General features: G+C 36.8%; 1 protein-coding gene and 1 long non-coding RNA gene across 4 annotated transcripts in view; one reads left to right on the forward strand and one right to left on the reverse strand.

Moving 5' to 3' along the window:
- Positions 1-265, reverse strand: part of LOC127016275 (uncharacterized) — a 13,966-nt gene extending 13,701 nt beyond the window's left edge. The window contains exon 1 of the long non-coding RNA XR_007766465.1: positions 216-265. This is a non-coding gene — a long non-coding RNA (uncharacterized LOC127016275). The remainder of the gene's footprint in view (positions 1-215) is intronic.
- A 12,806-nt stretch (positions 266-13,071) lies between these two features.
- GLRA3 (glycine receptor alpha 3) lies at positions 13,072-106,875 on the forward strand. Of its 3 annotated transcripts, XM_050896116.1 has the most exons (10): positions 13,072-13,190; positions 34,177-34,304; positions 40,836-40,903; positions 62,730-62,953; positions 65,888-65,970; positions 82,128-82,265; positions 94,950-95,164; positions 96,769-96,915; positions 102,624-102,743; positions 106,606-106,875. In XM_050896116.1, the coding sequence occupies exons 1-10, from the start codon at positions 13,072-13,074 to the stop codon at positions 106,873-106,875; spliced, it is 1,512 nt and encodes a 503-aa protein (XP_050752073.1). The 3 variants fall into 3 exon arrangements, with proteins under 3 accessions (XP_050752073.1, XP_050752074.1, XP_050752075.1); XM_050896117.1 differs by lacking the exon at positions 13,072-13,190 and having other exon boundaries at positions 34,220-34,304; positions 96,769-96,921; positions 102,633-102,743; XM_050896118.1 differs by lacking the exons at positions 13,072-13,190; positions 102,624-102,743 and having other exon boundaries at positions 34,220-34,304; positions 96,769-96,921.
- Positions 106,876-144,179: the final 37,304 nt, after the last annotated feature.

Below are 144,179 nucleotides of genomic sequence, written 5' to 3' on the forward strand. Positions count from 1 at the left end.
CCTTAAAAATGATTACTACATGTAGTGGGTCCCTGTACTCAAAAAATGTTCATAGGACAGAACCAAAACATACAGAGAAAGATACCTCATCCTAAGACAACTGCAAAGAACCATATTCCCAAGGAAAAAATAACAGCCCAGCAACAGGAAACATTTAATAAAAAAAACATGAAAAAAAAATCTTAAAAAAAACCATAAAACCACCTGTTAATTACCTTTCTAGGTAGCTGTACCGCTTCAGCAGGTTAGGGTATCAGAAGAGCGTATTTGATCTGTTCTTCCTAATGTAAAGAAAGAAGCAGTAGCTGGGTCCAGGTTTTTTAGTTACCTTGTTAAAAGCTTAATTTAATTTACCTGCTGAATGTCTGATTCTGCCTGTAGTTGCACTAGCCTCCGTCTGGAGTGTGAATTAGAGTAGAGTCATGGGGGCTGTGGTTGGGAAGAAATAATCTGGAGACACTTTCCCCCCCACTAGAAGTGGGGGTTTTTGCAATATTTTATTATTAGAAGTTTTTCTCAAAACTCTTCTTTTATAGGAGACAAGTAAGTTTTTGCATTAGGATGTTTATGAATTTTAAACATGTTTTGTATAAACATCTTAAATTTTGTTTACATGATGTTTATTAAAGTTTAAAAAAAGTAGTATCCATCATCAATAGATTGTGGTTGTGTATGGTGCCTGTATGAACAGCATATCAGCATTCAAATCAGAAGAATAACATGCACAAACTCACACATTTTTGTACTATACATTTCTGCATTAATAAATATGTATTAGTACTGAAAAAAAGAATTAAAATCAGTCAGGCGTGTCAAGTTGTTTAATACTTCTAGTTTGAAAACTAGACACGAATCTGTACCATTGAAGCTGACATGAGAGCAATAAGCCAATGGAGAATATATTCTCTGAGAGTTGCCATCACTACCTGTGTTGGGTTTGTGTGGCAGGGTTTTGGAGGGGCCACAGGGGTGGCTCCTGTGAGAAGCTGCTAGAAGCTTCCCTGGCTCCAAGTCAGACCCGCTGCTGGCCAAGGCTGAGCCCATCAGCAGCAGTGGTAGCACCTCTGGGATAGCATATTTAAGAAGGGGAAAGACTGCTTAGAAAAAAGAAAAAGCTACAGCGAAGAGAGGAGTGGGAAGTGAGAGAAACAGCCATGCAGACACCAAGGTCAGTGAAGAAGGAGAGGGAGGAGGTGCACCGGAGCAGAGATTCCCCTGCAGCCCATGGTGAGATGGCAGGCTGTCCCCCTGCAGCCCATGGAGGTTAATGGTGGAGCAGAGATTCCCCTGCAGCCCATGGAGGACCCCACGCCAGAGCAGGTGGCTGGGCCTGGAGAAGGCCATGACTCTGTGGGGAAGCCCGTGCTGGAGCAGTTTGTGGAGGACTGCAGCACGTGGAAAAGACTCCCGTTGGAGAAGCTAATGGAGGGCTGACCCCCATGAGAGGGACCCCACACTGGAGCAGGGGAAGAGTGTGAGGAGTCCTCCTCCTCAGGAGGAAGGAGCGGCAGGAACAGCATATGACGTGTGACAAACTGACCGCAACCCCCATTCCTATCCCCCTGTGCCACTGATGGGGGCGGGGGGTAGAGGAATCAGGAGCAAAGCTGAGCCTGGGAAGAAAGGAGGGGTGAGGGGCAGGTGTGGTTATTTATGGTCCTATTTCTCATTATCCTACTTTGATTTGATTGGTAACAAATTAAATTGATTGCTTTTTCCCCAAGTCAAGTCTGTTTTGCCTGTGACCATAATTGGTGAGTGATCCCTCCTTGTCTCAACTCACAAGCCTTTTGTTGTATTTTCTCCTCCCCATCCCGCCGAGGGGAGAGGAATGAGCGAGTAGCTGCATGGTGCTTTGTTGCTGACTGGGCCTAAACCACGACACTAGCATATTTTTTTAAATCATCAAAGCATGGATATGGGTACAATGAGCTGTGTACAGTGCTGCTGAGTCTTCACAGCCTGGCCTTTTGTAGGATCAAAGTAGGTGTAAAGCACTACCACGTGAGAACAGAAGTTTTTCATACCCACTTTTCAATGCACTTTCACAGAGACTTCATTTTCCTAGAAGCTTACAGGTTTCCAGCAACAAGTACAGCAAGGCATCAGGGAGCTGTGAGGACTGGCTGACCCTGGAGGGAAGACGAGCCAGGGGCCAAAAGCATACCCAGTGCAAGCCATGTCCTCTCTGATGGGGTGCAGTCCCACCGCACCTAAGCAGGGTGGGCACAGTCACAGGCTACTAACAGGGTCCATCGACAGCACCAGACACGGCAAGAGGTGAACCAGGTCCAGTGGGGAGATCCATCAAGGGGCAGCAGGAGATGGGCCAAAGAGGGGACTGAAGGAAAGGCTACAACACAGGTCCAGCCTGGAGCAGCAAGAGACAGGACTGGAGACTGGCACACCTACAATATAGCTCAGACTGGGACTGAAGGCTCAGTCTTGAGCTTAAATGGAGCTCCTGGGCCCACGTGCAGGCTTGTTCCGCATCGAGGATGTGCTGGTTCTTTTGGGATCTCAGTAAGAAAGGCACTGATACTTAAAGCTGGTTAATGAGTTTATTAAGTAAAAGGTGGAAATAACAGAAAAAGTAATAGCAATCTTATGTCCCTCCTGATGCCAAGTGTGGCTGGAGGCCCCAGATGAGGCTGTGTCAGGGTCATTAATGCCCACTAGTGCACTTAGGACCCTGACATGAGTGTACAGGATCACACCATTCAGGGCACTCGTTGGGAGGCCTGAAATTTTACTCCTTGCCTACTCAGAATTCCCAATCATTTGAAATACATCAAATAAATTAAGGTCAGTTAATGAATCTTGAAGTAACAGGAACACTAAGGGTTGAAGGCTGTTACACAGCTGAACTGCCCTTGCTGCAATTTTGAATATGCACTGAAAAAAACACTCCATCTTTTTTGCAGGCTGACCCCCTTTTCACTTTGCTGTCAACCTTATCAAACTGTAGCAGCATCTGTGTATCTACTCATGCTTGGGCTAATGTTTTCAGTAGACCAGAACAGCAACTATTGGCTAAAGCAATGAAAGAGTGTGTCTCCCGGTTCTGCACATTAGGCATGTTTGTCCTGACGTGACTGCAGGGAGAGCAGGGACAGACAAGAGAGCCTTGGCTGCTTTGCTTTACCACTTGGCAACTCAACAGAGGACTTATGTGGACACTGAAAATGGCATCAAACTGAATAGACTAGCTACACCGCACCAAGAAATCTAGCCCTAGATTTTTATACGTAGACTTAAGTCATGATCATTTACTGATCACTACAGTACATTTCAGAATGTAAAGAAATTATTGATAAATTGTTTTAACTTAAAAGCCATTGAATCCAGTAGATTTCATGAGCTCTGAAGAACATAAATGAAGGACCAAGATAAGCAAGACACCTAAAATAAAATCTAACAAGATAGTCCCAAACGTATGAACAGGGATATTTTTGTTTATTTTCTTTGATTTGGTTCCAAATGAATACTGTATATGTCTGGAATATTCTCTTGGTATTTCCCCATATATTGGAAAAGTTATTTTTTTAAGGAAGTACTAGTGCCATTCTATAAACTCCTGAACTGACCTTACGCAGAATATTGCATTTTATTCTCATCACTTAGTTTTGAGAAAGAGAAATTCAAAGTGGCAAAAAAGGTGAGAAAAGCTACTCAGGAGACTGAAAGAGCTTGGTTCATTTGGTAAATGCATTTCCTGAGGTAAAACGAAGGAAAAGAATAATATTGTTGAAAAAACCCACAACACAAAACCCAACCAAACAGAAAACTGTATGTGAATTCAAACTTGCCAGGGTTTGAAATCAGAAAAAAAATTCTAATCATCAAAGCAGTGAGATACTATTCCTCTAGGAGCAGCAGCAGAAAAAGGGTTAGATATTTTTACAATGTGACTTACATTTGTCGAACTGTGGATGACTTTTCATCGTGCGATTACCCAAAATAGCTGTGGACTGAACGTAATGACTCAGAAGTCAACTTCCAGACCTATGTTCAGCTTCACAGTACACACAGAAATACCACTGCGCTGAAGAAACAAAGGATCTCATTAAGTAGAGGAATTAGTGTTATGCAAGCAGGTGTATATCCTGTTCCCTTCCCACCACCTTCCCAGCGTGACTAATTAGGCCAAGGCAGAGCACCACCATAGCACGGTTATTGACGTTGCCAAATTGTTTCAAGCTGGCTCGAGTATCTTTGTAGATTACGACACTGAATCAGGTAGAATCATAAGTAGTATCAAACACTTCTTTCAGTATGTTGCTGCTCGGACCATTTTGACAGCAGACTTCACAGAGCAGTCCTCCTCTCTGTCCCAGACAGTGGTTTCCCGTTCATAGTCAAGCCTACTGAAAGCACTCTGTGTGAAAATAGTTAAGTGGAAGCTAGGATAAACACAAAGTAAGCGAAAATAAGATAGAATAACCATAACCATGACTAATCGTTGACATGTGTTAGTCTTCCAGTTTTTAATGCATTGGTCACATTTAGCAATTAATATTAAAATTAATATTTATTATCACTATATAATTATAGTGATGTTAATATATAGTGATAATAAATTCCACCAGTAAACTATGCCACTATAAGACAATACTAAATCACTGCTAAAAGGAAAGTTACTAACTGTAGAACATTTGCTTTGTAATGGAAAATTTTCAATCTTTTGCTAATACTGTTGCAATCCTTTATCTTCAAGACCTGGTGCCAATAATGAAAATGATTTATGTGAAGTTGCTTGCTATTACAAATGTAATTTTGAAATATCATGCACAATTGACTTTGATGCTTTAAATCTTTCTACCTGACAACCATGAATTCAGATCAAGAACAACTGTTGCCTTTTTATAGAAACTAAAATTTTAAAGTGCGGTTGACTTCAACAAAAAGAAAAGGAAGACATTAACAAGGATCAGTAAACTGAAAGTACTTGTCTCTAACTTAGAACATGAACATATTCAAAATCTTGTGAGCTATGAGGTATTTTATGGTTTATCAGGATCTAATGAATTATGAGATTAAGGGCTGGGCTTACAAGGGTTGAGGAACAACATTCAAGCTGAAACTGGGTCTTAGGCCCGAGTTTGACTTGTTATTCTTTCAGGCTCTTTTCTCTAAACTTATTCTGCAGCAAGTCTGAGGGAGGTGCATTCACCTTCCCTTGAGGAAGTTCTCACTGGTACTCCAAAGCTCCTTTGTGAAAACATATCAGCGCTTTTAATGAAGATGTAGTTCACAATGTACCTCAGCAGGATGAGGTACACATGAACACAGTTTCCAAAATCCTAAGGTATTAAGTCACTTACCTTAAGGTGTGTTATACCAGTACATTCTGCTCATAAATTACCACTTTACATACTATGTCCATTTTTCCAAATTATTATAACTCATATTCTGCCCAAATGGAAATGTCTAATAGGTCAGTTGCTGTACAGAACAATAAGGGGTGGTTTCATTTTGTTCTGTTTAGTTTCAGGGATAATGTTCATTTGCTGTATTTCTTGAAAGAGCTTCCAAGTGCAGGATTCTCAAGCAGGCTGCTGAAGAGGGAAGGTCAGAGAGGTGGACAATTACACCTCAATGCAAATGATCCAGTCATCCAAGCCCTTATAAACAAGTCAAAATATACTGTCAAGCACTCATTCCATATAAAAAGTAATATGTATAAAAACAATTTTATGTAATTAATTATCACCAAAATAATACATTTTCCAGCAAATTAATTAGCTGAAATAGGTCAATAGTTGTCAAAATGTGTTTAAGAAGAGCTACTGAGGAAAAAGCGGACAAAAATGGTTTGGTTTTCAGTCACAACTCTGAAAACCAGTTTCGAGTAGCAGTGTTTATAAGTAAAGCCAGCTACCAAACTAAGCTACCCCAGGTCTTACATTTTGGAATCACTTCCCAGATTGTTATAAAGGATCTCCTGCAAGTTATTTAAGTCATACAGGAATTCAAAGAGTTATTGACAGTTTATATAGCTCATAATCTTCTTAATAGATTTATGTCCTTTCTCTGTCCTTATGCTAGATGTAGCGTGTACAGTCAGTACAAACATTGGAGCTGAGCACAGATCATAGCGAGAGAGAGAGTGGGACATTTTCCACTTTAGTCTACGTCTTTAGTATTCACTCTCTCCCTAAATTCATACTTGTGTTTGTTAGCTTCCAGAACATGCTGCAAAATCTGTATACTCTCCAACACGAATGAGAAAACCTTTGTAAAGTATGGCAGGATGAGAAAATCTGGGCTCCCAGGTTTGATTCCTTCCATTTCACATACACCTGCTGTCACTATGACTTTGCTTCATCCGTTCGTGGGCACTGAGAAGTGCTTATTTGAAAGGTTGTTTTGGGTTTTTTTATTTTAAGGTAAAATACTCCAATAGAAACAAAGGCAGTCCAACACCAGCAGATTTCGAAAATGTCATATGTAAACCCCTGCCTCTAAGCACAAACATCAATACAGCCTAAATTATAAAACACTGAGGTGCCCTCGTAATAATTCCATTCATTACAAGACCCACACATTTTCAGCTGTATCATTAAAATGGTCTCAACCCATACTATGTTTTACATATGCAAGCAATTGTATTTCTAGCATCAAAATCCATGGGAGTTAATTTATACAGGTACAATTTGCTTCTCAAAGTTAATTTTTTGTATGCAAAACTATCCCATGGGCAAAGAAAAAAAAATAACTCTCAAAAAAATGGAAGAAACTTAAAGTTTCACACTGGGAAAATGGCAGGCTACTCTGGATATTTAAGCATTGTTCTGCTATGATTACAAGGAGTAATTAAATAAAAAAAGAGGAGCGCTCACTAACTAGCAGGAACTGTCTCCCTTGAGGCTTGAGCCAGCAAAACATTCACGGGGCTGCTGACTCCAGCAGAACAGCTCACTTGCTTTGAGCTAAACAGTGTTTAATGGATTGAAGCCTTGATTAATAAATGGAGCTAATAACAAAGTATGAAATTAGTTTGCAAATCTTTCCGCTTTTGATTGGACTCTGTGCACAACGGTTCACAGGCATTTCTGCCCCTTTTTTAGACCACTGTTTGTTCTGTTCTTTTTTGTAAAACATAAAGAAAATACTAACTTCCCATTGACTCTCATTATCTAACAGAAATTCTGTTTATAAACGCATAAAGAAAAGACCAGATTTTGCTCCAAGGCAGTCAAGACACTGTAGTGAATATAAATGTATATCAGCTACACCTCAGCACTTCTTTTCAGTGAGGAGTACTTATGGAGTACAAATTTACACTGTATTTATATCCTTGCTTAGTTGTCTTCGTATAAAGTGAATACATATACACACATTTTGTAAACAGAATGGTTAATATTTAATAATAATGTTATATTTAGATATTAGAGAATTTCAGGGTGATATTTTTATGTATATATCTGTTATTTACAAGACTGTGGGGTTTTTCATTGAAGTTTCGAATCTGTTCTCCCTGTGTTAATATATTTTCCAAATTCTGCTGTATATACACTTGATATGTACATGTGATATGTTATTACTCTGAAATATGGCACTCATAAACATTGGATGAGCTCTAGCAATGAGAGTAAAATATAGACCATCTATCTGCATTTTAATTTCTGCTACTACTATAACCCACCTTCCCAGAGATTAGCTTCTCATATAGTTTAGCACAGATCTAAAGAACACGATGGACAGAAGAACATCAGTTGCTACTGGAACTAAGGAACTCTATCTGAATTAAAAGAATTAAGGCTTAAATTAGAAGGTGCTTGAGAAGAAAAATTATCTGAAGAAAAAAACATGCAATCTGTTGGTCATATCTCAGTTTGTTAAAAGACCGATAATTTAATTAACCATTAATTAGAAACAATTTCTTTGTATGCACCCAGAAATTAAATGCAACAGCCAACAGTTAAGCAAACCAGACCAAAAAGTCTATTTATTTTAGTTACCCCAAGACTTGCTTTTGAGGTAATACATTTTGAAGAATGTTATGTTACAGCCTTGTCGTGAGCACCTGTATTTCTTACAGAGAAAACTGGCAAATGTTATTATACAGACTCCCCACTTTATTTTCAGAGACTGAAATACATTGCTAAGCCTTTTGTTGCTTATTGAGGTATACTGAACAACTACATTTTTCTTTTTAGTGACTTTACTCCCATATTTTAAAGTTGGCCTTTCTATTTTAGGATTGCGTTTATTGAAAAACATCTATTCTATTTGTAGTTTTGTGTTTAGTAATAGGTCAAAGCCTCTGGGGTTTCACACTTGAATGAATTACATCCTAGGGAATCCTGCGTACTGAGAAAGCCAGATTAATTAACATAATCAAACATGTCTCAGTAAAACCAGGATCTAAAACTACAGTGATGTCATATCCCATCACGACACCCTCTTAAAATGCTGGAATATTCAAACTGGCAATACAAGTGTGGTAAAGACTACATACATGAGATCTTTATTCGTTACCATCATGATACATGTGATTTTCAACTCTGTCAACTTGGAAGCCAATCTAATGTTTGTAAGGTCAGTTTATTACTTTTCTAAGAAAGTAAATAACTTTAACTTTGTAGCTGAATTTATCATGACAAAGCATTGTGGGTTTATAGATTCACATGTTTTAACACTGGAGCCATCGTTGATTTGAACTTCTGAATCTCAAGGTTCATCACATTTTACCCAGCGGCTTCTGGATCCAACCCAGAACATGCAGCTGACCTAGATTTAAAGACTTTAAATGGTTATCAGTTCTGTTCCCTCCTTAGTTGTTTCAATCTTTTAATTGCTTCAAAGTAGGATTTTTTTTTTCTATTCTGAATTCATCTTTTATGAGGTTCCAGTCTTGCTAATTTACTACCTCTACTTATTTAAAAAATTACCTTCATTCACAATCTTTTTTTGATCATGAAGGTCTCTAAAGATACCTCTAAACCTTTCTGGTTTTAGAAGCTAAACTGCTTTAATCTTATGTTAGAAAAATATTCCAAACTGTAATGTTCTTGTAGCTCTTTTCAGAAACCTTTCAAATTTGTCAGCAGCCTTCTTACAGAATGATTATTTAAACTTATTGAACCATAACATGTTCCAGGATTGGGCACACTAACATGGTAATAACAACTTCTCATGACTACCGCTATGATTAGTTTGTCTTAATGTTCCACAAGGACTCTGTCACACCAAAAACTACATTCAGTAATCCTTCAATCCATATCCGAACATTGGCTTCTCTGTATGAATACTGTTGAGTAGCTGCATGATCTTGCATTCAGTTGCATGAATTGTGTATTGCAGTGAGCTACTCTATAAAATTGACCTATGCTTATCTCTTGCTGAATGCAAATACACAAAGTTTTTCAAGTATCCCCATTTTTCAGACAGAAAAAAAAGTAATCTACTGTTATGATCCACATTAGGATCATCTTCTTCCAGTAACCTTAAAGCGTTTTTGACTCACAGGCTACTCCTGGTGAACATCTCTCAAGCTCATAAGTACAAGTGGTTTACTTTCAAATATACCTAAATACTGGTTGGACCAGAGAAACAGTAGCTATACAGCCTGCTGGTTATGAGGAGAATTAGAGATTGACATTAACACATTTTGGTGAAAACTTTTCATTTCAACATACTAGTGTTTTGCATTTGTAAAGAATATGCTTCAATTAACCTCCAATACTACTGAAAGTAAATTATACAGCTCAGCTTTTTATGCATATGGTGTACACATAGCAGCTATCACGTTTTGAATGATGAACAGTATTTTATGATGTTGTTATCCAGGTATATGAGGCGTATATAAATGAACAACATTCATATTTGAGACAGAATCATACCACAGTGACACTCTATGGATTTCATTTTTAAAATGGATATTCAAACAAGTCTCACCTTTCAATTTACTGTATCTACCAGACGTATCAAGAGATACCATAAAGATCTTCTGAAGATTGGACATAGGCATGTGTTCAGCTTTGTATAATAGCAGGTAATTCTACCAGTAGTGATATGGAAAGAATAAAGAGATGGTAAGTAAAACAATAGTGAAATAAAACACTTAAAACAATTAAGGAATATTTTATCAAAGTTTGTAATTAAAAACTAAGTACGCTTCTATGCTGCTAATCTCATTGAAGTCAACAGTATGTGCTTGAGCGCTTTGTTGAACTGGAACTTTTCATAAATCAAGGCGAGTTGTTTGAATCCACAGAGAAGAGAGTATTTTAATATTCAACACTGCCCATACGAAAATTTTCAAAAGCTTGAAAACAACATTGGTATTTAGCAGAACAAAATGATGCAACGGCAAAGTTGCTGCTTAAAGCACAAGCAAGTGTATGTTTTTCCCACAGGGATTTTGAGAAGTTTGAACTCTGCATATCTAAAGTATAGCCTCTATTTATAATTAATAGAACTGTTCCTATTGGAGAACTGGAGAGTTCGTGCTGGTAGTTTTAACTAATAGCATCATAAGAAAAATGCAGTTGCCTCAGTGCAAACAAATGAAATGTTAGACCAATTCACTGTTGAAGTACGTAAGGCACAGAGATAAACAGCACCTGCAGAAGCAGCCTCACTACATACTTATTTTAAGGGGAAAGATAAGAATCAACTGTTCTAAATATACAAAGGAAGTGCTCTACACTGATTCTGTAGAGCACCTGCATTGACAGACTGTCCTTGAGCAAATAGAGGGATTCTTTAGTTTGTTTGCTGTTAGGTTTTCAGTTAAGGGTTTAAACAGGTTCTTTTCATGATCATTGTTGCCACCTAGGTCTATGGGGAGAACAAGAACAAAAGGGTAAGCTTGTTGCAAAGTGGACCTAGAAATTTGGAGTACTGAATACAAAGAGTCCCTGAATTTATGTAACCACTACTCATAAAAAAAAGTTCAGGTAACAGAGGAAGTAAGTTAGTGATATTCTAGCACATTCTTCAGCCATACACTTGATAGGTATCAACAAAGAAATCCAAACTGGATCTAAAATGTGTGGTAGGTGTTATTATTTAGTGATACCTGCCAGAACAACCTTGAAGAAGAGCTAAAAAAAGAATAAGTATATGGCGAAAACAAAGAACGTAGAGTTAAGAACTAAGTGAAAGCTGCCTGTGGGATATTTTTGAAACAAAAAAGACAATATACCTGGAGGTGGAACATACAATTGCTCTAAAGATGTCTAATGAAATACCCTATTTCTAGCACACACCCCATTCTTGGATATAAGGAATGCATAAAACCCCTGTTTCCTATTTCTTTCCTGTATCTCCTCCACTCAATGACTTTTTAATCCCTCTTTTTCTATTCTGTGTAAAAAATTGTTCTATGTTTCACTCTCTGTCTTTCCATCTTCCTTTTTCTGTAATGAGTTTATTATACTTCCCTCAAATTTCCAGTTTCTTTTACTCTGCTTCATGTGCCTAATCTTGCTGAACCTTTGTCTTTTTCCACATCTGCTTCCTTCTTCAGCACTTGAGCTTTCTATAGCTTTTTAGCAGTTTAAATAAGACTCTGGCCTGAGATAATCATGTGGGCTGTGCAACTAGCGGAGCTGCACACGTAGTGGGGCTGCTGTCTAACACAAATTAGTGGCTATAGGAAAAAGCAAGCCAGCAGATTTTACCAAGGCGAACACTGAGAGGGGGATATGCCCAGCCAGATACATTTCGCATATGCAGAGATCTGTCCCTGAACTGCTCCCAGGTTTCTGCCTCCATTGGCTCTCCCAGACACGATGTAGGTGTTCAAAGGCCATTGCCTTTTAGGCTCACAGAGAGTATCCCTACTCTGCAATCTCAGCCATATTTTCCTCTTCTGTCCCTCTCCGGGTATAGCCCTTCCTCACATATCTTTCATTTTACTTCAAGCACAAACCATACAGATTCCCACAAGAATTTCTCAAACAATATTTCTCAATATCAACTCATAAATCCTTACCCTTTTCTAATGCAAGCAGCTCCTGGCTTGCATGAAATGTTGTTTGGTTTCTGTAACAATAACAGTAATCATCTCACTTTCCTACTGTCACCTGTACTTGTAAACTCATTCTCTGTTCCTCCCTCTTCTCATGAATAACTTTCCTATTTCCCTCTTACAATGTTCTTTCCCTTGTTCCTGTCCATAATCCCTTCCACTCTCCTCCCCAGCCAAACATTCAAACTCTTTGGATTTCCCTGTTAGTCCGCCTTATGGCACTAGATCATCTCTCCTTTCTAAAAAGTGGAATGGTACAGGATATACTTTTCCTGCATCCATCAGCACTGTACTTTCAAAGAAGAAGAGACTGAAACACAGAGGTGGGTTTTTTCCCCCCATTTCCTAAGAAAAAGCACACCACCAGCCCTACAGGCAAAGCAGAATAACTCCCACCGCTCTTTCCCCAGTCCTTTCCGAGACCCCAGGTTCGGTGAATTCGCCCCAGCTCTTGAACGAGAGCTGCCCTGAGCAGGCATCACCCCCACCACCCCTCTCCCCGCAGCAGGGAAGGCACTCAGGCAGGGGCTCTTCTGAGCACAAGCATCAACCGCGAGCCCCAGCTAAGCGCTCCCCCGCGCCCCCGGCCGGGACATCTCCCCTTCCAGGGGCAGCCGCTCCAGGGCGCCCCCTCGCCGCCGCCGTCCCCGCTCCCGCCCCGCCGCGATCCGGGGAGGGGAGGGGGGGGTGTGGGGGCGGCCGGGGCCGGCCCCCACGCCCTGCCTCCCCGCCCGCCCCGCCGCCGCCGCCGCCGCCGCCGGGGCCGCGGCGCCCCCCGCACCGGGGATGCGGCGGGCGGCGGGCTGCCGGCTGCTGGCAGGACCCGGGGGCAGGCGGGCGGGGAGGTGGGCTCCCGCCGCCGCCGCGGCTGGGCGCCGACCGCCGCGGCTGGGATTAGGCTCCCGCCCGGCTGCGATGCGGAGCGGCGGGGCCGGCGCGGCGGGGCCCAGCGGGAGGGCGCGGGGCGCCGCCGGGCACTAGGCGGGCGGCGGGCGCGGAGCCGCCGGAGCTCTCCAGGGTGCTGGGGCGCCGCCGCCCTCGCCCGCGCCGCGCCGCGCCGCGCCGCGCCGCGCCGCCGAGCCCCGCCGATGCCTCCGACGCGACCGCTCCAGGGCTCCGCGGCGCCTCCGAGCAGCATGGCCCGGATTAGGTACCTCCGCGCGGCTGTCTCGGGATTTTATCTGTGGGAAGCCGCGGTACTGCTCAGGTGAGTTGTTTTCTTGGGGGAAGCAAAGGTCCCGCCGCCGGTTGTCTCGGGCGGCTGAGATGCCTGGGACTCGCGCAGAGAGTGGCCGCCGTCACTGCCTTTCCTCGCCGCTAGCGCCCGGCTACCTTCGGCAGCCAGGCTCTGGGCACGGAAACTAAATGCGTGGGGTCCACGCTGCGCGGGTGACTTTGTAACATTGCATTGCCTCGAATTTGGTTTCGCATTTTGCAAGCTGGAGGCTGTGCGTTTCCTTCACCTGTTCACAGTTAGGGTTTCCCTGTTTGATCTGTGAATTTTGTCACTGTTTTTAGCAGGAAATGTAACAATAATGATCTTGAAAATTCTTCAGGTGCAAAGTGTCTATGTGTAAAAGTTACAGAAGATAATCTGAGTTGGGAATATATGGACCTATTTATTACTATCAGTTCTTTCCAGTAAAAGGAAAATCAGGGATTGCGTTAGGTCGGAGAAGTCTTATACAGAAACAGAAAAAATGATAGCTGAGTGAACACAGGATATGGTCTACAGAATTTCCCTCAAGAGGGAAAGCGTTTGCTGTACCACTGGCAGTCTAGGATTTGTATTACGAAAGGTAGCAACATATCCATAAATTATGACCTGAGTAGAAGACTGAGGTTCATACGGCTCTTTCTACTTTCTGTCCAGCACACTTTTTCTAGCTTAAGTAATGTTGTGGTATCAATGCAAGCGTTTTTTTAATACATAGCTCTGGCAGTGTGGTGATAGCAGGCTAAAATAAACTTGAGTCCTCTGTTGAAAGGTGAGGGAAAACTTAAAAAGAAAAATCAGACATGTAAAGAACCAAACTTCAATGTCATCATGTATTCACTGCTGGTGCAAAGTTAGCCATGCTTGTTATCAAGAAACATTCTAGCTCTGTATCACAATAAACAGACTATGGCATGTAACATGACAATGCCAGACTATGTTAAGAATCACATTGTTACTTGACAAAGATAAAAAAGGAAACTTAAATTTGAAAAGTGGTTCTCCAGAGACAGTTTGGGGATTATACATGTAAGGGATTTATAACCACAAAGTTAAAACAGTAGCATGTAGTGCCCCACAATGATGGCACACTTCACAGGTGCTCATAGGTTCATAGCAAATCTTCCCTTTTTGAAGTTAGTTTAATGACCTGTTTTGTATCAACTTATGTAATGTAAATAGTTTATAATGGGATTTTATTGTAATTGTGCCAAAAGAAAGAGATTTTAAGAAACTAGGTCACATGGTATGGGATTAATTGACACTGGGAGGAAAGAGTAAATGCACTTATATCACAGTTTAAATTTTCCAGTTGCATTGAGTATTTAATGTTCAGAGTAGACGAACAAACACCTGTGTAGTGTAGCCAAAACAAGCAGTACTGTGCTATTATTATTCTATTTCAGTGTACTTATAGAACTTATTTTTCCTCTGCATATTATTTAAATGCCATCCTACTGTTGAATGATTCATCCTTTATTTTAATGATATAAAAGCACATATTATATTCCAAGGGGAAAAAAAGGTGAAAAAGTCAGTTTTGGAAAGCAGACATGTATTTTGCATGACATAATTCTGGACTAACATTTAATTGTTTCAAAATGTATATGGGCATCTTATTTTGCATAAATTTAAATCATTCTGTTCAATGTCCAAATAACTGTTATATTGCAATAGTCTTCTGCTCTTAAATTGTCATTTTATCACAATGAACATGGTTACTATGCACAAGGACTATATAGTCTGAGAAAGACTTCAGAAAGCTGCTCAGAATCTATGTATATCTTTGATACATATCTCAACATAGAGACTGGTAACTGGTGGTGACTTTAGGTCTAGCAATAATACCTGAGAAACCTGAGTCAGTTCGAGACACGCAGGAGTCTTCTCTATGCTTTAAAATGGAAAAAGTGTAAAAAAAAAAAAAAGGTTAAAATATTAAAACCTGTAAAATTCCCAAGCTTCCTGGAGCCATTAATTCTAGTTCTTTTCCAAGTTAAGCCTTGTGAAATGATTTCCGTTAGAGCAAAGGGAACAGGGAATAGTAGGGTGCTGCTTCCACTCTCCGTAAGACACACAGACTCCAGCCTTAGCACCTATATAACTCCCTCAGTGAGAACATGGATGTGCTATGAATTTCTAGGAACAACCAAACCTTAAGTGTTTTACTTGCTCAGACATTAGGGGAAAAAAAATGTATCTCCCCTTACATCGTGAAACATTAAAACTTTTCTGCCTTTCATTAACAAGCAGTCAAGGCTGTGTGAGAAGACTGAATGAACCTAACAGGAAAAACTTTCAATTCTTGTCCAACAGCCCTGAGGCTGTTTAAAGTGATTGTTTAAATGATACGCCTGTGAAGATAGATGTTTAGTTTTATTTTCAGTACAGGTCAAATGAAAACAAAAAGGATTTTTTTCAGTATAAAGTTACAGGCTTGCTACTTTAATGAGCAAAGTCTCAGGACTGGCATGCTTCACAAGAGGCAACTGCACCTGATTTTTTTTTTTTTAAATAATTAATTTGTCATCCCACAGCTAAAGGCTCTTCAAATTGAAATGACTGAAGCAAGATGTATATTGGTCATTGTAGGATCTAATTATTAATTTGATTTCTGAAAGACATTGTAGAGAGAATAAAATATTGTTAATAGTCTTTCATAATATTGTGCATGTTTGTACTACTATGGCTTAGATGAGTAACATACTTATTGATAATATATTAATAGATTTTAGACATGAAAAACAAGGGTTTAAGCACGTAGCCCTCTATTATGTTTTCAGTGATGTATGTGAGGACTGGGAGAAAAGCTATAATCAGACCCAAAATAAAAAAATTATTATTTATTAATGACTGCCAGGCCAAGCCCCAGTGTGATATTAAGAAGAGGGTAGAGATGTAAAAATGAGGGTAAAAGCTAGGGAAAATAATTTAATGGAGCCCCAAAATAACTGTAATTCACTACCGAAGAAGGAAAATAAACACTTCTGTGATACGATTTAAAGTTATAATAATCTCTCAGACTGAGTATTCCTCTGAGTTTTCATTAAAGTAGTAGTGTTAACAAAAATTGCTCTGGATTTGCCTGGATTCCAAGAGGTCATGCTGAAAGCAAGATTATGTTTATAGAGTCAACATGAAGATCATATTTGTGAGTCAAACGGTTTTATGACAGCTCTCAAACTTGCATGGGCATCAGCACAGGTCTATTAGAACTACACTGTCAGGGACTTGCCAGGGACTCTGCTTTCTCCTTAAAGAGTATAGTATAGGTATTTTATATGTAGACCTGTGTATGGGGAAAGCACAGGATGAAAAGGTAGGTGGCACTGTGGAAATGCAAAATAGATTCTCCCTATATGATATTTCTTTAGTTATCCATAATAGCATAGACCAAGAATCATGCTACGATTAGGTTATTGCCTCTTTTCTTCTTCTATTCACCGCCCCATTGGCCTTATATTGAAGGAAACAGTATCACAGAGACAGCTAATGGCACTTAGAGACCAGATTCTTGTGGAAAAAACCTCCATGCAACCTAACTCTGGGGCATGTCTGAGCTCACAGTTAACTGATTTTGAAATTATTCCTGCATTGCATTGCAAATTGATTTCAGATGAATAGCTTTAAGAAGCAGAAGTCAATATCCTTTAAGCCAGCATTAGTTCCTCCAAATAATGAAAGAGAAAGAAACAACAGCTAAAAAATTTTAAATCTGACATATCATCACAAACATCTTTGAAAATAAAGACGTTCTAATGAGACTTCAGTAGCTTATTAATATGTTAAGAATTATACCTACAAAACTATTCAAGAAATAAAAGTGTCTGTTAAAATCAGGGTGTGAATAAAATAGTGTGTGAAAGAAAATGTAGTAATTCAAGATGAGAGAACTGAGGCACAGCACCTTTCCTCGGCAGCCCAGACTCAATTTGTAAAGATAGTTTCTGTGGGAGAAATCTGGTGACAGACTCCAGGTCCTAATGAAAAAGATTTGATATGTCTCAGGGAGCAGCAAGGGGAGGGAAGGTGAGCTGGGAGTTCAGACTCACAGCAAGGCAGGCAGGAGCAGGATCCTACCAACAAAGTCTGCAGTCCCACAGCACCTGTGCAAGAGCAGAAAGATCGAGTCCAAACAACAGTTCAGATTGACGGGCAAAGTTGGTAGTGATGAGGCAAGGTCCAAGGTCAAGCCAAAAAGTCAGGTCAGCAGATCAGGCGCAGGGTCAGAAACAGGAAGGTAGAAGGCTGGGTGAAGGTATACTTGCACAGTAGCTCACGCAGAGACCAAGAGCATCTCCCCAGTACTCCAGGGCTGGGGGGGAAGGGAAAAAAAAAAGAAACAAACAAAGAAAAAAGAAAAAAACAGCTCCTGAGAGAAGAGGGGTGAACCTCTGCTGAGGTTTCTACAGCTTTTTATCAAATAGCTGTGCTTCAAAGCTGGGCTGCTGCATTATCAGAGCTGGCACTGAGCCCAGGTAGCCAAACTCCTGGGATGAAGGAATTGTGCTCAGGGTCCTTATAAAATGTTAGGAGGAGAACATCGGGGTTCCCTTGCAGGATGTACCCATGGGCAAGCATTGTACTTTCCAAAACTCAGACAAAAAGGAAGTGGGTTTTTTTGTGACCAAGAATATGTAATTCAAATTCTCTTGTATTTCAGCTATACCAGTGAAAACACTGAAATCCCTTTGAACAAAATAGTTTTGTCACTAGTATGAATTTGTTCAGAACTTTTACTATCCACTTTTTATTTCTATAAAAAAAAATTATTTTTGTAAGTGACTACCATGTTAATAATTTTGAGAATGATGTGTAGATTTTTGAATTTATAATGTTATAAACTGTAAGAAAATTAAAGAACAAAGAAATTTCAATTAAAACCATGAATCTTTCAACTCTTACTGTGCTAGTGACATTTTCTTTCTTTTCAACCTCTCCTAATTCATTCCTAGCCAATTGATGCTAACAACTGAAAGCAAGTAATATTGTGAGATAAGTGCTGTGCTTCTGTATGATGAAAAATGTAATAGCTCTTCTATCAGATTAGTCTTGTTCAGATATCCTAGGAATCATGGCAATTAGAGAAAATGAAAATTTTTATAAGATTAGAGCTTCTTATTTTAACAGATTTAGAATACAAGCTTCAAATGACCTTACTGAGTATTATGTAATAATACCTATAGGGAATTATTCCTGTAAATCAGCTTTTCTCAAATAATGAACAATGAAAAGTCCTTCTGTGTGGTGTTGCGTCTTCTCCTTTTTAGTGCTTTTCCTACTGATCTTCATGATATTTATTGGAAGAATCAGTAATAGGAGATAGGAACTAAAAAGGAGTAGCTTTACTTTCACTGATGTGTAAGCATTGTGAACAGATCGAGTAAAAGGCACCTTTTTGAGGATATCAACTACTAGCAGAAAGGGAACATCTCAGAGAGCAGGAAAAGACACAGCTAGAAACTATGTGTAACAAGAATGCAGGACCAAACCAGAAGAATGAGAAGAGCATCAGGAAGCAGAACAGTCTGCACAGTAAAGTCAAGAGAAAAGAAGGCGAGAATCTTTGAGACTACTTTTTTCTAGCACAGACTATAATCCATTATTTTTTATGGCTTCTAAATCAATATGATCCTTCCTGACTGATGTCTTTAGATGCTGTGTCAATACAAATGCTAAGTAATGAGAGTAAAAAGAAAGAATGAAGGAAAAAAGTACAAAAATAGACAGCATGTAGTTATAAAAGTATAAAAGAATGCATTTTATTATTACTCTTCCAGTCAGCTAATTAGTTGCTCCAACATTATTCAACAGCAAACAGGGTAATAATACTTGGTCTACATTGCAGTGGACTTTCTACATAATGAACACTTCCTATATAATTTTCCTATACTACATACCACCCTGTTATTCCTCTGGACCTACCACAGATGTACAAAATGAGCAGGAAGAGCAGGGAGAGTCAGGACTATTTCCAGGTAGGAACTTCCCTAAGGAAGATCAGTCCTCTTCAATATTGTTATTACCGAAGTTTCCATTTGGTGACACGAAACGTTAGCAAAATGCACTTTCCAAGAGAAACAGTTTGAGACCACAGAAAATGTAGAAAAGTTCAAGAAGACTCTGGCGTGAGATAGTCATGTGGTCACTGATGGGGCTGTTGAAATAGCGGAGCTGCACAAGTAGCGGGGCTACTAATACAAATCAATGGTTTTGGAAAAAGCAAGCCAGCAGATTATCCTGAGACTGTTTCAGTGAAACAATAAAGTGAGTAGAAAGCAAACACAGGAGTACTAAATTACCTCAGACTGTGAGGCTGAGTTAATAGCTATTAACCTGTATGTGATTCTTACAGCTAAAACTAATTTAGGAAGGTTATCATAAGCAAAATCAGTCCAGCTATGACATTTAAAAAAGCAAACTCATTTTTCTCCTGTTCCTGATTAAAATTCAAGCTGCAATTACAACTACATACCCTACTTTCTTAATGTTTTGTCCTTTGTTGCATTCCATCTTTGATATAAAATATATATAAAAATACCTTTGATATAAAAAAAATAATATTGGAATATGCTACCTATCTCACCACTGCCCAAGGCTTCACATACTATGTACAGTTTGCATAAGACTCCACTATGTCTAGAATTTATCTCCAGTTTCTTATAAAATACATTTTTCTCTCTTTCAGAATTTTGAAAGGTAAAACATGAGCCTAATGTAATCCTAAATAGCATCTCTGAGGTTCTGCAAGTACCAGAATATATCATTTCCAAGATGACTTTCTATGAAATTGGCTGTTTATAAATTTGTATATTTTTTACCAACAATTAACTTTAATTAACTTTAATTTCACAACGGACCACTCAGCAGAAATGCCTAGTAAATACAATTATACCAGCATGGTTCTTCAGAAGGTTAGGTTTTTTTTAAATTATTATTACTTTACATCGTAGTGGGTGACTGCAGACCTTAGGGACTTTTTTGTGAAAAGTTGGCTTATAATGTTCTGGGATACAGTGGGACACAATTATTAAAAAGATCCTGAGTTTTTGTCCTGCTAAGACTTTTAGTTTCATAAAGTTTTCAAAACTGCACTGTCATCTGTTAGATTCAGTAAAGCACAGGAGTGTCCATGCTCCGGGCGTATGTAGGCTAAGACATATTCATCTGCAGGGACCAACTAAACTTCTAGTTTTGAGAGCAACGTATCTGCTGGCTAAGAGTGCCCTACTAGATAAATAGAATAAATGTCACAAAGTGGTAACTGGCTGGCAAAAGTAGGGTAAAACTTTTCATTTTTTGAAGGGAAAAATAAACATTTTGAAATCAGTCATGACTAAAGCACTGACTTCACACAGCTAAATTATGACTGACTACAGTATTCTAAGGTAAATGTTAATTCTGTGCCTAAGCATTTATATAATGCCTCCATGAAGGGATGCACATCTGAGCGGTGTTTTCCCTGATGCTCTCAGGTCAGATCCATTACCTCTGACTCAGCAGTATTAGAACTAAAATCAAAGTGGGCAGATTTCAGCATCATGTCTGGACTACATGCCATAAAAGACTTTTTTTGAAATCCATAGTGGTTTTTTTTGTTGCTTTATTCTATCAGAAAGAATGCTTTATGCAAAAATTTTTTTTTTCTTCAAAAAAAAGGAAGCGGATTTATCAGACTTTGCAAGATTTATCAGAGTTTGCTTTAACTTTTAATTTGCAAGAGTTAAAGTAAAATAAACCATCTTCTGTTTTTCTTTAGTTCTTGCGCACTAAAGATTGGATACTCAATTGTTTTGAACATATTGCAATTTTTTACTACACAAAGTGAATATGAAATGCACCCACTTGAGACAGTAATCCATGATTACAAGAAGTGCAATACTGTAGAGAACTGGAATTAAAAATGCTATTTGCAAGCAGTTTCTCCATATATGCATTCAAATTTTGCCTCCAAAACTTATCCCAGAATTCTAACACTGTGCAAATGAACTCTAAGAATGTATCTATCTCCTTACCTATTTTTGTTGTTCCTGTACACAGATCTTTGGATGTAAGAGTACTCAAATTTTCATCTGTAATCAAAATGTGAGCACAAATGCACTTCTTCAGATTCCCAAAGTGATGGTTAACAGAATGCCCTTTCTCATCCTTTTTAACAGTGATGACTCCTTCAGGAGATGAAGTGTCTTGCACATAATAAAGGCTGGAACAGTGTTTGGGGGGTGTCCTCAATGCCTTCACAATCGCCCAGGGAAGGGGAAGGGGTGCTCTACCTTGTGAAGCCCCCCGCCCGGCCCTCATAGGATGTGCGGGGGGCAGTGGGGGATCGGCACAGGTCATGATCTTTCCTTCACCCAGCATATTTCCACTTGTTTATACAAAGCTTGGAAGACTCAGATGATAATTAAGGGGGTGCTGGACACATGGCATAAGCACCACTAGTATAGCAAAGACAAAATATGTATCTGAGGGGAAGCTTAAACACCACTTTCTGTGTGTGAAAGAGAATGTATATAGTGGACCAAGATAATTTTTGTGGAAACATGAAAAGCTAGCAGCACTGTTTTTTAACCTTCACATTATTTTCTCTGACTTACTCAGTAAGGAATATGCTTCAGTGCATGCATTAGGAATACTGGGTTCTGTCATTATGTGGCATGAATCCTGCCACTCTCATCATCACCCTGAAGCTCAACCCTGATGTTCCTTAAAGAAAGTCTTATACTGAATTATTATAGTGTTGATTCTGGATAGAATTAATAAAAAAAAGAAAAAATTACTTAATCCATGTATCTCATGTAAATTAACACAGCTGGTTGAACATCACAATTCCTGTCTCATAGAAAATTCCAAAGCTCTGAAAAGATTTTATTGCTTTTTCAATGCATAGAAGGAAGTTTAAGTTGCAGAAAGCAGGAAAAAACCTCTGTCGTTTCTGTGGGGGAGATGTTCAGAGAAGGTTTTGAAAATTAGAACCCGAGACCCCACCTTCAGTTCCCATCAACATTAGAAAACTGATCGTGGCTGACAGAATAGAAAGGACACTGGACAATAGTCCACCCAAGCCTACCAGCATTTCATTAAAACAACACTGAAACAGATATGTTTCTGTAAAACTCTATTTCAAGAAATCAGTATTTTTCCAACTAGAAATATTTTGTCTTAATTGAAAATTCTTAATCAATAGTAACAACACAGTATCTACACTATAATTAGCTGACTAATCAAAATAAACAATTTCATGAGAAGTGTTTTGGGAAAGAACTTTATATAGCACTGAGTTATATTTACTGGTAAGTTTTGACTTGTCTGGGCTGTAGTCCTGCTTGTTGAAATACTTTATTTTAAGGTGAGTAACTCTTCAGGCTATATTCAGCTTTTCTCTATCTGAACTTATATCTTATCAAACCTATTTTGGAGAAAAAGTCTCACCTTCTGAACAGCCATCTGACATGCTCACTGAAGATACAGGACAACACTGTTGTACCGATACAAGCAGAACTTCCCTAAGGCAAATGGAATAGTGTTTAATTGAACTGTGCTCCGGTCTTCACAAACTCTGGGTTTTTAATTCAAAATAAAATTTTTATCTAGTTTTGATAAACCTCAACCATCTCATTCTATTATAAGATTCTCTGTGAAGATTTTTATGAATAGTAAAAGAATTGTTTGAGAAGAAACATATCAAAGAACCCCACTTTTCAGTTTCAGTTATGGTTTTCAACTCATGAAAGTGGATTTTTAAAGCAAAACAAGGCAAAGGAGGAACAGAAGACTTATGACATTCTAAATGGTCATTAATTATGATTATGATAAATACTTTTTTTCTACAGATGCACACTTCGGTGGACACTGTTCCTGTTTATATTGAGTGAGAGTACAGCAACCTAGTGGATGTAAAGTAAGCTGATGGGGCAATGCCACAACAATAGTAAAAAATCTAGGCGGTGAATTAGAACTAGAAAACACAGTAATATGCAGCCCTACAATTTAAAGGACATTTTGGGATGCATTCAAAATACAGGATCAACCAAGGAGCTATAATCTGTAGAATTCTGTTTTCGGTATTCAGAGGTTGCTCCTAGATTTGGGAAGAGTTTGCATTGGAAAACAATAGTTTGCCGTTTTAGCCAGGCAAAAGTCTCATTTTAATTAATTCTCCTTTCAATCTAGTGTTGCCTCATTGACATCAGTTGAATTACTATTCATCATGGTGGTGAAAGACACTGGTCAGTTCCTGCTCAAGTTCAATTGGTTAGAGGAATCATTCATTAATCACAAAAATAAATGTAATTGTTCAGCTATGACATGCTTTTATAGAAGGACATCTGGTGTTACAAAAGATAATATTCTGAAATTATTTTACTTGGTCATTTTGCAATCTATCCATTACTCCAATAACTCTTCTCCATTATTCATTTAATACACAGATTAGTCTTTATAGTGAGATAGTAATGCAAGTTCAGACTACTATAAATTAGTGATTTACAGTTTCTATTTTCAAAGATATTCTGTTCATTTTAGCCAAGTATTATCTCTCTAAAAAAAACCTCAAAACAGTTAGTTGAATTTTGGGAAGATCTGACTATCTTTAATTCAAAGTTAAAGTTGTCAAAAACTTAACCCATGCAGTAGGTCTTTGGAAAAGTGAGAGATTTGTCAGAATTTGAATATTTGAAACATCCTCTTCTCCTTGTATAGCTGTCTGAGTCAGTTTTTTCCCCAAAAATATAGGTTGAGTAAATTAAGAAACAGCAAGAAACTAAGACCTGAGTTTAGAACATTTATAAAAATAAGGTATACAATAGGTACAAAAGACTACTAGGGAAGTAGGTGCTTCTGGGAAAACAATGAACAAATACTCGGATTAGAGTCATAATTCATAAAACATCTTAAGAAAATTCACATGCTGCATGGCTGAAATTGGCAACAATAAACTTGTCTTAAACAAGAAAGCAATATTAGAGGGACAACCTGTAGTTTATTGAATCCATATCTTAAGCTAGAAAGCCATGCTCATAGGATTATGAAGAATGCTGACAAATTAGTTTTCTTCCATTACCCTACGAGATAATTTTTTTTTTTTTTTTCCAAAGAGGGGTAGTAAAGCATTGTGGTTATATATATGTACCAAGTCACAAACAAAAACAAGTATATACAAATTTAGCCTCATCTAGAATGTAAAGCCCTCTGACCTGTAGAATGGTGATCAGGTCAGAGTGACTTCATCAGAAGACTTAAAACCCCATTATTCTCTATTTTTTCTCTCTGTTAAGAAAAGCTGAAACACTCCACAGCAATCCAAGGCTTTTTTAAACTGTAGTACATAAAGTAAACAAGCTATAAACATTATACCATTTTACTTCCATGACAAACAGGACTGGAGGAAAACTGTAGGGCTGGAGGAATTCTCAACTGTATTAATAAAAAGGAAAAAAATATGACACCATAAAGGTATCAGGAACATCATAACAATGTGCTTGTAACCATTGCCTAACCTACAAAAAGCATTAAAATGCAATGTTATTTCAGTCACTGAAACAGAAAAACAAAATTTTTCCAAATCTGAAAGAAAAGACATTTTTAATAGTTGCATTGAAATGCAATCCTGTATATTTTTCACATAGTTTTCATTTCTAACCACTAAAATAATAAAGAATGGATAATTAGTGGTCTTAAAGTGGAAATGTGTTGTTTGTTGCACATAAAAATTGTTACTTTGGCTAAAAATGTGTCCTGATGGAACTCTACTTACCTCTGCAGCATTATATCGAAAAATTAATCTGACCATTTGAACTTATTCAAAATAAGAGGATAAAAGAGCAACTAGAAAAATCTAAAACTGTGAAAAATCAGTAGAAAATTTAATCTGTCACAGAAAATATTTAAAATTCTCCTGAGGATTTTTCATAGAAAATACCTCTTTAAAATCTTGGTCATACAATGCTTCTGCTCTTGTTAGTTGAAGTGACAGTCTTTGGCAAACGTGAGTTAAGAGTTCTGTGCTTCTCTCTGATCTGATAAAATTATAATTATCTAAAACATTGCAGGATATGAAAATCTGAATTTTCATTGCATTAGGAACTGACAAGTTCATGACCTACAACAAATAAAAGAAATTTCATCTTTAATTAGCAAGCAACACATTATTGTCGGTTTTAACAGAAATAATAGGAAAATCATCTGGAATCTCAGTCTTTTTTGAGACATTGCAAACTTCTTTCTCCTTCATTTACCATCTTTGGGTTTAGTACATGTCACACTCTTCCACTACTCTTTCACCATTGGAAACTCATTTTTCTTTTTTTGTTTTTTTTGGTCCTTCAGAATGAAATTATTTTATTTGCCAATAAAGCTCAAGTAGAATTATTTTCGTGCTGGAATAGAAAGGAGTTGGAAGGAAATTATCTCCTTGCATTAACCTTGAACTGTAGAAGAAGGTAATGTTACCTAATTCAGGCATCTAAACTAGGAGTTCAGTTACCCTGGGTTCACAATGTAGATAATGTAAAGAGATTGAGTCTTCCAAAAGATAATTCAGAGAAGGAGCTGAATTTTGAGTCTTGTTTTGCTCCTCAGAAGAAACTCTTTCTGTGTGAGCTAGAATGGGACAGCAGTGACAGCTGATTCTGTATGGCACTTTCAGGACTGAATCCATCCAGCTGTGATCCCCTGACACAGCTCCTGGCTTTCCAGAATGGCCCTGGCTTTTCATGAATCAATATTGCTGATGAACGGCCTCCAATAAGAGAAGTCTATTTATCTTCTGATTTCTGTGAAAGATTTTAATTTTCAGTAGAGTGAAGAGATTGTCTTAAAATTTTAAAATATATTTGCTTTAAATATATTTGTCCCCCCTTCTGAGGTCCCAGTCCACAATATTTGCCTCATCTGCAAGGCTTTCAAAAGTTAAAATTGTTTATTGAAATAAAAAACAGTGAATTGCATTTCTTTTCTGACACAGCTATCTCAGGTAGACAGTTTAAACACATCACACCTCAGAAGACATCTGTGTCATGCTACTTGACTGAACAAACGCATTTTAATGACAAACTGTGCAAAGATTTGGAAAAACTTTAGGAAACAGCTTTATCCACAAAAATCAAACTAATTAGTATCATTTATCCTTTACATTGACTTTTTTTTTTTCTAAAATTGAAAGCAGTTTTTATGTTTCTGAAAGAGCAGGATTTATTATTTTTGTTCAAACATGGAAAACACTTTCATTTGAATGGGTTTGAGGCCTTCAGTGGTCATTCTTGTTAACATTTGTTGGTTTTTATTTTAAGCTGTCACATTCTGGAACATTCTTCTGTCAATAAGGTATTTTTGTCAGATTTATGTTCACTCTTGGAATAACGTGTGCAAATTCTACATACTATAAACTCTGATGTTTTTAGTTCTTTTCCTACTTTAATTAATAGATCAGATAATTAGAGACACTCCCTTTACAAAAAAAAAATCCTCTGCTTCTGACCTCTTCAAACATAATCATTTTTCCCATTAATCATACCAAATACATTTTATTAAGAGATCTATATTACACAGAACAGGGTTTAAATACTGTCTTCATACCACAAAATCTTATTGCCACAATTTTCAAAATGAAATTATCAGATACCACCTATTTGAGGATCATTTCATTTTAGCAGACCTTTTTAATCACATGGTTATACTGAATAAGTTTTGTTTTAAAATTGATGAATTCTGTCACCATTACTTACTGTTACAGAGTCAAGAGAAGTAGTCATGAGATTAATTCACCTAACCATTATTGGTGAACCAGTGAATAAGTACCAATTCAGATTAATTTACTGAGATGCTTTTGTGTATTGATGTTTGTGAGAGGCAACTGAATGCATATTGGCTGGCTGCAGTTTCAGCTTTCCTTATGAGTGTGTAATTAATTTCCTTGAGCTTCTCTGCAAAGCTTTTTAATGTAAAGTGCATTAAAAACATTCAAACATCAGCTGGAGAGAATGGACTACAAACACAAGATCCAATTGCTCCAGGGGTTTGGCCACACTTGCTGTCTTAGAGAACAAGCTAAGTAATGAAATGAAAGAGCTATTGGACCATCACAGTGCACGCAAAGCATCATATAACAGCTCTGTAGTATGCATTGTAAGATGAAATACAAAACTGTTGCCTCTCTGAATGGCTAAGATGGATTGTGTTTGAGAAGAAAGAAATAATTTATGATCAGATGAGAAAAATCAGCAAGCCAAATATGACAGTAACTTGGTGTTAATATAAGATTTTCAAGATAAAATACATAGGTAGTTTAACTATGGAAGGAAGAAAATGAGCATACCATCTACTTCAAAGATAATTTTTATCAATTGTATTCAAAAGTAAGTTAGTGAGACTCCGGAGACTCTCAGAATGTACTCTGAGAATAACTTGGATAAATTAGGGGACTGCTCTAACTTGGACTTGGAAACTTCTCTCTGGGAAGTTTCCAGTGGAAGCTATCATTACAGCACACCATACTCTTTCTTTATCTCTGTCATCCACCTGTATCAGCAACAAACTGGGAAGAGTCAGCAAATGGTGTAAGATGTAATTTCTTCCTTCACCTTTTGTCTATACTATTCCTATTAAGCTCTTCTGGAGTGCTACAACCTTGCTTATACAAATGTTGACAGTAGCCCATTACTTCTTTTCTTCAATATTTTCAAATAAATAGGTATTCTTTTAAGGCTGAGACAACACACTGAAGCAATTTTTAAGAACGCACCTTAAAGATGAAAAGTTTAAGAGAGAGAGGAGAAATCAGTGAAAAAAAAAGCTTTCTATAGCACACAAATGATGCAAAAGTCTCAAAGGCAGTATGATTGAAATTACTTTAGAAAATATACCTTTTAAAATAAAGCATATATAAAGCACTTTCATTTGTAATGTTCCTTTCCTCTGTGCTTTGGTAAAAATGTGCAGAAGTTTGGGGCAGATAACAAAGAGATAGCTTATGAGTAGGAATACAATGATTCTTCAAAAAACAATGGGAAAGCTTTAGCTTTGTAGCTTTAAATGTTTTAGAGAAGGAAACATTTGTGGAGATTGTGAAATTCCCTTTGAAGATTTTTCTCAATCATTTTCTTTTGGAGGAGGTGAAAAGAGTGAGGTTTTCTCTCACAAACATGCCTACTTTAAGTAGACATTTCAGGAGCACAGATTCATGACCCGTTTTCTCTTGCTATCTAAATTGCCAGCCCTAGATGAGATCTCCCATTTAAATTCTGTAGATGTTGGTGCTCTGGCTGCATAGCTGTGTTAACTATATATTTTTTCAAAGTTCTGTAATAGTAATTATTTTAAATGCACAGAAGAATCAATAATAATGTAAACATATCCTCAGCAGGGGGGACTCAGAAAAGAACTGAGTCTCATCACCTGCAATCAGTCATACATGTCACAGCATCTTAATAACCTTATCTAACTCCATCTTGAAACACACAGGGCTTTTCTATCTCTACTCAAAGTGCTAAACTATTCCTGAACGGAAGTGTTTCAGTGGTTGAAAGCCTTTTAATTTATGATCTAAATTTATCCCTGGCCTCTTCATATCTATTTGCTTTCATGACAATGTTATCATTTAGCTTAAAATCCTTTCCTCTTTGCAGGTGCATGTCATAGATAGAACATTAGCTCGTTTTTTCCTAGTAGCGGTCAATCTCTGATTCTTTTAAGCTGCCTGTAGTTTATGGGCAGCTCAAGTGCATTTTCCATTCTGGAGCTTAATTTCATACTGTGCAAGGAGCTGATGCTCATACAATTGCTGGGTAAGTCAAACACCCAGCTGTGAGAGGAATTGAGCAAAATGGGCCAACATTACCACATGTAACCTGCAACCCAGATTACAGGTTACAGTACAGGCAACTGCAAGCCTGCAACCCGGCCCCAGCATAGAAGGACCCTGAGAAGACACAATTTTCCATTTTGAACTATGCCCGTTGCTTCCCTTCCTTAAGCTCTTCAAGTCCATAAAGTGTCTTTTGGCAATCTGAAGATTTCTGAATGAGATTTGTAATGTCTACTCTGAATTTGACTGCTTCTATATATCATAGGTCATTCTTTTTCACCAAGCCAGCCATCTATGAAACACAACACCTTATATTTTGCTAAATTGTTTCTTCCAGAAAGCTGTACTGTCTTGGCTGGTACAGTTTGATCTTCTGTTAAGTTACCTTTATTATTAAACTGTGTGCCTAAATTCCCATTTGAATTTGTCTTTCTCTCATTGATTTTTCTTCTGCCTTTGTTCTTTAGATGAATGTCCAGCATTTTGTGCCCCTTTGAGGTATTTATGCACTTCAATCTTGTTATTTTTCAATCTTCTTTTTGATAAACTAAGCAGATTGAGCTCTTAAAGTCTCTTACTTTAAGAAAATCTCCTTAACTCTCAGATCATGGTTTAGTGGCTTTGTTCAGTACCTTTCCTAATGCTTTAATGTCCTTTTAAAACTTGGACATGGAATTTGATGCAATGTCCCAGAACTGGTCTCATTAATATCATATAAAATAATAAGTGACCTTCATGCTTCCACTCACTCTTTCAATCTTTCCACACCACTGGATAACACAGTAGTGCAGTAAGAATTTTACCACAATAGTGCTGAGTTGTTCAACAAGAATTCTGAATCCTTCAGACTCACTGCTTTCTCCAACTCTGCCCACATTCCCAATTCATATATCTTTTAATATCCTTCCTCTGTCTGTTTTAAACTGTTCTACTTAAATGGACTGAACTTAAGAAATGGGTTATTATCTTGCCCTCATCAATATTTATACTTCTGTCAATTTTTTTTGCAATTCTTAGTTTTAAACCATCAATGATTTTGTATTTTCTTTCCAGATCATAGATGGCAGTGCTGAACACCATTCTTACTACAACTCCCTACAGCAGCTTTTTGTCTAGAATTTAGGATGTGGCTGGTGATCTAGAGAAGCTGCATCTTGGCTGTGCCGGGCTGCTTCTTACTCTCTAACATTTATATCCCACTGTAAATGGCCTCAGCTTGACCTAACAGTTTCTGACTCAAATACGACTCTTGGTAGGTCATGCACTGTCACAGACCTGTGATTCAGGGCGTTTCCCTATCTCAGTCCATGAAATTCCAACTTGACAGCCTTCAAGGCATGATGCAAAGTTCATCTCTCCTCAGATTTTAGGTGAACACTGATTTGACAGACAGAATAGACAGGAAAAATTATAGTCCTGGTGATTCTAATTTTCTGATAATGCCTGGTTTTGTATAACAGCTTGTTTGGAACAATAATTCTTACCCTAACTTTTGATGGTATAAATTCAGCGGGTCAGAAATGATTTTTTGAATACATCATTTGACAACATTTTCCATTTTTTTCTTTATTTTTGTGCACTACTTTAGTTAACAATCTTCTTTTTAATTGTTTGGCAAGGCTTAATTTACGTTGTAAAGATGTTCAGGACACATTCAGGAAAGTGAAATAAAGTACTGCTTTAAGTCTGAAATTGGAAAATGGTTTCAATCCTTCTAGCTGTTAGTAATATTTACCAATAGCCCACAGGAACAACACAGAATCACTACCAGGGCTAGCATTCTTGTTGGTCACTTTTCCTGGTAAAATATGAAAAGACCAGAAGACTGGGAGGTTATAACCTCTCTCCAATAAAAGACTTCAGCAATGGGAAGCCTTTGTTGCCTCTGCCTGTGAACAAAAATGTACAGCTTTCCTTCTTGGTAATTTAAAGTTGCATGATGACTTTATGCTAATCACAAGTCTATTGTAGCTTACTTCTGAATGCACCACAGGATAAAAGTTTTGCTGATATTAAATTCTTATAATTCTGCCTGTTAGAAAATGCATGCACAAATTCTTTAAAAAAATGTGACAGGTCAGAGTAAATTCCCTCTAGAGGTGTGCAAAGCCATTCCTGGACTTATGTAATAGTTGTGTGTCGAGGAGGAAGCTCTGTGCATTAATACTAAAAGGAGCTAAATTCATTCTTCATGAAAGGAGTGTAACTTTCTCTAATCACTTAGCCAGAGGCTTATTTTTCAGAGGCAATGTACAATAAAAATGAAGAATCCTTACCATACAGAATTAATTTTTATGTTAATTTGTAAACAGCAAACCCATACTTTGCCAGGTAGGCCTTCCTAAAATCCACTGCCTTACTCAGGTTTTACTCTATTACCGAGTCTTGCTCCTTTTTAACTAGAAGAGTGTTCCACAAGTCAGCTCAGGTAGATGAATATTATTTGTCCAACAGTATTCTTGAAATACATGGTTTTGATTAAAGGTAATTTGAAAGGGCAGAATTCTGCAGTGCTCAACCAGCTTTTACTCAGTAACACACTAAGCTGAGAAAAAGGGAAAACATTCCTTGAAGAAATATTTAGTTACAAATTACAGCTGATTTCTAAAATAAAACTTGCTTATACAAAATGTATTAATTATGCTGAATATCTTGTTTTCAGAAGCAGGCAATAAAATTATTCAAGATATTCTGAGACTTTTAACTGACTAATGAAAGCAAATATTAATGATGCTATCATACAAAAGGTAAATGCCACTTTGAGAAAATCCATAGTCACAGCAATTACTATTTTCCCTATTCAGCATTAGTTACCTTAATTTCAAAGTACTCTATTCCATAGCAGCCTTTAAAAGCAACAACTACAAGTACAACAAAGAAAGATTTAGAAAAAGTTCAGAGAAGTGAAAAAAGGACAAACAAACGAATTCTCCATTCAGAGAAAGTGATCAATATTGAAGCTAACAATGGACCTCTATATTTGTGTTCTGGAGAATTTATTTATATCCAGAATAAAAATACACGGTAGATATATATATGCTGTAGTGTAGGAATTCTATATACCCTATAGAATAGAAATATAACTTTCTTACACAAGAGTATAAGAAAGAAATCTAAGTGTTATATGTATATATGTAGATACACAGTAACTTGATTCTCCTGCCTTGCAAATAGATAAAATCCAGCAAAGTGTAATTGGACTGTCATATTTTATTTGCTTTATAACCACGTATTATGTTTTACAGAAATATAAATGACTACGAGTTGCAATAATGTGATGAATCAGATACATTCAGAATGATTGATAATGAAAATGATGCCAATAGGATAATTTCAAATTGAACTAGAAAAAGAATATGTTAAGTACTTACAGTCTCAGAAAGGGAAATACATTCTCCAGCTATGGGAAGAAATAAAGAAGTAGGTTAGCTACTGAAGGAGACTACAGAAACATTTTTACTGAAAGATAATGCTGAAAGAGATAGCAAAGTATTCAGAACAATTTAGAAATATCCAACAATTTAGAAATTTATGAACAATCTCGAAATATGCAAATCAACTTACACATAGAATAAAATAAACACTAGATAAGCAAATAAGCAGGATTAATTTTTAACTCTGATTTCAGTTAATATTACCATTAAAAGACTTAATTGCCAGTTTGATTAAAATATGAGTAAACCACAGCATTCTAGAGGTTTCTATGTTCATATTCTGTGCATGTCCAAATTTGTAACACTCATGACTTAATATGAAATAATTTTTAATTTAAGATATTAAATCCAAATTTTGAATTTGAAGACAGATTTTTGTAGCAGAGCTTCTAAATGGAAGTTGCCATAAAACTGTAACTTTTCATGTCCTGAGTAACACAGTCTTGGGAGGAAAAAAATGTCATTCCCAGTCTGCACTTAACACGGCAACCGCATACACACATACTTGTATGGAATTTTTCCATTTTGGAACTCCATCCATTGTTAACAAGCAAAGTTCAGCACAGGTTTATTATGAGTTAGAAAATTCCTAAGGGTTTTACATTATTCCTTGTGTTTACTTCTAAGCAAAGGCATATTTAAGCACTTCTAAAAGAGTGAATTGGCATTAATAGGAGACAATGAAGTGGGTAAGTAAAAAAGATTCACATCCTTCTGCAATAGATTTTTGAGTACAAATCAGCACAAACAGGAAAAGTTCTTTATCTCTTTTGAGACTCCAAAAGCACGGATGGTTTTAGTTGCACTGTGTATCACAATGTTACTCACAATTTTATTTATGTATATATTTACTGATTGTATTGTTTTTTCAATGTGTTGGCCAGCACTCGAGTAAGAGTTCCACAATAAAGACCTTTTCTTTGGGTCCACATGGCTGATCACAGTTCCGATACTCTTCTCTCTTAGCATGTGCAGACCACATTTTAGAATGTCAGTGGGAGTTCTGCATACGTATGGAGAGGAGACTGTAGGAGATGACATTTGCCATGTGGCCCTGAGATGAAAATTTTGCCATAAGATAGTTCCTTCAGTAAGTTGTGGGGTTTTTTTTCCACTGTAGCAGTCACTTTTGTTTTAACAGAAAATGAACCTCTAAGACAATGTTAAAGAATATCATTAGCCAAGGGACTGTTTGATATGTTGTATTATGTTTAAATATCAACATAAAACAATGGCTGAACAAAAATTGGTGGTAGTAGTACTATTCTATGAAAGATCCTTACTGCTTTTTTTTTTCTGATCTAGGCTTCTATTACACCACATCCAGTTAAACAGACCAATCTTAGAGTAGACTCCAGATTATGACATTCCACGTGCACAGCTTTTTGTGTAGATGACATTATTTAACTCTGTGATAATGGATTGATTACTGTTGACTGGAAGTGTTACTAATCTCCAGAAGTCCTGAGGAAGAGGTAACAGCAACCTATAACTATGCAGCTTAGCAAAATAAAATTTGCATATAAAATGACAGATATAAAAAGAACTTACTGTTTCCATTTCTTTGCTACTACTATTTTTGAAGCATAAACCAGCTTGAAAGGCAATCTCAGCTTTCCTATTTTCCTGTTCATGCAAGAATGAACTAAGTAATTGACTGTGAAAAATTAAAGTTTCCCTTACAAAATCTCTAACAAAATGTTTTGTTCTGTTTTGTTTGTTTGTTTTTTCTTGCTGTTAGCTTGGTAGCCACAAAGGAAACAGACAGTGCAAGATCTCGTAGCATGCCAATGTCGCCATCTGATTTCCTGGATAAGCTAATGGGTAGGATGTCAGGCTACGATGCAAGGATCAGACCAAATTTCAAAGGTAATTTCAAACCTAAACTTTCAGGTTTTCAGTATTTCAGTATTTCTTCTTACACAAATGCAATTTCTGGAAAGAATATGAAAACAAAGTACACTCACTGAAAAAAAAATGCCTTCTTTTGCCTTTCTTTGCTATGACGGTTCATTTCAGTAGCAATATGCCCTATTCCTGTCACTTTCACCTTTCAAATGCAGACCTTTTGAAAGTTTAGCTTATCACTAAATTTGAATTGGGGATTGGGTTTTTTTTCTTTTCTGAAATGATTGTTAATGGATTCAAATTCCCACCTTGGACTACCATAGCCTGAAGCACTCCAGCAAGCAAGTTCTGTGAAAGACAAGCCAAACCCTCATACCTGCCTGATTCTAACTAAAAGGAAGAGTGTGTTAATGACATGACCATCACAGTCAAACTCAAGAGACCTTATCTTAGTTACTGAATCTATCACCAAATTCTCCTGTGGCATTAAATTCCTCACTCCTCTGCCCTAGTTCTGCTTTGAAATGGCAAAAGGGACCATCTTTCCTCTTGTTTCTTTCTCTGTTCTCAGTTCTGCACTGAAACCGCAGGTTCTCAATACCTGGAATTGTCTCTTGGCGTGTACCTTTTATGCACTTATCACAAAGGAGATTCAGACAAGACAAAGGAGAGTCAAAGAAGACTGAAAATCCAAAGTTTGCAAATGCAATGATTACTTCTTCTGAGGATCTTGGCGCAAACCATATTATCCAGGCTCAGGCATGCTAAAGTAGAGTATTTAATGAAGGATTATACAAACTATGTTATTATACAAATATACAAACTATTATACAGACAAATACCACCCATTCTAACTTTTGTAGTCTGGGAAGTTTAGGTAAATTTGACTATTCTTTTTTTAGAATGCAAAGAGTTCCAATAATGTAGTGGAACTATATTTAACTCTATTTCTGAATCTTTAAATCAAGTTATCAGTCTCTAAATTCTCCAGAATATACATATTTTTTTGAAAGAATAAACCTATTGTGATTAAAAATGATATTATTCTTACTTTGCCTTAGCTGCCTCCTCCTATGCCTATCTTCTTGAGTCTAAGAGATTCTCTTAGCTCTAACATTTCACTATAAGGTGGGTTTTACTCCATGTTTACTAGAAAAATTTTCCTTCAAACAGACAGGCCTTCCTCCTCTAAGTCATCTGTCACTGCTTTTCCATCTTAATTCTTATTCACCACTAAATTTCACAATTTTTTGACATCTCCAAGTCCCAGAAACTTAAGTGGTTATGACTCTAAAGCCATTATTATTTGCTGGTTTTGCCAGAATTTGCCCAGACTGATTCATAAGGACCAAGTAAATATTTTGTCAAATTACTTTCTCATCAGTAAGCCATAAAGAGTTGGTGCTGTGTATATAAACTTATTACCCAGGATTTACTGCAGCTGGAAGTGCTTTGCTTTTAATAAGTTAGAGGTGCTGATATTTCTCAGAAAATGATAAATGTGCACTGGAAGTTCAAACACATCACTAAAAGATTTACAACAGTGATCAATATCCCTGATGACCATACAGAATAAGTCCCTTGGACTTTCCTTGCCAGAACTACTTTGAAGAATGTTCCAGTGCCTGGCTTCCTGGAGGGTTAATGTATCAAACAACATTTACAAAGTAATGCAAAACACTGTATTTCTAAAACTACTTTCTTATATGAATGGTAGCTCCTAAATTGTTTTTGCTCCTTATTAAAGTTACTTGACTTGTTGCCACAGTATACTCTCTAGCATGCAAACTGCAAGTTCAACCTAAGGTAAAGCTGTGCTGGGCAAAAGAAGACCTCAGGCAAAGCCTAAGCACTGCAGTTTTTCTTCTTTCTTCTTTGAGTCTCCTGAAGTCCTACAAAGAAGTGTTTAAAAATGAGGAGCTTACAGCTTAGCAGTTGATTTAAGGATTGGATTTTGGACTTTGTCATGGACACCATGCAATCACAATCTTCTGATGGGGCTACAGTGAAGAACAGGCAGATGGTTTAGAGATTAGTGAATTCAATACAGTACTTCTTGAAAGTATAATTCAAAAGACTTAGAGCCTTGTTTTGTAACTATTGAAATTTAAAGAGACAAAACCTAATTTGACATTGTACTTTTTCAAAAAGTGTACATTCTAAATCTTCTAGACAGCTATGCAGTTTGAACAAATCTGCCCAGAATGATTCAGATCTATCACTAAGAATAAGTGTCTCCTTAAGTGACTTCGCCACTTTCTGGTTAGTTTCATTAGTCCTAGAACAAGTGCTGGGGCTTAATGCCTCTTTGAGTTTTTAATCTGGCAACAGTTTTGAAGAAACAAAACAAGTACTAATAAGAGAACTCAGACAATCATTTTAAATCATTTGTTCTTCCAATAAAATTCCTATATAGATAAGATTTTTAACTACCATCTTTTAGTCATAATTAATCTTGGTCAATAACTCATAATTACATATTTTGTCTGAGTGCTCCACTTTTGGATAAGGAATTCTGCATATCTGTTCTTGTTCAACAGAAATAATAAAGACAACTGCTGGTATTTATTCAGCTATGGAATAAAACAGAAAATTAAGAACTCTTGTAAAATCTTTGTTCTAGTTGCAAAATATTCTTATTTCTAGTACGTCAAACGGATAGCAAAGTGCTTCTCTTACTCAGCTGTTCCACATCCCAGATAATATCTATTCCTGCAAATATGGGAAATACTTCACTGTCTTTCAAATTTGGACACAATTAGGTAATCTATGTGTAAAAATTGTCATGGCCTCAAGATGCTCAGAATTAACCTGATACAGAAGAGGTGTTATATTTTTAAATCTATACAGCCCAGATTGCACCATTGATAACAATCTATTAAGGTGGAAATTTGGATATTTACATAGGAAAGTGTAAAGTGTTCCTTGCCCTGGTATTGTCAAACAGTATTCAGCATTCATTAGTTCAGGAACTTCTGAAGCCAGGACTTAACTGAAAAAAATAATTTAGATAAATATGTTCTTGTGGTCACTTCTGGAAGCTGTTTATACTTTTGGTCTTTCCAGTATTTTATGGCAAAAAAAAATTCATGTTTTGGAATAGTGAAAAGTATCGCGGTTTTTTTGCTTTGAATTTGGTGACTATTTTACTGATTTTATTGCCACGTGGCATATTAAGAAATGGAAGAAAAGGATTACTTCCTTTTGATCTTTACAGATTTGTATACTTACATGTCGCTCCCTACCATATCCCTTTTCCAATGTGAAGAGTACTGTTCTGCTTAAGCTGTTTTTGTGTGGCAGCATTTCATAGAATTTGTGATCCTTGTTTGACTTCTTGACATCTCTTTTCTCCCTAATATATCCTTGTGAGATAGACAGAGGAGAAATTTTGAAGTATTCAGGATGGAAGTTCATGGTCTACTTGCATGGGTAGTCCAATTTTTTTTTAATGTATTTCTTTGCATTCTCCTATCTTTATTGATTACAGAGCATGCTTCCAGAGAACCATCCATAATTAATCTAGCCTCTCTTTCCTGCATGGAAGTCATTAATTTGGAGCCCATTAGTAGGAATGCATAGCAAGGATTATTTGCATTTGACTGACACTGAATGTCATCAAGCATTTTATTGCTTGATAGCTCAGTATTTTGTGATTTTTCTGCACCTCCTTGCAGTCAGCTTTATATACGACCACCCTAAATAATCTTATAGCAGAAGCAAAATTGTATTGCTATATCTTCTTTTCTAGGTCATTAATATTGAACTACAAAGACTCAGATCCATGGGGGAACTCACCAGCAATCACCTCGTGCTTTGAAAAATGGCTATTTATCACTAACACTAAATAACTTTAAAGCAAAAGGCCTATAAGAGGACTGTCTCTCACTTCATCAAGACTAGCATACTTAAAAAGCATTTGACAAATGATCATGTTGAAAAGCTTTTGAAACTCCAAATAAACTCTTTTAACTAATTTAATTATACATTACAATTAAAATTAATATTTATTTAAATTAATTAGATTACCATTGTCCGCATTCTCATCAGCTCTTTCAGAGAGCTTCAGTAGATCTGAGAGATGTTATTTCAGCAAAAATAATATTAATCCACTTCTCATAATCATAACAGTTCTCATACCTTCCACCTGTTTGGCTGGTACAGGGGTAAGGTTTACAGGGATAAAGTTCATTGTCAATGTCATCCACCATCATACCTGAAGTCTGTTTTTCTTTTTTAATTCAAGTTATACTTGCTGGACATGGTACACCTCTCCACTGATAACAAAACTGACACAGGTGATAGCTGACTCACAGTGATTTGTATTTCCACAAGTTTGCAAAGATTTTTATAATGTCTGGCTTGATATCACCTCAGCCTGTCAGTTTGTTCCTGTTCCCTTAGTCTGAAATGTCTTCTACAGTCCTCATACAAATCTTCCATCAGAATGGCTCCAGTATTTGACACAGCTAGCAACTGGAGACAAATGCTGCTACAAAGACTTCATTTAGTTTTTCTGCTCTGACCTTCTTCACTTTCATGGATACTTTTATATCTTAATCATGTTCTCTTGATTTCGCCTTCCAGATCTTGGCAGGATTCTATTTTTAACGCCTTGCAGATAGTTATCATTGTTAGCTTTTCTGTCTCTAGTGAGTTTCAGTTCTATTTTTTTTCTCCCTGTCTTTAATTTATGTTCAACTTTGCCTGAGTTCCTGTGTTTGAATATGACTTCCAGTTTTAACAGCTTCATTTATGCTTTTTTTGACCAGGTTTTGGGAAGCTCATTTTTACTCTCAGCACAATATCTTTAAGTAATCTCTAAACCGTTTGCAAGCTGCTTTTAGCTTCTCCTTTTATGTTCTTTTTAACTAGGTGTTAACTATATTTTTGTAATGCTGCTTTTGAAATTAAGCATCAGCATTGTAGTGATTTAGGGTTTTTTCTTTATAAAAGCAACTATGTTTGCTGATATAGCAAACTTACACTTTAAAGCATAATACTATTCTAAGCAAGACGGCATCATACCAAATTTGAAATGATAAGCAGTACTACAACATGAAAGTGTTTGAAAGGAAAGCTGCCTTGCAAACAAATTATCTAACATAGCCAGGACATACAGTTTTCTCCCTGACAGGTTTTAGCGACTCTGCCTTTGTTTGTCTCCCATGTATTTTCTTTTTCCCTTGATCCTTTTCAGGAGTTGTCAATGTCAAGCTTTTATTGAATTCTAAGAATTATTGGATATGCTGAACAGCTCTAAATAATTAACCAAGTATCAAAGTGAAAATAGTGTCAAAGTGACTGCAGAGTGATACCTTCTTACCCGAGAATTCTGCTCCGTAGGTGTAGTCTTGTGTATTACAACTGAAGTACACGTAGTGATGTTTTGTTGCAATTGCTATACAGTACTTCAAAACAATTCTTGCCTTGAGGAAAGAAAGCTGGACGTTCCAAGTTGTGCCCTGTTGGCAGAATTTTTAATGAATGTTCTGATTCTTCAAGTATTTAGTTCATTGCTCACATTAGATTTTGCTAGTTGCAAACCACCAGCAGTGGCAGAGCAGCTTCTCACTTCAGCGACCCTAAAAAGGAAATGTTACATAAGGGTTTGCAAGACCAGTCCTCGAATTCCAGATATAGATCTTTCATTATTAGTGACTGCTTACACCTGCAAAAAGAAACCAGATTCTCCAATGCTGAACTGGATTATTGATATAAGAATATCAAGGTGCAGGAGGGTGACAGAAAAACCTTGTGTTGGAAAAACCTTGTTTCCACTGTAGACAGACTGAAATTGATAAGAAATAATGGAGAAATTAGCATGCTCTACCACAATGCCATTTTTACACAGACTTTCAGAGAAATAATTTAAAACCTTTTCAATGAAAAGATGATTCATTGTTCTGTTATCATAATGACTGCTCTGCCACTACTGATGCTTCACAAATGCAAGATAAGACAGAACAACAGTTGACTGAAGACCCATGGTAACAGTAAATTCAGTTTAAATGGATTCTTAACCATTTTGTGGATTTAAGAGAAATGAGAATAGAATCTAAGTCATTCTTTCTTATCCACATTTGTTCCTGTAAGCAGTAGAGATAAGAGCAGCAATAATGTATTTCTGTTACCAGTGATGACAGATAATATTAAAGGTAGCAGCTGCCTTGAGTGAAAAAGGTCACTTTTTCCCCTAATTGTTGTAAGAAGTGGCATTCATTGCTCACTGAAACGCACATAAAAATATTTTTTACTATATATTTCAAATGGGATGTTGATTTTTTTCCATAGAATCATCTGTGCAAGTTTATAATGAACTTTCTCTCTTCTTTTTTATTGCTAAACTGGCCAGTCAAGTAGTGTACCTCTGTGAAAAATCAACAGGAAAATATTAGAAACCATTCAATTTAATTTTGCATTAAATATGTTGTGAATGTAGCATTATTTCCTCCTAAGTCAATAAACATTGTTTCATAATGGTTTATATTTTACAGTCACTCAATAAGCAATGACTCTGGAACCAGGACTGGTGTTCTCTCTCTTTTGCAGGCCCTCCAGTTAATGTCACATGCAACATATTTATAAACAGCTTTGGATCCATTGCAGAGACAACCATGGTAAGGCATTTTACCTCAAACAATGTTTAAAGTTCAAGTTAAATATGTTCAATGAGCTCAAAATCTAGCTAGGGCTTCTCTTCACCTGGAAGTAAATGAAGGAAAGCTACTTCTGAGAACAGACAGTGAGAACATTTAATTTGGCAATTGACTTTTTCCAACAGAAAATCCATCGTAACACCATCAAACACACAAGTAAAAGTAAAGCCAAGGGTTGGGTTTTTTTATTTCTCCATAAGTTTTGACAGTTGTAATGAACTCATTATTTTCAATTAGATAGCTATTAGTTTCTATAGTGTTCCACTTTTCTAACCTCAAAAATGTCAATTCTTTAAGTTGCTTTGTTAATAATATTTTATAATTTCATTATACAGTGCATATGGAGATGTATACTTTATTTAAAAGTCCTTCTTCCATAGAGCTATTGCACAGAGATGATAGAATAACTAAAACGGTGATCTGGTATATAAGATTTCATTATGAATTCTAAGAGTGGGGTAAATATAAGTGGATTGCACACTTTTTGTACATACATTTATAATTTGTCTTAAACAAAGGCAGAAGATAAAGTACAAAATGTCTGGAGACTTTAAAGAAATAAGGAGAAAGAGAGGTCAAAGTCTAAAGATAGTAAAACTAGATATTGAACTGTGAACTGACAAAAATAACTTGGAAGATCTTATTTAACAGGTGAGACACATGGTAATAACTTGAAGCACAAATTTACTCATTAAAATTTGGTGCGAGAGAAGATATAGGCTTTTTTTCTCCATACAAGTATCTCACATATTTTGAAGAAAGGCAAATAAACACCTTTGAAAACAGTTACATAACAATTCGGACACAGAGTGTTAAAGTATAGAGAGATAAAGGAAGAAGCGTGGGAGTTTGTAAGATCCAAATATAGTAAATACTCTGAAATCCCAGCAATTTCAGGGGTCAGGATATGTACTTGGAATGACAGAACACAGAATAAAAATAATTGGTATAGCCAAAAAAAAAAAAAAGATAAAGGAATAATACTAAGCAAAAGCCATCCTTCTGAATTACCAGTAAGAGCAAAAATGAGACCTTTGAATGTAGCCAAGGACCTGTAGTTAGGAAATCAATAACATAAATCCATAAAGTCAAATATTTATGTCCTCTGTCTCCAAAGTGATATTCACAACTGCCTCATCTTTACTTGCCTTGGAACATAGTGGTAGATGTTACTGAGAGAGGCAGATGATTTTTTTCAGGTAGAAAATTACTTTAATTTGTATTTGGGTGCTTTGCCAGATTGCAAATCCCAAACAGATTGACATGGCATCCAAGGAGATTTATTCAGGTTCGATCAGAGGACTAAGCAATGCCCACATGATTAGAACAGTGCTCCACAGCTACTTTTTAATGGGTGTATGGGTTGATCTGGTGCAAAGCAGGAGACAGACCACAGGGTCAGTAAAGTGCAAAGATCCAGCAACTAGATCACTATAAAAAGGATAATTGGAAAACTGAAGTTGCTACCACTTAAAAAAATTGTCCTGAATTTGGGAAAAGGATGCCTGAGTTCGCATCTCAAGTGTATTTTCTCTCCAAAAAATGGGAATTATAAATGTTTCCTTTCAGTATGACTTAGTAAGTTAGTAAAATACTTCTGTCTCATAATGAAATTACATTCTGTTCTGTGTCACCTTGGAAGCCAATTAAAACAGTCGAGACAGACCACAATCTGATCTGTAACAAACAGTTCCAGGTAGTATGTTATAGAAAATACCAAACCTGGTCAGAACCACAGGGTTTTTCATTCTATCGATTATATGCATTCAAAAACTGGACAATCAAGCACAACCTTGACCTTAGGACAAATGCTGCCCTCATGATGCTGGTATTCTGTTTATAATGTATTCACTGATACAGTTCAAAACAGACTTTTGCTTATGGTCAGCAGCTGTTGACCTCTCAGAGACTCAAATCTTCCTTTGCAGAAGAATAAATGCTTTTGTGTAGATAGGACTTTCAGTTGTGTATTTTATTAGCTTTACTTCTCCCGAACACTGAAGATGAACATCTTCTGAAAAACATGAAAATCTTTCTATCTTAAAATTACAATCAAAAACGTCTTGTATTGTTTTACAAACTGAATTTCTGCATTGTTGAACTAAAGTCAATTCACTGCAGTTCAGTATTTTACCAATTGTCACTGTTTTACCGATTTTATTTACTGTAGTCCTTAAAATTCAGGTACCTGTGTCTTAATATTTATTCTAGATCTTTACAGATAGGAAGACTTATTAGAACAACTTATTAGACTCAAGAAGGACTTTTATATTCTTGATAAATTCTTTTTCCAAACTGTAAACAAAAGAGCTTAAATCAGCAACAAGTGCAAAATAAAATCTGGCCACTAAGTGATACCTTGAAGTCTCGCTGGTATTTAAAACTACCAGCTGAATAATGGGATGTGCATATAATCTATGAGCTTTAAAGAAGTCGGAGTACATCAAGCCACGTCCTTCACTGTCGTAATTGCTCTTGGCACTGTCAGTCTCTCTGTCCCCGTCTCTCTGGTTCTCTAGTTCTCTCACTGATGACCAAAATCTTTGAGCTCCCTCTGCTGCCTCGGTTATGTGTAACACAGTAAACAGTTACAGAAAAACAATGGATTTAAAAAAAAAAAAACAGGATCGGCTGCAAAATAGCCCTGTGCCAACTTTACCGGACTTCATAGTTCTCAATAAGGAAGAGGACTTTGTCAGTGTGCAATGGGAACTTACAGTGTGCAGCAGGAATCAGCTTTCAGGCAAGTGGATTCTCTTAAACTCACGCACACCTGGTCTAACAGATCAGAAGACAGCCAAACCAAAAAAAGTAGCTTAATTTGGTTTACAGCTTGTTAACTCTCTAAATTGGTTCTTTGTTTCTTTTTTCTTGTTTTGTACATTTCTTTCAACTTCTTTAGAGTATGGGTTACAGTTATTTCATATTCCCTTTCTTTGTCTCAAAAGACAAATCAGATGGTTCATAGTGGGGAAAAGGCAGGCCACCTCTTGCTAGGAAGCTGTGATTCTAGTTGAACCTAGGTAATTCTAAGTGATCATATGAGGAACTTAATTTATGTCATGTATGCTCTGAGGAGGCAGGAAAAAAGTAAATCACATAATTTAAAACTCCATTAAACAAACTTTCATCATCGGCACCACTTAGGGTTCAGCCTTGCCAATCTTTCTATGTTATTGAGCCGGATAGTAGTACCAGATCTGTGTATGTCTCAAAGATATTCACAAAGTGAGGATTTCACACTCATCCTGTAGCCAAGTAAAACTCTTACTGCTTTGCACATATAAAGGAAAACCTAGGTCCAGTCTTTCATTTTTTACATGTTGCTACTATTCTTTTTTTCACATAAGGATTTAGAAATCTTAAAGAATAGGAGATTTAAAAAATGTGGAAGCCCAGAATAAAATTATTATTTCATTATATGGAATTAACATAATTACCATAAATTAACATCTGAAGTTTTTTATTTAAGATAAATAGCGACATACCTAAGCACACTTAACCTTAAAAATCTGACAGATCAATTGGATTGCTTGGTCATGTAAAGTTAAATGTATATTGGCAGTATGGGTACCATATCCTACAGGAAACCAAATCATTTGCTTATTGATGCACTGGAACTTAAATTCCAGGTTTTATCACAACATCCTCAAAAGTTCCTGACAGAGTTTTTTTTGTAGCTCAAGCTGTGCTCAGCTTGTATTTGCACTGTATCTCCTAATGCTAAGAGATTTCCTGATTTTTAAGAGTAGTGTCATATACATTGCTGGCAGTTAGCAACAGAAAAAGAGAAGAAATTATTCAGTCTTACAGGGTGAGAATAACATCAATGCCAACATTTTCAACTACAAATGTTCAGAGTCAAAATACTGAATACACGAAGCAAAGGCTACAGAATAGTTAGGCTATGGGGCAGATAGTAGGCCATACCAAAAAGACTCCTTTTGTTCTAGTAGATTGCTGCAGATTTACAGCAATATTTACTAAGTATGTATTAATATGCTCAGCATAGCACATGTGCTAAAAGTGCATTGAAAGGGACACTCCCTGAGAGACCTAATGGCAAATGACAAGAGTGCAGACAATTAACACATTAAAGAGCGTATGTCTGTTATCTGTTCCTGCCACATTTTTGCTGATGGGTATTTCTTGACTCAGTCTGAAAAGAATTGTGTTATCCTGAATGTTGTTAGGAAGCAGGTGATAGATCTTTCTGTACTCCCAGCACTAATGAGATTATCTTACATTTACAAATAAAATGTGCTTTTAACCTACATTAACCCATTTTTAAGCCATCATAATTACTCTCCTTTCACGAGTCACAGCTCTTTAATTTCATTAGCTTCATCTTTCTTCAAGTGAGCATTTCTGTTTATGTTCTGTTCTACCTATTCTAGGTTGTCTTTAAATAGAGTGCTTGAAAGGAGCGTTCACTTGTATACATTGCAAAGCTTAATGCTGAAGAATTTCACCAAATATTTTTCCTAAATGAATCATTTAGTTGATTGTCTCAAATGCAAGGAAATATATGCCTGCCTTCGGTGAAAATATGCTGAAAAATTCTGTGTAATGGATATAGCAAAGTGTTAATACTGAAGTGAAAGGCAGAAATATCTACATTGCACAATTTTTATCTCAGATGAGTGAACATGTAATAAAGGCCACTTTACAGTCTCAAAATTACAAAAAAAATTCTTTTTTCCCCCCCTACTTGACAATTAACTCCCTTCTATGAAGGCACAGAGAAATCAACAAATTGTTCCTGTATGAGTTTGGAAGGCAGATTATTTAACATCCTTTATTTTATCATAAGCTTGCCTCTGCCACCCTGAGCCTGGGTCACGGAGTCAGGAGTAGACAGACGTTTTTCAAATTCTAGCAGGTCTGCAGCTGTCCAGTTTGTTACATGACCAGATTAATCCATGCAAATCCCCCTGCTGAACCTGCATTCTAAGCAGACAGCATCATATCACCCTCCCCAGATACAGCATCTATTTTCCATATTGTACAGAAATTCTATAGGATGCAACCAAAGTGTGCTTGAAAAAGCACATTGTGATGCATACAGCGTATGAATTAGCAAACAAATAGCATCATTTGTTTTCAAATTTAAAAAAAAAAAAAAGACCTATATCAGTTGGTTTTATAAGCAGCAATGGAAAACACTGTTTTGTGCAGTTCCGCTCTGAAACTTTTAGTCTAGGATAACTTTTTAGAAGGGAATCTTGGAATTCAGATACTGTGTGGTGGAAGATATCAGGTAAAACACTGGCTGGTATTACAACAGCGCAACAGTATGATGAAGCGGAGAGGGACAAGGAAACGTTAGACAAAGGTAGCGCAGCCAACTCCTGTCCGTCTCACAGAGTTACAAGGTGTGGCATGGTACCAACTGCTTGCAACAGCTGATCAAGGGTGCATATTGCATGTCGCTAATAGGTGTTGGGAAGAAGAGGTGTTTTCAGGTCCCTATTAAGAATGAGACCAATTGGAGTAGTGTATAAAAACATGAGGGTCAAGTATCTGATTTGCTGATAAACTGTAATGGATGGTGCAGCAGATGGCCAGGTTGGGTGACGTTACGCATAGAAGAGGCTAGTACAGATGATACTGCACATAATGGTTATCAGGTACCAAGAGCTGAATTTCCAAATCTGGGGAAATCTGGTTCCCTACTAACACTGAAAATCATCCTTACACAACGAGTCGGAAATGAGGAGAAATAATCTCACTGCGTTTACCTCCTGGCCTCTGGGAAGCTTATGAGGATAATTGTACTATTCCATACCTTTTCCTAACCTTCTCTTTCCATGTTATGAGAATAGTTCTGTATTCTTTCCTGGCATCTATAGTGGCGTTTTTTCTCAGGAAATAACTCTAGCCTTTTGGGCTCCTTTTATGACTCTGAAAAGGTAAAAGAAATGTCAATTTTTCCTTTTTATTCCTTTGATGATTTATAAATGATTCAGAAAAAAATAATAGACAATGTTTGGATTGGATCATTTGAGAATTAAATTCCAGGAATTTGGTCAGCAAATGAGCTTTGCACTGAAGTAAATAGTTTTGACTGTTATGTTTGGTTTAGGTTTGGACTAGCAAAAAAAAAGTGATTAAATTGATTTTTTAAAATCGCTAGAAGCTTTGCCTTTGCTGGAGTTGATGACCTTTGCAGAAGCTGGTGGCAGGCTTCTTTCCCTGGCCTCGCAAGCCAGTGGCTTTTAAACTGTTTTTAGAAGCAACTCTCCAGTGAGTTATTAGGCAGCAGTAGAGTTCGTTCCTTGGTTAATAGAGTGTGATTATGTTATTTGAAAAAAAGGCTCAGTTACAGGGATGGTTTCCACATATTTCATATGTTTGAAAGCCAGTATATTCAATGTGGATATACAGAAAAACAGAAATGTAAACTATGAAGAGACTCATGTCAGTAAAAAATGAACAAGTCTTGTCTTATCTTATTAAACATTAGGTTAATCTTTCTTGTTTGTCACTGTAAAACTGCAACAAACCAACTCAAGACCAAGTCTCAGATTTATTTTAGATAGCATCCTGAGGCCAAATTCTGCTGAAAGCTCTAGAGATATAGTGCAATCTTATCTAATAACAGAGTGCATTTGTCTGAGAAAATACTGGAAAAACAGCAAGATCTTGTTTTCAGGTCTCAAAACCTGCTATTTCTAGATATCCTTTCCATGATTTATGAATGTCGTGGTTTAACCCCAGCCAGCAACTCAGCACCACGCAGCCACTTCCGCCTCCCCCTCCCAGTGGGGTGGGGAGGAGGAAAAAAAAAGTAAAACTCGTGGGTTGAGATAAGAAAAGTTTAACAACTAAAGCAGAATAAAATACTACTAAATAATAATAATAATAATAATAAAATTGTAATGAAAAGGAATATAGCAAAAAAAAAGAAATAACACCCAAGAAAAGACAAGTGATGCACAATGCAATTGCTCACCACCCTCTGACCGATGCCAGAGCAGCAATCCACCCCTCCCAGCCAACTTCCCCCTGTTTATATACTGAGCATGATGTTCTATGGTATGGAATATCCCTTTGGCTAGTTTGGGTCAGCTGTCCTGGCTATGCCCCCTCCCAGCTTCTTGCACACCTGCTTGCTGGCAGAGCATGGGAAACTGAAAAGTCCTTGGCTTAAGATAAGCGCTACTTAGCAACAACTAAAACATCAGAGTGTTAGCAACATTATTCTCACACTAAATCCAAAACACAGCACTGTACCAGCTACTAAGAAGAGAGTTAACTCTATCCCAGCCGAAACCAGGACGATAAAGAATTGAAACTTCCTTTATGAAAGGAAATTATTTAATGCAGTCAACATCTCTAGGTTGACTGTGAAGTTACAGTCTAGAATGAGTGATACTGTGGTGATGAAAAGCTGCTTGAAAAAGTTTCAGACATTTTCGATAGCTTTAAATGAAAGTACTGTCATAGAGGATCCAACTCAGTTGTTAATGTGCATTTGCAGTAGTAATAGAGATTTAGAAGTGATGCAAGAACTGAAAAGGACTATATTCTGTGCATGAACAAGTCATAGGTCTGAAAATATAATAACAAGTATCTACTGTAAAACAGAAGTTCAGACTGACAGTTTTCACTGACAGCAGCCATGTAATGGGCACAAACAGAGTAAAGGTGTGGTGCTTTTGCAAAACCAGATGCCTTTAAAACAGAATCTAGAAACATAATATACCAGAAGGTATCCACAATGAAATACTAAAATTTCCATTTCATTTTTCTGATTTGTAAACTGGATTCATTTTTGTGGTTGTGACCTATAATTTATTTCAAGATTTTTTGGAAGAAGATGAATTGGAATAGGTTTTATATATATCCCATTAAGGCTTGGTGGCTGAGTCACAGCCAAATTCAGTAATGTTTTCTGGAACTTGGAGCTGAAATTCAACAGGATCTTTACGCAATATGGAGAATAAATATCTAAGTCAGAAATAAAGACTGCTGGTTCCATTTAGCTTTCCCTTCTGATATAAATAGATCATCAGGGTCTTAATACCCATCTATAAAGGTAGCTTATGACTAATTTCAGACCTGTGTGGTGCTATCAAGGTTTCCAGACATAACTTTTATTACTTATTGCCAACAGACAAGAGGTAATCTCTCAAGTTTCCCAACATGCAAGAACAGTGTTTCTAGACTATGGCACGTGCAGAAGACAGTCACTCTGAGCTCATGTAGAAAAGCTGCAGGTGGAGACTGACAACAGGTTTTCTCATTTCAAAGCGGACTGCTCTTTGCTGATCCTATTTTTGTAGTTCCTGAAGATGCAATTCCATACCTACAAATTAAATTAATTGAAGAGGACTGCATACAGAGTTTTAAAAAGCAAACACTGATAGTCTTTCCTTCCTAAATTTTAGCATGTTTTTATCATTCAGTTTAACAGAAAGCTAAGACATTATGCTTAAACATTTTGGTACTCTTTGCCAATACATAAATCTACAAATGTTTTCATTAATGAAGAACAGCAACAACGAAATGTTAACTATTGAATAAAATCTCCAAGATTCTTCATGAAAAACAACAGGCAGTTTATAGTTCCAGCTGTCACACAAAACATGGAGAATACTCCAGTACCTCAGGCCTAGTGCTGAAAGCTGAGTGGCTGGATCCACTTGTTCAAGCTGGGCATCCACAAAATATCTCTTCAGCTACCACCAGATGCATACAGTACCTTCTGCTTTGACTTCCTGGTCCTGGGAGAAATGTCAAATCAGGTATACAGCTATCTATACCAACTTCAGGTGTACCCAATTCTGTAAACGTTTTAGAACACGTCAGTCCGAGATTGTTTCATATGTCTAGGGAAGAGGCAGCAGTGGTAGTCTTACACTTGTGTGCTGGGCAATGTTTTCTTAAATTCTTACTTACATTAAGGGAAACCTAGCTTTCAAATATTTTTTGCCCCATTTGACGAAAAGATTAAATCCAGGCCTGCAGTTGCCTTAGTACTCTAAGCCTAGGAGTAATTGTTCTGTTTTATCTAAAATAGATAAATATGTACTAGGATAGGTGTTATAATTGGCTCTTCCAGACATACTGTAGGAAATAATTTTCTCATTCTCTCTGGTCCGTTTCAACAAACATTCTTAAAGTTTTTCCAAAACACTTTGTACAATACGGAAAGCTGAACAGCTCAATTTAAAGACACCAAATTTTCCATTTCCCTGTAGCCACATATTGCAATTATTAGGAACAGAAGACTTGAAGAATCTCCTACATCATCAGTGCAAGCCCTTGCTACTGCAGACAATTTTGCTTTATAATCCTATTCATCACCTGTTCTAATGCTGTCTAAAACCCAAATGGTTTCTTTACATGCCAGCCCTTATGAAAGTTTCTTCCAGAATCTTCATCTCCTCGTTCCAAGGGAGACTTAGACTTTAGCCTAATTTTTACGTCCTCTGTTTACCTACACCCCCCTGATCTTGTTCAAGAAAAACTGTGAAAAAGTTCACACCTCTTATTACCTCTTACCTATGCTTGCTTACGTTGATTCTTCTTTCTCTGACTGCTCTCTTTCACTTAAAGGAAAAGCCATGACTTATGCAGCACTGCGCTATGAAAGCCTATGGCATTACTCCCATCCCCTCCAGCATTTTCTTACTTACTTTTACAGTTTTATATTAGTCTTTTCAATCTGTTTGAATAGCAGCTATCAGGTTAGCTGGTGCTAAAAGTCTATATCCTGCTATAGCAATTACAGCATTACCCAGAAAAAGCTGTGAAGATAACTAATTTGCAAGCTGAGATCTACTCAGTTACTATTGTAGAAAATCTGAGGATCTGTGAAGATAAGATTGTGGCATCACTAGATAGCTCTGTTCACATCACATGAGGTATGCTGTTTATAAAGTTTCATATTTGTTGCAATTATACAAGAAGATTAATTCCATTGTGGTTATGATTATGCAACACTTACGATGTTTCTTTAATTTATAAGGACATACATATCAACGTAAAGACATTGGAAAAAAAAATATGAAAAGACTAGGCCAAAAGAAATAATTTTTCAAATATCTTTAGTGTAGCTGCCTCATGATGTGTATTTAAGCAATGGAAATTAATCTCATCATGATATATTGGGATTTTGTCCTTAACTCCCATTAACGCTAATAGGAGTTAAGTCCCTAAATCCCCATCTATCACTGTAAGAATATAGCCTTTCTCCCTCATTTTTGCATGAACCTGCAATTTACTAACACTTCGTTTCCAGAAGCAAAAGCTACAGTCAACTTTAGAATAACTTAAATGAACCTGAATTAAGAAAATAAAGGATTTTCGGATTGTCACCTTTGTTCCTAATTTCTGTTCTTGAGTCTAGTAAATATGTGCTGGAAAAGTTCTCCAGTACAAACACTTTACATGAAGCATTAACCTTGAAATTCTTTCCTTGAATAAGTTTGAGTTATTTTGACATCATTTAAAAATTCAGTTCTGCTGTCATGTCTGCATTCTATTCTGAATACTTGGTACTTCATGCACTCTGGGTGTGCATTTTTAATTACAACAGCCGAAGTAATCACTCAGCATGAAAGAGCTGTGCACTGAGATTTTTTATACATCATACCCATACTGCAAAGACATATCCTAAATCATATCCAAAAAGGTTGAAACCATTTTATAATACTTTAAAATTAAACAGTAAAATGATACAATTTATCAAAAGAGTTTGTAAGAATCTGTTTTCTCTGTAGCCTTTTTCCTTTTCCAAACAGAATACACAGCGTGCTATCAAATATGGTCATTAACAGCTGGTGGAACAAGAAGTATTATGAGACTCTGATTCAGGCTTTAATTTTCTTTAAAAGCCAATATGATCACAGCAAGGTGTGGGCTGATATGCATTTTTTACTGACGTGCCCCTCCCTATGTCATTACTAGCATTGTAATGATGGTGCCAGATCTCTTTTTTTTTTCCCCTAATTCCTTCTAGATTTTAATACCAATTTACGCAATAGTAAAAATCAGCATCTCTGAGACATTTTGGTTTCTTCAAATGCATAAAATAACCCTTATGACTTCGGAATCTGTCTCACTTATCACGTAGTTCTCAGCAGGCCCAGTCATCTCCTACAGCACAGGAATTGGGTTCTGTACCTTCACTCACTCCAAAGCACTTTCCTTTGTCCTGTCAGCTAGTTAACCATCTTACCCAGGAAGCGCTACCCTGCCACCTAGATTCGCCAGACAGGTGTCTCTAGACAGGGATCTACAGATTGTCACCTTTCTTCCTCTCTCCAAATCGCAGGTAATCCCAGCTCACAGGCTTCTCTGCTCCTCTGCCTCTAGTGCTGCAGCTTGCAGTGGCTTTTACTTTCTCAACAACTTCATCCAGGGCTTTTGACACAGCGAAGCCAACACAAATCAACTCCCTCTAGCTGCAGCCTTCTCCACAGTTCAGAAAGGTCCCAACTTGCAAGCCTCTATAAAACATTATCAAACCCTAGGAGCAAATTTAATCCCATATCTTTCTTTCCCAGAAAAAAACAGCCAGCTACCTCCTCAAGGCATTTCTTGTCAGACTGTGAGCTAATGTCAACAGATATTGATCAAACACTTTATCATAATCATGAAGATATTGAAGGTGAATTAAGAACAAATATATTGAATACATGTAACTGAGAAAAAGTATGTATTCACTATTTCTTCTTTACCTGTTTTTAATGATAAAACAATAATCTTCAAAAGCACTTCTAGGGAATCTGAATTTATTCCCTTGCTTTAAAAAATAAACAGTCTTTACATTGCCTGATCTTTCAGTCACTAGATTTCTTTTTCAGTTAATAGATTTCCAAAATGTAAATATATAGGAACATATGAAAGCTAATTTATTGGCATAATAGGATTAGTTAAAGAAGATTTCTAGTCTGCTTTCCATCTACAAACATTGTGTGCTACAACACACAATCTTCTCTCACAATCTTCTTTTTAGTTGCTCTATCTTCTTTTAGAGATTTAAATTGAATGAGGGTTTAGCTACTTGACTCCTAGTAGGATTGAAGGGCTAGAATACAGAAAATTTTATGTTTCTAGTCAGTCTTCATTAGTTCCCTGTTTTGCAATATATTTTTCCTTATTTTTGTGAATGTTATGAAACTGGCTACTCTAACAATATATAAAATTCATAATTTGCATGCCTTGATATAATGTATATTATATATAATATATAATACATATATAAACAACACTTTTCAAACTATATGTTTATACTTTACACTGGTTAAATCTTTCATTCATTCTGGATAATTTTACTGCAATTTTTAAATATTTATACTAGACCTTACAGCGTAACAAGACTGTTTCCCAGCTTACCAAAATGTAGGGAAAATGTTTCAAATTTGTGCCTGTGACTACTGTTCTGGTATGACTGTAGTATTACAAACCATGGTATTTGAGATCTATCAAAATAAGGTTAGGATTGGCTTTTCAATGAGTAACCTCTACTTCCACCCCCTTCACCATGGACCTAGTGGAAGCCCATGAGCTTGACATTTCTTCTTTCTCCCTTGCTACTCGTCTAGACCCTCATGCACTGGTTCACAAAGTTAATTTCTTCATGAAAGGAGCAGGTTAGCAAATAGATAGTAAATGGAGTTTGTGCCTATTCAAGTTTTATTTAGTTGCCTAAGTGCATTTAGTGTTTTTAGAGATGGCCTTAACAATCCCTGAGAGTCCCTGGGTTATCTAGGCTGGTAGACATATAGGATTGCAGGAGACATACATCTTTTTGAACCAGCAGCCGAAAGGCAGAATATCTTAGGGCTTTTCAAATGCCACTAGATGTCTTTGTGTAGACAAATTGTTCCCTTTCTCCTCAGTACTGGTACAGTTCAAATCCATATTAACTTTTACGTGTTGCCATGGCATCAGTGTAGAACCTCTAAAACAAGATTTTCCTGACAGACTTCTTGGTGTGCTTTGTGCCTATCAATAAATTTAAAGACAACTCATATCTAATCAAGTTTGTTTAAAGTTAAAGATATATCTCTTCCCACAGCCCATTTTAGCAGGTGTTTAAGTTGCTGGAGTTAGCAGGCCCTGCTTCTGGACTTAAGCTAGTTCAGCTTTACCTTTTATTTTACCCTATTTACCCTATTCTAGACAATGTCATATTTACTTATCAACACAAGAAAGGCTGCAGGGAAAGTTAGTATGGAATTCCCAAATTCCTATTTGATCTAATTGGGTTATATTTCCCTGAGGAGACGAAACAGAGGATGATTTCAAATACATGTTTTCAATAAAGATTTCTACTATTAGCCCATTCAGTCACTCATTGAAACCAGTCATATTCTAAGTGCTAATATATAAAATGTATTAATAACAACATGGAACATATAGCACCAAAAATTCATCTGAGCAAATGAATAATCTCAGAAAAACTCAACTTTTCACTTAGCAAGAAATATTTTCTGCTGTTAGAGCAAAAGCATCTTCAGGGACACATCATTTGTCTGCAGAAAAAAAAAACCCAGCATCTTTTGTCAACTGAGAACATGGCAAAGATCAATGAAGACAGAGGCTTAGTGCATGATGTTTGTTCATGTAATTGTCATGTCCATTTTCATCTAATCCCTTATGCTACTGCTTGAAAGTGCAAACATTTTAATAGCCCCTGAGCTAAAGCTCAAAAAAAGTAATTACATTGAACAAGTTGCAAAATGTGATTTTAGTGTAATGCATTAGAAGTTGGGAACACACAACTTCCATTAAGAATGGAAGTAGTATATTCAATCTTCAATTAATAAATATTCTAGGACATGCAGTAAGAGCTGGGACAAACATTATTATACAGTATGTCAGTACTGTGTTTAATGAATTTTTTTAAAAGTAAACATCCTAGATATTAACTAGCTTTGACTTTTGATGTGACAATTATTTGTGAGCACAGAAACCAAAATCCAGCCATTGCTACTGATAATAAACCAGAAAAAACCCAACACTAAAATTAACTAAACCTGTCCATTTTGCAATGTTTCCATCCTAAAACCTATGGAAAATAAGTACATTTTGTAGCACACTGTTGAATTCAACAGATTATTAATGTTTTCTAATAAAGACAAGGGAGTCAGAAGCTAAAAATCAAGGAGTCCTCACAGAAACTACTGACTATATTCTTCTTCTTTTAGCTATGGGTTGAATGACAAAGACTGATAGCTCTGCACTAACAAGCATCCTGTAAGTGACCTCATACTTTCAGTAAGGGAAAGACTGAACTGGAGTAGTGACAGAACAGTTCTCATCCTCCAAACCATTAGCGGTGATGGTAAGTGAGATATTACTCAACCCAGAAGAAAAGAAAGCAAGCGACATTCTTCTGTCCCAGGCAGAACATTAACAGAGGCCATACCACTTCAGAATCCAAGGTTGTGAAAGCAGGTGACACACCTAGGAAGAGCACTTGGTGCACGAGTAGTGTATATACTTATTTGCTGAACTCTGATTTTTGATTTTGTGAGGGAATCTGAGACATCTGATATTACAGGTAGCAATTTTGAAGTCCTAGTTTTAGCTAGTTCTTTGCCAAGTAAGTTCTAGTTCTATTGACTTCAATATGACTATTGCTGGGCAGTTATTGGAGTGAAACTCTGCAAAGGAATTAGGTAAAATTTAAATAAAGTTTTAACAAAACTATTCACAGGACACCCATCTGGATACCTAGTAGTTTAGAAGTGTAAGAAAAACAAACAAAAACAAACAAAAAACCCAAAAAACCCCAAACAAACAAACCAGAAAGATTAAAAATATTAATGAACACCTTAAAATCTGCTTTTATACATCCATGGACAAAGAAAGAGCGAGCTGTTCATCCAAAATCCATCAACAATCTTTTCTGAATAGCTCACATAATTTCCTAAAGCTTCCTGAGATCAGACGCAAGTTAGCCCGCACCCAAATCCCCAAACCATCTGGCCTGTCCTACTTAATGGAGGGGGTAAGAGCACCCACCATTTTCAAACTAGTCTAGGATTAGAGCTTTTTATCCAGGAACTGAACAGGCCTTACTGCTCATCCTCAGCCTGCAAGGGCTCAAATCTAGAGATCCCAATCACCAATGAAGTGCTTAGCCAACTAACTTGAGGCAAGACTAGACAGGAAAGTTTTCCATGTCTTCATGTATGAAACTGCATACTTGTCCTTATACAGCAAAATTGCAAGAGTGATAGGATTAGAAAGAAAAATTGCAAGAAGGTGGCTTTCTCCTAAAGCCCATTGATGAAGACAGTCCTTTCTGAGGGAGGAATCCTGTGGTTCTGGAAAATTCACAAAGTTGCTTCTTACTGAGGGAGTGGTGCGGTACTGCCGTTGCTCCCAGCCTCTCTATGGGTTCTGTAATTCCAGAGTGAGAACAATAATGTCATCCTTACTTTTACCCACTGCCAAAATCAGTTCTGGAAAGAGAGCTTCCACCTATGGAATTATCCAGGGACAGATCATCAGGAAGGATTCTGTGAGTCAGACAAACTCTTTATCATAATCAACAGCATATCTACTTTACTTCTTATAATGAATGCCCTACAGCTATTCAGTACAGAAGGGCATGTTCTTAGGCATTAGTCAAATCTTGGTACTCTGACACAGATTTGATGTGTCAATTAAAGTTGAGTACTCAGCGATCAATCTAAATCACAGTTAATTTCTCTTTAGCTGCTATGGTAAATCTCTGACAGATTAATGAGTTACAGTTAATGGTGGAGCATGGACTCTGTTGCAATTTTTTTTCACTCATTAATTGAACTGCCATACAGCATAGATATATGCACTATCCTTGCTGCAGTTCAGACCTGTAATAATGCAAAGACGTAAAAAAAAATAGAGTCCTCTTATTTGTAATAATAAATCATGCCAGTGAAAAGATCACCAATGTTTATTAGCTTGATAAGCAAAAGGATGAGCCATTTCAGTCCAGCCTAAATTTATTGATAATTAAGGATGTTCTTGTCCTTAGATTTAAATTGTTTTCTCCCTCTAGTATTTACCCTTTGATATATTTACAGATGGCAACCAAGTCATCAATCAAGTCTTAATACAAGTCCTTTGTATTACCAGTTTAAAGAAATCAAACTTTTCCTGTCTGCTCTCAAAGAACTGGCTTTCCTGTCCAGTCCTATATCATCCTTTTCTGCACCTTCTATATATTCTTTTTCTGAACATACATGACTACAGATGAGGCCTCACCATAAATAATCTCAGTAATCATGGAATTCCAACTATTAAGCATGAGGAAATACAGGGGAATCCTTCAGATTACACAAACTATATTTACATCTCTCAAATGTCAGTGTGAATTTCAAGAGTCTTCTCCTACTTTGATTTTGCAATGACATTGGTAACCTGAATGGAAAATGGCTTAACAATTTGAGGGGCTTACTTAAATTTAAATACTTGAGTTTCTATACTAGTGTAATTTTATCAAAGGCATATTGGAATCATTAGCTGAATAGCTTTTGGTCCAGTCTGAAATTTTCAGATATGTAAAGGAAAACTAAGGAAACTCCATCAACTTACCCAAAGTAATTAGGTTACCTAAAGCGCAGACATAGTGCTTAGGGCCAGTGAACAAATTTAAAACGGAAAGATGTTATTACCACAAAGTACCAATATGCCACAGAGCATCCTAATTATGCTAATCAAGGCGGCAATAAAAAGCATGTCAAGTTGCATGTTTTTCAGAGACTGAGATAGCAACTTCAGAAAATCTCACCAGTAAAAATTAAAACTATTAATGTGTTCTGTAACATAGTAGCTTTTCATGTACAGCAGTGAGAATGAGAAAGCAAACCTGAGAGAGAAAACAACTATGACAACCTGTATCCATCAAGTCCCCACATGGTACTACTTTTGTATTAGTATAACAAAACCCAAAATTATCCTTCACTTTTTGTGAAATTTTCTCTGACGGTTTTCTAAAGCAAAAAAAAATTAGTTAATTCTAGCTATGGTAAACCAGGAAAGCATATGTTACAAGGGGAAAACTCATCTTAGAAACTGCAAAATAAAGAAGTATTTTGTTTTTACTGCTGTTCCATAGCAGTAACAAGTTTAGTACTATACTGGATCGTGGAACACTCATCTGGTTCAGAAAATAATCATTTGCTGTTTAGTTTTCCATTTTATCTTCCAGTTGTGGAGTTAGTCTTAAGTTTAACATTTTTTTTTCCACAGTATTACATCAAGATAAAATTGCTAAAGGCTTTTAATTAGCCTGTTGCAATCATCCTGTTTAACAAATTACATCAAGATTAAGAAGTCAAAGTATATTGAAGATAAAATGCATAAGGCAACCATAATATTTTGTAGAACAAAGGCCAAATATGTTTTTCATTTACTCAAGAAACAAAATGGAAAATGAAGTGACATATGCTCTACAACATTCCTTTTTAGGTTGGTGTACCGAGGATGTTGTGCTGAAATATGAAACTATGAATATTTCACTAGCAACTGAACACGTGATAATTCCGCACCTCATAACTTTTTTTTTTTTGGGGGGGGGGGGGGAGCGGGATAGAGGGAGAAGAATGATAACACACACACAACTGTATGACCAAATAGTCTTATTCCCTATGGGGTGATAAACAAATTCAATAAAACAAATAGCTCACTATAGTTACGAAATTATACTTACTTTGAAGTGGCTCTTCAGGACATTGGTTACTTTTTTAGGATAGGATTCCCGTGCGTCTTATTCTTCCTGATACATATTCCTCTCCCTTGTAACATCTACTTAAACCATTCAAATCATTCCCTGTTTTCCCCCAAGAGTCCAGTAGTTCTCTCTAGTTCTGCCTGATTTTTACCCCAGTTCACTCTGTTAATTTTCATTCCTCACTTCAGCCTTCATGTGAGCAGCTCTTTCCAGTACGGCTGTGATATCTTCTTAGAAATAGAGGATCCTATTCAGCTTTCTTTACAACAAAGTGCCATAGTTATCAGATTAAAAAAAAACTTCTTCACAAGAACAATATTTCTCATAGTGCCTTTAAATTTACTCTTAGCAGTGTTCTTGGAAAGTCCATGAGATTTCCACATTAAAATTTTACAGTGAGCTAGAACAAATAAAGCAAGAATCATTTGACTACATTATGCAAAAGACGAGTCTAGATTTCACTTAGATGGCTATATTAGTCAAAATTATAATAGTATTGGAACTGCAACAGGTAGAGGTCTGTAAGATTATTCATTTATGCATGAAAATTTGATGATTTGGTTCAAATGACAGCATTCAAAAATTGTGAGACCAGGTGATACACAATGTTCAAACGAAGCACATATTTTGGAAATTTGCTTTTATATATCTCTCTCTCAGATCTAGAAGGATTCCACATACAGTGCATATTAAAAATGCATTAAAGAAACCCATGAGAGTTAGGCAATTAATATCTTGAGGATTTGTGCAAAAGTTTCCATAAAGCAGTCTAGTTATATTCTGTATGCTATGGGAATGTAGCTCTATCTGTATCAGTATAATGAAGAAGAAATCAACATATTCTGTAAGTATTTTAGATTTCACTGTGTGCTGGAAATTGCTAATCAAAATGTTAGCACTGGAGTCCATAATGGCCTCAGCCTCAGCACGGACAGCAAAGAGCAATTACCTGATCTCCCAATTTTTATTTTATTGAGCCCTCTGAAGCAGCTGAACAGTATGCTGACCCTCTAAGAAAGTTCACCCTGTGGCTAAGGGTTTCAAAGGATGGTGGAGCAAGTGCAGACCCATAAAGCAATCTCATTCTGTAGAACCAGGGTACAGCAGCTGTTCAGACAATGGCAGCCTTGAGGTTACAGAAGTGGCTGTGGAAATCACCACAACTTAAATGACGATTTCTCTCTCCCCTCAAGGAACCCCGCCAGCACAGAGTTATTTGAGTTAGGAGTCACTCCTCCGAGCAAGTAGCATGTGAGAATAGTAATCCTCTTGTAGGAAAATAAATCAATTCTGGCAGTTTAATTCTGGTCTCTGTGTTTGCATCAAACAACCCTACTTGTTTAAAGCAGTTAAGCCTCATGCTCACAATGTGTAATTATAAACTGAGATGATGAATACTTGTCCTTCATACAATAGCAGTCAAATGTATCTCTTTCCTTTTGATAGATTAGGAATTTTTTTAGTGAATAATGAGAGCCAATTTAAGTCAGATTTTTCAAGGGAGAGAACAATGAAAAATAGCTTCAATTGCTTCAATGAAAAATTTAACTAGGATTTTTTTTCATCCTAAAAGCTGGAAACAATTTAAACCAATAAACTTTAGGCAAACTGACATACAGTGTAGTTTAATATAACCTAGAACAGATTCCTCCATTTGTCTTCCCATTCTCCATTTTCATTTCAACTTTCTGCTACGCATTTTTCACCTGTTCTGTCTTATACATATGAGAAGTCCCTTACTCTATAAGTAATCCCATTCATAAACTCATCATAGTCTACAGAGAAAAATAAAATAAATAGGCATACTTCAGCTTATACAAATTAAATGTAAAGCTTGGGTTTGGCTGAAGTGCAGATGAAGTCCTGAGAGCTGCAGTGCTCACACCCAGCGCCCCAGGTTTAGAGCTAATGTTTCCTTCAATGCAAGGATTCCACATGTTGGGACAGGCAGTAGAGCCGTCACTGCTCCCACATTCTGCTTCTTCCTGGCCTTTTGATTGTATACAGGCATTTGGAAGGGGAACTGGTACTACATGGTATTTGGGATATCATGCAAAGAAATAAGGGTATTTCAGGGGGTATTTTGTCCTCTTGCTGCATAGAAGACACCAAAAGCTCAGTTCTATGAACAATGAGGCAGAAGCTTGTCTAAGGGTTTTGGCTTGCTTTAGAAAAAAAAAAAAGAAGCTTGTTTCTACATCTGTAAAGTACAAATCCCTGGCTCTGGTTTAATCACACCATGGTGCTAATTATGAAAAATACCAAGAGCTTCTCTTAAGAACTTTTTATGGCTCTTGAGGCTGTCACTAGCCATGCTGAAAAAGAAGGGAAATTTCTTTCAGTCCTTTTCTGAAAGGGGGGTTAACAAATTAATTAACTTTTTTTTTAAAAAAAGCAATCAATTAACAAATCCTGTGCTTTTTCCACCTGGCATTTAATGTTATAGGCTTCCATTTGTCCAGAGAGCCTTTTTCATGTCCGCTGAAAAAAATAATCTGAATTAATTTCATTCCCCAGGTGTAGTTTTCCACTTCCTGGTTTTCTCTTGAAAATTTATAAGGTTATATGAATATAAAATCCTCTACTGGCACTTTCTTTATATGATATGCAGTATTTTCTGATTATCAAGCAACAAATGCTTGGTAAGCATTTTTTTAGCACATTTGGCTACCCTTATTCAAGCTGAGTAATTAAATTGGCCCAAACAGCGGGATGCTGAAGATATAAAAATCTATTTCTCATGAGTAAATGTTGCATATTGAGATCCCTCTTGTCCTTTATTGTGTCTGTTGGCATGATTCTCACAACCGTATGGTTGCATGTTCCAAGTTTCATAAGACCAAATATTGATACAACACTGGAATTTTAACAGTACCCACAATTTCTACACCAGTGAGGTTTTAGCTAGCTATTCTAACCACTAATAACTACTACCCATAGTTATTGGCCAAATGGTATTGCTCAGCCTTGAACACTTCTTTTCCTGTTCTGACTCAAAAAGTTTTCTTTTTAAAATTTGTTTTCATTGTCTTTTTTAACAATAAACAAGTGATGTTATTTACCTCTATTACATTCAGAAGTATCACATAAGCTCTGACAACCAGCTCCCATTTCCCCTCTGCACCTAACATGTCTTTGTTTCTATTTTATTTTTATCTTCTGTCATTAATGCAGTAGTGCAAATAGTGAGGAAAATCATATTATGACCAATAAAAGTATAGTCCCTATGTCCTTATGCTCAGTGTCTCAGTTCTCTCAGTTCTCGATATAATGTAATGAGATGCTAATACTCACTTTTATTTAAAAACAAATATTTTCATCTTTCAGAGTGGTAAAGTTTTAAGAAAGTGTCCAGCCATAAATACAACATTGTCTCTGACAGAGACTATATACAACTCAAAATGACTTCCAGAAGTTTGAAGCACTCCACTTGTCTTTTCTATAAAAGCATCCTTGATTAAGACAGGACTGTCTGTAGGAATTAAGGTGACTCCACTTGTACCTAAGCTAATTTATCATAAGGACTTACATGATCTCCACCATATTTGAACAGAGGAGGAACATGTGTCCTCCTCAGACAGCTGTATGGCAAGTTACTGCTCACAGAATTTTCAATAGGGAACTGAGGCACAGAAAGTCTAAGTGGTGGGTGTAAAATATGTAAATATGTAAGGATTAGAGAGAGAAAAAAGAAATTAATTTAACTTCCCTTACGGTGGGACAGATCCTCACTGCCTAAGAGAGGGAAGTGGGAATGCCCCTGCCAGGAGTCGGGCAGAAAAAGATAACTCCATAGAACTCTTTTTATGTTTCTTTCATTTTGATTTCAAGATAAATCTGCTGTAGGGGTAGAGTTATATGGAGTTATATGAACTGTACATGGAGGTTGGATCTCCTTAGCTTGGGATTTTTTCAATTGCCCTGAAATGCATCTTTATTCTTATCCATTGTGTCCCCACTAATACAAATAGGTATCATGCTGGCATTCAGCTAAGTAATTCTTTTGTCATCCACAGATGGACAAGGGATTACATGGCTAAGAAATGAAATAAAAGCTAAATCCCTATGCTTGATAAAGCTTTGCTTGTTTTCTCTTTCATTCAGGATTACCGAGTGAACATCTTTCTCCGTCAGAATTGGAATGATCCACGCCTCGCATACAGTGAATATCCAGATGACTCTTTAGACTTAGATCCATCCATGCTGGATTCAATTTGGAAACCTGATTTATTCTTTGCTAATGAAAAAGGTGCCAACTTTCATGAAGTTACAACAGATAATAAGTTGTTGCGAATTTTCAAAAATGGAAATGTACTTTATTCCATCAGGTGAGTCTCTAATCAATTTTTGTTTTTTCAGACAGAAGCTCAAATGTGTACCTAAGAATTGCTAAAGGATATCTTCACTTGCTAGTCGTGCAGAACTATCACTAAAGTAGTTGTGAGTTTTGAATACAGAACTTTATCATCATTACTGTTCATTGTTAATACTCAAATAGAAAATGATCCCTGATTAGGCATGCACGTAGCAAAAATAATAAGTATCTTTCCCATTTTAAAGTACAGATACTGAGCCTAGAGGAGCTAGGACACTTGCACGGAGCAAATAATCCTGGAGTATTATAATCTGAGCTGGCCTATGTATGAGTTTCACATGCTGTAGCCTCCAATGTAGTGACAATCCAATGTTACTTGGTTTTCACCTTTTGGGATATTGCAGTTGCACTTCAACATGGAAACATGACCTGTTTGAGGAAGCACAACATTTAAAGGATAGTTCACTTACTGCTGGAGACGGAAAGAAAAGTGGAAAATAAACTTTTGAAAAGGTTTAAGAAGCTATAAGCAGCAATCATAAGGATTGACAGGATCTAGTTATCCTACTTCTTTTCTCTTCTCCCCACTTTCCTTTTATTAATACCAACATTAGTAGGCATTTTACCACTATCTTCAAAAACCTGATCTAATGAGAAACACATTGGATGTAAGTATACTAATGCCCCATTAGACATGATATAGATTTGGTATTACTAGTGACCTACTTGTGCAAAATGTTACACTTTTCAAAATAAGTGTTTTGCTTTGCATGCTTTTATGACACTGCATTAATGGGTAATTGGACTTTTTGAAGAGACATCAGGAATCTGTAAAACAGTTTGTACACTAAGAGAAAAAGAAAACGTTTGTGACTTGCGTAGATGTATGAGTGGCAAGGGATTCTCCTTCCTCCCTCCTTCCAGTGCAAGTGGGCAGCGTCTTGTCAAGCTTACACAGGGAGAAAGGGTTGGGTTAAAATTCCTACAGGCATTTCATAACCAAAAGGAGGTTAGTCTGCCAGTCTGGGAACATAATCATTCTTCAGTGTCACAACATGTATTCTGTCACTAGAAACAGATGGAAAGCAAATAAAAAGGATTCCTTCTCCGGACCCAAGTAGAAAGTAGAGCTAAATCAATTATCTCCAGACTGTCTGAGTCACCCTGAGAGGGACTGGCAGTTGTTCCACTCTAATCAAATAACTCCTCCTCCTTGCCCTACTCCCTCCGGATACGTACAACACAGAGTATAGACACCACCACTCAACTGAAGCAAGTTTGGATTGCAACTTCAATAGAATTCAGACCAAGTTCATGGTCACATGAAATGGGGGTAAAAAAACAAACATGAGAAATACTATAATATTAAATTATAAAAGCAAACATTGACTGTGATGAAAGCAGATGTCAGATAGCTCCTGTGTTTCTTATGGAGCCAGAAAGTTTATGTTGCCATGATTTAATTAAGAACTATTACAATCTCTGAAACAGATTTAAAATCATATAACTGGCATCTAGTTGAGTTGTTATGTGAATTTGAGTCAGTTAAGCTTATGATGAGAGGAGACATGCTAATTGCTAACGTGCTGATATTAAAAGAAAAAAAAAAGAAGATTTCTAAATTTGCTTTTTCCTTTCATTCCCTACTGTTTCCTCCTCCCCTAATTGCATTGGAACAATTCAGACAAGAAAATAATGAGAAGGTTCCAGTTCCTGATTCAATGAATACTTAATATAAAATACTAAAATATTTACTGAAGCACAAAGGAAAGTCCAAGTGCCTTTTCTCTGAAATGACTTGCTGTGTTACTAGCCTACTAGTCAGATTTTGCATTTGGAACCATTTTTAGTAGCATGGGAATAGGGCCTGGGTCTGAGTTCCCTCCTCGGACTCTCTCCCTGCAGCTCTGTCACTAGCAGGCTAAACAGAAGTTATAGCAACAAAGAATCAAGAAGCTTTGGAGAGGGAAAAAGCAGGGTAAAAGAAATACACAGCCATACTTGCTGCCTACTGCCCACCTCCCTTTAGCCCCAATGCCAAAACCAGGGGAATGGGTTTGAGAGAGGAGGATTAGAGCACTGCCATTCTAGAAAAGCCTTATGTGTAAGGCATTGAACTCAAGCCCCTCTTCTTTTTGGAGAACATTCAATTAACTGAACTGATAAATGAATATGGGGCAAAGTTTTCATGCAAGGTATTTTCTAGCAAGAAGAAAGGTGCAGTCATGACCCTGAATGATGAATGGATAGCTAAACATGGCCAGTGAGGGAAAACATGTGCCTTTACCTCTTATATTCTTCTTTTTCATTCCTCTGAGAAGTATCACTCTAAAGATAAGTTATTGTATTGATACAAAATGTAAAAATACCCCTTTTGCCTATAGGTTGCAAAGTATTTCACAAGAAGTATCAGGACTAACGTGAAACACAGCTGCAGTTCAAAATTACAGGCATATTCCGGTCTACCATCAATATCATAAAATGTTATCTTAAACCTTTGTGTTGACAATTTAAGCACCTTATTTTAGGACAATAACACATAAATTACTTTGCCACCATGATTTGCAGCTGACATCTGTTATGAAATTCTTGCAAATCTGGGTAAATTTTATGTCAAGGATTTGAAATACTGTAACAGTACAACAATTTTGCTGTAGCACAAAAAAGCATGCTGTTGTTGCATTCCTTTAGAGTTCTCATAAAGTTAGGCAACCCTACTGAAAAATTTGTTTTTCTGAAAGTCTGTAATAATTTTTTTTCCACATTGTCATACTAGGCTAAGCGAGTGAAATGGGTTCAGCTAATATACATCCTTTTTGAGAGCTGTCTAATGAAAAAATGTATTTCCTTCTATTTATAATGAGTTCCAGTGTTTTCATGCATTCTTCCTGTGCAGTTCTATGGCATTTTTGTGGTATATTTTTAACATTTTTTTGTGTTCTTTCAGATTGACTTTAATACTGTCCTGTCCGATGGATCTCAAAAATTTTCCAATGGATGTGCAAACATGTATAATGCAGCTGGAAAGCTGTAAGTTTGCGTAATGTATTATCCTGTAAATACTTTTGTAGGGATTACAACTGCTATGCAGTAGGTGGAAAGACCCCTTGTAGTGGTACAAGTACAAATTTTCAAAAAAGAATCCTCTATTTTACCAAAAGAATCTGTGAAACATACATTATTTTCAAAGGAAGAGATTCTTTCATTCTTACTTGCACTGAAAAATCAACAGTTTTGTGTAAATCTAAAGTTATTGCTAAACTTAAGTACCCAGTGCTAGTTTACCTTTTTGCAAAATTTATGCATATGGAGATTCACCATTAAGTCTTCCTTGTGTTCACACATACAGGGGGACAGTAATATGGGAGAGCATAAAGGAAACATGAGAATAACTTAAGGAAATGATGTATGTGATTTATGTGAATATCCTGAAATCGATAATAACTCAGTGTCCTTAAAAGCTGGAAACAAGATGATATATACTGAGTCCTTGCTCTTCAGATTCCTGCCCTAGCTCTTCAGCATGCCTATATGTTATAGCTACATATCTGTAGTTTTACCTAATCATGCTAGAAGGGATTAGGGAAAGGGTTTACTACAAGGGAGAACTGTAGAAGATTGCAAAGCATATATATGTATATATGTATATGCCCATGTACCTACATAGGGTATGTCACTTACACAGCCCTCACCCCCTCAACTTGGGCAGCGCCTTGGATCAGTGGAACACACCCCAGAAAATCTTAGGAAGGGCTGTAGAGCCCTTGCGTTATGAGGAGGAAGAAGTCCATACAAGGTATCACCTAGCTAGGGATAAAATGTGAGTATGATCTGACCATCAACCATAACACTGGAAAAATTTCTAGCATCTTCCAAAGCCTCTGGGCTTAAAGGAATTTGTAGTAGCACAGATAGCTTGACATTGAAAACACGCAGCAAAACACAGAAGGAGAAAAAGACCTGATAGCTTTCTAGCACAGAGGAGGTCTGACAGTTTGACCTAACCTGGTATTACACTAGAATTTCAATGGAAAAAGCGAAATTACAACTCCATGTGTTTTAAATAATCTCTTCATAAAGACCTATTTGCATTATACACAAATATGCTGAGGAGAGCAGAGGAGAAGGTAAAACCAGCTTAGACAGGACAGGCTTTGCGGAATTATCTTTCAGTTAACACCAATACTTTTTATGTGAAATAAAATTAGCATTTGATAACTCAACCCATCATATATTGTACTTATCATCTCCCTTGATATCTCGCTTAGAACATAAAAGAGGATGGAAAGCGTACAGCAGCTATGCCATTTCAAGGCTCACACATACACAGACAAAAAGGCAAAATCAAAGGTTCTCTCTGATGCTATGATCTGAGCTAACACAGGATGTGTGAGGAGGAAGGCACAGATATGCATTAAATTCTCATTTTCCTTGTGATATGAAGTATTTGGGAATTGCTTTTTCCCCTTAAAATGAGAGGACTTAGGAAGAGATTCCTAGCAGAAAAATCATCCTAATGATGTGAAGAACAAAAATTAAATAAAGTAAAGCATTCTTTGAAAGATTCCAGCAATCTGAAGTTTGTGGAAATTAATGACGGGAAAAACAGATAAATAATAGGTACGCATCTTAATGTCAGATCTAGATTTACAGTTTTAGGGTCAGTAAGTAAAATATTTCAGAAAATAATTTTCTGCATATAGAATGAACATACTGGATTATTTGAAATATATTATAGATCAGAAACACAACATACGTAATTGGATTAAAGTATTTCTCGTTTTTTTTCTTCTTTTACTGGAACAAAGTAGCGTCTAAGAGAAGGGGGAGGTAATTATCTATCAGTCAGTATGTCAGAACTTTGTTGTATGGCTAATGGTATGCTTTTACAAAAAATTACTGGGTGAGTATGAAAGGCAGATCTATCTTTCACTACAATGAACAGACGGTAATACTGTAAATCAGGCTTTCAATGTGAGGGCAATGGCTGAATCTGACAGCAGAAATTTTCTTGACTAAAATTGAGAGACAGTTATTTGCTGCAAATGTCAAGGAATTTAGGGCAATATTATATATTCAACATTTAAGCAAAACTCCACAGTCAACCCAAGCGGATAATCCTACTAATAACCTATGTCACCTTTGTAATTAATGTGACTAAATAAAAGGTTAATATGAGGCAGTTGTACCAGAGTGCACACAGATGGCAGGTATATTCACTATATACAATTATGCTTCAAACAGAAAGTATCATATTGTTTGACTGAACAATCAAAAGGCATAATTTAAAAAAAATGTGTTTAAAAAGTTATGAAATTGTTGCTTTAACAACTTCATAAAACTCAGCTGTATTTTTCCGCTCTTTCAGCCCTTGTGAGGACAGGTCATACAACAACTGAGCATTCTTGAACAAACAGGCATCTGTTTTGCTTTCTAGAAACCTTGCAGGAGCTCACAATTCCCACACACTGCACCATAGGGAACCAATACTTATTAGAAGAATAGCACTGTAGATGTTGTACTGTATTTTCCAGCAGAACGTTTTTCACTGAAGTCTTGTTTTTAATCATTCAGTTCAGTGGGAGTAAATTCCCTGCTGCACGTTCACATAGTAGAGAGAGGCAATGTTCACAAAAGAAGAGCTGAACAAAATACAAATGAGCGCTTCAAAATCTTCTAGTTACAGAGAAAGATCAAATTTGATTTCATAAGGAAGTCACAAGTAATAAAGCTTTCCCCATATCTCCTTGTCTAATTCTATTTTACCTGTAACTCCAGACATTGAAAAGGAGAGACTATGGGCAAAGTAGCTGGCCTGAGGCAGAAAATTTTGCAGCATGTGGGAGCTCTGGCTATACCTACATGTCTGATAGCAGAATAACCAGTTAGGTTTGCAAGAACAAGACAGCAGTTCCCTGAAACGACTTTGGGACAGATCCAAAGAAGATAGGCACAGTGACATAAGATAGGCACAGTGACATAACTTCCAAGCTCCTAGACCTTCAAGAGCAGGAATTCACCTGCTCAAAACCAGTTTCTCTATACAGGAAGTACGGGAAGGGAAATAGACACCTTGGAGGAGTCACAAAAAATATCTACATGCTGGACAGGAGAGTAGCTAGGTGAAAAAAAATGTTTTATATGAGTCTGAACTCTGACCAATTTCCAAAACTTAGAAAAAGGTGAGCAGAAACATTAAAATTCCAGAGTCTTTGGCTAAGAACGGGCATCCAGTTCTCTTTAAAATTATAGACGAGAAAAGGAGGATGGGTGCCTTTAGCATTTTCCCAGGCTTCATATCAAATCTCCTGAGGTAAGAACTGACATAACCCTGAGAGCCTGAATCCATCCAAGCATCTCTAATTTCTAGGCCACAGTGTCATACTCTCCTGTGGCTGTCTGGCTTACGTTTTTTGGTGCACAGTGAGACAACCTAAACAGGGGGATAGAAGCACTAACCCTGGTGGTTAATGCACTGTCCGGAAAGTGGAAGACATGGGGTTTCAAAACTGAGAACACAGTTCTTTCATGTCCTGAGTAAATAATCTGATCATCAAGCTGTGTTATAAAAACTAAAGTGGTTGCAGGAGCAAAACAGCAGCAGCCATGCTTCCAGATGTTTCTTTTTAAAGTGTTTTTTCCACTGAGTGCGCAGTTGGGTAGGACATTGTACAGTTATGAATTTACAGGGCCCATTTATCTCACAGTTTCTTTAAATTGTATCTGATCTTGCAAGCCTTGCTTTTGCATGTGTCACTAAGCAAATTAGACTGTTTCTAACAAATCACTCATCTTTTTCTTACATATCTTACCAGCAGGTTGCAAAGAAAGGTTGACAGTTACTTATAAAGGACAGATCATAGGTTTTACCTCTGCTATAAAATAATACTCTTGTTTAGTACGAAATGCTTTCCTTCAATATTGATACTGTTGCTCCAGCACAGAAAGCTCTAAGAGGAAAATTCGTGTATAGCTTTTCTTCCCAAATGATATTTTTATTTTTAGCCAGCTCATGTAATGTTTTTTCCAAGGTCAGTCTAAGCAGCTGGATTTGCCCCTGGTTAAAGTACTTCACTTATATCACGAAGTGTCTGAAAAATATTTAAGTGGAAATGTCGTCTATTTTTCAAGGATTTATTTTACCAAATGATTTCTCAACAACTAGAATGAGTTGCTTTTGTATCTTAGAAAGGAAGCAAATGAAAATGCACATATGAAATAATCCCTTCTACATTTCTATGCCTTACACCAGGGCAGCCTATAGGCATGTGAGATAATTTTAGTTTTATTCTGCTTGAATAAGATACAAAGAAATGTCAGCTAGATACATATTTATTTCTGTGGCCTGTCTCCCAGGAAAGAAATGTTTTTCTTTCATGTGCTAGAGCTTGTTAAGTCTCTCTTTTTTAAGTTTCACTTTTATCTCACTGCATTCCTTTATTCATATATTAAAATTATAACTTCGTGACCTTTAATATTCCTGAATTTCCAAAGAATAGTGAAAAGACTAACCCAGTTACAAAAGAAGAAATATACTATGAAAAGCAACATATGTAAGGGAGAAAGCACCTCCTCACCTCATAATTTTATTTTGATGCTTATTGTCTCTCTCAAATTAAACAATGGCCTTTTTTTTTCCTTTTTCATTTAGGGAGGCTCTTTAGTCTTTCTAAGCAATCATCCTCCTGTATTTTGGATTTTTAGAGAAAATTTCACTCCATACTACATGATGCTGTTGCCTGAATAGTACAATTTCTTTCCTCCCAGTCTCTAAACTGGAGATCATGCAAATGGAAAGATCTGTAAGCAGGCTACAGCAGTACAGGCTACTGCATTACAGAAAGTGATGTGCGCATTTTTCCTTTCCCACAACAGCACAAAGACATCATAAGAATGATAATAGAACTGGAGTGTATTTCTTATCTGCCAGGGAACCTCACGCGTCTGCCTGAGTGACAGTAATTGTGGACACACTAGATCAATGCCTGCCTGTGCCTGAATGTGTGGAAACCATACCTCTTCTCTCCCTTCCATTTCAGTAGCACAAAAGTTGTCAACAACTCATCCTATGGTTTCTACTCTGCAGATGGGTGACTCAGCCCACTGTGCGTATCTGAAGTGAGACTTGACACACAGCTACAAAGAGCTAGATATTAGTTGTCTTCAGCTCCCAACCAATGCAGGATGAAAGGGCAGTAGTAACTGTACAACTGCTGTTGAACCCACAGAAACTAATATAAAAGTGACAGCTGAAAATCTATAGGCTTCAGCAAGGTATTAGGTTTGAGAGATGTGGTAGAGGGCCAGGCCCAAAATGTTATTCTTCTCTGAAATTCAGGCTAAGAAGGATAAACCTGTAACTCCCAAGGGAGACATTCCATCAGAATGACTTAGAGACAGTGCAAGGGGCAGACCCTTTGCAAAGCGGCTCAGAAGTGCTTAGCATAAAATCCTGCTTTTTTGGAGCTTCAGCATAAATTTAGCCTTGAAATGCATCACAGCTGATTTCTGAAGCTAATATTTTTAGTGTGTAATGTATATTAGAATAATTTATTCTAACCTCAAGCCAAAACCAGATTTGTTAGCTCTGTCATATCTTCCCCCTGCTATGTTGCTTGGAATTTAGGGTACAATTCAAACCTCTGCCATGTTCTTACGAACAGTGATGTGCAGGCAGCCTATCCTGGAGGCACACTGTTGGGATGCCTAACAGAAGAGTAATGAAATAACTCTAGTCAACATGACTGTAGTCCTTGCCTCAGCTGGATACCTAAAGAACTGCTTCATTTGCTGAATAAATCCAATGTTACTCTTGGACCTGTACCTTACTAAACAGTAACGAAATGAGAATGGAATTTAGATAAATCACTGGGATTAAAAGAACTATAAAATAAATTCTGTAGTCGAACCAACTCTCTTGTACAAAAATGCTAGATATTCAGCTCAGTTGTTTCATGCCATTCATGTGTTTGTTTATTGAGCAAGAGGAAAAGAGTTAGGTTTTAATATGCCTGTAGCTATTGTAAAATAACACAAGGGAAGCATGGTCTTCCTGGAATAAAACAGAATGAGCAGAAAATTTAGAAGATATATTGGTATTCAGCTGGATCACAAGTTTGCTCAAAAATTTTGTTCTTCATGGCTTGGAATGGTAATTTAAGGGTGGTTAAAAGGAAAGAACTTACCAAATAAGACTGTGTCAGCAGAAGTAAAAAAGGGATTATCTTGGAATTGCCAAGACAGTTGTGGTTCAAAGGTGTGGAGTCTCTGAAGGTACAGGGCAATTGCTTGCCTTGAATGACAAACCTTGTTTTTCTGTAATGGTGTAGCCCTTGGACAGCCTGGAGAAGAGACGTTAATACTTTCAAGACATTTCAATAATTCTTCAAGACAAACTTGTTGGATGTCCACTGTCTTGCCTATGAGATTATGGGCTTTCAATGCCTATAGCTGATATTGCATTAGGGAAAATAAAATCTTCATACTCTTAGCATGCATGTATACAACTGATATAAATCGCTTGGTTCCAATAAGTTCTATAGAGTCATGCGGACTGATGTGGGTCGAATGGAACCCTATTTGTTTAAGGTGGGCTTTGTTCCTATACTTTTAAAATTGGATGAATGAAAAGGTTATATTTATTATTAAGATTAATAATAGTGTTAAAAAAACCCACAGATACAATCTACTTTTTTCTTTCAGGGACCTCATATGTATGCTGATAACAACTTGTACATCATTTTGGAAAAGATAAGATTTTCTGGGAAAGATGACCAAGACTAAAGGAAAAGTTTGTTTTTCTCTTTTCCAGACACTATAGTTGCCCTTGCTACTTAGAAATATTTCAGCAGGATCACATTCTTTTTCCCTGCAATTTTTCCTGAAACCTGCAATAGAGCATGCCGAAAATTTTCACTCTAGCTAGACAATTTTCAGTGCTGTCTAAAGGCTAGAGTTAGTATGTCTGTCTTGTCCACCTTCTGCCAAAACATTTTGTATAGATTAGATTGATTAAATAGACTATCACAACAGTCTCATTTTATTTGATGTCCAGCTGTTCAAAACCCTGCATCAACTATTCCAGGCACAAGTCCTGACAACCACTCTTCATCCAATGCCTTATCTTTCCTACCTCCTCCCTCCATAAATGTGACCACACAGAGTTTTACTTTCATTTTTTCACACTTATCACCAGCTCTGTGACAGACCGTTTTCTAAAGAAAAACAACTGCAGGCCAAATCCAACTTTCCCAATTGTTTCAGGCCCTCTACACTGCCAGTCTATTCTAAATTCTACTTAGCTTGTGAGTTCTTCATATTCATCTCAGGCAGAGGTCTCAGTCTGCCAGTACATGCTTCATTAGCTAATTACCTGGAATGACTTCAGGCTCCTAAAAATGAGTTGCCTCTTTTAAAGAGAGCTGTTTGCTGAGAGGCTACAGTGCCATGCATACACAGAGTTCTTGAGTTTTCCTGAGAAATACACCCTCTGGCAACCTTCTCCTCCTGGGATTATAGCCTTGTCATATAATTATCAACAATTTATCATCTGCTTTTGCATTACAGATGTGCAAGACCTTAGACTTTGGGTTAATAGAGGCAGTATTAATGTAACCTAACTAGTCCTGTAACTTCTGAACACTGCTGTTCAACATATGTATTTTTTCTGTCCTTTCTTTCCAGTTCTATGATGACACCACTTAGATTTTGTGTGATTAGTAATATCTTTACAGAATCAAGTAAGAGTAAACACCTGGATAGTAGCCAAACAATAACAAATACATTGCAAACTGCACTCTACTTCAGCCACAGCAGCTGCTTTGTGTCCTGTAACACACACAATTTGGCATCTCTACTTCCTTTCTCAACCTTCATGCATCTACACCCTGCAAACCCAAACCCTAGCACACTGTATTTCAGTGACAGAAGTCCTTACTAATCCGCCCGATTTAGTTTAGGTTGGCCTGGTCCTGCAGACCACTATACTAGATGATAGCCTCCAGTGCTTTCAGCTATTTCTGTAGTATAAAAGGGTCACTTTTTCCACCAGCAATGAAAAAGTGAGCTGCACCCTCATATACTAACTAGACCAGTGACTGACTGTCCTTTCTTCAACACTAAGATGTAGCCATTAGGACTTTCCTCCATAACACTGTATTTCCCAATCACCAGTAATAAAAATATCTGGTAGCAATTTATAACAGCCACCAAAACCACCTCATAGTCAAAAACGAAAAACTTCTTTTTTGTGAGAGGCTGAATATCAAGTTGGGCTGCAGCAAATGCAAATAAGAGGTATATATATGTTCTGCTCACAAAGCAGCAGCAAGAGAGATAATATAGTAAGACTGAACAACAAGAATTTACAAAGAATAGGAATAACCATTATGTAGCAAAAGTCTACCCTGAAAGACAGATATGCTTAGAAATAGATTCACAGTTTTTTCTTCCAGACACGTAGACTAGGACTCCCTTCAGGCACGCACATGACATTTCCTATGGAAAGCAGAATACAATGAAAGCAAGGCACAGAGAAAAAACATCTCACACTCAAGTCTTATCCCAAGAAGAAGTCAGGATTCAAGAGCTAAACACTTAAGTCTAATACAGAATAAGCTCCGTACATCTATAAGCAGAGTTAATAAACATTTAAAGTTATGTATAGTTCATAAAAACACTCTTCTGATTTGGCTTTGGGTCATCTCTTTCTGTACTCTTAGAGATGAGTAGAAGGCCACTGAAATTATTTCCCTAGACAAAATACAGTGCCCTCCTGGCAGAAATGTTAGAGGCATAGGAAATGTGATTAAGTATTGTCTTTGCTATTTTTGCAAATCTAAAAAAATATAAATAAACTGCAAAACTGATCACCGCATTAACATTTGGCATGGGCTTCTGTGGCATAGCGAATGTAAGGAGGAGAATCTAGAAACAGGCACCATCAGGGAGATAGGACTTCTGTAGGTGTGAATCTGAACTCAAAAAACTGCAAGGGACATGATTCCTCATTCTATGACATTGCTGTAAGTTGGTTCCTCTCTTTCCTCAAATTCAGGGTCCTAGATTGTGCCAACTCTCCTGCCAGCTAGTTTCTGCGGACTCAGTATTTATAGACCTAACAGCACAATAAAGGCACCGTTATCTTCCTTATCCCTTAGAATCCCTAAAGAGAAACATCTTGTTCTTTATAACTACTACATATTTCAGTGCAGTTCTTACAAGACGCAGAAGATACTTAACAATATAACACATGTAGTGCAAGTTTGTACTAGTAACCGTACATCTGTTCAGAATAAAGTCTTCACATTTCAAGCTCACAGTTTGCTGAGAAGGTGATCTGAACATACAACCATTCTTTACTGCTCCATTTGCACAGTGATAACCATGTAATGGAATACAGTTTCTCAGATATTTTATCACACAGGCCATTTGGAAAATACACACAGTGTATCTCTAATCTTTGACAGCAGACCAGTATCAGCAACAGACATTTAGACTTTTACTTAAAGTTATGTTACTGAATGATTTTTTTTAAATTGCTTTCAAGATAATGCACTTTTATTAATCAGGTAACACAAGCAGTTGAGTAGGAACCAAAAGCTTACGTGGACTTCAGGTTTAGTGTTTCAAGAATTTAGTTTAAAATGTTTTGCCTTATTTTAATTACCATGCCTTCTGATTATTTCACGGAAAATTAATGCATTGGATTGAACCTGTAATATATTTGTCAATCACTGGCAGAATAACTAATTCCTAAGATATTCTGTTTGAACTGTTTCTGCATGTATCTACCCAACAAATTAGCCCTTTCTCCTAGTGGTGCCATTATTCAAGAATATGAACACAAAATTTGAAAGACCACACAAAGATATCTGTCTTATTGAATTTTACTATTTGGGTACTATTGCATTCAGATCAATTATCAGCTTCATCGGGGGCCCAACTTAAATGCCTCTATGCAAATGCACATAGCATGGGGAATAAACAGGAGGAGTCAGAGACATGCGCACGCCTGCAGGGCTACGACCTTATTGGTATCACCGAGACGTGGTGGGATGGCTCCTATGACTGAAGCGTTGGAATGGAAGGATACAGGCTCTTTAGGAAGGACAGGCAGGGGAGATGAGGAGGGGGTGTCACCCTCTATGTCAATGACCAGCTGGAGTGCATGGAGCTCTGGCTGGGGATGGATGAGGAGCCAACCGAGAGCTTATGGGTCAGGATTAAAGGGAAGGCAGGGAGAAGTGACATAATAGCGAGGGTCTGCTACAGGCCACCCGACCAGGAAGACCGAGCGGATGAGGCCCTCTATAGATAGATAGGAGCAGCCTCACGTTCACAAGCCCTGGGCCTCCTGGAGGACTTCTACCACCCTGATATCTGTTAGGGGGGCAACACAGCAGGGCATAAGCAATCCAGGAGGTTCCTGGAATGCATTGATGATAACTTCCTTCTCCAAGTGACAGAGGAGCCAACAAGGAGAGGTACTATGCCGGACCTTGTTCTCACCAACAAGGAGGGGCTGGTGGGGAATGTGAAGCTCAAGGGCAGCCTTGGCTGCAGTGACCATGAAATGGTGGAGTTCAAGATCCTTAGGGCAGTGAGGAGGGCACACAGCAAGCTCACTACCTTGGATGTCAGGAGAGCAGACTTTGGCCTCTTCAGGGATCTGCTTGGTAGAGTACCATGGGATACAGCCCTGGAGGGAAGAGGGGCCCAAGAAAGCTGGTTAATATTCAAGGATCACCTCCTCCAAGCTCAGGAGTGATGCATCCCAACAAACAGGAAGTCAGGCAAAAACACCAGGAGGCCTGCATGGATGAACAAGGAGCTCCTGGACAAACTCAAACACGAAAAGGAAGCCTACAGAGGGTGGAAGCAAGGACAGGTAGCCTGGGAGGAATACAGAGAAATTGTTCAAGTAGCCAGAGATCAGGTTAGGAAAGCTAAAGCCCTGATAGAATTAAATCTGGCCGGGGACATCAAGGGCAACAAGAAAAGCTTCTATAGGTACGTCAGTGATAAAAGGAAAACTAAGGAAAATGTGGGCCCTCTCCAGAACGAAATGGGAGACCTGGTTACCCGGGATATGGAGAAGGCTGAGGTACTCGATGACTTTTTTGTCTCAGTCTTCACTGGCAAGTGCTGCAGCCACACCGCCCAAGTGGCAGAAGGCAAAGGCAGGGACTGGGAGAATGAAGTACCACCCACTGTAGGAGAAGACCAGGTGTGAGAGCATCTAAGGAACCTGAAGGTACACAAGTCCATGGGACCTGATGAGATGCATCCGCGGGTCCTGAGGGAACTGGCAGGTGAAGTTGCTAAGCCACCATTGATCATATTTGAGAAGTCGTGGCAGTCCGGTGAGGTTCCCACTGACTGGAAAAGGGGAAACTTAATCCCCATTTTTAAAAAGGGAAAAAATGAAGACCCGGTGAACTACAGACTAGTCAGTCTCACCTCTGTGCCTGGCAAGATCATAGAGCAGATCCTCCTGGAAACTATGTTAAGGCACATGGGAAATATGGAGGTGATTGGTGACAGCCAACATCGTTTCACTAAGGGCAAATCATGCCTGACAACTTTGGTGGCCTTCTACGACAATGTTACAGCGTTGGTGGATAGGACAAGAGCAATGGATGTCATCTACCTGGACTTGTGGAGAACATTTGACACTGTCCCGCACAATATCCTTGTCTCTAAATTGGAAAGACATGGATTTGATGGATGGGCCACTCAGTGGATAAGGAATTGGCTGGATGGTTGCACTCAAAGAGTTGCGGTCAACGGCTCAATTTCCAAGTGGAGACCAGTGATGAGTGGCATTCCTCAGGGGTCAATATTGGGACCGGCGCTGTTTAACATCTTTGTTGGTGAGATGGACAGCGGGATTCAGTGCACCCTGAGCAAGTTTACCGATGACACCAAGCTGTGTGGTGCAGTCGATGTGCTGGAGTGAAGGGATGCCATCCAGAGGGACCTTGACAGGCTTGAGAGGTGGACCCATGCAAACCTCATAAAGTTCAACAAGGCCAAGTGCAAGGTCCTGCACATGGGTGGGGGCAATCCCAAGCACAAATACAGGCTGGGTGATGAGTGGATGGGGAGCAGCCCTGAAGAGAAGGACTTGGGGGTGTTAGTTGATGAGAAGCTCAACATGACCTGGCAATGTGCGTTTGCAGCCTGACACTGGAACAGGTTGCCCAGAGAAGTTGTGGATCCCCCTTCTCTGGAAGTGTTCAAGGCCAGGTTGGATGGGGCTCTGAGCAACCTGGTCTAGTGGAAGGTGTCCCTGCCCATGGCAGCGGGATTGGAAGTAGACGATCTTTAAGGTCCCTTCCAACCCAAACCATTCTATGATTCTATGATAATTGCAATTGTGTCTCAGGAACACTCAGCTTTAATTATGACTTGATCAGTTAGATTGACTGGTGCTTCATAAACCTGGAACAAAGAGAGCACCATTACTCACTTCTCTCATCTGCCTTTTCTCAGCTAATCAGTTGCTAATCTTATACAGAAAATGAAATAATTTACTTGTTTTCATTTTTATTCCTGTGAAACTCATTTCAACAGTGGATAGACAAGTGTACTTTTTTTCATCTAGATGAGTAATGTAAATGCATTTTAGTAGAGACTTTCTTTATTGCAGCATCTAATCATTTCCATTTTGCAATGTTGGCCTCAGTACTGCAAATACATATGCATGAAAGATCTGTGTAGTCCCATTGAACTCAGGCAGTGGCATCAGAATTTTAAAGTTATCCACGTAATTCTGATCCTGTAAAATTTTATGATTGGCAGTTCTAGGATCCTAAATCTAAAAAATAACACGCTGCCCTTGAGGCTTCAAAATTTTCATTACCAAAGCTCCCTACACTTCTGCTACTTGCTGTGCATCTAGCCCCCCCACCCCTTGTTGATGGCACTAAGCAATTCGGTGCCTTATCCGTATCAGGAACATAAGTCTCTACTTTGTTGCTGAGACTGAACTTTAAGGTAATTTCAAAATCTGCCATGATGTCTTCTCGTGCTGCTGGGAGCCCAGCCACTTCCGTAAAGGACGCTAATTACATTAATCAGCAGAGCTCCCAAAATTAGGGTGCTGGAGGACTGATTTTTAGGCTCATTGCATATGTAACACCATATACCTAAACTGTAATAGCATATATACTACAGTATGGTAACCACTGACTGTTTTAAAGGGCCATTTCTATAGAAATGCCTTTTTCCCCTTATGCACGGTGTACACAATACCATGAGCATTCTGAGTGTTAAGTACTGTGCTATTCAGCAGGTCTTCTTCATAAAATTAACTAAAAAACAAAAATATTTTCCTTTTTTTGAGATATTAAGGAAGCTCAGTTACACCAATTAGTATTGCTGTTCCTCCTGAAAAATTTCTAACACAGAACAACGTGGGTTTTAGCCCTTTTGTGCATAGAATATCCTGGGATGGGCCTAGGACATGAGCTGCAGTTTGTTCTTGCAAATTCTCTGATTCTGCTTTATTTCTGCTGGTGACTAGGTACTTTCCACTGTAGTCTTTCTTCCTTTTCTCCATGCCAAGAAGAAAGAACAATGCAGTAGTTGGAAAAAAGAGAGAGATCATTAGTTTGTTTGGAACTGTACCAAATAACAAAATATTTTCAGCTGGAAGATCAAAAATGCCTGTCCTTGTTAACACTGCTCACTAAAGAAAATTTAGATACAAATTTGTGTTATCAAATAGTTCAATATGCTTAAATAATTTATGTTTTCTCATTTCCCCAGTTACAGGACTATTACAAGATTTTAGATTTCCCTAATTCAATGGGCACGTTTGATTGGGCCATGTAGCTCACATTTAATAAAGGGCCATAAATTTAATGGAGATTTAATTTAAGTGGAAATATGATATATATTATACTATTTTAAATTTCTTTAGTAGAACATAAAATCACATCTCCATTAAGCTCCTCTATATTTTAAGACACACTACTTTATAACTATGATCTTGACTTACAAAACTGAAGTTACAGTATTGAATGCTAAAGCTATATTTGGGTATTTAAAATGTAAACATGAAAAAAATTAATTACTACATCAGTGTTTTGCATACACTGCTATTATTCTTAACAGATTGCGCTATAGAAGAATTAGTGGGCAGGGTAGATAATCAAAATTAAAAGCATGCATTAAAGATGAATGAATCTGATTTAGTGAAATACATTTTGACACAGCAGTTGTTTCTTGTCAGTTCAATGAGTTTTACTCAGGGGATATCACTTCTGGCCATAATCTACATGCTTCAAATGATAATCTGCTTTACACACAACTGCTTTTTGTCTGAATTCACGCAAAGTTTGATAAGAGCTATACTTCTGATTTTTTCATAGTTTAGGGCATTTAACAGTGAATTTTAAGACTGTGTTTATGGAATGTCATGCATTCAATAAGACAGAAAAATAAGTGTTTCTTTGCACGGTTAATATATGCTTGTAATGACTTGAGTAATGTCTGATCTTAATTAAATACTTATTTAAAAGGATATGGTCTCATTTTCAGAATATTCATCCAGCCCCAACAAAATACCAAAGTAAACCAACAGTCAGCCTGAGTGCCTGTGAATACCTTCTATAAAGGTACTCCCGAAAAGAAACATCAAGAATCTAGAAGCAAGGAGAGGTGTTGAAAATAGTTTTAAATTTATAAACACTGATTCTTAGCTTATAGGTGGATTCAACATAGACGGATCAGAAAGGATGAAGTGTGTCTCAGATTTGAGGTCAGCATATCAGGGCATTATGACTGAATAGCATTTATAGATGTATTCAAAGAGTAATGAAGTCACTGAATATAACAGGGGAAAGATTTATGCCCACACACCAAACAGGTTATTTCCTTCACTGGAACTCAAAATTTCAGTATTTGCGGGCAGACAGTTCCTCTTAGAAAGTTCTGAACAATATACTTTGAACAGTAATTTGTTACTGAAAGGTTAAAAGATATTTCCAGTTATCAGTAGGTTATTCTCAACAGCTCATTAGCATTGGACTAAAGCAGAAAGGAAATATTGCAAAGAAGCAAAATAGATGAATGAAAGCTATATAATTTAGATGTAAAAATTACTCCCTTTTCCTTCTGGTTCAAGCTATTATATGTGGTTCAAGTGTACCTTTGTCATTCAAACTATTACAACAATAGAAGCTATCTAGTTTTAGATTTCAATCTTAAAATCTCATTTTGTCCAAATCTATTAGATTCTGAGAAAGTCTTAATGAAACCTGGATGAGAATAGGAAGCCTTCTTTTTTTTTTTTCAGTTGTCATAACCAGATGTAATGTATTCAGAAAAAATTTAGAATAAAATGCCAGGGCTATACAAGGAAGTTAATATATCACATATTCAGAGGAAGTGGAGTTATTTTCCCCAACGATATCCCATGCAAATATTCAGCTGAGAGAGGGAAATAGAAGAAAAAAGTACTTGCCCTTTACAAAGTCTGACCCTTGATTAGTACTTCTACTACGGCTTTTGATGTTTTATTTAATCTTATACACACATGCATGAGGTACGGATAAGTGCAGGAATCTGAATATTGAAACTGAATGCCTTTTAATATCATAATACATCACACTCAGCTAATATAAGAAGATTACAACCAACTGCTTTCCCTCGTTTTATACCAGTTTCAGAGAAAAATATTTTTTCAATTCAACTAATACCTCACTCCTGCAGAAATTTTCATTCGTTGTTCTCTTTGAAGAATTTGCACCTAACAATTCAAATTGACATAAATCCATAAATATAGCTTTGACAATCCACCATTTCACCTCAAATAAAAGGAGAAAGAGATCTGAGTGTGAATGGCTTGTTTTACCCCTCCTGGGCTGGGGAGGGTAAGATTTTCCCAAGCACCCAAAAGAATGGGATGTTTAGCTCATTTTGATGCTTTTGTTAATTCCATTAATAGACTACCTGACTATTAAGCTTTCACAAAGGATGTATAAGACTGGCTTTTTTTTCTAGTTCAGTATGGTACAGAATGGCAGATAACACTTTGTGATTAACAGGTACAAGCAGACCCCCTGTGTTATCTGCTTTTTATGACACTTACTTAAGTCATCACTATTTGGTATGTATGTCCCTGCTTTTCAAAGTTTGCAGTTGCCTTAGAGTTTATTTGTGGTTTGTTTTTTTTTTAGTTGGATACACAATGAATGACCTAATTTTTGAATGGCAAGAAAAGGGAGCAGTTCAAGTAGCAGAAGGCCTCACTCTGCCACAGTTTCTGTTGAAAGAAGAAAAGGATTTATGCTACTGCACCAAGCATTACAATACAGGTAGGAAAGCATATTAGTGATTAAAACTGGAAAGATATTTAACATTTATTGTTATTTTGGAGAGTTGTTCTGGTTTTTTTTAAATATTCTCACTGAACTCACAAAAAGATTAAAACGTCCAGGTGCATTGTGCAGGATAATGTAGTCTTAAATAAATGACACAACGAAACAAAACTACCTGAAGGCTGATCAAACTTGTATTTCAGTAAACTTAAGAAAATACATAGTTGAAATAATTCAGAAGCAATTCAGTCAGGAGTTTTATTTTTACAGCAGGTGCCATGACCACATCTACACTGTGGGATCTGAAGCCCTGCTAAAATCCAAAGGTCCATATGTTGTGCACTAAGCATGGCCTGGCTCAGGCAGGAAACAGGGACACAGGGTTGCCAAGCCGGCTATCCCTGCCCTAGTTCTTACAGCAAGAGGTCAATGCAAACAAGCTGAAAGCATCCTTAACGTACAATGGCCAGGTGTCCAAACTAGATGTGGCCTTTCTGAGTTGAAGCCTTTGTAGAACTGCGATGTTTAGCTCATCATCTATGGGATTATTTGAAAAAGGGGGGGTTTAATTTTAATTACTAATATAGTTATTTTATTTTTAATTGTAAAAAATTATCTCAATAACTAAACAATCACAAGCATAATAATCCTCAGAAAACCATGTAGCAAAGGCTAAGAATGCACAGCTTCCATCTTCTCATGGGAAAAAAACCCTAGAACTCTTTCATTCTAATCCATATCTCTCTTAATTTCTGCTCTCCAGTATGATTCTTAATAGATTAAACATATCTTGAAATTTAAGTTTACAACAGATGTAGTTGGATTCTGCTGAAATGGCAGAAGGAATAAAGTTAGGTGACATTCATAAGGAATGTCCTGTTGCAATCAAAATTAAGGAAGAATGCTTTTCAACATTGAGTTTTACCACAGCTGCCATGGTGCCCTAAGGGACGGAAAGGTTCTCTAATAATTTTCATTTAGAGTGGGGAGATATTGATAGAGACATTTTGGAGTGTTCCCTAAAATAAATTAGAAATACATGTGTCCTGGTTTCGACTGGGATAGAGTTAATTTTCTTCTTAGTAACTGGTACAGTGTGTTTTGGATTTAGTGTGAGAATGATGTTGATAACACACTGATGTTTTAGTTGTTGCTAAGTAGCGCTTATCTTAAGTTAAGGACTTTTCAGTTTCCCTTGCTCTGCCAGCAAGCAGGTGTGCAAGAAGCTGGGAGGGAGCATAGCCAGGACAGCTGACCTGAACTAGCCAAAGGGGTATTCCATACCATGGAACATCCTGCTCAGTATATAAACTGGGGGGAGTTGGCTGGGAGGGGCAGATTACTGCTTGGGCATCAGTCAGTGGGTGGTGAGCAATTGCATTGTGCATCACTTGTCTTTTCTTGGGTTTTATTTCTTTTTTTTCTCCTTTTTTTTTGTTATATTCTTTTTCATTACTATTATTATTACTATTATTATTTTTAGTATTTTATTTTACTTTAGTTATTAAATTGTTCTTATCTCAGCCCACGAGTTTTACTTTTTTTTTTATTCTCCTCCCCATCCCACTGGGAGGGGGGAGGAGTAAGCGAGCGGCTGCGTGGTGCTTAGTTGCTGGCTGGGGTTAAACCACAACAACTTAACATGCACTTTTACTGTGCGAATACTAGTATCTTGGCTAATCCTTAAAAACCCTCCAGAAATAGAGATACATATCCTATAGCAGGGTAACATTTTCACTCAAACATTCCTTCGTTAACGATAATAATGAAATTATATTATTCTTTTTTTCTTTTTACCATAAGTCCTATGACAAACAAGAAAATTCTATTTTCATTATGTTTTTCTGTCTCCTTTGAGATATATAGGCAACCTCTTCTTCCTTTTTAGGACTCTCCTGCTTTTGTGCTATTTTAACATGTGCCTGTAACTGTACTTCTATAACCTGTATAGTGACATTAACAAATGAGAATTAGTGGTAGAAAGTATTCTCCTCATTTTTTGAAAGTTCATTTGGACAATATGATGCATCAAAAATCTCTAACTGAGGAATTAAAACATTACTGTTGTACTTAATCTGATATTGAATGGAAATCTGTTTTAAAGTGTTAGAATTTCCAGTGATTTCCAAATATCTCTCCAAACATCTCATCCAAAGATGAATTGTACTCTTACTTGTTTGTCTGAGAACTTTCATTACGATCATCATAGTTTAAACCTTTTGATTTTTACAGAAACTTCTTTTTTTCAATATTTTTGAGCCACTACCTTTTTCTTCATAACCTATGTTTCAAGCCTATTTGAGTTGGTATTGTCTTCGAAGCAGAAATAGGAAAACACGTTAGGCCTAGGCATAACACACTAGGTTGCAGGGGGTCAACTTATGTCTACTGTCTTTTTCACTGTAGCCCTAAACTGAGCTGAGAAGTGGGAGGAACAGATGTTATTAACTGCATGTGAGGTCTCACAATTCTCAAAATGTGCCTGCAAGACAAGTGCGCTTATCCTTGTGAACTGCTGTCACATTTAGGTGGGAGAAGGTGTTTACTGTCATAATTCTAAAGGATAGCGTGGCCAATCATCAGTCTGTTATATTTCTGTATTGCTGTGGCCAAACAGGTGCTCTAAAATGTGAGTGCAGCCTACAACCCTGAAAAGATGGCTGAAGTTTGTGCCTCTAATTAAAAAAAGAATTGGGCCATTTAATTTGTCCATAAAAGGTCAAGCTGTTTACTAATACAGAAAACTTGGAAGCCTGGATGCAGGCACCCGCCATACACTTCAGGATGGAGACTTTAAAAGACCTCAGCAAACAAGAAGACAATTGCACCGCTGCGGGACCTGCCTATGACTGGCAGGGGGAGAAAACCGCAATGCTGAGTGGCACCGGCTGCAGGCAGAAGGGTATGTCCTCACCTGAGGAAGCAGCAGAGTGGCCTGCTCTGAGTTACAGCACCAAAATTACAGGTGCAAATCTGGAAGAACTTTGTCAGGGCAAATGAGAAAGAAAAGATAGTCTTACTCATGCAGGATTATATTTATTGTGACATTCTCCTCTTCAAGATAACAGTATTTTCACCAGAGTATTTATTTTTTTATTCAAGTCTTCAGTACGAAGTTAACCAAATTAGAGGGGTTTGGTTTAGTTTCTAGGAGAGTGGGAGTGCCTTTCATTTCTTTGTTACAACCAGTATTAACTACCGTGTGTAGGCTAAAAAACCCTAAATATCATATTAAAAGACAACAACAACTAAAAGTTTCTTTTCCTCCATTATGTCAGTTGGATATGTGACCAGCAATGTGCTTTCTTAAGGCTCCTGCAATGAGACAAACACCCCTTTAGGATACTCCACAAGAAACAAAAAAAATCATTTTTCAAAATCTAGAAATAAAGCCTATTTCTCTGGCCTCCAACAGATTAGATAAAATAAACTCTTAAAAGAATGTTAAGCAACTGCAGATGGTATGCAATAAGTGACCAAATAGGAGTTTTCAATTTAAATTTAGTTACAACACAGGATGCAAAGCCTTTCTGAGACATCCCGTAAAACAGAAAAAAAACCCCAAAAGTCTCCCCGTGAAACAAATTAACATGAAGCTTCAGGACAGTATATGGAAACTCATCAGTGCATGTCTCATCAGTGTTTCGTGCCCAATTGAAAATGGATCACTGTAATCACAGCTTGAAAAATAAACTGCTTCTAAATATAGGGACATAACAGTTTCAGCAACAGTACAGCATAATGGCTGTATCATCAAGTCTTGTGTTCTGAAGTGACACAACAACATTTCTGATCATTTTCATGTTTTTGCGTCCACTGGCATATCCACAGTGACAAATTTGAGAAGTGAAGTAGAATCATAACAACCAGAAAAATCACATGTGAACCATTCACATTACAAGGATGATCTTGCTTTACCACGTCCTCATTCACTTCCTGTGTGACATGCTTTGCTCCCCTGGGCTTTTATGCAACACCCAATTTTAATTTCAATCACAAGTAATTCCAATCACGGCTGCCAAAAGCCCCATATATGACAGCATGAATTTATACATGATAGCATTGGCTAACAGGCACAAACAGAAATACCCTGCATCTTGACTTTATTCCTGCACCATGGATAATGTACTACACCTGCAGTTGAATGATGCTGCTCAGAACTGTCTTATGTCTATTGATGGGGTTTGGGTCAAAGTATCGGATGTAGTGGTCCTGGAAACAGTGGAGCTATGGTTGCTACACTCATCACCAGATCTGATGGGTTCTGTATGTGACCATTTCTCATAACTCTGTATACTTAAATCTGCGATCTTGATGAACGGCCCACTTCCTTAACTCCACATTCCCCATTCGACCTCCTAACACATACATCCCAAACACAATCTTTTCTCATGATCCCTTTGGTTCCCCCTTAAGGTCAAACAAGTTGCTTAACAACCTGTAGATTGTGCCCCTTCTAGGTCCTACCTTCAACTGTCTTAATGCCTTATATTGGGCCATTTTGCTGCCACCATGAGAGTGATTAAAGGAGACATAGCTTTGATGCCTTACTCTGCTGACAAGAACTCAAACCCCTACTTGTTTTGACAAACAGCTAAACCACTCTTTTTGAGACTATAGCAGTGATTTTTAAGCCATGGCTTTTTAACCTCTCAAGGGTTTTTCGTAGACCACTTCTCAGAAAAGGAAGTTTATATTTTTTAAACAGGAGATATTCTATGGGCATGAAATCTGCGAAGCTGCTCATTCCTTCTCTGAAAAAGGAGAAATTATAAACACTTTGAAAAACAAACAGAGTCTGTGACAGGCTGAGGACATGATCATCCCTAGACACAGAAAACAGCACTGCCTGACTCCAACAGGGCATTTTTCTCTGCAGGAGAAGAGACTTCAATTCTCACCCCTGCACTGATCAAAGTTTAAATGTACCTTGAAGAGTCATTGAATAAAAATTCATCAGTTGTCCTGGAAGTAGAGATATTACATCTAGATGTCCTTGCTATTTATGTTGCTATCAGTTTCTCCTTAGTTTCTACTTCTTTCCTCTCTGCCCCTGCTAACACAGTGCAGCACATGACTAGTCTTTCACATCACAAGACTTCTGTTCAACTCGACATCTGTTCTGGTGACTTCTGTTCAATTTGGTATCTGCCAGGCTCCCAAGTCTTTCCTGTAGAACTGCTACCTACCCAGTCCATCTCCAGCCTGTACCAGTGCATGGGGTTACCCCATCCTCATTGCAGAACTGTGGATTTGTCTTTGCTGACTGTCGTGATGTTGCGGTGGGTCCTCCAGCCTACGGAGGTCCCTCTGAATGGGAGCTTAGTCTGCCCTTCTGAGAGTGATGGGAATTGCAAGTGTAAATTCATCAAGCTGAAAAAAAATTAGTTGCTCTTTTCCACATTTATTTTCAACTTTCTTTTACTGCAGTCATTATCAGCCTTACACCAATGTTAAATTTACCACCTGCCCCAGTATTTGTTTCCAAGCAAGCTATGTAAAGTCACTTCCTTCCTGATCAAGAACTTATGTAGTCAATGACGGGTGACAACACCAGCACTGATATCACCCAATATGCCACTGATATCTACAGATAGTGACTTGAAAGAAAAACTGAATGGTAGTACATTCCTACAGTCGTTTTGTGACTCTTGGCTTTGGATACATAGACACCAGCCTTATATATGAGAACCCATCTAGTTCTATACACCAGACACTCGAAAATCATCATTTCTAGTCAGACTGCATGACCATAGATACAGCCTGAAAGTTTTACAATGAGGAAAAGGCAAGTACTTTTATAAGCAGTATTTATCAGCAAAATATACTCAAACTGCAATACATATTTCAGTGCAAATTACAAAAAGTGTCTGGAGACTGCACTTATCAAGTGCTTTTTTATTACCCTGTCTCCTTCTTAGATATGTGTGAAAATAATTTCAGCTAAATTTACTTATATGTAATCAATTTTATAGATACAGCCTCTTGAAATAACCAGCTTTGCACACACACATAATTTATGGAGTGTCTTGTTTATTTAAGAAATTTTATCATGGGAAGGCAAAAGGACAGAAAGTATTTAACTGTATTTCAGTAATAAGTAAAGCAGAACGCCTCTCAAATGACAGAGTAACATTCCGGAAGGAATAAAAAGGAAGTCTTTTTAGTGAACAAGGTAAACTTAGCTAGCCTGCTTGCCTAGTGGTGATTCTGATAATGACTCTAACAGGAGAGAAGGTAAAAGGAGCAGTACTGTCTCATGGAAAAGTCAGTTTATACATTTCATTCTCCTCCTTCATGCTCTGTGAAAATCATCTGCCATTATGATTGCAGTGTGATACATAACACACTGTACTTTGTTGCCAAGAGAGGTTAATTGTGGTCTTATTTTAGCAGATGCAGAGCAAAAAGAAAGCATATAATAAAAGGCAGAAGGAAAGTGCTGGTGGTCTATGTCATCCCTCTTATGGCAATACAGTTTTATTTCCTTCTGAGACTATGTCTGTTTTCAGCCAAACAGTTATTTCAGTTAGAACATAAAATTGTCCTCAGAAAATTTCTTTCAATATTAATAACTTTAAAAAAAAAAAAAGCTTTCTATTTGGGTTTTTTTTTTCATTAATCCAGTTTGTCTGAGGATACTTGGAGCCAATACCCTCACTCTCACTAAAGACAATAGCAACCTTTGTCAGGGTGATTCCATGCTATGTACTAGATAATTTAAAACGTTAGGGCTCACGTATGCAGGGCACTTAACAAAAGCCTTGATTAATTACATGATGAATGATTTGGTTTCAGGACACTACTGATCAAAACTTCATCTGTCTGGGGCTCTAACACACACATACATAAAGGACTAGCTTTCTACTATCTAGCACACTGAAGTGTCCCAATTCAGGATGAGATGAGTGCCAGAACTGGCATTAAGGAAGGGCTGGAAAAATACAGCAAAGGGGAAGTCTATGATGGCCTGCAGTTAGCTCATATTATATATATATATATATTATAGCTCATGAACTCTTCTCAGTGTGTGTTGTCCAGCAATAGACATTTGTTTTGAGTAAATATCAGTCCTTTTTTCCTTCACACAAAGGTACAGAGAATAGACAAGAATGCTCAAAGCATTGCAATGGCACATGAGAACCTGAGAATCCAAGGTATTAAACATCAGAAAACAGTCCAAGTCATAAAGTCCAGTAGCCACGTTGCATCAATCCATACAAAATCTGTTTCTTGAGTCCACCTATTGTTTTGTCTTAGAAGAAGAGTCTTTAACTTTTGCTTTTAGAAGAGAGGACTGTCTTTACTTTTCTCTATAGAGAGAAAAGTGAGTCAGCTGGCTTTTGCAATATCTTTTCCTCATAAAATGAGGAATTGTGATTTTTACAAGTCTAAAAATGATAAACACTGCAGAGGTTCAGAATAGCACCTAGAAATAAATACTCTAACACAATTTTCAAGCTCAGATTAAGCTTGAATGCTTAGGATCTTTGTGGGGAGTAGAGGAATTGAGCTGCTTAAGAAAGGGATTTCCAGAAGACAGCCAAATGGGAGAAGCTCTGTATTGTATTAAGGGATCTAAACCTAAGTCAGCCATTTAGGCTGAGCATATCCTAGCCACTGAAGAAGTCTCAGTCTCCCTTTCTCCTTTTCTGCTGTCTCTCAGTACTTAATTTCATGTTAAACCTGTGTCTCTAGATGTTTTTCAAGGGGGAAAATGCAGTGCTAGAGGAGAGGACCATCATCACTGTTTAATTGCCCCAGGACTCTTTTAGCAAATCTCCATAGCTAGCAATATTTTGTCCCTTGGGCTGGCTGTTTGTTGGTCATCAGTCACTGGTAAAAACAGAATTGTGTAGTCTACATCCATATTGACAGACGTGTTGGAATCAGAATACAAAATACTGTCTTCCCAGATCTAAGACTTATACTCTGCAGGGCTCCATAAAGATTTATTCAGATTTGCTTAACTTAGTTTAGTTCAATTTTGTTAAGCTTTGAATCATTCTCTATTCAGCAAGTATAAAATTCTTATTTTAAGTAAATAGTTTAATGCAATTTCATTAAGCTATATAGTCTTCAAGCCACAGTCTTCTCTACATCCATAAAATATTTCACTGTAGATCAGATATTAACATTATCAATGGCTTTTCTTATAAGGAAGGCCAGACTATGCCTTACTAGTATCTAAAGTAGTATCAAGAACCAGAACCTTCAGCAGATATCTCTCCATTCTGCACGGATTAACAGTTGAATCTCTGCGTGCTTAGTTCCTTTTTTTTGTTTATATTCATTCATTTTATATTTTATGTTATTAATTCATAGTGATTTAATAATTATTATTACTCTTATCTTTATTAGTTATTTCTCAGGCACACTGTTTCCTTGGCTCAGATTCCTAAGGTGATTATCCATTACGAAAACTTTCTGTGTAGCTTCAGAAACAGCTACTCTGCCTTCCTGGGAATTGTAAACATGACCATGACATTGTAAGGGTACAGTAAGAAAAGCTTCCCCCAAGGGATATCTTAAGGGTTGCTAAAAGGGGACAAATATATTTAAGTTCTACCAGCTACTGCCTCTGGAGCAGTTTCAGGCAGACAAAACTGAAGAGAAGGACTCCTTATGGCCTGAAAGCTACTACTTAGGCTTGATTTCCCTTGGACATCCTATGCTGCTGGCAGTACCTTTTAATCACACAAGCATACTGCTGTCTGCATAGCCCACTGCTTAAACAGCACCTGCCATGGTCAGAGGAGGCTGTACAGTGTGAAGGTGTGCTAAGGTAGAAAATTGTTCTTCTCGGGTTACTCACAGTTGGCCACAGAAGCAACAACCAAAAAAAGAATATGTGGCCTAGACACCGACTCTGAAGAAAAGCCACTCATACTTTCTAGGGGAAAGAAAAATCATATAGACTGACTGGAATATACGTTTTTCCACTACAATATTGGCTTCAGTGTGGACATTGCATGGAAATCATGCCAGCCCAGCAGATCTGACATTGTTACCAAAGAACTTGTGTAAGAGAGAAAAATGCACCATCACGTGCATATATACCTGTACATTCACTTCATATGCATAGACACAGCATTCAGCAAGGCAGCACTTTTGGTGCCTTCAGCACACTTGAATCCCCAGTTAGGCTAGAGTTACAAACACAAAGAACATTACCTCTGTTTCAGGAAAAAATGCTTATCCTTTAGCAAGCCCTCAATAGCTGTTCTTTCTTTTGCATTATGAAAATCTGTCCATTGTATGGATTGCATGCACTTCTCTATTCAGCTCTGGTCTGAAACTAGCATCAGGCCTTAATTTGTTACTCAGCCTCAGCAAAACCACAATACCACAAAGGTTTCATATACTCCTCCTAGCCACTCTCCATGACATTTACAGTGCATATCAGAATGAACTAGAGCTTACCTTTTATGTACTGCAAATGAATTATTAGAGCAATCCTCTTAGCTGCTTGTCTGTCTCCTTCCCCAGCTGAGATGACTTCATGGATATGTCTCTTCTGATCCATTCAAGCATCCAGTCAAATAGATTAAACCACGGCTAACCTGGCTTTGAATCTGAAATGAAATACAGGAAGAGAAAGGAAGCCCACAGCCGGATGCTGGCTTCAGCTGGGAAACAACAGCACAGCCTCTGCTGGCTGCCTCCTAACTGAAGCTCACATCTGCTAGTGCAAACGAGTTTTTTCAATTCTGCTTCATTAGCCAAGTTTACACAGGTGGTTCTGATCTGAGCCAGGAAGGGCAAAAACTAACATCACCCCTTCCACTGCTGCAACTGCAGTGGCGAGACTGACTTCTAACTGCTGCCTTCCTTCAATAGTGGAGTGGAGTAGTGGAGTCAGCAGTGGAGTAACAGAGAGAAGTGTCTAGCTGGGTAGCCACCATTATCCCTGGGGAGTTGCCCCATATTAATTTTTCAGTGCTACACTGGAACAGAGCAGATGAGGAACACAGTGGTCTTGACTGGAAAGCAGTGGACGTATGACTGGCATGGCCATAAACTCACTGCGCTTAAGACAAAGGCAGGAGTCTAAGTCATACATTCTGTGGAGTTAAGCAAAGGTATTTTTCCACTTTGAGACACACTTCACTTTCTTTTTTTTGGTTTTTTGTTTTGTTGGGTTTTTTTTATCTTGGCCAATGATGTTTACAAAAATACAAAACCAAGCAAAAAAATCATTCAGTACAATTCCTCCGAAACGTCACTCAGTCCTAGTTCTGGCCTCTTCATAATCCTCTCTCTTTTCTCTCCTTTTCTGTGATTACAATATATTCCATTTGCACTTCTTTCATTCAGAATCTCTTTCATTTTGTTAGGGTTCTGTTGTCCACAGCTATTCCTCTTTCTCCTTAGTTCAGACAAACCTGGCAAACTTGCAACTACATGAAAATAATCCACATCAGAGCTAGTATTTATTGCTCCCTGTTTAGGACCACAGTATTTTTGTGCTGAGAGCTCTGTAATAACTCAAGCCCACTTGAGTACTCAGGAAAGAGACTCAGATGTCTTATCCCACCTTTCTCTCGAGAAAAAAAACAATGTACAAGCAACAGACAATGTTTATTGACACTCCAGTTATGCATATATTACCCATTCTGATGCTCCTTAGTTTTCCTTCCTAATTTGTTTTGAAAGAAGAATATAGGACCCTATAAGGAGAAAATGTTGCATGCTGAACTGTAATTCTTGCTGATGTGATGCCAAATCAAACGGCTTTGCAAGAGACCTAGATTTGGTTGATGTATTTCTATCACTCCCTACCATCATGATTTACTGTGATGTATGAGAGAGAGACTGCTGCTGTCCAAGGCTGCTGAATTAACAGAACAAATGTCACAAAAAAGAAATCTTCAGAATAAGGACCAGTTTGAAGTAAGAACATGATCCTGACAAAGGCCAGTCAGTGCAGAACTTCTAGTTACATGGGGTGTACTGAACTGCTAAGTAAAAGAATGTATCGTGTAGGTATCCTTTTGAAGAACCTGGAAGAGAAACGTAGGGGAAAATCCTGGCCTGTTCTGAAGTAAACACCAAAATTCCCATTCACTTTGTTAAACCAGGACTTCATCCCTTGATTGAAGCAGAAATCAGTTTTGAAGCTGGGGCAGCAGATGGTTGAGCCCGGATTTGGGATACAGTTTTCATGAGTGTAGATAGGATTCAGAAAACACCGGCAATTAGGAATGGAACTAATAATTGAGCCAGCAGGTATAAAACTCCTGAGATATAGCATGTCATTTTAAAACAGAACATCATAACTACCATCTTTCTAAATATTTTTTTTTAGTGCCTCAGCAGAATAAAAATTTCATACAATGACATTTACTATGACACCATAAAAAGAACTAATGGCCTGTTAAGAGAACTATTATGAAAATAATGAAGGTCAGAAGATATTTCCAAGAACTTAATATGCCTAGAATAAAAACATTTCAGTTTGACTTTATCTGAAACTCACTTCTGTATGCCTAACACTATTGTCACAGCATAATACACAACGTATTAAATTAGTATAGGATAAGCTCATAAATAAGTCCATTACATAAATTTTGTTAATATGATAAATATTAAAGCACTATTAATATGGAATTATTTGCTATAAAATGGCATTTTGGCAAATAAAAATTGATTAGGAAAATATCCATCAAAAACTACTGGGAAACATAACCAAAAAACTTCATACCACTTAAGAAATAACTAACTATATAGCTTTCCATGTTAAACTTAGAATTAGGAAATGTTTTCATTCAAATAAGGAAGAAATTTGAGGTACGTATATTTCTTGCTGTGAGAAACTGTTTACAGTAACAGCACTGCCTTCAGCACCATTCATATGTGACTAATATGAGCATTGAGCAGAATTAGAAAATCTAATGAGACCAGGTCAAGATCTGTGAAATAATCTACAGTTTACAGGGTAAAAAAAAAAAACAATCTGGATAACAGAAAAAAATATTTTTATGGTATTTATAAGAGCAAACAATAGATTTTTTTTTTCTGGTTCGGTTAAATCAATGGAAGTTGCTTGATGTTAGGTATCTGGAAAAATTAGGCCATTTAGTTAGCTTCCTAAAGTTGCCTAATCTCAAGTCCTCAATTTCTGTTTGAATCGAGGTCATTGTACTTTTGAGCTGGAACAGTTTGGGGATAAAGGGAGAGATTTAGCAGAATCTCCTATTGATAACCTAATGCCCACACCAATCTTAATATATTTTTCCCAAATTCATTGGATTAAAAAAAATAAATTTAAACTTAAAATTGAACCAAAAGATAAAGGAGATTTTATACAATGGGAAAGAAAGTCTTTTCTTTGCATACAGCAGTATTTCCAAACCATAAGTGGAAAAACAAGTGTGATCACACAGAGGAACTTTTCTATGTCATAATGAATTGTGTTTTGATTTTTATAAGAAAAGAAGAGTTCCAGAGGTTATCAAATTCTTAAATTTTCAGTTTTTCTGTCCCCTTTCTTTCCAGTAGATACTCCTGTTATAATGGGGACCATGCATACTAAAAATCACTGAGGAGAAATCAAAACATTCATCTTTCATTAGAGAACAAATATATTTGACCGAGTGTAAATTCTTTAGAGTGTGCACTAGATGTTGACCGTAAAGAACATTCTATTTCTATTGACAATTTCTTCTTTGTTATGAAAAGGAAAGTTTACATGTATTGAAGTCCGATTTCACCTTGAGAGGCAGATGGGTTACTATCTCATCCAGATGTACATACCAAGTCTCTTGATCGTCATTCTCTCCTGGGTGTCATTTTGGATCAATATGGATGCAGCTCCAGCCAGAGTGGCTTTAGGCATAACAACCGTACTGACCATGACAACACAAAGCTCAGGTTCACGAGCATCTCTTCCAAAGGTAGGCCGAATTTCCTTTGTTTGTACCACATTAGTACAAAGTCATAATGCTATGTGACAAATAAACACCCTCAGTCAACCTTATAATATGTGTTCTAATTATTAGCATTTAAGCATCTTCTAAAGGAGATAAATAACTTTGAAATATTTAGGGGGTTTTTGAGTCACCAATCAAATATATTCTATTTCTCCCCTGTCTCAACTATTTAGGCAACCACATATCTACTAAATTCCGTAAACCTCAGCAAGTGATGGAAGCAAATGCTGCTTAGCAATTGACTAGCTCGTCCTTTTCCAGATCCAAGTATCTGATGACATGCTAGCAGATATGACTGAATTTCTAAAGGTCATAGATTCCAACCTGTTCTCAATGATATTCCTTTCCCAAAACCTGCCTACGTTATGATTAACCCACTAGCTACAAATACATTTACATTAAAATGTAGAAAAATGTGAAGCTAAATAACTCCAAACAATTGTATAAAGAATGGTTCACTACACAATGTAAGTAGCTTAAAGTATATTTCTGTGATTAACTATTTAAGTTTTCTGACTTGTCATTGCTCTAAAGATTTTCTTTTTCATTTTAAGGGTTATTCCTTGACCATCTTCATGTGCCATTGCAGTTAACAGAGACAAAATGTACACAATAAAAATATACAAAGTCCACTTCTGTGTTAGTTTTAACATGGTATTTTTAGGTTGGTTAATTTCATTTTTTTCTGAGTAAAATAGATACCCCCAGCAGAGGTGAGTGTGCTTTGTGCCTCAAATATATGGATCTGAATGCATCCGAATGTGGCATCAACCGATAAGAAAGTGGAATGCTATAAAAACTCAGAAAAGCAAGAATGTAAGAGGCTACCAAAGAAGAGACCTACAGATTTTTTTTGTCACATTTTTGAGGCCTGAAGCTAGCTATGTTGGCTTACATGAAAAAGCTCTTGTAAATCTGCACACAGAGAGGGAATAGGTCCTACTTTCCTAGTTCAGATTATGTCCTGCAGCTGAGCTTGGCAATAAGGGATTGCAATGAGTTCATCTACTCTGTAATTCATTTTCAGTACTTCCACTGTGTCAAAATTACAGGACTAATTTGAACCTATATCTTTGATTTACCATGCCTATATTAGCAGAGAATGAACATATCAGAGTTCTCTATCTATCTCCCTTCTTCTACCTAATTTCTATTCCAGGAACTTTAAATCAGACCCATTATAATACAGCAATTCCCACTGGTCCCACTATAAGCTATTGTCTGTTTCCTTAGTATCATTCACAGATCTCAGTGGGACAAATGAAGGAAGAGCATGTGCTTTCTGTGGATTATTTGGTTTGTGATAAAATACACAGTACACTATGAGGAACTGTTAATGACGTAAAGAGTAAACATATTTTGTGAAAGACTACATTTCAAAAAATAACATTTAATGCTTATAGATTGAATTGTTGTCCCTCTTATTATCTAGCTTTCATGTTAAGTTTTGTTCGAAAAAAGTAGCGTTGGGATGTGGAGATATTAATGCACGTCCTCCTGACATGAAATACTAAACTTCACATCTGTGGTTTTAACATATTCAGTCTGCTGCTCTATTCTCTCCATAGGTGTCATATGTCAAAGCGATTGACATCTGGATGGCTGTGTGTCTGCTCTTTGTATTTTCTGCACTTTTGGAGTACGCAGCTGTAAACTTTGTGTCAAGGCAGCATAAAGAACTTCTGCGATTCCGCCGCAAGAGGAAGAAGAACAAGGTAAAAGTAACAGTATTCACAACTTCGAAAGAGAGTCTGAGATTGATTTATGCCAGGATATAGGGTTAATTTGGTAAACATACTGCAGCTTAAAATGGCAATATAAATAAAATGGCAGCACAGAATGAAATTCACTATAGGCAGAGGGTCACTACAAGGACTATGCACTGCATAAATCCGACTTGAATTCTCGAAAGAGGGATTAAGAGGGATTTAAATGAGGCATGGACCATGTGGGAACCATCTGCACAAGCATGAATTTCACTCTGTTAGAAGAGTTAGATTGTACTTCAGTGGATGAATGTTACTGGTACTTGCAGCAGTTTGTACTATATTGAGATTCAATAAATAATGTTTCCTAGTTTCATTGTGGTATTCAGTTTAAAGCCTTAACAGCTGTGTTTCATGTAAATATTTTTTAATACAAAAAATACTTATTCAATTAATATTATTGGTGGAAGAACAAACATTTTACTTTAAAAGGCTGAGAAGGGGTTTTTTTCCTTCTGTCATGTTAATTTAGTATAAATTGTTCATACAACTAGTTAGAAACTTTAATACAGCAATGGTTAATATTTATTTTACAGCTGAAGCTATCTAGACTACCAGTAAAATAAGTCATTACCAATGTGCAAAGTCAAACAGCTAAGGCTACAGGTTTGAATTCTGAAGTCCACAGTTAAATCGAGCAATAACCAAAATGTCTTACAACAATATATAACTACTACTTCTGATTTTTCAAAGAGTAAATATTTCTCCAATGTACTCATTAAATGAGTATCCACCACTGATATCATGCACAGCCTTTCCACTGGCTTTCAGTCACTATCTAGAATATTACTGTGGATGAAAGTCTGACCGTAGCAACATGACTTAGTTCAGCTGTCTTTCGTTCTTGATGACTTACCTCAATTTACTGCTTACTTCATAAGGAGAAGACATTTTACAGGTTGTTTCCCTTTTACTTAGAAGATATTGAAAATCTGTAATGCTGTAAAGCCTACCTAAGCAGTCTCTGCTAGCAAGACTCCATGTTCAGGCTGGACAGTCAAATGAATATGACATTTTCATACATTTGCCTGTTCCTATGTGTCGAGTCCTAGACTTCTTCAGGTGCAGAGAGAAACTCATGTACTGTAGCCTAGAGGACGATTCAGACTGCGTGTACCTGCTTTCAACATTTGCCCCTGTGAAAAATGTGCTTTTTTCTTTTTGCTGACAGTAGCAGAAAAAACGCTTTCTGAGACACACAGGAGGAAAGCAGCATTTGTGTGATAGGGTGTTTGTTTTTGAAATATGGCAGCTCTCTGAAAGCTGCTTAAAGATTTGCAATGGGAGGAATGGGACGGGCAGAGACGGATTACTGGACAGGGGGCAGGTGAGCCACAATAAATGCGTCATGTATCAAATACAAACAGCTGTGGTGAGTGATATGTTATGTGAGTATACTTTTAGTCCATTCTTTTTTTTCACCATGTATTTATAGTGTCTTCTGGATCTCAGGCAAATTTACCATATTCAACTTTAGTGATATCTTTTCACTTCCTTAAATACATGTCCATTATTATAACCACAGGTTTAGAAACTGGCAGGCAATATTACCTTCCTTCCTCAGAATCAAACCAAATCTCTTTCCAGCCCCCTCTTAGCAAGACTTCAAGCGCACCAAAGGCACTTCTTCAGCAACCACAATCAATCAAACTTCAGCTTAGAAGTACGTGAGGAAGGATCCACAACATACAAAGCACTTCTAAGAGAAGACCGCTTAACAAAAAATTATGCACATGAATAGTCTCGTTGACTTAAGTGTTTTGCTGGATCAGTGCTTGACATCATGGTATTTTTGAATTCACACTTAAAAGTTCTTATTCTAATTTTACACTTCATTAGACAGTCTTCTAGCTTCAGGTAGGTTGCCTGCTAGGTTCTCATAAAATTAGAGGATTAGACTTAGAGTATCAAGTACTCCCCTTAGATTCTGAAGGATGAAGACATGCACTTCTATGCTTTTCTTCATAACATATCCAGGTGAGGGTATTAACTATATTCAGGGGTATATGGCTTTTCCTTCCTCCCTGTATCTGTATGTTTCATCATGAGACATGTTTCTCAGCCTAAATTTACCAAAAAATGCTTTGTTCTCATGTAAGGTTATGATTTTGAGAAATAGACATTTTTCTGAAAAGATTAATTTAACTGAACATTTCTTGACTGCCTCCAATTCTGTGTAGAGCTAGAGCTCCTGGCCAGAGTTAACCTTTGTGTATATACCTTCTCAAGCTCTAGAGACAGCTCAGCTAATTGCTTCTCTTTTTCTCAATGTTTTATTAAACCATTCCTTGCCCAACAAGTATACTAGAACTTGAAACGTTACAGCATGGAGATTTTATCTCTTCAAAAGAATTGGATTGCATCCTAAACCCTCTGGTATACAAATATGATGTCTTATGGATTAAAGAAAGCAGTTAATATCTCGCCTTCTTTACCACAAATGTTATTATTTATTCACCACAATTTCTAACATGAAATGCAGGCCCTAGGATCATAAGTCAAATTAGCTTTTGTTTCCTTCCTCTTTTGTCTTTTTCAAAGTCAGTTACTATAGCTCTGTCATGGTTTAACCCCAGCCGGCAACTAAGCACCACGCAGCCGCTCACGCACTCCCCTCTACCCAGTGGGGTGGGGGAGAGAATAGAAAACAAAACAAAACAAAACAGAAACTTGTGGGTTGAGATAAAGACAGTTTAATAGGACAGAAAGGAAGGAAATAATGATAATGATGATAATAATAATAAAATGACAATAATAATACTGAAAGAATTAGAATATACAGAACAAGTGATGCACAATGCAATTGCTCACCACTCACACAGATGCCCAGTTAGTTCCCAAGCAGTGATCCACCCTCCCCAACCAACTCCCCCTGGTTTATATACTAAGCATGACATCATATGGTGTGGGATATCCCTTTGGCCAGTTTGGGTCAGCTATCCTGGCTGTGTACCCTCCCAACTTCTTGTGTCCCTCCAGCCTTCTTGCTGGCTGGGCATGAGAAGCTGAAAAATCCTTGACTTAGGCTAAACACTACTTAGCAACAACTAAAAACATCAGTGTGTTATCAACATTATTGTCATACTAAATCCAAAACATAACACTATACCAGCTACTAGGAAGAAAATTAACTCTATCCCAGCTGAAACCAGGACAAGCTCATGATTATAAAGATTTGTATGTGTTATCCCTTTGGACTAGGTCAAACAGCCACTGGATCTCAGGAATTAGATTGTATTGACTTTTAAAACCACCATGTATAAAGAAATGTTCATTTGACCACAAAGTCAAAAGACATGAAAAGAAGTTAGGTTAAAAGCCTGCATTTAAAATAAACTTCAGGGGCTTCCTTCCTATGTCCAAATAGATTAGAGCAATAGAGCAGTTAGGATAACTTGTTACACTTTTTCATCCTACATGCTTACCATCTTGGGACATTTTACATTAGGTTTTTCTACCAGGTGAATTCCAACTGATGAATACAGAATTTTTTGGCACTTGCATTTTATCTGCAAGGGTACAGCAAAATTCCTAGTGATTCAACCGTGTTGCAAAAGTCCAAAAATAGATGGTTTTGCAAATGTTTCATTTCAGGTATATGTTGACAGAAGAGAACATGTATGAATAATATCTAATTGCAATAGGGCAGCTGAAGAATTTCCAAAGTCTATTTTCTTTGTAAATAAAAAGATATGCTTGTTCCAAGAAATATTTACTTTTACCAAGTAACCCTAGCAATATCAGATGATTGAATTTCAGTGCTGGAATGCCCTTGGTAGGTCAATGAATCCATTTTCCTGACCTAAGTCAGGATCAGTTATACCTAATTCATCCCAGTCATAAAAATTCCACAAGCTCCCCTGCAATCTATTCCAATGGTTTAGAAAGTTTTTTACTCATGTCTTTTTTGGCCTCTCACAGCTTGTCTAGAAGGGGCACAGAGAACAGACTACTTCATTCCTTTATGTAGCCATTTGCACATTTCCATTCAGTCTTCTTTTCTTTAAATATTCCCAGTTGGTACAGTCTTTTTTTTGCTCATTCTCATTCTTCATCCCTGGACATTCTCCTAATAAGTCCATATAATTCCTCAAAACTGTGTTTACGAAATGATGCCTAGTCAGTAACAGTTGAGAGCAGCTGAAGGATCACATCATGCACGTTATACACTTGTTCATCCAAACCAGTTTGCCATTTGCCTTTTTAACAACAGCATGGTATTGACCCATATCAAGATTGTGACCTTCCATAACTCCCAGGTCTTTTTCCAGAACTACTGCAGAGCCATTTACTTTCCATCTTATGTTTGTGAAGTTGATTATTCCTGGCTAAATGTAGTACCTTGTATTTGCACCTACCAACTCTCCTCCTGTATTTTTCAGACTCTTTGTCCAAATCATTGAATTCAATTTGAACTCTAAACATATCTTCAAACAAATTTGCAGTTTTTCCCAGGTTGGAGTCTTTTGTAAATTTAATCAAAACTGTGGGTTATTCCTTCTCAATGCTGATTAAAAACACAGGAGAACTGAAATCTCTCTCTTAAGAAGCATATGATCAAACTCGGATAAAACCCCTGCAGTAAATGAGTGTAGCGAACAAAATAAGAGCTGCTGAGTTTTATGGAAAATTATACAGTTATACAAAATATAATTATGTACAGAGCTGTATCAAGACATTTTGGCATCCAAAGCTCATCTATCCTTGCCATTTTCCTTATGCTTTTTCCACCTACAGTCACCGCCTCTTTCTTACACCATCTAGTACATTTGCAGCCTCCCTTCCCAGACAACAGTAACAGCAGCATCAAAGACAATTCTTAGGTATAACTGCACCCTCTGGCTACCGTTTCTATGGTTATAAGTATGGACCTCACTCAATGATTCCAAATAACTGAAAGGCAAATTTCTTTTCGGAGGCCCAATCCAATTTGTACAGAAATAACAAAAAGTTTGAAGTGTCTAGGATTGTATTGTAAATACATTTATAAAGAAAAGCTGTTATTGCAACGTTATATGCAACCTATTCATTGCTGTTTTCCAATAAACATCACAATAGGTGTAGGAGATTTTTCAAAAAGGGTCTCATTTCTTTATGATTACACAAATGGCATAATGAATCCTGAGAACAGGGAAATTTTGGTTCCCAGTTAGAGACTTCATTTGATAGTCAGTATATGATCCATAGTGCTTTGTCTCTGTCAGAGAAAGAAATCTGTCCAATGAACACAACTATTTCACAAACATTGTATTACTAAAGTGATGGAAACATTCCTTCAGAATGAATTAATATTAATTATTCATTTACAGCTACACTCCTTTCGGTCTTGAAAGACAAAAGGAAAAAAATAGTAGAATTAGAAGTCATATAGGGATACTGAAACATACCTATGATCAGTGCTTTTCTTAGTTGCATTTACACTGTACGGAGAAAAACATTAACTGTGTATATCTACTGAATAACACTTTGATTTTAGATTAGCTTTTAATATATTTAGTTTTCAGGAATAGTCAATCTTTTAATTCTATTTTCAAAAATCTAAAGATCTTCGTATCTTTAGTGAAGAAAATAGACATGCAAGCTAGATTGTCTTTAATGGTAATCATACCTCTTTTCTTTTGTTTTCTTTTTGGTCAACCCATCCGTTTTGATGAAAGTATTTTGAGGGAGTTCTTGATGGAAATGAAATCAGTGAATCATTGCAGCATAGCAATGGCTTGAGATGTACAGGACCTATAGACGGGACTTTGCCTCAAATCTACAGTACAAATTTAAGGGTAAATTGTGAAGAAGATGTCCTATTTGTCACAATGTGATATCCAATCATTAACAGAGGCCCTGTCCTTTTGTCTGAAATAATGTCTTCCCATGTGATCTCCATATACCTTCATTGCTACCTGTATGTGATGACGTGAAACGCTAATAAAGGTACCTGTCTTGTTAATTTTGTAATCCATTTTGATCTGTTTAAATCTGGATTAAAACATAGTGTTAAAATTTTACTTTCTGCAACTTCAAAGGAACAGTGACATCAGTTCAAGGAGAAATCAGTTGCTACCAGATCAGCATTTAAAACCAAGCTCTTTGTAGTGCAAAACAATTCAATAACACTTTGTTTCTCAAAAACGAACAGTAGAAAATATAGTGTTAAATTATCAAAGCCAAGGCTTCAAATAAGTCTTCAAGATGTTACCACAACCTACAGTCAAAAGGCTATAGAGATATTTTCAGCCCTTATGCATATTACTCCTCAAGAGAAATGTATTATTAAATATATGGACAGAAAACAGTGTAGTCACAGGGCCACAGAAACTGATAGCTTTCTAATACTTTATAGGTAAGTATTTTGTAGAACAACGCTGATACGAAAATAAACTAATTGAAATTATTTCCTTCACGCCTCCAAAAAATTCTAACTTTCTAAATAAAAATTGTTATCTAAATTTATTTCCTATCTTTAATTACAGTAATTTTGATACAGATTATAAAATATTTGTATGTAGCTGTATGCAGAATAACTTCAAATTGTTAATTCCAAAGCTGTATGTGTGAAAAGTGCATTCATATTGAACTTTTATTGAAGTTCATTCGTAATAAGATTTTAAAAGCTTTATCAAAAATCAATAAGAAATCATTCATTTTCTTTTCTTCAGTGATGATGCGCTAAACAAATACACAAAAGACCAAAAAAAGAAGCTTCCTTATTACATTTTAAAAAAAATTTCAACCAAAATGCAGGACTTTTTGAGGAAGATTCACTGTCCAGATTCTCAACTGGGACATGCAGAGTACTTCCATTAGGTGATTTCAACAGCTGTGGACTCGGACACGTGCATCATGAGAAATATTTCTAGTCAAAAAGAGGGACTGTAGCCAAGTTAATTGATAAAAACAAATGGGGTGTCACTGACATTTTATAAAAATGCCTTTGAAAAAGCACTCCAAAGTTAATATCGATAACAAGAGTAACTACTTTTTTCCTGCTGTGCACAAGCATCCTCAGATACGAACCTGAGGCCAAATTAATGATTTTTCTGCATTATGAACTGCTGGAAAACTTGCAGAACCACATTTTGGATATTGGAGGTGGTACCCCAGAAAAAAAAGTATGGTGGTACCTGGCATGTTACAATGCTCCCAAAGGTGCCCTTTCGTGCATATCCATTAGCCCTAGCACTTTGGTCTGACTTGGCAGGCTCCAACCATCCTGCCTGCCCTCATGGAGACACCATCCAACAAACACTGGGCAGAAATGCTAGACCTCTAGAAGAACCTTCACATCACTTCCTCAACAACAGGGAGCATTTCCAAGCAGCCTGCTCGCAGACTAAATTCAGGATATCTGCAAGCAAAAAAATAAGCAGAGACCTGGCCTTTAAAACCATTGTAGGGATCACTCAATTCAGGTAAGCACAGAACAGAGACAATAAAGTCTTAGTATACAGTGCCTCCTCATCCTGAAAACATACCCAACTGAAAGCTGCTGCTCAGAAGAATTATTTTATTATCTTTTTGAGCCTGTGCAACCATAAGTATTATTTTCTGGAGAAGCATGAAAAGATCTAAACCCTGAATTGTATGTATGAAGGTGTTTAAATGGCAAGATTAGTGTAAATTCTCACAGTCCATGTATTTGTAACTTCTGTTAACTGGAATACAACACTACAACTCTTCTGGAATACAAATACTATAAAGATGTTATTTCCCATTCTTTTCTGACAAGAGAGGAACATTATTGTGGTAATTAGATCTTTGTTTTATCACGTCATCAAATAATGATCCTACCATTTTGTATTTCTGTTATTCGTTTCCATATTGAAGTCAGTCAGTGATTTTTCCTCCTCCTTTTCTTTCATGTTAATTTTTCTTCATTTTTTGTTTTTATAGGAGAATTCTAATACAGATTTGAAGTATAATAGTGTCAGGGAACTATATTAGTCTATAAGTTTATTCAATTTACATATATGAAAAAGTATTGCAGTTGGAGGATAACTACAGCAGTTGGGTGATAACTACAGATCTGCTGGATGCTCATGCTGATTGCCAACTAGTTCACTTTGAACTTAGTAATTGATCTGCACTCTTTTGTAGGTAACTTATTCAACTAACATTGATAATAAACATCACTGGAATTTCTTTAAACAAAATAATTAACAATGGTTCTTCTAGCAAGTACTGCTTAATCAAAACTTTAATATGTTTAGAATTAATTCTCCATTCCAAAACATTTTCAGATTTTCCAAATGCACAGGCACTTTCAAAACCAAAAAATGTGGAAGTTTGGATTTAAACAGTGTTCATTGAGAAATTACATGTGTATAAAGTAAGAGGTTTAAATAAAACAAAAATGTTTCAGAATTACTGAACAAACACTAATTATTTGACTTGGTTTGGTAAAAAATTTTTTTATCCTTTAATTTTAAGCTAGGAAGAGCTTCAAAATATCAAAAATTCTCTTACAAAAGGAAAATCAACTGCTGCTCAATTCTTTTTTTTAATACTTCTGGAAATTATTTTCCAAAATACTTATTTAAGAAATAACATATACATAATACTTTCTCATACTTCATAAAAGTCTAGAATCCTAAAGCAACTAGGCTAAAGTAGACATGAAAAATAGGAAATCCTGAATTTAAAGTCAGTATTTAAAAAGTTGTGAATGCCATCAAAATCACATGACTATCCTTGAGTAGCATACATAGTGAAGGAATACACTGGAATATATTTCAGAACCAAATTTGGCCCTGGCTTCACAGTCTATGTATCATTTATTTGCCTGCATTTGTACCTCCTTTATTACTTGAGAATACCTATAACCAGGTAAAGAGAAGTTACAAAATATGTCTCCAGACAGAAGCCACATTCTTGAAATGCATGCTATGAAAATATGTGTATCTTCAGACTATCTACTTTTGTTTCCTTGCCACATGATTAAAAACCATTTTCTCTTATAGATCCCTGAATTCAGAATGTCTTTGCCAGTTTTCCCCTGAATTGACAGAAGAATGAGTCAGAAAAAAAATCTGGCCTTTAGCTTTCATTCATTTTAAACTAATACACTTTACATACTATTGTCTTTATCTGATGTATTCACAAGGAACAGCAGAAATGAGGCATACAAATAAGATTAACTAAATATGCAATGACCAAATAGGCAGAATTCTCACTAATATAATTAACATGAACATCACTAGTGCTTGTATGATGAGTATCTCTAGAGGCCAGGATCCCATTTTGTTAAGCAACATATAGAGGTAATGGCTGTTGTCTAAAAGACCAGTGTGAAGTTGTCCAGTTGAAGACTGCGGATATTTACTGTAAATGGGGAAAATTAACCACATCAGAAGTTGTGTGCCTGATTACCACTAGTTTACTAAGTTTTCTCTTTTCTCTAAATAGATTATAGAATCTATAAACAAATAGGAAAATTTTGTGCTTGTTAAAGCTGCTGCAATATTTTTGACAGACAGTGATAGGGCTGAAATTTCAATTTCAACCAGTTAAGATAAACTGTGGATTCAAGAAGTCACTGAGGTAATGGTGCAATACTTGCTATTAGCAGCTGCTAAGATTTCTGTAAATAAAAAAAGCTTCTTGCTTTTTTCTTTCTTTTTTTTTTCTTTTTCTTTTTTTCTACAGGATGATGACGTAAGGGAAAGTCAATTTAGCTTTACAGCATACGGAATGGGCCCATGTCTGCAAGCAAAAGATGGAGTGACACAAAAGGGGCCAAATAATCCTGTTCAAGCTGCACCAAAAAGCCCTGATGAGATGAGAAAGGTATTCATTGACCGGGCCAAGAAGATAGACACAATATCCAGAGCTTGTTTCCCACTAGCCTTTCTGATTTTCAATATTTTTTATTGGGTAATTTACAAAATCATCAGGCATGAGGATATTCACCAATAACAAGATTAAGGCTTGCAGTACATACAGATCTGGCTGTCATGTTCGACAGGAGGCTTTCTGTTAGAAATGCGCATCGGAAGAGTGATTGGGAGAGTTAAAAGCATTGAGGGGGGAAAAAAAAGATCCTGCACAGCCTGCGATGCCCAGTCACAGCAGAATGGAAGAATGACACCCAGAGAAGATACATCTGCTATTGCAAACTTTTTCTGTGTCAAACTAAATATTAACAACTTTTCCATTGTAAATCACTCTCTACTGAAGCTTTACTGCCCAGTATTTATACATACTGTTACATAGTGGTATAATTGTACAGTACTCTTTGATGTTCCTTAACTTTTCTTAATTCTGGTGTATTTTTAATTACAAAAATGGATCCAGAATACTCTAGGTAAATCCGACAGTAATACAGAATAGATTAGTGTTTGTAACCTTTATTTTCATTTTACAAGATAATGACAAATTACTGATTTGAGATTACGATTTTAAGGACTTTTTTTTGTCTTAAGGACAGTACCTGTGGTTTTGCAATGAGCACATTTGACACATTTAAGTTATATAATTTATTCAATGTACTTCATATTACTGTTCCCCTGGAAGGTATATGTTGAAACAATCTCAGACAGCACAAGGTATCTACAGCCTAATAGTCTGCATACCACATGGGAAATATCTTAAAATTTGTAAGGTATTGATTCCTGGAAATAATTTTTTTTTTCTTTTAATTACCTACACTTTGATAATTGAAACTTATAACATTTTTTTGATCCTTTTTATATTTTTGAAGGGGTTGTTTTCTCGATTGATAAAACTCATACAGCTTGTGAGACAGACAAACTACATCAAAATTTTGCAATGCTTCATTTTGATTCAATGCAAAGAGATCTTGGACCAAAACTAAAAGCAAATGGCCAACAGTTTCACTGAAACATTTGGAGGACAAGTACAGCTGTGTTTATGCACATTTATCTCCTACATGTTACATCAATACAGGGAGTTTAATTTATGAATACATCAAGTTTTCTGACTCATTCTTTGAAGTATATGGATATGACTTAGATGCTGGTTAAGAAGCACTTCACAACTTTGGAAAAACGTGCAGCTCTTCTAAAACATGAAAAAGGATCTGGATGGTCTTTTACATTTATTGTACTTCACATTAATAAATAGGAGAACAACTATTAAAACTCTTAGAGATTTTCCCTGTTTAGGATTAAATAAATCATCTTAGTTTCTTTGAATTGTAACACAATACATCACATTTATGGCATAACTTGTAGGCAAGAGTGTTTACTTTTGCCAATCTTGTCTACTGAAAAACAAACACATGCTAAGGTGTGGAAATCTGACATTTAGAATTACTAGATACATTAAGTCCAGTAGCTGAGGCTGTTTCTCATTGCAAAATATTTTTATTTTGAACATGTTTTAAATTTTTGGTTTGTTGTTGCTCAGAATGCGTATACAAAAGCAAAATCAGTGGGAGGCAAACATCTGGTGCATTGCCAAAGGCATGGTGCATATGAAGTAACAGAAGCAATGTAACTCTGCACTGAGGATTATAACATAGCAACCTTGGGTTTGTTGTTGTTTTCCTCCAAGGATTATTTAGAGAGATTCTAAAATAGTAGCTCTCAGATTTTGTTCAGCTGTGTCAGAAAGAAGCTGTATAATCCTCCTATATTTTAAAACATTTTTTTTTATAGTTTTGCTTCATTTATGATCTGAAATGAATTCAATTCACTTTAAACAATTATAGTTTGCTGAGGTTGTGTCTTGTTTTTGTTGATTTCTTTATGTGCATGTTCCAAAAAATCCTGTTCACTTATGAAGGTGTTCATCTGTGTGAGGGGGTATCATGAACTAATGGCTGACATTTCAGTTGGGTTATATTCATCTCTCCTGAAGTTATCATTAGCTGTATTGTATGAAAAGGGAAGTTAACTTGCTTCTGCTATCAGCAAAGTCAACAGTATTTTGTTTAAGGACTGTTTGAGGTACTGGATCCATAATCAAGAGGCAATCATAAAAAATTACATTACCTTTCAGGCTCATCTCTCTTCTTCTAAAATAGCTGACTTGCATTCAATAAAGAATTCTTAATTGAAGGGGTAAGTGCATAAAAAAATGCTGGCCAGATCAGAATAACTCCTAGTTATTCTAGTTTATAACACTTGAGTACCTGATTCACATTGCCTCTTTCCCAATCATTCAATAGTCTGTTGCTCTTGCACATGTTGTACTACCTTGTTTTGAAAACATTAACAAATTTGAGTAATGCAGAGCTAAACAAATTTAGCCCTGATTTCTTTCTTCCTTCTTTAAGGCAGAAAAGGTCTTTGCTCTCAAATAGAGAAATCAGACAGGAAATCATGAAAGTGCTAAAAGAGAGGTTGGATTACAACCCTGGCAAAATGTAACAGGGAGCTAGAAGGAATGTAAATTGTTAAGCAAAAAGGACAAGTTCCTTCATTCATACATGAACCTATTACCTCAGTGAGGAGGCATAACCCTTGTGCCACATTTCTCTTTGACTAGAGTATGCTAATCTGAGGAAAAATTACAGCATAAATCTACATTATAATTCTTTTCTGACCTCTCTAATGGATTGTTACCTATATGTTCTATTTAAAATAAGTGAGATCTGCAGCTATAACGACTGGACCTAGTGCCTAGTGTTCCCTCTGAGGATGCATCTCTTCAGCCATGCACTATGATGAGAGGGAGGAAGAGGGTCTCAGACCTGGCCAATGAAAAGTATATCCCTTCCTTTACGTAGTTATATTTCTCTTTCATAGGCCGTTACATTCGGACGTTGAGCGTACCCTACTTTTATACTGAAAATTTACATATAATGCTCAGTCTTCTAACAGGGCACATTGAAAATAAAGAGAATTAAATATATTTAAAACATCATTATGAAAACGCTACAGTGTTGCTGGAACATTTTTTTATTTAGCAATCTATTAATAACAACAGTATTTCAGAGGGGAAAAGCAAAAAACGGTTCCATGATGATGTTTTCAAATGCACATAACATTTGGCATGTTATTCTGCTGCCCTCAGGTAAGTAAAGATTTTCTATTTTGATGTAATGGAACCAAGATCTCTCCTGAACTGATGGGTTTGTGTTTTTTTACTGGAACCATAACATTTGCCAAGGTAACAGAAGCCTCTGCAGTCCACTAAATAATGTGTTTTTCAAAAGAAAGCAGAACTTAAAATTTACATTTCATTTAGATTATTCCTAAATGTAAAGTAACATAGTAAAGAAAGAGAGAAATGCCATTTGAGATGATAAGAAACTTCAAGGCACAAATGCCTGCTATTCACCACTGACTAGGGGAAAAGTCCAAAAATGCCAGCAGGCATGCCAGCCCTCTGCACAAAGCTAGAATCAACAGCTACTGTCATCAGCTAAGATTAGTGTGGGAGATTATTCTTTTGTAACTGTATAATGAAGCAGCAGGGAAGAACATTAAAAAGATGCAAGAATTGAAAGGTACTCTGCAGTATTTACCAGACTGCAGTATTTATGCTACAGTCCTGTGAAAGAGGCAGTGGAGAGGCAGAAAAATAATCATCAAGGAAATAATGCTTGAGGCAGATGCCACCTAGCATGGTTTCTCCTACATCTAAAAAAGACCCTATTCATTAGGCTGAAGTAGATAGCTACCTCACCTCACTATCACTGAACCTGGGCTCTGCAGAGTACAGCTCCTTAGCAAAGCCACACAAGAAGGCTTCTTGTAAGCACAACCCTTATGTGACAGGCTAATGCAGCTTTGCCCCAAGTCATTATTCACCATAGGTGCAGACTCTGTGCTGCTCAGGTCATGTTTTTGTGGTCTCTGTAGACCAGCCCTATACTTCAAAAATAAAATACTGGCACTAGAAGATCATTGCAATACAATGAAAACAGAGGGAGAAACTGTAGGATCTGGAGGAATACTCCAGTAACACAGCTACCAAAGAGCTGACACAGTCACCATAAAGGGGAAAGAAGGAAGCATGAGGCATCCTTACTACTTTTCCCTGTCCCCCAGTATCCTCTCCATAGGTACGCTTGTTCAGGTAGAAGCAGTAGCTGCAGGAGGAAACAATTTATGTCAACTGTTGCAAAGTATATACTCTCTTGGACGGTAGTTTCTACCTGTGCGGATAGAGAATTGACGTCCACACCATCAGCTTTCTTAATGGAAAGAGAAGTGGAGCAGGAAGGTACAAGATGAAAAACATGGGCTGTACATAGAATAAGAGGGACAACAGGGAGAGAGAAAGCCCAAAGCAGTGCCTGGAACCTCTCATATGACTGTCTGTTCTTCCTGCACTAAAGAGAGAGATGTGGCCAAATCCATGTCACCCCTCGTAAGGCCAAAAATTTCAGGACCTTGAGAGAGGATAAGAAAGGTCCCTTAGAAGTGCAATAGATATATTCAACTACCACAGTACCAAACTCTGTCTTAAATTCTGAATAACAAAAAGTATTTTATTTTTTAAATTATACTCAAATATCCACAAAATAGGCTTGCATGGTTAGAGGACTGGCTTTTTTCTCTGTAATGCTGGAGGAGGCTTGAAGGAGAAAGGGAAGAAGGGATATTAGTGTTTTACTATTTAGAATTTAGCTATTTTAACACCAAAATAAAGCACATTCTACTTTCAAGGAGTTTTGACAACAAGTTCTATTATTTAAGCAGGTTAGTGGAATTCAGGAAGAACATGGAATTTAATTATTTTTTCAGCTCTATCATATATTGGTTTTCTTTGGATTGTCTTTATTAAAGTTTGTTCCAAAACCTTTTTATAGGTTGCTTTATAAAGAATCCTTTGTGATGTATGAGAGATGATTCTGTTTACTCACTAGAAAGACTTATATTTAGGTGATTTAGATGTGCACTTTACATTTAAGGAGTAAGGTATTGCTTCTACTTTGTACTATAACCCCTTACAGAACTGTAGGTTGATAATGTAGATAAAAATAGAATATAATAAACTGTACAAAACCCTATATTTTTAACAGTACGGAAAGATAAAAAGTCTTCCTTAACCTTAAAAAAAAAAGGTATTATTTTTAGCAATAATTTTGTATTAGATGGAAATGAATTTATTTATACAGTTCCCAGCCCAAGCTGAAATGGTTGGTTGCAAAAGATAGATATACTTTATGTGCAACTTCTGCTCTAATTTAAGCTATCATAGGAATTAATCTAATCCAACAGAGCAGAATTTGGCCTTAAGCTGTGAAACTGCTGAATGAGCTATTAATTCTTACAGTACACCTGTGAGGTAGTAAAATAACTTTACCCACATCTTACTGTACAAGCATATGGTTATTTAGATGAGAACAATATCAGATCATCACGGCTTTTTTCCCTTTTGAGACAACTAAGAAGAAAAATATAAATCACAAACCAAACTACTTGTTAATAATAAAATGAGTATTCTATTTTGGAGTGGTTATGGAAAAGGTGCCTTCAGGCAACACATATCACCTACAGTAGTTACTGAAATACTATCAGTTTGGAAGGCTTGTGGAAGCAGGTTAGATTGCTAGAAGTAGTGGGTTAAAAGCCAGAAAAATGTTGGCTCATCCTGTATTCTTGACATTCTTGAATATTACTGCACTTCTTCACTTTCATCTTTGTGAAATATGCAAGAAACATTTCTTATGTTTGTATTTTAATGTATGACAGAGTGATGTTAACAGATGAAATGGACTAAAGTAGCTACTGATGTTCTATGAATGTGTAATTGTGAGCTGTATAAAAAGAAATTGTGCCATAAGCTTTTGACATAAAGGTTTAACATAATATACAGTATTTTGTGTGTTAGTGATCCCAGCTTTTTAAAGGCTACAGCAAGAAAAAAAAAATTAATATGATAGTGTATTAATAACTTGTTTGTGAGTTTTCAAAATATTCTCCTGTGAATTCTGTCTGATGGCAATTTCATCTCAAAGTACTTCCTTTTTGGTAAAACTGTAAATGTGTTGTGCATGGATTTGATTAAATTCCTTTTTATTGTATTACAGTATCATATTGCACTTAAACTGACATTCTTTGCAGACAGAAGTGTTAAAATATGTGAAATTTATGGTGTCACCCATGTCACTGTAGATATTTTGTTCAAAAAAAAAATAAACTTAACTTTTTTCAGAAACCATGCAATTATTTTTGTGGTATTTTAGGCAATGGGTTTAAAGTCACAGGAGGGACTATCGACACCATTGGAAAAAAAGGGTGAAACCCTCAGCAGTAGTTGAGGTTGTATTGGGTCTAGCTGAGATGGAGTTAATTTTCCCCACAGCAGCCCTCATAGTGCTGTGCTCTGTATCGGTAGCTAGAACAGTGTTGATAACACACCAGTGTTTTGGCTACTGCTGAGCAGTGCTCCCACAGCATCAAGGCTGTCTCTCCAACATTGCCCCCCCACACCAGTAGGCTGGGGGTGGGCAAGATCTTGGGAGGGGACATAGCCAGGACAGCTGACCCAAACTGACCAAAGGGATATTCCATACCATATGACGTCTGCTCAGTATAAAAGCTAGGGGGAGGAGGAGGAAGTGGTGGGCATTCGTTCGTTTACGTTTGTCTTCCGGAGCAACCACTACGCGTACTGAAGCCCTGCTTCCCAGGAAGTGGCCAAACATCGCCTGCTGATGGGAAGTAGAGAATAAAATCTTTTGTTTTCCTTTGCTTTCGCGCGCGACCTTTGCTTCTGCTTTATTAAACTGCCCTTATCTCGACCTACGAGCCTTTCGTTTTATTTTCTCCCCCTGTCCAGTTGAGGAGGGGGAGTGATAGAGCGGCTTTGGTGGGCACCTGGCATCTGGCCAGGGTCAACCCACTACAGAGGTACATTACCGTTAAATATTTCAGGAGTGAAAACTTGAGAGAGAAGGAATAGAGCGCCTTCAATTGTTACATTATTCAGATTAACCTTCAAAATACTTTAACTGCGTTAATGAAATATACAAAGAGGTGTTTTCAGGGAGCATGACGGAGGATAGCAGGCACTGAATTAGGAGTTTGATCTTCCAAAGCTTCCTTTACAGCGAGTGGACAGAAAGAGATCTCTCTAGAGGACAGGCGGAAGATGGGCTCCAGTTCTGAAAAAAGCTCATTCTGAAAACTCAGGGAAAGTCATGTTGATAAAAGTCTATTGAAATAAGTACAGCCACTCCAAAATAGTCCTGCTGATCTTATTATCAAAAAGGCAAAGTACTTCACTTGCAGCGAAACAGCCTTATGGAAACTTTATAGATCTGTGGGCCCTTCTAAGTACTTGATAGAAAAATGATTTCAAGACAACTGAAGTGAAGTTAGCAAATAAGAAGTCCCTTGAGAACAGTCTGAGTTCTGCTAATCTGATTACAGTAGTGTTAATATGCTTATAAAGAGCATACAGAATGGTCATCTCGGTAACAGCCACATGTCAATATGATGCCATTTAGGCTAGAAATCTTTAGCAGTCTCAGCACAGAAGCTTTGCACTCACTGCCCCCATATGACAAAAAGCAACACCAGTTCACTCCTTTCAACTTGCTTTTCATGTCAATGGGATACAAATACAAGAACTTTGCCATACTCGCAAATGAAGTATTTCCATTATCTGTTGCTAATAATTCAGTTCAGCAACGTATGGCTTGGAGGTTTATGAAATGGAAATTTCTCAAAAGAACAGCCAAATAGAACAAGAACACCAGTGGAATCTGAGCAGAAATCCTGAGCGTGCCCCCATAGAGCCCGCAGAACTGTGTGATCAGACCCCTGCTATTTATGACAGCTGTTGCTCCAGCAGGTCTATACCATCTTGTCTTCCCAAGAGCAAAGCGTAACTGGTACCTCTGGCCGTGTTTAGGTATGTTCACAAGCAAAAATGTCATGAAACTACTGCAGTAGCAAATGTTTTCATGCTGAGGTGCACAGTTCTCAGAAAAAGAAACTGCAAATACACTGTACCAGGTGTGCTACAAGCAATTAAACAAGAAAATAACAGCCAGGTAATGTGACCTGAGAGTCACAGAAGAAAGAAGTAACAAATCTTAAAGAGATCAATATGTGATTGTGTTGCATAAACTGTGCAGCCTTTTCAACACAGAATTCTGGAAAAACAGATATCAAATATCCTCTTTTTCATGTTTGCGTATATAGATACCTAATTATTTTAAAAATGAAATAAAGATTTAATTCCTTGTGGTCCATGCAGTGGATTTTATTTCTAGTATCCTACTCTCCATACACTAGCAGGATCTGAGAACATTTTTTTCTGAATAAGACACAAGCATGTGAATTTAAAACCCTGGACAACAATCCACCAAAGTCACAAAACCAGAATTACAGGGAAAATTTAATTTTGGAAATAAATTAATCTTTTTCAAAATTTGAATAATATACTTCCTAACCTTTTATAAACAAATATATATTTTATATATAATATTTTGTCATTGACAAAAATTAGATATTTCAACATTTACTTCACAAACTCACAAAGTCACAGAATGATTGAGGTTGGAAGAGACCTCTGCAGGTCATCTTGTCCAAACCCCCCGCTCAAGCAGAATCACCTAGAGCCAGTTGCCCAGGACCATGTTCAGATGGCTTTGAATATCTCCAAGGATGGATACTCCACAGCCTCTGTGGGCAACCTGTGCAGTGCTCAGTCACCCTCACAATTAAAAAACTGTTTCCTGATATTCAGAGGGAACCTCCTGTGTTTCGGTTTGTGCCCATTACCTCTTGTCCTGTCACCGGGCACCACTGAAAAGAGCCTGGCTCCATCTTCTTTACACCCTCCGTCCAATTTTTTACACAAATTGATGAGATCCCCCAGAACTGGACGGAGTACTCCAGGTGTGGTCCTACCAGTGCTGAGTAGAGGGGAAGGATGACCTCCCTCTACCTGCTCCCAACACTCTTAATGCAGTCAAGGATATCGTTGGTCTTCTTTGCCACAAGGGCACATTGCTGGCTCATGTTCAACCTGGTGCCCACAGGACCCTCAGGTGCTTTTCTGCACACCTGCTTTCCAGTTGGTCGTCCCCCAGCATACACTGGTGCATGGGGTTGTTGCTCCCCAGGTGCGGGACTTTGCACCTTCCCTCACAATACTGAAAAATCTTTTCTTGTAATGTTAGCCTCTATTTAAGCAATCTGCATTTAAAACCTCTACTGAGGTAATGAGCTCAGCCTGAAACCCACTTACATCATGTTTTAATTCCTCTCTTAACAAGCCAAACAACACACCTGACCTGCCTTGAAAACCAGCATGTTACTTTGGATATGTTTAGTTATTCTTATTAGGCATGTTCAGTAGGTACAGAAGACTTTCAAACAGTTGTTTTTAAAAGCACATGATACTGCAGCTTGTTTGCCATTGCATGAAGTAGGAGTAAACCTGATGTAGGTATATTAGATCAGAGTAAGTCCACACATTATTAGAATTTGGCTGAACTTATTTAAAGTAAAAGGATATTGGAAATTCTTACAAATTTCAATTATACCTGATTGCATTATATGTGAAGCAGGTTTCCCTCCCCATCCATTTCTTGGTTTATTGTAGACATAGCTACATAGTTTCATTGTACAGTAGATACAATTTCTCAGGAAAGTATAAATTACACCACAAGATGGCTCCCTCTCATACGAATTGAGGGATATCATGGATGTTTGCATTTTGTTCAAGGAGATAAACTTCAGCAAAATGCATTCTTCATGTAGAAACTCCACACACTGACATTCATTATTAAGAAGGAAATTTGTAAAGCATAAGCACTATTCATGCTACAAATCACACTTCATTTTGAAAGTAATGCAAACGTTTTGAGGTAATGCTGTCGTAGAAACAAAAATAGCTGAGGAGTTAATATATTAAGAACAAAACCCAAGGGTTTATGTCTACATACACATATGAAAATGTGAAAGTTTGTATACCTGAATATTTTATGAACTAAAAATGGCATTTTAAAACAGAAACCAATAATTTACTTTTTTAAGTATCGGTTGATTGTCAAATACTTATTGCTACAGATAAAATTTTGTCCAATAGAAAATGAATGGCTAACCAATTTTGAAAGCAGTCTTTAAAAAATTAAAGAGGAAATCAATAATTTACACTCTGCTCCCAAATCTGCTAAAGTTAGAAGGTCTTTGGAGTAGATTCCTCATGTTAAGGATGCCTTCAGAGCAGTTACACGGACAGGTACAAATACATCAGTTATTAGCTATGCACAACAGCTATTCCACTTAATAACAACATGTATGCTGTTATGCTGTAATAAATGCAAAGAAGTAAGCATATATAGCTTTCACTGAGGAATATATAACTTCATATTATCTCATATCTAAGATGAGGTGAGCACATACACTTCAGCAATGTAAACAATGTAAATCTGTAACTCACTCTGCCTTGTGATAGCTTGTTGTGTCACCACCCTCTCACTTTCCTAGCAGACTTCACTCCTTTACGCATTCACTGAACAAATATGGAAACAGCAGTAAGAGCACCCTGAACTTTGATCTGAAATGATACTAAGGATATTATTACAGATAGATACTACAGAATAGTTGCAGACTAGAATAGATACTACTGTGTACCACTAACATCCATTTACTGTTTGTCCTTAATTTTTCAAGAGAGTACAACATATATTCTCTTTCATGATTTACATGCTAGTTAAATGGGACCACAATGAAGACTATTAATTTTGAATCTAATACTAGTTAATAAATTGTCTGCCAAAAGTTAAAGAATGATATATTCAAGGTTCATAGCAGTATTTACACCTTAAAAATCAGTGAGCATTGTGTCTGTTGTAGTCTTTTTTACACAGGCTTTTCAGGATCTCCTGAATGATGACTCAACTGAATTACTTCGACATAACAACCAACTGCTTTATATTTAACTGCATTGCCAATAAAAGAAGCTAAGTAAAAATAAAACAAGAGCATATCTCAGTTCAACAGGAAACCTTTCAATTTCATACAAATGTGGCCAGAGGTAATACAGAAACAATTTTATACCAACACACAGTTTTGAGAAAATAAATTTAAAAGCACTTTCAAAAGTGTTCTATCCCCTTTTCAGTAGCCTCAGATTTACTTAAGGTTTCTAAGTACCAAAAAACCCCTTGAATTTTGTTATTGCAAATATATGAGACCAAGTAACTTTGTGAAGAGTTTTGAAGCAGTACCAAAGCAGCTTCAAGGTGAAGGAACAGGGAAAAGGTAATAGGTGTTTCTTCTCTCTCCTTTTCTCTGTCTTTTCTTCCCAATAGCTTTGTATCTTACAGCAAATCTGATCCATCTGGGAGACTAGGACATTCTTGGAGGACTTTGCTCAATAGCTACAGTGCAAGATAGCATTGGTTCAGGTCCCACCTGGGCTACTGGTTGTGGCAGAAGGAGTTCAGTGTTCGGGTAAAGTTCTGATGGTATAAGAAGGCCCCTTTCTGAGAGCTCCTTACATACTGACCTGAGTTGATTTCACCCTTGTATTAGTTCTTTTATTCCTTAATGACACCTTCAGAATGCTGCTTTCATTTGAGAGGTAGTACATTCCAATACTGCCATCTGACATAGAGTTAAGTGTATTGAACTGGTTTGTTATCCCTGCTCCCCTTCTAATTATCTCTCCCCTCTGATTAACATCAACATTTCACACAGCTGCTCCACTTGTAGAGCACTTACAATGTCTTTCAGATTATCAAACTTCTAATATTTCATTTTTACCTACAATACTCATGCTTGTGCTCCCACTCCAGCTCCCCCTGTAAGGGAAAGTATGGACCCAGCTTAACATGAAAATCTGTCCTCTTCCCTGAGACCCCAGGCAATCAGTTGGGATAAGAGTTACAAGAAAATTCACGTACTTAGATCTCTTCCTCACCTCTTTCCTTCCTTTTCTACCTAATCCTGGAAAAAGTTCAAGCTCAGTTTTCAGTATTATCATGTCCAAGTTGCCTAAAGTCTTCTATAAGCACCTTCTTCACTACACATATTCAAAGTATCAAACCTATGTCTAAATCCTATCAGAATTTACAAAATTTATTTATTCCTTCCCTGGTTTCACCTGAGGGGCACAGTTCCTTTGGGATGCCCAAAGGGACTACTGCACAATCTCTGTAAACACACAGAAAATCCTGTACGCTGTCTTTTCCAGTCCACCCTCATAATCTCTCCTGAACCTGTACTAGCTCTCATCCAACCATATCACATTCTCTAATATTTATGAGATGGCTACAGGGTAATTCCAAGGCACAGCCAGTGTTTGTTCATCTGGGAACTTTAAAAGGTTGCTTAACCTTTTTAAAATTAAAGCAGAATATTTTACTTGTAGCAACCAGAGCAACATATCCTGCATGCTTCTTTTGGCATGTGCAAAACTGTCCAAAACAAAAATATTTTTTCCAGTGTGACAGAAAGTGTTAGTGTTTTCCATTATTTGTTCCATGTCTAACAGTTTTCTAATTCAGGGTCACATTTAAGCCCTAGTAAGCACACAAGTCCAACTCCCTGTATGTTTGTTTGTCCCTGCCAGGCTCTACATACATCAGTCACAATTTGCACATGCATCACAATTTTGCAGCTCCAGATAGAGCAGATCTATTTATGGTCACAAAAACTGAGTGTACAAATTCACAAGCTATGTTTACATATTCATCTTGAACAAAAGAGGATTAAAAGTTATTCGGTCATTGATTTTTAGGCAAGGCTGTCTTATCACAGCATGATCTAATTTTCATGAAAGCAAGTGGTAAAATACCTACTCACCCAGTGGAAAATGATTCTGAGAAGCTGTCCTCCAAAGCTTTATTTGCAGCTTTCTTACCTCTGTTGGTGCCTTGCATGTGCTACCCAGATGTTCCAGAGTAAACAGATCTTTTAGCAGGAATAAAGACAAACTGTGGGAAGTGTACTGTAAGACACCAGCCTTACTGAAGTGCTGAAAATGGTTTGTGTATATTCCCAACGGAGCATTCATGTGGTACTCTGGGTGCCTGTGAGTGAACTAAAATGCAGAAGGATACATTTCCAAGAGAATTGTCCACCCACATCATATTTTTACAGAAGTATATGTAAAATATGTCAAAAATCCATGTTTTTGCCATTTTATTTCTCAAAAAACACCAAACAGAATATTAATTTTTTTTTTTTTTTTAATAAGCACTGCCAGGGGAAGATGCTGCTAGGCTTCCTTCTAGCCCCTGTTAAAAAGTCCAGAAAAGTAACATAACAAAGTAGACTGACCTTTTACCCAATATTTAACCCACCAGAGGAAGAAAGGCTAACATGTGACTACTGTGTGAAGCCTGTCACAGATTTTTGAGATTAAAATCTTTAAAAAGATAACAGGTATTTTATTTGTCTTATTCTTACTCTCAGAATATCAGTAATGTCTTTGAACCCTGCCAGTTTCACGGTATCTAACATGGCTACCTGATCACTCTGAGCTGCCTTCCTGGGAGAAAAACCTCCTAATGTCACCTCTGAGTTGGAAAATCATGGAGGATATTAAAACCTTACGAATGTTACAAAATATGCATCCCCGTCCATCTTAACCTATATAAGTCTCCCATGAAAAAGGTATAATCAGTTTTCCAAATTGTCTAGTCAATAGTTTAAGATCAGTGAGTGGCAGACTTCATTCTGATGTTGCAGTTTTCTGAACTTAATATCCTTGATACAGTTTTAGTGTCTGGAGTTTCTGTGAATCTGGTTTGAACAAGAATTTGCTGTCAAGCCTGCTTGGGTAGTTCCCAATAGCCCTGTTCTATGGGTCTGAAGTTAATGGAAAAATGTCTAAAGAAATTGGATCAGGCTGGCCTACCTGCTTATAAAAGGCAGTGATTATATATCTCATTGCAGCTGGAACTTTAATTATTACTTTTCCAAAGGAAATTGAATCACCATCTTTGACATAATCATTCTGAAAAAAATTCAGTTTGCTTCAGACCTTAAACAAATGTTCTGAACTCAGGGAGTTAAGCAAATTATGAGTCCTCTCCAGTGTTTAATTGTTGTGTGCCTGCAAGTTAATCAGATATTTAAAAAATATTCTGTTCATAAAAATAAATTGCAGCAGAATCTAAACTGAACTTGAACATCTGAACCAAACTTGAACATCTGTAAAATATGCTTGCCATCTTGCCTCTCTTAATTCTTCTGCAATCCAGTCTTGCTCTGCGTGAAGTGGAAATATTTCTACTGACCTCAGCAGTGGCTGGGAGAGGCTTTTTAAGACTTATTTGACTCATACATGTGTAATTTCAATAGTTTCAGTTACACTATAATATATTAAATAGTAAAATAAACATGGAAAATATTGTCAGAGGTAATAAGACAGTAATCATGCAACATACAGAAACACTAAAAAAAAATAAAATTCTTTTCATTGTACAACTCTTTGACCCTTCTTTTATCCTCCAATCTCTTTTTTTTTTTTAATTCTCAGGATAAAAGCCTATGGAAACTGACTATATATTTTTTTTTGTGCTGTTTATATCCAGACAGTAAATAGTTAGCATAGAAGTCAGAACAAGGAAAGAAACATTTAAATCCCCTAGCTTTAGACGACTTATTTGAGTTGAGATCTAGAAAAAGATCACTTCATTTCTTTTTATTTGTCTTGTTTTAGAGAGGCTCTGTAACTATTCCCAATGGTTCATGCTTTTGTTCCATTCCCACTTGGAAGTCTGAATTGAAATTTTCTCTATCAACATTTTAAATCCAGCAGAGGACAACAGCTCTTGCCTTTTCATGGATCCCTGGAGAGTATTCTTCATTAAAATAAATCTTTATTAAATCCCTTATGGAAGGAAGTGGACTCCTTCAGAATCTGGATGTCTCCTCCAAACAGACGTATCAAGGAACAGAGCTGTCTTTAGCACTGCTCTAAGTCCAAACATATAAACTGCCTCTCTGGAGTTTCCGTGCTGATAGGAACTTATCTTTGATCAGATCTCTCCAGAGCTCATGGAAAAAGAGGGGAGAAACTTGTAGAAGTGATTAAACAGATTTTACCTGTATTTTACCTGCGGAAGAATCATTCTTGGATGTTGTTGCACTTTTCTGGAAAAAAATGCAAAACCTTGGAGACCTCCTTTTCGATAAGCTCTTCTATAGCCTGTTTCTCCTTTATATGTATGAGAATTCTAGCCATTTAACTGCATTACTACACTATCCCTAAGATTATCTAGACTGGAAAAAAGAGGAATTTGGCAGATTTATCACTCCATAGATGGATGTGGAAATAGGGCAGACTCTTCCTGTGCTTCTCTTGGGAGATCGATTGATTCAAGAGGGGAAAAGGGTAGAAGAACAATATGTAGGTGCATTTCCAGTCCTTTTGTCCATACAAATAAATCCATAGAACGTAATTATTCTTGAGCAGTTAATTTGAAACTTAACCCAACTAGCCAGACTCCATGGCTGCATCTAAATAGTTGTGAAGGCAGCAGAATCAAAAAAAAACCACTTGTGTTTACTCAACAGGAACATATAATTAACTCCATTCTAAAATCATGTAATAAAAGTCACATCTCACTTGTGGAGAAGAACAATCTGAGATGCAAAGATTACTATTATTTACAGACTGATGAAAAAGCTATGAACTGAATCTCTTCATATGGCACCCATTACAATAGCTCTATGACTCTTCAGAATGTTTTACAGAAAAAAGTCAGGCACAAAAGAGGAAGAACGAAATTGTCTCTTTCCTGTTTCTCCAGGATGACTACCATGAAATAACTGGAATTATAGAAGAGTAAGAGAGGATAACTTGGGCCCATTCCAATCCCGAAAACAACCTTATTGCTATTAGTTAGACTTAGGGCCACATCCGTAGTGTAGATACTAAACTAACATATTAAGTGTCTTCATATTGCCCAAAGTATCACAATATCAATAGTTACAACCTCATTTCAAAGGACAGAAGGACAGAGCTATTTTGGCAAGTTGAAAGTAAGAATCTTTCTTTCTCACAGTAACTATCCATTCCCTGACCTCCTCAGTCAGGCTAGGACCTATATCTTGCAGAACATTTACAATCCAAGCAGCCTTCAGTACAAGACAGAAATGAGACCTCCTTCATTTTTTCCACCCCATGGGGTATGGCTTTTTCTACCCCAGCTCAGCTCGCTCTGTCAAATGTTCCTTCCCAGAAACCCAAGTCCCCTGCATGCTTTGCTGGAAAGAGGGAATAACTTTATCAAGCTGATGTAGGGTTCTTCACACAACTGCTGGAGTGGACTGGCCATGCACAAAATACTATCTGGCATCCTGGAAAAAAACCAGCAGGAGGAAGCAGGAATACAGTGGGATGAACAATAAATAGAAGGGCTACAATGAGCCAGGCTGGACTGCACAGGCAAAGACACAGATCACTGCTGTAACATACAGCAATACTGTGATAACCCAAATCCTCTGACCACTCTCTCACAATAAAATTTTATAAAGCTCATCCTGCTCTTGATTTATTTTTTATTTTTAATCAAATTAAAATTCAGTTTCATGTAAAATGAACAGTTTTATTGGAAACGAAAGTAATAAATTTGTAATTACATTGAGTAAAACTCTAAATTATAACATTATTATTTTAGATTATACATCTAAAATATTCCTTAACCAAATGTTTCAGTTAAGAAAAAAAAGGTCTAATACCATTTATATGATGCAAATTCATATATTCATTCACTGTGCCTAAAATTTGCATTGTAAGTGAACATAGAATCACAGGGGTAATAGAGACTTCTGCTTTAAGATAGAATCAGATATGTATGTCTGGACAGACACTTGTTAAACCTGTTTTTAAAGAACTTAAATGATTTCAACTTCACAGTTCCCCAAGGCTTTATTCCAGGACTTCATTATTATCACTCTTAGAAGTTTTTTCTAAATATCTAATAAGTCCTCCTTTTTGCAATTTAAGGCTATTATTTCCTATTCTATCTACAACAAACAAGGAAAACATATTATTCCCTTCATCTTTGCTAACGGTTTATTTACCACATTCCTTCTCCACACCATATTCCTTTATTCTTCTCTTCTTTAAGACAAAAAATTCCAATTCACTTATTCTTTCCTCACAGATCATGGTTTCCAGACTTCAAATCACTGTTGCTGATCTCCTTTACGTGCTTCTCAGCCAATCCTCCGCCTATCTTGGAGAGCAAAACACAGAACTGAACAAAGTATTCTAACTGAAGCTTTACTATCGCGGCGCAGAGCAGAGGGGTTACTTTGCATGTTTTGAATATAAGGTTCTGTTTATACGTTTTCCTTTTCATAGCAGCATGCCTCTGTTGACTCGTGTTCAGCATGTGAGCCATACTAATCCATAGATTCTCTTTTGTGCACAAATACTAGTTAGCCTCTTGTTTTGCTTACTTGAGCAAAATATTTTGCTTACTTCTAGTGTGAAGTGACATGAAAACAATGTAATTTGAATCTTTTCCAAGGAACAAGAGGCCCCTTTTAAAATTCCTTCCCCAGTTTCACAAGACCTTTCAAAATGTTTTAAGACTGTCTGTGTTGGTAGAGCTGTCCCCATCACTTAATAATAATAAAGTATCCCTGTCACAGCCAAGCTACATATTATTCATATGCTGTAATAACAGTGCTTTTAAGGAAGAAAGCATGAAGATTTCAAGAAAATATTCATTAGATGCCACTTCTTGCTTTCAGAAAGCAAAAACCAGATTTTCCATCCTTCCCTTTTCACACGTGTACAGTCACAGGCACAAATTAATTTATCATGGAGGATGCAGGATTCTGTCACTTTGAGAGAGCTGTTAGTATACTTTCAGCATATAGCCAGTGCCTAGAGAAGAGGACTTTCTGTTGTTAAATGGAAAATTTTTGTGATAAAAGTTGGAGGAACATCTTAAGTGTAATTCCCCAATGTATTTCAGCTGCATGATGACACTATTTTAGAGAAAAAAAAAATCTGCAATTGCTGGTTAAAGCACCGACACATTTAGTTCCTAGTCTTAAAGCAAGGAACTCATGCAAAAAACCTGATTTTAAGTGAGACACAGAGGGTCACAGAGGGTCACCAAAATGCAGGGGCTGAGTCCAATGAAACAAATAAATAATTACCCTATTATTTTGAAAATAATTGGATTATTCAAGAATTTCAAATAAATACAAGTTACAGGTTTGTTTTAAATGAACTATCTTGGTTTATTTTTTTATAACAGATAACTTTGGGGGATTATATGAGAAAAATGAGTAAGCAGATAAATGAAAAAGTTATTAAGGAAAATAATGACTTTTGTGAAATAATTGTGGAGTTTCTATGTTCTGTTACTGCCAATCAATTACGTAATTTCTGAGGAATGACAGCTCAAGGTCAAGGTAAAACCAAGCTAATAGACTCATGGAAACAATACCATTGCAACTGACATTATACAAAAACTGAGAGTAACATTGTGTTGCTCAAAGCATATTCACCTTTCCCTGGACGTCCTTTGACTTTTTGCTGGCTCAACAGCCAAACTTACAGCTTTTCATCTCTGGTTATTAATGTTACAACTAATAAGAAATTAAAAACAGTTCCTGAAGAATGACTTCCAAACATCAAATTATAGACAAGTTATTTATACATTAGATTTTCCTCTATTAGCATAAATATTTTGATATCTTTTAATATCAAATTGATTATCTTTTAATATCAAATTGATTTATACTGACAATTCTCAATTTAAGATTTTTCACCTATTCATAACTTAGGATAATTTCTGTTGGAGGCAGTTCCCCAGTAAAAGCTAAGCTATCGTTATATAAGGGATTTCTCCTAAGAATATGGAGCTTCTTAAGGTTATTTTATGCATTTCTGAGGCCACAGTTAGCAAACTCAGTGAAATTTGCTCTCTTACAGAGGCTAGTTGGTTAGCATTCATTTAGCAAGTTAAGAGCTACCTTACAAGCACCGAACAAGAAGAGAGAATTTACTGCCACAATAAAAGACTTCAGTGACGATCTATAAAAATTATAACATAAAGGTATTATTTGTGACTAGTAATGATGAGAGAGATTCATATAAAGAAATGAAATGTTAGGTTTTCAGAACGCTAGGGAACTTGCCATCGTTGGATAAAGGTAACATTGGCACCATCACATCTCATAAGGGAAAGAACAGAAAACACCCATTTCCAGTAAGCAACTGAGATGTTCTAGCCCATTTTCATGTGAGTATCTAGACACAGCCTCCAGGAGAACCCACTGTAAATGAACCTAATTAACTCAAGTGGCATGACCTACTGCAAACTGGCAATAAAGGTATTATGGATTTTTGGGATAGCTTTCATTCCTTTGAGGGTGTTGATGATCAGAATATAAACCAGTCTTGCAGCCTACATTGCCCAGCACCTATCTCTCCACCCTTTTGTTGATCAAAGTGGTTTCTATCCCCCTGAAGCTTTACCTGGGGAAGGTGGAGAATAAGCCAAGCATGGATCTTTTAGATGTCGTATTCTCATCTGCATAGCACTGGTTTATTCCAAAGACATTTTGGGTTTCCCTATTGCAGAACCTTTACATTTCCTCTAAATGAGTTTCGGCCATTAGTTAGTAAGGCAAGAAAATAGAATAACTTTCTAGTATTCTTTGACCATAGTCCCAAGAGTTATATTGATGCTATCTCCAAAAGGCAGTGTCATTTATGGAAAGACAGCTGGATCTGGTGAGAAGAAAAGCCTTTGCAGAAGATGGAATCAGGAAATTTGTAGTACTGCTATGGACAGCTGTGTTTAAAGTTATCTTTCACTGTCTTAAAGAAGATGTAGCTGAATTATTTGAGTTTTTGTATAATTGCAGTAATCTAAAATGTAGTAAAATATAGCACAACAATTTAATATCCTTACAGCTGGGTTTACAATACTTCTAAGAGCACACCCACACCACTTTTTCCTCCTTCCTGTTGCTAAGGACAATATGGTCAGAATCAATACTTATTTTTAAAGGACATTTTTCTCTGAACTTGCAAAACTTTTCAGCATGTCAAGAATTATTAAATGGGATTGCCAGCACATGGGGAAAAAAAGACCTAGATAGTCTTCCAAAATCCTGAAATGTCAGCAAATCCAAATGCTTCCTTTGATGTAATTTCAAACATCTGAAAAACATTATTAACCTGATGCAAAGGATTCCTCTTAAATCATTAAAGACACAAAGAAGATAATAGACCTGATTCTCACTCTCTTTTATTTCATATACTTATTAGCTGTGTAAAATGTGTATGCAAGAAGATGTTAATTTTAAAATTGAAAGGGAGGGCAGTGACGTATTTCATCTATCAAAAGCAAACTCTTTGGTGTAAGTTGGAGGTTGATTTGATATTAGCTGGCTCAGGTTCACTGTGGAGTATTTCTTCTGTTAAGCGCTTTCTAAAGAAAAGACATTAACTATTAATTGGTGAAGCTGAGTTTTCCTTTTGCGTCCCTTTTGCATCCTTCTTCCATATCAGTTGCATCTCTGATTGCTAACTGAGAGAGGGAATACAAGGTTGTGTGCCCTCTGGGAAGTACAGTAATTAGCAATGAATAATTTATTGAGAATTTCAGGATTTCAAGAAAAGTCATTTGCTCTCTTCACATGAATTTATTTTTCTAATAAGGCTCTTGTTTTGTATCGTGATTCATGCTTAATGGCTGTCATGATTTACTAGATACATTGAATTATGTGACAGAATACTATTTCAGTAATGCTATATCTGCGGTGCAGAAAAAGATGCGTTCTGTTGAAAAAGGAATGCAGATAGAATACATTATAAAACATGGTAGAAAGCGTTCCCCTGCCTTTTTTTCTTTTTTTTTTTTTGCCAAGGGGTCTGACATTATTGTATTTACTCATACCTCATCCAAGAGGTTGCTGTTATTTTGACTTTGCTCTTTTACATGCTTGCAATGGTGTAAATGACTACAAAAATAGAAGGTAATAGAGAAGATGGGCTGATTGTGACCAGGGACAAGTCTGGCAGAAATTCTTTAGCGAAACAACTGTGAGGGTGTTGCTCTGAGGAAACCTCTCTGAAGACAGGAAAGAAAATAACTACTTGGAAATTAATTATAACTTTACAGCGATGTAACCATTTGCTTTGATTTTTATTTTTCTATTTTTATTTTTTTTAAGCCGTAAATAAAAGGAGACAGTGAAAAGAGAGTAAGGCATAACCGACTGAATTTTCCATATAAGGGTGAAGCCTCAATAAAATGCATTACACTGAACATGGAAATTCCCTGGGTGGTTCTGGGCTCCTGTCATGCTAGAACTGTTATCAAATCATAGGCGTACTTATTCCTGGTAGCAAAAACTCTTTCTAACAAGTAGAAGCAGTTCATTAACTTACATTTAACAGCTACTGCCCAGTCAGTCCTTTGACTACTTTAGAAGCACAAGGCACAATGCCAGATCAGCATTACGTGTACATGTGGTCTATCAATCACAGCAACTTCTGTAACTCTCCATTAGTGTGTGGCTTAAAATTCTGTTTTACAACTTCTAAACACAGCTGTTTGGAAATATGCAAAACAGTTCCTATAAACTCAATGATCTTGTGTACTGGAGAAGAAGGGAGGAACTGATTTTCATTCAATAGTATAACACAGAAAGTCTTAAAATTCTGCTGTAAACTGGAAGCTGGTCAGCTGGAAATGCCCAAGAAGCAGGACTTAAAGAAGACTATAGAATGATAGTAAACTGTCATGTGTTGCAGGTGAGAAAAAGGCAAAAAGAATCCTAAGAAACATCAGCAGATACACTTTTATTAGGAATAGATCCCATTCAACAGTCCTGGAACTGTTCTGAATGCCTATGTTCAAAAACCTAAAACAGATCCAGAGGAGGACTACTTGGATTACAAGAAGAATATGAAATTTGTCTTTCACATGAGAAGGCACGAAAAGCTTAATTTTTTTAAGGATATATGACTGATCTTTGGAAACTGAGCATATCCTTATAATCCTGATGAGAGATAAACACCAAGAACAAAAAAGAACTCTTTAAGCTAAGAAAGAATGTCAGGAAAAAAGAGAATAAAATTAGTCATTAGTATGTTAGGCTTTCTTCTTATAGATGAAAGAGTTCTAACCTTTAGAGCATTCAAGATTTGGAATAGACTTCCAGTGAAAGCAATAGGGGTAAAAGCCTTCAAAAAGAGAACTCCTTTTATGGAATGTAATGTGATTGCCTACAGCAGAATGGGATTTCTCTCAATGACTAAGTAATTTCCTTCTAGTCCATTTTTTCCATTACTGTGTGAATATGCACATGTACACATACATACACACACATATATGTATATGCAGATAAAATTTCCAGTACGTAGAAACATGTTATTGTATAATACATTTTACCCATGACAGTGTGTAGTATTTGATCTGACCATATACGCATGAACAGTAAATAGAGATACATGAAATGTTGGCTAGGAATTAAATGTCGTAACCTCGTCACTGCAAAGCAAAATGTGTACTCTGGGTGTATAGCCCTGAGTCAGTATTTTTATTGACGTTAAGTTCTTATACAATATTTTTATTTTAGATAAACACAACGAACAAGCAAGAACAAATATATTTTTCCAGGAAGTAGTTAGGATCTAGTGTACCTTAGTATACCCTGAAAAACAGTGTATAATTTAGGAGTGACTCACTAGGGCACCAGCTTTGGAGAATATGTTCAATTCCTGCTCTGTCATGGACTTACAATTAGTCAGAAGAAAGCCAAGTGGGGCCTATTTTTACTATTGTTAGTTCAGTCATGGTGTTGATGGAATTACTGAAATCAGTGCTAAAACTCACTTACTACAGTGTGTGCAGCATAGTCTTCAAGACGGTGTGATAAAAATTAAGTCAGTCCAGCAACCCACTGACAGTGAAAGAGGTGATCTCATTCCTTCCACTCTCCTCCCTGATGCCCAGATACACAGCCCTGCCCTCTCCCTCATACTAGCTCTGTGGCCGCCCTTCAAAAATCTAATTCAGCTCACTAGGCTCACTATTTCTGTTTTACCAATAAAAGCAGGGAAGGAACAGTCAGTTCTAGCTGCTCAAAGTCAGGACCATGGGAGATAAGGCTACATCTTTTAGTATAAAATGTTCTTCAGTTGGTTCGGTCATCTGAAACTGCATTCACAATCTTCAAAAGGGATGAAAAATGCTATTTCTCAAGAGAAATAACACCATTTTCTCAAATCTCTTTTAGGCAATCATTCTGCCAAAATGCTGAGGAGCAGGAAGGAGAGGTAATTTGTCCAGGATTATACCCAAAAATGCACTCAGTTACATTTAGTATATTTCTAGTAAACTATTAATCTTTAGATCTAAATTTCTTCTGGACAGGTAAAAATATGCATGTATTTGTGAGTGTATTGTATGTATATAAATAAAGAAGAACTGAGTTACCCATTTCATATTTCAAAACCCATGATATAGCCAAAAATACCTGTGGTGTCGGTGAATTTCATTCTGGATAAGGAGGGGAAGGAGAAAGAATATACACAAACTGCTTTGTTTAATTACTTGGGATTAGATTTGTCTTGTACTGACAGGAAATTCTCATGAGGGAAGCTGGTATGTTGAGTAGGGCTTATAAATCTCAAATTGGTAGGAATCTTAATATTAGTGACAATTAGCCAATCAACATGACAAATAACCAACCATAATACATTGTTTAGTTACACTGAAATAGTAATTTATCTAGTTATGTCTATCTACATACAGGAACACAGCAAAATATTCATTCCACAGTCATCCCTGACCAACATGAGCCATTACAAATCTCTAAACGAAACCAGAGCCTCTCAGCATTTTCCTACATAAAAGTTGTTCTCAGCTTTGAGATGATTATTAGTGATGTGTTCATTCAGTTTATTCAAACTTTTAAGTAACAGACAGAAAAGAGAACAGAAAGTATCTCTGCTTATTGACTTAACATTTTTTAATTGGATGGCTAAAGTAAGATTCCCAAATCACTAACAAAATGTCAAAATAGAAATAAACTAATGGCTGCTGAACACTTTTAATTCCCATTAGCAACAAGAGTCATTTACCTTATTGTGACTGGCATCATGTCTATAATCCTAATTTATTTCCATTTATTATTTAATTTCATAGTACATCCTCCTTAGCAGCAACAATAATTTTTATTGTCTGTATTATGTAGCAGAGTATATTAAAAATAGACATGGTTATGCTGGAATAATCACATAAATAGCAGGCATCTCTTATAGGCCCTGTTATAGATGATGCCTGTGCAATAACTGTTCTTTCAGACTTAATGTTAGGAGCAATGAGAACAGAAGACAATCAGAATGGCTAGAGCTACTGGCTCAGAACTACGAACAAGGAAACTGCTTCCAAAATTTTGTTTAATGGACTCCATAAACAAACAGGTCTGAACCAATACATATCATATTCATCCCAAGAATTGCTCCTCTGAATGCAAAATAGCAACCAAGCTAACTACCAAAAGAAGCAACAGTATTTGCTCCATAATACTGCTGGGTTTCTTGGATATTTCTAAAGGAACAAAAGAAATCACGGTATTTCTTGAACCAGCTGACAAAGTCCCTACTAGAGGCCTTTCTCAGGCTAGCAATCTGTTAGCTCGGTTTCTCAAGTTCCTAAGCAGCTTTCTTCAAAATGAGCTGGGTTAATTTAAACAACTGGACTTTAACTGGTTCTTTTTGACTGAAATGATCCCAGGAACGAATATACGAACAGTTCAGCTAGCAGAGCTGACGGGGCAGTAGTTTCTGCCAGGACTTCATAATACACATCCAGGATTAGGGTATTCTCTTCTACCCACAGAGCTGCTACTGAAAGAAATCCAGCCCTAAATGGCCAATGTTTAATGGCATGTATTAATTAAGGTCTTTCCTCCAGGACAATTCTAGCCAGCGTACTGCTTTTGTGATGAGGAGCCACTGCCTCAAGCCCCACATGAGACGCAGGGATAAGACTGGTGGCTTGCTATATCCAGCACACCCAGGTAGTTAAACCTGAGCTGTTCAATCACTGCTACTGCAAAACAGAATCTGGACATCATCACTAAAAAAGCAGAGGTTTTTCTACATTATATTCCGTATTTTTTAATTGTATCTAATTGGTTTACAGATACAGTGTCTTTTCTACAATACTCATCACTACATTATCTAACAGCTCCATTTGTATTTTTACAGTACCTCTGTGGAAAGAAAAAGGATCTTTTTTTCTATTTATGAACACAGAAATGATGAATAAGTACCAAGAGAAATTATTTTAAAATTTCAAAATGGGAAAAACCCTAAAGGAGATCAACAGAGGACCCTACACTGAGTCAATAGCAGCATCAGGCACCATCCTTAAGTTTTTAAGTGATGCAATGATAACACAAGAAACACTGGATTCATTTAATGTTTTACTTTACTGCCTTCATCCATCTTTTTTATGCTCAGTGGTATTAGCAAGAGCAGCGTACTCTCAGCCACTCCCAACAGAAAAACCCAGTAAGACATAGGCAGTTGGAACAACCTTCCCTTCTCTTCCTAATGACTCAACAGCCATTTACCATGCATTTGAATAACACTGTTTTTCAATGCAACAAGGTAAGCTTGTGTCCATTTATTTGCATTTTTTCCTATCTAACTGATAGAACAAATCCTACCACAGCAGACTACGCATATACAGCTCTGCATGACTTTATTCAAAAGCAATTTCACTGGTTTTCTTCTCTAGTTCTCCTTTTAAGTAATGTTATGTTGCTTGTACTTATGAGAGTTCCTTGCCAAAGAATGAAATGCTCTCTTTTTCTGGAATGCTAAGATGACTAGTTATCATCAGACCCATGGGTCTACAGATTAAGCTATGTTTTTGTGCCTCAGCAAACAGATTGCAATCAAATTTTATGAGTACCATACATTTCCATTTCCCCTAAACTCTCTAGTTTCCAATTCTATAGCTATTTTTGTTGAAAGGTTTCCCATTGTGAAGGGAATTACATAGAAAGCACAAGTGCTGGAGGTGTACTGAGGAAATATTGTTGTGCTTTGTTATGAGTCAGACTGGATGGAGTCAAAACACATGACTTGTTCTTAAGAAACACTGGCTGAAAATAATGGAAATCCCAGATATACATCTGCTTTTATAGAGTTTGTAACATCTGGGCTGAAATTCTTCCGTCATCCAATTGAAAGTGATAAATATTCTCTTTCCCTTCCTTCATTGGATCTACTCTAAACTACAAATTTATGATTTTTTTACTCTTAGAAAATATATAGAAAAATCTGGAAACAAATTTCTATGGAAAATTTATGATGCCTACAGTCAGAATAACTTCTTCTTTTGGTTCCTCTTTCACACAGAGTCAGTGGTAAGTTTTTGTGTCTTCATGTGACTTCAGAAAGCTTTATCTCACACTATGGTAAACACAAAGTCCAAAAACCAAGTTACAGATACCAGCTTCCCTATCAGTGTAATCAAAGCCAGTGACCTTTGCTCTTCTTTCTCTTCTGGTATCTTTAGCTGTATTCTGCGCTTGCTGTCGCTTCCTCAAACTGCAACACTTTTTGTTTGGTTTTGTTTGTTTTTAACTTTTACCCTGGAAAAGTCTGAATGAGCTGCCTTCCCCATTGACTGCAAAAGTGGTATTTGCTAGATTCCTTCAAGAGTGTCTTTTAAGAGAGAACATAGTCCAGGGAGTTTGTGTACAAGAATTTGACTTCGTGTCTTCGGGGGGGGTGGGGGACAGTGGTGGTGTGCTTGAAAGAAATAAAATATAACTCTAGTACAAATCAGAGAGACAGATCACTTCTCCTGAACCGTTTTCTTCTGTTTTATCATTACCTCACCAGCTTCATCTGCTCATTTGAATCACTTGTCAGCTTTGTATCAGAGGGCTGATGGACTACTGTCTCTCGCTTGATCCTATTACCTCAAAACCACATAAGAGGCAGGTTTTGGTGCCACTGAAGAGCCTTCCTACCTGTGATAAATAGTTCATTTCGCATGCTCTAGGAGAAGAGGGTGGAGAACTCTTTCACCTTGAAAATTCATGTGATGGAGGAGGAAAATGGTATACAAAAGATTCTGCAAAATAAATTTGTTTTCTTGTGGTCTTCTGCTCAGTTAAAATAAACATATCTCAGGCCTAAAGCGATCTCCTAAATTTAGAATTCTCTTTGCCCTCACTTGTGTACATATTCTTGCGGACAGTATGAAAACCAGAAGTATAGTAAGTTCATTGTTACATGTTAAATTTATACTCAGTAAACTTGCCAAGAGTGTTTCCAGTTGACTTAGAAATATGTCAAGCTATTGCCTTGAAAAACAGGATGTTAAAATGCTTGCTGATAATTTTGTTTCCCCTGAAAAAAAAAATTAAGGAGAGAAGCCTTCCCTGAACTGTCATATGATGATAGCAACTATGTGTTTCAAACCACATTTAGTTCTTGTTAAAACACACATGAAATTGATGAATTACTGATATGTGTAACTAATTGTGTCTGCTGAGTTCCAAAAATATGCTTCTTGGTTCAAAACATCATTAGCTCCAAGATATGTTATGCTATGCTCTTGCCATTTTATACCCATCATTACTACTATAAATAACTATTTGATGCTATTAGACAAAGTAAGTAATCAGTCTAGTTCAAAATGTTTAAGAATATGAAAGCTTAATAGGATTTTCATTTGTTTTACAAGACTGACCTATATGAGACCCTGTTCATACTAAAGGCATCTTTGCTTGGGGATTGCATAAAGCAAGATTACTTTAGGTTTTACAATCCCTATGATAAGTATAATGAATAATCTCATTATTGCTGCCCTTCAAATTCTGCTTTTTATAAATTCAGCAGTTTCATATGGGCATTATATATGTCATAATTGACAAGGAGCTAATTCCCCTACCAAAAACTTAAGAAATATTCATGGAAAGATGACTTCATACCACAGATAGGTATTTTCACTCTAAAGAAAACAATAAAACTTTTTCTAAGTTAGACTCAGATGCTGAAGTCAGTCTTTGACAATACCTTGTTGCACTTTGCCTTTCTGGCTAGAGGTAGCCATATTGAGATTTTTTAAATTATTTTTCAAAAGAATAATAATAAATATTTCTAACAACAATGAGCATGAGAGAGCTGCTATTCAGGGCAGTGTGCAACTACTCGATTGTTAATACTTTCCATAATAATATTTTTTACATAAGGATTCAATCTTCTGCATAAATTTCATCTGTATAACAATATAGACGGTAGGAAGATTCTACCTGCAAGGTAGAATTTGCACTTTAACACACAGTGACAAAAACTCATAGAAAATTATGTGAAATCAGGTCTACTCCTCTTCTACTTGACAGGTTTGTAAAACTTACTCTGGAATGGAGCTGAAATTATACTTGGTTTTGCTTTGGATAATAATAATTAACAAATACAAATCTAGAATTTCCTAAAGGCTGACAAGGAGGATTTAAACATAACTGAGCCATGCTACCTTAGACCAAAGGTCCACGCAATCCAATAGTCTGTGACAAGAGCCAATAGTACATGCTTAGAAAAAGTGTAAGAACAGGAAAAGCACATAATATAATTTCTCTGAGTATTCCTGATTACCGATTGTGTGAAGGTATCTCCAAGCTGTAGGTGATTCCTGCATATTTAGAAATCCCTAATGGAGTTTTATCCTGTGAACCTGAAGTTTCCCTTGGAGCAGATAAAAATTTTGGTATCTATAGCTTCGGTAGGATGGAGTTTCATGGTTTAACTATGCATTGGATGAAAAATGCTTTTGATTGGAATTCAGGAGTTATAACTGATTATAAGACCAGGAATTTCTTAGCTATGGATTGTTTTCGTGGTACAACATGGGGTTTTGCTTTATTTTGTTGCTCAGCATTCATGCACGCAAAAAACCTAAATTACAATAACATACATTCTTTAAGTATCTCAGGTCACTTGTTACATAAACGTCTGTAAGTCAAGAGTACCAAATTGCCTTAAAATATAATAAAATCAGACTATTAACACAATTGTCACATTTCTGTGTACCTGTGACAATTCTAGGTTGCCTGGGCAAAACTGCATTGAAGACGTATAGCACATTCTTCAGATGGTGCTAGTAATTACAATATAAATTCTCCCGAGATCCTGTCTATGTGCTCCAGTAGCAAGTGCATGGAAAGCTCATATTGCTACTTATCATTGCTAATATCTACAGTGCACACCACTAGTGACATACTATCTAAATAAAAATAACATCAGTGTGGTACCATATGCTGAAATTCCAACTTGATTTTGTGTGCAAGCTTTTCTCCATTTAAAAAAAGACAGCCTTTTTTTTCACCTCCAAATAGATTACACAATGTCTTTTTTGTCTACTGTGACTTTGTATTCCTAAAAATTGCCTGGCCATGAGGACAGCTCTTGTTTTGTAAGACAAAACTAAATAAAATATTGCAATGGAAAAGCACTGGTTTCTCACAAGACTTCATCCTTTCTTTTGTGGTTGGTTCCTTAATCCAGTGTTAGCCTCTCAAACACATATGGTTTATCTCTGTATATTGAGAAACAACACATAAGACCATAACCCAAGAAAAAAATGTCCATTCACTGTGACACTAAGGTCACTGTTGTCTGAATTTACTGGACACACTCCAGTTTCTAATCTTATCATCTGTAAAACTTCCAAAACATACACAGCTTCCCCCACTGCCCTGGGTTTGATTCAGCAGTGCTATTGCTACTGAAAAAGCTGTGGAAGTCTTAGATATAGGCTCTAAAACATAATGAATATCTCAGTAACACATACATTTTTTCGTCTGCTCGTTTATATAATCACAAACGAGCCAAAAAAGCATCATAAGTCCTTTCTGAAATTCCAAATATATCATTAAAAGCAGCAAAATATCTATATTTCTAATTAAAAAACAAACTGAGGCATATACAGAACTAGCAAACAAGCTGCATCAGGTCCCATACACATTCAACTATATAAATTGCTGGGCAAGCTGCAAGGATGAGGCTTCACCCTATATGCAAGTTCCTATTTAATTCAGTTCTCTCCAGAAATTCCATGGTGATTCAGTCCCATCAGTTAGTATTTAGCCGTTACACAAACTAAATGAAATTACTAGGTATCGTATGATCTAGATTTTTGAAGTGTCTGTGTACAGGACTTTAATTTAGAACATTGGCTGTACCTCTGACGTGATATATGACCCTCAGCAGATAATTACTCCACATTTTACAACCTGGAATGGCTATGTGAACATAAACATAGCCTCCTACATAGAAAAGCCCTGTTTATTGAACAATTTAACCAAGGTAAACAATGGGTTTGGACATTAAAAAAAAAAAAAAGTGTAACAAAAAATCATAGAAAAACTCAATATTTTAAATAAACTCTTTCATTTTCAATTCATAAAATAACATAGAGTCTTGTAATTTCAATGAAATCCAAGAGAAATTCAGAGTCAAATTAATTTAAATCTTTGTTTTACACACAAAGGAAAATGCAAAACAAAAGGTAAGTATCTTTATTTTTCTACAATAAGTGATCTACACCCTATCAGCATGATAACAACACAACATCCAAAGTAAGATTAATAAGAAAATATTCTGGTTCTAAATGAGGACACATAAACAATTTAAAACAGCTATCTCCTTCATGTTTTATGTCAGTTTAATTTTCTTTCAGATAACATCTCTACAGAACAGTTCATATGGACACCTTTTTGTGAGAGAGTATTGTTGGGTTTTGCTTATTTTTTTTAAAAAATTCCTGGCTTCTTTAAAAAAAAAAAAAGGATACTTGCTTGACCTTACATTTAGGCAGATGTATCTTATATTCTGCAGTCAAACAATAGTGCTTAAAGCAAGGTGTGTAGTACAATAAAAATATTTGGGTGGGATACAGTATCAGATCAATTTACATAACTCTAATCCTGTGTGTACTCATCACTTTCCTGCAAAAGACCTGTGTCACCATGTGTACAGTTATCACAGCAAAACTGTATCTCTTTGAGAATTACTGTTGGAGCTTTCACTCAGAAGGTTCTCATTTGCTTTTCACTAGGCCCAGTAGGTAGATAACTTAGATAAGAAAACATATAAAAGCATGATTTATTTCACACTGATATTAACTGCTATTTCAATGCAAACAAAAGTACATGGCAGTTGTCAAATGAAATGAACAATGACAAAAATGTTATCATCTGCCACGTTTTATGGCTTGATTCTGCTCTGCGAAAAGCTAGAGTATATTTTGAGCAATCATCTCACTTACTCATCTGACTGGAACACCAGTGCGAGCACAAAGTCAGATTCTGTACACCCCACCTTGTTGTACAAGCATCTTCCAAGAGCTAATGTGAAGCAGGGTGGTTGTTGTTGTTACCCAGATTTTACTGACAGAGAAACTGTGATAAGGTAGAGACCTTATTAACAACTTGTTGCAGCCTACACAAGTCAGAGCAGGTCAAACAGCTTGTCTTAGACCAAGATATCTTACTATCACCAGAACTAAATGACCTTGACTTCATAGTGCTGTCTTAGCATACTTTTCTTTCTGCTCAAGTGAAGAACTTTCATAAATTGAGTACACATACAAACATCCATTTCAGTTTGTATAATACCTTCATGGGTATCAAAAAATATCTCTATTGACAGTTTTGTGTAGATGCCTATATGTGACAACTGGTTTTTGATTAAAAAAAAAAAAATAATAATCCCTTGAAGGGCTCCATGTGTTCTACACTTGTTTTCTTTCTTCTTGGATCAGAGTTAAGAGCCCTCTCTATCCTCCCAGAGTTATAGGGAGTCAAAATATTGCTCCAAGATGTTCTAGTAGTGAAGTAGAATTTAACCTTGAAGAAGCAATGTAAACTATGTCTTGTTTTCACTACAATTGTTGATCTGAAAATGTGAGACTCTTCAGAACACCTACATCAAAACCAGGAAGGACCCCTCTATTTGGGAAATATAGTCTGTCATGCTAAATGTTACAGTGATAATTAAAATGAAATGTTAAGCATAATTAGATAACTGATAACAAACTGACCTGCTGCTATGCTGCTATGGAGCCACTGATTCAAAACACACAGTCTGCAAGAAAAGAGGAGAAAAAGAGAAATCAGTTTATATAATCTTAAGAATATAAGATGTTGTTTTATAATTAATATTAATTAAATTAATAGTTGCAGTTAATTTAATAGATTAATTTTTGAGCTATTATTTTTATCAATTTGTGTTTTGTATTAATTTGTTGAATTATTGATACTCATAAGGTGAGAAAACAAATGGCTAAATATCTCCTAATTATTTTGAATTGTATTGTTTACATACATCTATGTATGTGTATGTTTATGTGTGTGTGTTTATATACATGCACATAAACAGTACCACATATATTAGCTACTTGAAATCTTTGTTATTCCTATAAGCCTGCAGAAGACAGCAATTATTTAGCAAGAAGTCAAGAATTTCACTCTGTATTATTAAGAGACTGGAAACATATGTGGTGCTATGGGTAAGTTACTGCTATATGATTGACATTGAAAAGGTGCAATTGGATTGACAATTTCTGTCAAGACTATCTGCCCAAACTGCAAGAGAAGTACCTTTCTACATCCTCAATCCATTCCTATAACCCCTGCCTTCTCACAGTCATAACTGGTAGAGCGAAACAATGTTTTCCTATGATGTTGTTTGTTTTCAGTCTTCCATAACAAAAAAGAAAGAGAGAAGTCATGCATTACATTAAAAAGTTATTGCAAAATGAATCATTATCTGTCATATATCAGAAAAAATCATAAGATTAATTATGGCATGTTCTAGCTACAGCATTTGGAATCCTGCCATTTGCTAAATTTGTCTTCAGTTAACTTTCTTGAAAACAAGTAAAAACCCACTAGGTTTTTTTAGATACTGGTTCCTATCAGTTTTCTTAACAATCTTAGCTGTGTTGTTTATCTACCCTGTAGCATCATTAAAATTTGTTCTTTAGGTTCCACAACTTTCTACCACAACATGAACATACTCTCAAGCAAACGAACAAACAAAAAACCCCACTAAAACAAACAAAAATCAGCAACCTCTTGCTAAAAAGAGAAACATTAGCTATATAAATTAAACAAAACCCTACTGTATACAGCTCTCTAAGCAAAAACTTTAAAGGTCTGCATAACACCATCTTCATAAAGGTCTTGACAGCAGGCTCTCTCAAACTGATGGGGGAAGGGGAAGGGCCTCAAATTCCAAAATGTAGACTGTGAGCCACAAAGCATTTAGCAGCTGCTTAATTTGAAGCAGGCAAGTAATCCAAATGACTGTAAGCTCTGTGTGCCTGAGTCTGCCTGCTTACTTACTGACTTGCCTGCCTGCAGCTAGCAAAACCTTTTCCAAGCATGGAAGCCGTTTTCATGGAGGATGTGTCTTCACTAGGAAACTAGGTGTGTCTTCACCTATGGTAACAAATGCCTAATAAATTCCTAATGAAGACAGGCAATTTGCAGTTTTCACACATCAGTAATTCACCATAGCAGATTGTGCTGCTGCAAAGGTCCAGCTTGATCTCCAAATTCATGTTGAAATTATGAACTGACTTATCTTCATTTGAACTTTACCTCATACTGGTAATCTTAGTTATCATATGCTAGCTAAACTGAGTAATGAACACCTTGATTTTTTGGAGAAAACAAGATGTTTGAGATGGCTCATCTGTTTACCTGAGGTCTAAATTAGGACTCATCTGAAAACAAAGAAGTCTACTAATGATTACATTGAGAGTAGTCTGGTGATCTTTATCATCTTAGTGTTACAAAAGAAGGAAGTTTCTCAAACTGTTAGGATGCAAATAACTCATAATGACCCCGGTGGGGGGGGGGGTAGACTATGTGTGGGGATAGATATTGGTCCTTTGTCAAGGACCATTCTTGGCAAAATTTGCTAATTAGACTGAATTGTATAGGGTTTTTCAAATAAAATATTTTTTTTTCCTGGCTAGCAACCTGCAGGTTTACATTCTTTTAAAAATCTAAGGCAGGGTTTGGTTGATTTGCCTGATTTTCCAAATGAAACATACACATGTAATGTGCCTAGAATCCTGTTTGTTTTAGGTTTTTTTGTTTTTCAGTGAAGATAATTTCCTGCTTTATTACTTCAGAAAATGGTAATTTGAGAGGGATTGTTTTTTATTGTTGTTTTTACTTTGTTTTATTTTTACATCCAGAGTTACAGACCTATGCTGAAGTAAAAGCTTAGTAGAGGAAAGATTCTTCAGTTTTGCCTTTAGGTAAAACAGATTAGGTCAGCAGTATGCCTTCAGGTCTCTCTTTTTTTTTTATATTTATTTACCTTGTAGAAAAACTGAAGTTCTTTGTCACTGCATGCATTTTGCTTGTAGTAATTACCCTGAGGTAAAAGATTACTTAATAATGAAAGCCAGTCTAAGGTTTTTATAATTACATTTTTTGGAGTGATGGTTGCATGGAGTTGGTAAGAGTATGAAGTCTGATGACTGCTCTAGTAGTAGTCTGAAATTACTACTGTTTAGTAAATACTAACAAGTTCCCTTTTCCCTTCCAAGAGAATCTGACATGGAACCAAGTTAACTTCTGTGTTGCTTTCAGATAGAATTTTTATCAGATTATATCTCTAGGTACATGCTCTCTAAAAGTTTAAAGCAACTCTGTACTTCTTCCTACTGTACCACACCTTTACCATGGCTCCTCAACAGAGCAAGCAAAGTCAATATAAACCTAGAAGAAACAACTGCACATAAAAACTTGTACACAATAATTATTAAATGGACTTTTTGCATATAAGTTTAATTAACCTAGTCTAATGGCAAAGTTCATCTAGTAATTTCCAGTATATAAGTACATGTTTTTTATTCATACTCCTCATTAATCACATGAATAACTTTCTTTGACACTTTTCTTCTCTGAAACAAGTTAATCAGAGAGGTTGGCAGACTGCTTGTATGTAACAGAGAACCAAATTTGGACAAATTTGTTAAGAATGCCAGTGTAAATGAATCAGTTTCAATAAAGTGACTACTGAAATGTACTAATGCAGAAACTAATTTTATTTAGAAGAATAAATATAAATAAGTAATAAGTAGACAATATAAATAAATAATGAACAAGAACTGAAGTACTGAAAACTATGAGACTGTGGGTTCAGAGTAATGTTAGTATCCCAGTATCCTGATTCTAAAAGACAAAGGAAGTAGCTAGGGAAAAGCAAGTACAGGGCAAACACAGATTGTATTTTCTCTAATACTTTCCTGGCCTCAACTATTTTCAGTTTATGGAATTTCTTAAACTTGATGTAGTTTATCTATTTAATAACCTTTCCCAAGTACTTGCGTCACATTTCTAAATATCTTTACAGTTGTCTGCCTGAGCCCATGTTCATTTTTTTAATGTAAAACATCCTTTGGCAAAAAGTTCAAAAGATATACAACCCCACTGCATGATCAACCACCTCCTTCTGTTTTAAGCTAGATTCATACCAGCTTTATTCATTAGCCCCTAGTTTTTGTCCTGTAAGTGACAGTGAAGAGGTCTCTCCAGACTCTCCACAACTCTCTCTCCCTCCCACCTCTCAGATAGTTATGATTCTGTAGAGCTTTACCATATGCCTATCCAGTCATCTCTCTTTCAGTCGAAAATCAGTCAGTTTAATCATTACTCATGCCGGAGTTATCCTATATCTTTGCTCATCCTTGTTGTTCTTTGAATCTTTATGATTTCTGCTGTAGGCCTATATTCTGCTGCAGTGAGATGAGAAAAAAATCACAATATTCTAGGAGAAGATGAAGCATATATTTACAAAGTGGCATAAACATTTATTTAGCATTTGCTCTTTCTTCCTTTTGTAATAACTCTTAACATTCCTTTTTGTCCACTGCTGAATGTTAAGCTGATGTTTTGACAGAACTATTTATCATAGCACCAGTTCACTTGTGAGTGGTAACGGCAAAGCTGCAGACTGCCAGTTCACATGTGAAATTAGGATTGTTTTTCCTGATGTGCATCATGTTGTATATATTTACCATGAATGTCAACTGCCCCTTCATTACATAGTCACTTAGACTTCTAAGGTCCTTTAGCTGTCTTCAAATGCTCTAATAAATAATATCATTTGAAAACTGCCTCACCCACTGATAATATCATTTTCTAAATCATTTATAAATATGTTGATGAGCACAGCTGCAGTGGAACTACAGTGGTAACCTCTCTCTCGCAAGAAAAACATATACATATTCTTTTTTTGTTATCTTTTAACCAGTGATTTATCAGTGGGACCTTCCCTTGTATTCCATGACTACTTAGTTACCTTAAAAGCCTTTGGACAAATACAGGTAAGCTATCAGCCAGATCACCTTTAGCTACATGTTTGCTGATTCCTTAGAAGATCTTCAAGAGGTTTGCAATGCAGGACTTCCCTTTAGTGAAGCTATACTGAATCTTCCCAAAGGATTGTATTTATCCAGGTTTCTACCCTCAATTAATTTAGTACACACTAAGATTCCGATCCCATAGGTACTTAAATGTTTAAGTATTTTGCTTACCTGAGTCACCTGTTGAACAGCATGAGGCTATTTAAATGAGTGAAGTGACATGTATGCTACATCTTTTTTAAGAATGTCCTGTGCTCTAATATGAACAGGGGATCTGATTCTTTCTCCTCTATACTAAGTATAGAGGTATAAATGCACCCCAAAAAACCTAAGTTAACACAGGTGTTTTATAGTGTAATGATGCTGCATTACAATGAGTCATTTCTAATAACCAAGCTTCTGTTAGAGGAAGAAGCTGGAAGCAGCTTTCATATGAAACAGATACTTAGTGTGGAGGACTGGAGGTAGAGTATGGTATTTGGTAAGAGAAGTTTTCAACATCCTTTGGTCTCACTTTGAATTCATATAGTATAGAAAGCCAACAGCTGGGCAAAATTGTGTCAGAAGTGACACCAGTTGGGTTAAAGCAAGAAGAGGTTATTTTGTCTGAGACTATAGATATAGGACAAAATAAAATGAAAAAATAACACAAATCAACTTAAAAGCAATACTAAAAAAATACACTAGAAGAACTGTAAGCCATTCCCAGCCTAATTTCTTCTTGGCAATTTTGCAGAGAAGTAGAGGTGATTGGACCAGCACTCCTCATACAGCTCAAAGCTCCAGGAAACAATAAAGTAGTAAGGGATTTAAAAGCTCTGTTTTAATTCCCATAGAAGCAAAGATTCTCAAAGCTCAAAACAGCCTTTCATTATGTGTAATGGTTATGAATATGCTTTGATTCTGATAAAGTCTTCAGAGTAAT

The sequence above is a fragment of the Gymnogyps californianus genome, chromosome 4 (genome assembly GCF_018139145.2).
Source record: "Gymnogyps californianus isolate 813 chromosome 4, ASM1813914v2, whole genome shotgun sequence".
In the NCBI taxonomy this organism is placed as follows: domain Eukaryota; kingdom Metazoa; phylum Chordata; class Aves; order Accipitriformes; family Cathartidae; genus Gymnogyps; species Gymnogyps californianus.

Bases quoted from the DNA above. Each gene is read 5' to 3' on its own strand.
- GLRA3 (XM_050896116.1), top strand. From the start codon at position 13,072: ATGCCTCCGACGCGACCGCTCCAGGGCTCCGCGGCGCCTCCGAGCAGC. The intron at 62,954-65,887 runs GTGAGTCTCTAA...GTGTTCTTTCAG, and splicing joins AATGTACTTTATTCCATCAG to ATTGACTTTAATACTGTCCT. The intron at 102,744-106,605 runs GTAAATTGTGAA...TTTTTTCTACAG, and splicing joins TCTACAGTACAAATTTAAGG to GATGATGACGTAAGGGAAAG.